This window comes from Teleopsis dalmanni, chromosome X, assembly GCF_002237135.1.
Source record: "Teleopsis dalmanni isolate 2A chromosome X, ASM223713v2, whole genome shotgun sequence".
Taxonomy (NCBI): Eukaryota; Metazoa; Arthropoda; class Insecta; order Diptera; family Diopsidae; genus Teleopsis; species Teleopsis dalmanni.
In genome coordinates, this window is record NC_051848.1 from 93,876,364 (window position 1) to 94,020,542 (window position 144,179).

General features: G+C 31.6%; 4 protein-coding genes across 11 annotated transcripts; 3 read left to right on the top strand and 1 right to left on the bottom strand.

Annotated features, from left to right (window-relative positions):
• Positions 1–1,715: 1,715 nt before the first annotated feature.
• Positions 1,716–108,859, bottom strand: LOC119662350 (mucin-4). Of its 7 annotated transcripts, none has more exons than XM_038071953.1 (13): positions 108,744–108,859; positions 101,872–102,136; positions 45,977–46,745; positions 20,911–21,522; positions 15,342–16,030; positions 12,790–14,441; positions 12,622–12,723; positions 12,387–12,530; positions 9,264–9,965; positions 8,605–8,733; positions 7,786–8,444; positions 6,912–7,734; positions 1,716–3,110 (listed from the first exon to the last, which is right to left on the bottom strand). In XM_038071953.1, exons 3-13 carry the CDS (start codon positions 46,238–46,240, stop codon positions 2,203–2,205), a joined length of 6,684 nt encoding a protein of 2,227 aa, XP_037927881.1. In that variant the 5' UTR covers positions 46,241–46,745; positions 101,872–102,136; positions 108,744–108,859; the 3' UTR covers positions 1,716–2,202. The 7 variants fall into 7 exon arrangements, with proteins under 7 accessions (XP_037927881.1, XP_037927880.1, XP_037927879.1 ...); XM_038071952.1 differs by having other exon boundaries at positions 12,622–12,735; XM_038071956.1 differs by adding an exon at positions 6,716–6,773 and having other exon boundaries at positions 2,992–3,110; positions 12,622–14,441.
• Positions 52,789–53,754, top strand: LOC119688713 (jerky protein homolog-like). The gene is made up of 2 exons (XM_038103380.1): positions 52,789–52,792; positions 52,892–53,754. Exons 1-2 carry the CDS (start codon positions 52,789–52,791, stop codon positions 53,731–53,733), a joined length of 846 nt encoding a protein of 281 aa, XP_037959308.1. The 3' UTR covers positions 53,734–53,754.
• On the top strand, positions 53,754–54,548 carry LOC119662351 (jerky protein homolog-like). The gene has a single exon (XM_038071958.1). It carries the CDS (start codon positions 53,877–53,879, stop codon positions 54,546–54,548), a length of 672 nt encoding a protein of 223 aa, XP_037927886.1. The 5' UTR covers positions 53,754–53,876.
• LOC119662352 (V-type proton ATPase subunit F) lies at positions 61,164–70,080 on the top strand. Of its 2 annotated transcripts, none has more exons than XM_038071959.1 (3): positions 61,164–61,404; positions 61,459–61,546; positions 69,685–70,080. In XM_038071959.1, the coding sequence occupies exons 1-3, from the start codon at positions 61,276–61,278 to the stop codon at positions 70,059–70,061; spliced, it is 594 nt and encodes a 197-aa protein (XP_037927887.1). In that variant the 5' UTR covers positions 61,164–61,275; the 3' UTR covers positions 70,062–70,080. The 2 variants fall into 2 exon arrangements, with proteins under 2 accessions (XP_037927887.1, XP_037927888.1); XM_038071960.1 differs by lacking the exon at positions 69,685–70,080 and adding an exon at positions 61,601–61,975.
• Positions 108,860–144,179: the final 35,320 nt, after the last annotated feature.

The window sequence follows — 144,179 nt, forward strand, 5'->3', positions numbered from 1 at the left end:
ATACAATATAAAAATAATATTAAAATGAGTTCATATATTGAAAATGTACTTGGGTTGAAACTTGTTAAATGTTGCTTTAAAAACATAATAAAAATTAAACTTAATTTATCATAAATGCATGTCTTCATTGTTTTTAAACAGATGTAGTTCAACAAACATTGATAGGACTTACGAACACAAGGAATAAGAACATTGAGGTGAACTAGTAATTGATCTGGTGAACATTTTAGTTCAAAATCGAAATTTAAAATCAATGAAAAATACAAGTTTTTCAATAAGTATAGTTATAAGTTATAAGAAAAAATATAAAACATTTAGCAAACAGAATCAAAGACTTGCTAATACGAGTATGATGCCTTGCCAATAACTTTTATTTACTCTTCTGGTTTGTATGATCATTTAATCTATGGAAGTCCAGATTATTGTTTGTTGAAAGATATCTGTTTTTATTGTTGTATATTCATTGCTGTGCTTATAAATACATACTTACATCGTCACTGCAATATGCGGTGACGCATATACTACACTTATTTTGTTAAAATATTTGGATAACCTAATAAAATTACTTTTACTTAATTTTACTTAATCACTTTTTACTTAATTATCATTTTGCTATAGCTTTTATATTGTTGACAATGATCGTTATAAATAAACAACCACACATAAGGCTGCGGTCACATTGCCTGCAAATATTTTATCTTGCGTTCTCGTACGTATGTTTTCTCATGCGAACACAACGCATGTTGTGGTTACATTGCTTGCGAATTGACAGTTCTGTTTTGTTTGTTTTGAAAACAAAATGGATAGCAAATTTGCAATACATTTTGCGGAAAGTCATTTAAGTAATATCAAGTTATTTATTAATTTCAAATAACAAAAGATGAATTTGGGTGCATTAATTTTATTCTTCAAGGTATAAAAATGGAGAGTTTGTCTATTCCTAAAACAAAGAAATTAGCAAATCGCAATCCATTTCCTAAAAGTAATGTGCATTTTATTCAAATTTATTTCCATATATAAATTTAAAATTACGTTAAAATAACTCACACCTCTCAATTTCATTATTTACACTTTTAATTTCAAATAAAATATTTTGTTTAATCAAATATTCGCATGAGAAAGACAAGACGTCGCGCGAATAATTCTTAGCAACTGTAACCACTTACATATGAGTGGTTCGTTCGCACGCAATGTAACCGCAACCTAAGCCATCCTCAATTCCTCACACATATGACACCATTATTGTGGAAGAGGACTCTAGTAAGTAAGTAAGTGAGTAATTTTGTTATATACATATATATAATTAAGCACACCAACAAATACTTATATGTCAGAAGAATTCATCACAATTTCAAATTTAATGTTCTGAATAGATCATTTTTAAACACCCATAAATGTATTAGGCCCTCAACTACAGTTTTATAGAGATATGTTAACATATGTTAATTCTGTGGATGTATAGTTAAGTAGTAGAAATAAGATACCAATAGATACATGCCAAAACATTTAGAGCTATATTGATTCTAGATATGTATATGTATATGGTAGAGTGTGTAAGATTGCTACATACTAGGTAATAAAGATCCAAAGTAAAATTACAACTACTGTACAGGTTTAGAGAGAGTGCATGCACTTAAAATGTAATTGGTAGTATAAAAAGTACAATTTGAAAAAAAATTCTTACACTGTAAAAAAGTAAAAATAATTCCAAATGTAACAAAATATGGCACACAAAATAATTATAAATTTTTGTTTGGTTTTTGTGGTTTGCGTTTTGGAGTTTAGCAGAATTGGTACTGTTTGTCTGTCGTTCGTTATTTACATAGTTTATTCTTGGTTTCTAGAATTATTAAAATTGAGGTTAGAGTTTTTAGCGTGCGTGCTGAATGGTGGTTTGTGTAGTGAGGTAGTTGCAGAATATATAATTGCGAGTAAATAGTACAAGTTTCTAAAAGTAAGAATATCTTAAGTGCAAAATATCTTTTGTTTTGTTGTTGGATTATTTCTGATGCTGTAGATAATGATTATAATTTGATTGGTTGTTTATTGAGATCCAAGTGCTTTTGTTTTGATGTTTTTTACACATTCAGAGGTCCAAATAACATAAGTGCTGCCGACGTTTTCTCTTTAGGGTTTGTTAATGAGATAAGGGACTTCTTTATCGGTTGTGAACACAATGCATATAATTTTGTGCTTCACTGACTATGAACATGTGCAAATGCCGAACGGATGATGTGTGGACACGCTGCTGCGTGTTGTGCGCACCCGAAACGCTTTACTGCTGCTTGCACCAACCGTGGCACGTGGACGCCTGCTGGCACTTCCGAACAGTCCAACGTGATCATTTACCAGGTTTTGTGTGTAAGGACGCGATTTGCCTACGATTGTTGCTGGCGTGGCATAAAGTAAATAATTGTCATAGATGTGACTAACATCAGAATTACGTTTTGCAGGTAAATATGGCAGGAAAGCAAAGGAGGAGGAGGTGGAATGGGTATGTTTGAGTGATGGTTTACGTGCTTGTATCAGTGCAATACGTGCACTGTTACGTTGCAGAGAGCTTTTACGCAAAGTGGATTGATTAGAATAGGTTGGAGGTATTATTTTGGTTGCAACTTTATATTCATATGTGGGTGATTCTCTAACTGGAATGGGTATAAGTGACCTTTGGCGTTTTTTTCGTGGTGGTGGTAGTATAGGCGGTTGTGTCTCATGTGTGTGCGTTCGAATAGCAGTTGAAGTGGCTGTTATCACTGTTTTAATTTGATCTGACTTTTCAGTTTCCGCTTTTGTGGACGTGAGCGTTAATGTGTTTGGTGATGATAATGTTACTAAAAGACTTTCCGTGCTTGTTGCAGGTACTGTTGTTTCATTTGTAACTATTATGCATTCTAATTCGGTTTTTTTTTTTAAATTCGATTCGCTTACGTACTTCGCATTACTATCATGAGTTCCGTTTGTGGTTATTGATCGATGTTTACTTGAAGATCTTTTTAGTTCACGCTCCACATCTCGCTCATGTTTGCGTTCAAGTTCACGTTTCGATGATGATGATGATGATGTCGGTGTTTGGGAATGACGTTCATTGCTCGCGGCTTTGCTCGAGTGACCTGCGATGAATGAAACTGTTAATTCTTGTTTTCAATTTCTAACAAAATATTTAATATATTATACACTGAAGAGGTTAGATGAAATATGTTAGCATAAAGTTTCGATTTTGTGTTTTGTGTTAACAGTGTAAGTGCAAATTTTGGTTCAAAAACTTCGGTTGGTTCTTGGAAAAGTTTTAAAAGCAGCTTTTTTAAAAGATTATTGGGATAATATACATATATAACATAATATTTATACATATAAGTATTATATAAGTATGTAAATATATGAATAGGAATATATTTGTGTTGCTATTATATTCACCTTTTCTATTTTTATCACTTTTATCACTTTTATACATATATATATATATATTTATCTTTTTTATTTTTTATCACTCATTCAGTAAATTATGATTGCCTTATAAAGTAATTAACAACAATAGTTGTTGTCTATGTTTTCGAAATTTTAAGTTTACTGTAGTGATATTCAACATTTCGAATAATAATCTCGGTAATCGAGTAATATAGTAATATAGTAGAGAGAATATACAGAGAATACCCAAAATGAGTTAAGATTAATAATCTAAACTTTTAATGACTTCTAGAGAATAAGAGAAGGGATAAATAATACGAGTAAGTAATAAATCATTATAAATTTATAAATATTCAACAACCGCTTTATCTTCTATATTCAGATTGAATGATTACTAACACGGAAAAATTGTTCCCTTTTGTTAGACTTTTGAAACATGAAGGGTGGTGAACGAAAATATTTTTGAATTAAAAAGAAATTGTTACATATTTCCCTTTGGATAATGTAGAATTAGGAAGATCCCACTTAAGTACTCAAACACAAAATTGGAAGTAATATGAGAATGTAATTAGAGAATGATTTTTTGTTGACTTTTGAATACTAAAACTAACAAAAGTTGCAATGAAGATCAACCTTTAAGATTATATCGAAAGTGTAGAAATATATGTTTATTTAAACTTTTTGTTAAAACAGTAAAAAACTCCCGGGTGCCAGTACTGAGAATCAATGAGCCATAACTAAGAATGTGTTTCTGGGTTTTGTAAAAAGTTCGTCTATCTATTTCGCTTATATCTCTATCGGTCATGTACTCGTAATTAAAAATTTTGAATAGACCAAATCCAAGGCGAAACAGCTATGCTAATGGATGAATAGCCGATGAGAAATAAATTTCAAATTAGTGAACTTTGGCACTTATCGAAAGTTTCACATATTTGCGGCATATGGTATTGCGATAAGAGATTATTGTCTTTTCCGTTATGTTTAAACATGAGTTACTAAATGTCAGCATTGTCATGTGAGCAAAAATGTCATGTCATCAAAAATAAATAAAAATCTTGAATCTATTAAAAATTTGTCATTCGTAAAAATAAAATCCTTAGAATCTCTTTCTATCGTATATCTAAGACAAATATTCATTCTATCTTGAAGAAGTATAAGTAACAGCCCAAATCTTTAAAACAAAGAAGGGATTTTGATAACATAATACTACTATGTTAATATTACTAACTAACATAATAATAGTATACATCTTTGGTGACAGGAAAAAATTAGCCGGTCTTCGAATTCATATCTACGAACTTTTTCGCTTAGCGAAATTCTCGGACGATTGGCATTTTTAAATACTTTTCAAAAGTCTTGAATCAAACCTTTAGAATACCAACGCTAAACTACCATGTCTGGAAAAGTTTTTAAGTTTGTTAGGTTAGGTTCAGCGTGTTATAAGGATTCTTATAGGTATCTATCGTACCATAATATCCCAATATTAAGGAGAATTGCAATATTGTAGTCACTTATACCTAAAACGGGTATAACTTTCTTATTATGTTCAATGACATTGAAGTGGTTCATCCGACGGCATTCCTCTTTGTACTTTGGGAAAAAATCTAACTATAATATCAGTACTTTAACAATATTTCATTAATATCCTATTTAAATGGTGCACTGTTGTGTTTATTAGGCAACACAAATCACCTTCCCTACGATCCATATATATGAAATAAAATGTACTAGAGTTTTCTAAAACTGCGAAGTATTTTTGTTTAATTTTAGATAGGAAACTCAGTTAAAATAATAATACAAAAAACAGATGCAAGATAAAACTTATGGCAATTTATATCTATAAGTAAACACTAGGCAAAAAATATGGCTTGAAACCTAAAATTGTCTATTACTTCTATAACTCGAGCACCAAATCGATGTTATTTTATGTCGTAGTTACTTGGTGGCCATCGCTTGCGATCAAAAGTGAAATTGTAAAGCTACATCATATTAAAAAAAGAGCTTATCTCTTAATTATAAAATGTTTAATGTTAATTCCTTCAAAAGCCGTAAAAACTTTTTACTCATCTGCTATTAATCGGTTAAGCAGCTTTTGACTACGGTGCTTACGCAACAATCAAAGTGAACTATATCACTTTGATTAATTGAAAAGATTTCTACAAAACCATCACTTCAGCATTCTAAAGAAAGCCAAAAATATCACAAGAGGTCAACTACCACATAAGTTAATTGAATGCTGAGAAGGTTATTTAAATACTCTATATGGAAATGAAATAAGTGGCAAAAGAATATTCCCGTCATTTACGGTCAATATACCTTTTATACAAATGGCTTTCAATTAAATATTAAGGATGGATTAAGGGGTTTACTCAATAACACAATTAAGGTAACACACAGAATACCAGACAATGTCAGTGTATTTTAAGAGAAAGTGGCGGCACTTAAAGCTGCTACTGATATAGATTGGCACTGATATTAGATGAGTTTATGTTGCTTGCTGATAGTCAAGCAGCTATGCAATCTTTAAGCTTTCCATATGATGAATTTTAAATCTTCATATCATGTGTCATATCTTTAAACGAGATTAGCTAAAAAAATAATATAGTAACTGACTATCTTGGCAATGGTATATGAACTATAGCGGTTAATACTATAGCAGTTGCTGTTAAGGCCTAAGCCTAAACAGCAGTTTTTCTGCCAATAACTCGAATATACTCTTTATTACTTAAAAAAGCAGAAATGAGATGGGTAAATAAGACAACTTGAACCAATATTAAACCAATTTGACTATATATAGCCAATCTATAAGGAACTAGCAAGCGTATTGATTTAATAGGAACCAGAAATGGCGATACTATATCTCTTGTTACTGGTCATTAACTAACGGTTAAACGCCCACACAGATTTCGAGTTCTAACAGACGTTCTTGTTTCTTCATTTATTCTGGAGACTACAAAAGCGCTATGGTAATGCAATGGATTTATAGGAATACTTTTTAATTCCAATTGCACAAATTTTCAACCAATGTTAAACCAATGTGTAAAGTTTATTCATCATGACAAATGCTTTCTCGATATTTATCACAACGTTTTAGCATTGGTGTATAGTTTGCGTTTCCTCAATACTTTATTTTTAAAAAAGAGTCTTCCTGACTAGCGCTTCAGAAGTTAAAGTCGAATAACAAACAGCAACGAAACAATTATTCGTACCAACCAAAGTCGCATTGTAGGTGCAGTGCAGTACGTGTGTGCAAGTATGTTGTTTTCTTGAAGTGCAAATGTATGCTGTTGGGTACTGTATGTTATCTAACCTAAGTAAATCTATGGGCTGTGTGGCACCCATAATTAAGAAAGCCAAAAGCAGTAATTCTGTAAGTAAAAATAAATTTACTTTAAATAGACACAAAACGTAGGTTACCCTGTAGTAAAGTCTTGAAGACACTTTCCGAGTTTTAGCTCTAGGCATTTTGAACGAATAGACGTGTAATTTAAGTTTTTACAACTTACCTCTAGATCGTGTTAGTTTTTCTTTTTCACCGCGTTCAGGTTTTGTTTGTTGTCCAATTGGTGTTGGACGTGTAACTCCTGAACCAATGCGTTCATGTTCATGCCTGTCATGTCTTGATTCACTACTGTGTTCATCTCTTCGTTTTCGTTCGTTATGACTGCTAGCATGTGCAGAGTGAAGCAATGTCTGCAGGTGATGATGCTGACATTTCATATCCTTACAATTACTACGTTCTCTGCGAGTAGAATGGGTAGAATTACCTGAGCGTTGCCTATCACCGTAAGAACGACTTAGTTGTTGATGATGATGGTCTTCTTTTTTATGTTCAGTACTTTCTGTACTATGCTTTTCTTTTGTGTGAGTTCCATGTGAGTGTCGTTTAGATTTGCTACTTACATGCCCTCTGCCATGAGATAGTTCTTCGGCTGACGAGTTTTGCACTGAACGTTGTGAATCGAGTGAATTCGAACGACTGTTAGATACAATTTTTGTTGTTTTCTTATGTATTGTGCTAGACGAGTGTTTGCCTTTCGTTCTGCTATCGTACTCCATGTCACTGGAAATTGAACCTGAGCGTGGACCACTTTCGGTGGATGATTGAGAAGAGGTACGTACACGTGTTGTTGGTGAAGGTGTAGAATGTCTTGAAGAGATACGTTTTGCTTCAGAAGATAATGTACTCCGTGAAACTTTAACTACAATGCATTTATCGTTTAACTTCTCCGTTATAGTCTTCTCATCAATGGTTTCAAGTGGCTTAGTATGACGCCGTTGTACACTTCGACGACGTTCATCTTTTATTGCTGCCTCGTCTGAAAGTGCCTAATATAATGTGTAAAAATTGCTGCATACTTTTATTTTTATTTTACTTACTTTCATTGTCTGGTCAGCATTTTTGGTCATCTCGTTTAAAATCATAGCATCACGTTTTAAATCGGTTTTTCTGTCATAAGAACTAGTTGGATTGAGTTGTTTAACTTTAAATACCGGTGTTAGCTCATTTGTTGTATTTTCGTAAAAATGTTCTATCTCCTGATCGATTAAAACAGGACTTGTTGACTTTGGAGTACTTATAGGTTTTGTTACCTTTTGTGTATTTTTCTGATTGCGAAAATTAGGATAGATTTCAGCCGTTCTGGTTATTAACTGTGGTTCAACAACAATGGGACTATGTCTTAGCAAGTCCGGCTTATCGTTTAATAAATGCCACTTAGTTGGATGTTTTTGTTCATTTAGTGCGGTTGGATAATCAAATTTATGATCATCTAATTTTTTATGCTGTAAAGTACGTTTCGAATTGTTTGCTACTGTCGGAGTAGTCGTCTGGACTTTCGTTATATGGATATTGTTGGCATTCACTTTTTCAGATTGTACGCCAAAATAAGATAATTCGTGTTCGCGTAATTTTCTGGCACCGCGCGTTTCTTTAATTATTTTTAATGGCTCTTTGATTGGTTCGGTTTTTTTTTGTGACGGAATCGGTATATGAACTTTTGTAGAATTAATCGGATAAGAATTTTTAATTTGTCGTTCTGAAAAAATTTGAAATATATAAATATTAATCAATTTATATTTAATGTCGGGCTATGGTTCAAATTATACTAGTAAATTATACTAGTGTAAGTGAACCAGTACATCAAGTCAAATCAAAGTAATCAAATATTACACTATCTTAAATATGTATATAATTACCCGATTGGGTTGTTCTAGGTTTTGCAATTGGAGTAGTTTTCTTCGTTTTTAACACATCTGCGGTTTTTGCTTCTAAACCGTCTTGGGGTGAGTGTAACTCAATATTCATTACATTGGATTTTGGAAGCTCTGAAAAAGTACATGTATATAACGTACTATAAATTAAAGTATAACTTAATATTATTTTGAAATTATTTCGATCATTATTGGGCCAATTTTAGCAAAACAAGAAAGTGCCGTAAAACATTAGTAAACAAGTCACCGCTTCTATAACATATTTTGCTAAAATTTGCGTGAATTGCGCAGAACAAAAATCCATGCGTTCACTTCTTCACGTGGATCACTCGCACTGTTCTGTGCAGTGCCGGACTTACAATAAAAATGTACAAATAAATGTTGAATAATTTCAATTGCAATAATATTATAAACATATTGAAAAATTAAATCAAAATTAAATAAGAACTTCAGAAATACATGTGTGAACTTAATAGAATTTTTGTATAGACTGCGTGAAATTTAAAAATTATTAACTCTTAAGTGTTTGTCTCTTATTTTAGATGATCTACTTTTTATTAACTCTTTACTCTTCTCGTACCTAATTATATAATCTCCAAATTTGTCCTTTGCAACTCTTACCAGTTCTATTATTTTGCATTTACCTTTTTTTTCCAAAATACTTTGCTGCTCTAAGTTGTCAGGCTCTATTTTCCACAGTGTACGCTTTGCTTTCACACGATTCCAACTATTGCTATATTCTATTATACGCTCATCGTCGAGTGAAGAGCTCTCCTGTGTACCACCACCACTATCACTATTTTCACTATTGCCACGAAAATAACTTTTTACTTCTTCATCTGTGCTATCATCTTCCTGTGTGGCGGCCATATCATATAAGTGTCGTAATTGTGACAATTGTTGACTAACAGGTATCTTTGTGTTTCCCAAAAGTTTCGGACGTGATGTGGGAAGATGCTGTAGGTCAGAACTACATGATTCCATCGAGTATCTGCGCTCAGATGTGGTAGACCACGAAGATGTTGAACCGAAGCTAGTCGATCTAGTTACTTCGGTGCTACTGTTTTCTAGTAGTGTGGTTGAATAACGTCTTGTTGGTTCCTGGTAACTTTTAGAGCGTACCATTGGGGTTGGCACGACAATAGGTGTCATAGCTGCTGTTTGCATTGAAGCTATTCTCAAACGACGCATTGCTTCATCAAACTCACTAGCCGAACGCATTGTCTTAATAATTAGCGAAGTGGATTTAAGACCTTCATCCAGCATACGTTGGTGCTCACGCAAATCGTGTAGCAAATATTCCTGTGCACTCGGCCGACTTTGAATTATACCAATTGTAGGCACACCTATTTATATGGTAAGAGTTTGTTGTTGTATGGTAAAATATCTCATTTTGCGTAATTTGGAGTGTTAATTTTTGTACTAAAATTGTGCGTACACCAATCAAATTAGTTGAATTAAGAAGGTGAGAGTATTATTAAGGCAGGAAGAGTCAAGTAAATGCAGGAAAAGTGATTTAATATAGTGGTAAAGAAAACTTTTTCTGAATATTTTGAAAAATTATTGATATGCAATAATGTGCTATAAAGACATGTTAGCTTATACCGGCGATCCCTGGTAGATCCACTTAGGGCTATTGGAAAAACTCAGGGTTTAAAAGCACCTAGAACTTTTGGCGAAGCCTAAAATGTTAACTATTCAGGTAGGTGATTGTAATAAATCACTTACGATGACAATGTTTATATATAGTTATATTTATTTACAACAGAGGTCGGCAAATTAATCTTTTAGCATAAACAGAAGAAAACTGTTCACGGCTTTTACATTATTTAATTGTTTAAAACATATCCAGAAATTATATGTTAAACATCAGGTAAATGAAATACCGTTAGAGACCATAAAATATGACCAATATTTTTAAAGACCTACATCAAGGTGATGTGACTATAGTAATATATTGCAAAACAAACTTAACAACGATAAATTATTTTTTAAATATGAACATTTAAATGAAATTATATTAATTATTAAATGTTATTTGTTGCTAACTTGTTGTACAAAAACATCTATATGTATTTTTCCCGAACTCTGATTCAGAGCAATGAGTTTCAAGATATGAGTTTTTTTAAACTGATTGCAGTAAATTTAATTTGAACTTATTTCCTTTACTTTTCTACTAAAATTTTTTTTATTTTTACTTAATGAACACTGAAATAATCTTAACTAAATACTTTGCATCAAACTACAGTTGATGGTTAAAACCAAGTTCTTTAAGGATAGATCCAAAATTATGGTTTATTGAGTTCACAGTTCCATTTTTTTGTTATTTTCATATATAATTACCATATTTGCAGCAGAAGTTCGATTTGCTTAAACGACTTTAAAGATTCTGGGGATACATATTTTTAAAGTTCACAATTTAGTGCAGTTTTGGTCACGTGTTCAGTGAACGCGGCAAATAAAACCCGCAATCAATCTGTTAAAGCGAGTTCCTTTAAGTAGTCCGAAGTACTACTTATAATCTAAGAGTATTGCTATAATTATAACTTTCTAAAAGCCATTCGCTTAGGATGAAGTAAGAAACGATAAAACACTAAGATGATTTGCGTTATATTGAGATAGCTGAATAATTGAAGACTATTGGGAGAGTAGTATTGATCGTTTATGAAATGATTTTGATAAGTAAAAGAGAAGAAAATGATTTTTACTAAAATTATCAATTCCAAATCAATTATATTATGAAACAAAACCATACTCTGACTTTACTGTGTAATTTTAAGAATACTTCTATTGAAAAGAAATCCTCTAAAATCAATGGTGAAACCAAGGTGTTATAAGAGGTACGATAATAAAATTTAAAACTCTGTCGGAAAGAACTTTGTAAGTAATAGATGAGTTAAATTATAAAGAAAATAAATCAATTAATTAATTGGAATTTGTGTGTAGAAATTTCAAGCGTTTTATAAGATTTAGTGTCTGGTAAATATTACAAAATCAATTACTTATAACTAATATTGTGTATAAAAAGTTTCAGAATAATTCTCAGATATATTAATGCGATATAATTCAGGAAGCCAATAATTGAAGATCTCGTCATGTAGAGTGTGAATATTAATTACAGATTTCCTTGTTATTTGTAATTTTAGTTTAAAATAAATTAAAGAAGAATACAAATTTTTTAGTAAAATTATTAAATATATTTTTAACATAATAATAATATTAGTGTTTTTGCATATATGTAAATATATGTAAATTATTTTATTATTAATAAACAAAACATGCAAAGGTTTTTAAAAATCAAACTGAAAGCTAAAGGTTAATATATTCAAATAATAATAAGTACTTAAATAGGAGTTGAGTAAGGAGTATACTGTATTTTTTAAAAAATACTAAACGTCAAGTAGATCATCCCATAGGAAGAAGTTTTAGAAGTCATTAAACTACGCTTAAAAAAGTAATAAGTGTTTAAAAATAGTAATATAAAAAGGTATTATCTAAATTTTAGACATGTAACTACTAAGAACTGGCAATATGCATTGTTCGGGTTTGAACCTTATAAAACGGTATAACTGTTTTATTTCTATACATTTATTTTTATACATCGGCTTTAATTAAATTTTATTAAGTATATACTGTTTAAGACCTGCAATTCCACATATCAATGTAAATAGTTATTATAAGAAACACCCGAACAGTTAGTAAATAAGTCTATTTAACCAGTTCAGAACTTGTTATTGTTACATGTGTACATATAACGTAATATTCACCTGTTTCATTCCAATCATCTGGTGAATCGCCGAGGCTCAAGTTTATTTTTGTGGAATAATTATTATATGCTGGAACAGCTGGTAAGATTGGATCCTGTCGTTTTTCAGCAAGACGGACGCGTTCAGCAACAGTCGTGCTTGCCACTGAAGTTTTCAAGGGATTTTCGGTATTTATGTAAGTAGAAGAACATTTATTTACTTCGATTATGTGATATATTTAATTATCCATACTTACCGTTTGATAAGCTATTCCTTACTGTTGCTGTTGGCATTATTGTGTTACTTATTGGTTTAAGATGCACTCCGAACGGACCGCCACCCTCCCCATCGGTGCTATCTATAATATCATCTAGGTTAGAAAATATGTAGGGTTTTGGCTTAACCGGTTTATTTTTTAATATACCGCGTATGTTAGAGATTTCATCGTTTTCACCATCAGTGGTATCAATCCCACTAGTTGAAGCATAACTATTGCGAGAGCTTTCAGTTAAATTAAATATTTCGAAATGGTTTGGGTTTGAGATTGTAACATTAGTTGGTTCTAGAACATCAGGTATTGGATCTACTAGCGTACCTCTATACGACACTGTGTTTGTGATGTTGGACTTACGACGTTGGTCATCACCAAAGTGTGTCATTGGTAATCCCAAAGTATTACTATTAATATTACCGTTATTATTGCTAACATTAGCAATTGCATTAACAGCTCCCACATTAGTTGCTAACGCACTACTGGTGGTGCGACGACGGCGTCTAAAATTATTTGTTGGTGGTGGCTTGCCATCAGTTTCCACAATATTTATACGTCCAGATTCAGCAGCAAAGTGCACTTCAGTTTTACAAAATTCTACACGTTTTTGTTGCGACCGCTGCAGTAATGATGCAGAAGATGAGGATAATGACGTATGCACTGCTTCAAATGTGTCAGAACGTACAGTTTGTAAGGATTTAGCTCCCGTATCATTGACTATATCATACGTAAAACCATTTAAATTTACTTGTGAAGTCTTACGCAAGTTATCACGCATATATTCACTTTCATCGACAGCTATCGAATGTCTTTTTAGCTCTTCATCCTGTACGTCTTTTGGCGGACGTATTTGTCTATACCGTTTCTGTACATTATTGTTATTATCAGCACTACCTAGTTCGCTAAAATGACCGACTGTTGAGCGCACCAATGGCATTGTTTCTGTTGGTGACCAATGGCCTAATTCACCAGAACGTCCTAAACCACTGTCCGTAGATGTATCCATGCGGAATATAGATTTATCCGCAGGTGGTGACATTTTCTCAAAACCATATGATTTTCTGCGCATATGCCACTCTGCTGTAGATGTATCTTTGAGTTTCTGTCTCGATTCTAAACTATTAGTATGTTTTGTGTCTTTAGAATTTAAAGCTGACCGTTGTGTATCAATTGCTATTGGTTGCTCTTTTGTCACAAAATGAAAAGTAGTATTTGGTAATACATGCTCAGGTGATTGATCAGGTGTAAATTGTCTAAAACGTCTTTCGGATATATCTTTTACTTCTTGAACTTTAATCTGTTCGTTAATTTCAGCAGGATGTTTATGTACAATAAAATCGTCTTTGTATAATGATTCATCGGATAACTTTTTCAGTTTACCTCTTATTTCTTTTAATGATTCCGCAGTAAGAAATGTTGTGCGTTTAGCTGGTATTGGCTTCAGTTCTGAGGACTTATTAAGTATAGTATTTAAGGCAGCTAAGTCCACGTGATTATTACGCATTGCTGTATTAAGTCGACGACCATTCTCTATCTCTGCACGTATTTTAGAAACATTAACAGAAAAAGGCGGCAAATCAAGTGGATGACGAGGACCTGAAGTGCCTGATTTCGAAGTTGATTGAAATGATCGTCGTAATTTACTTACACGTCGCCATTCACCTGAAGCTTCTGTTGTATCATCATTTGCATCCCATTCAGTACTGAGATCATCTGTTGAGATCGATCTAGAACGATGCAACGTTGTGGTGATACTCTGCCTTACGGGATTCAATTGATGTCGCTGATTTCGTGTTGTTAATGTACTAAAATAAGAAATGTATTTTATATATTAACCGAAAATTATCCTCTATATGGAATATATCCTACATTTATTTGTTACATCAATATTAAAGCGCAATTAAAATTTAATATTGTAATTGTAAAAAAAATACTTATAAAGTGCAATTTTATTTTGGACTGAATCCTTTCAAGAAACTTAATATATTGCACGCAATATACATACATATATAGTTTCTTGTGTTCATATATACATCCTAGTACAATATACTTGTTTCTAAATGTACACCTGAATACTGCGATAATAATGTTTATTAATGTCAGTAATCAGTAATAATGAAGTTTATTTGTGAAATTGTTTAAGATAAATCCATTATCTCCACTAGTAGTTTAATTAACTAGTGTTTACTATATTATTGTGCGTAGTGTAATATATAGGACAATGTAGTTTGCACTGGTATCTGATTAGCGTAGATATGTATGTGTATTGTGCTATCACAGGTGACTAGTTTCAAGCTTTTATCTAATTTTCAACTCCACTTTATAGTTTAGGTATTGAACAAAGTCCCATAGAAGTATATATTGTTAACAGAACATGCATACACAAATAACATAATGTAAGCTGAGCTGTCATTTGATTTTTAATAAACAAATGACATTTCACTCAATATCACTTTTAACAAAATGCATTTAAAATGTGATTAAAATGAATAGCGTATAATAATTAATATTTTGATTCCGATTTATTTACACTATAATTCAATATCTTGTGAACAAACAAACCTTACCAATTAACTTTAAAATCGAAAATAAGTGAACATTTCAATCAAAGTAACGAAATACCGAAATTAAAGTAAATTGAAAAAATCTCCGAAAATTAATTAAATGATATCATTTAATGAAATTCAAAGACGTTGCGTACTTACCGTAAATCTTCGTCTTCGTCTTCGTCATCGTCATCGTCATATTCAATATCGTCGTCGTGAACATTGTCATTATTAGCAATTTTACCATACCGGAAACTTTCCAAATCTTGGCGTTGCTGTTGTTGCCGATTCGGTTGCGTTGGTGTCAATCTAACGTTTGCTCGACTCTTGATGCTGCCGCCAATTTGACGGTGTGGAGTATTAACAAATGAATTGGTACCGAAAGTGTTGGTTCTGGGAATAACCTCACCGTGATCTGTAACACGAGTAGCAACAACAATGTATTCATCGTCTTCGTTGCCACCTACGCGCGGCGATGGTGATTGTGATTTTGTCGAACTGTCGTTGCTGCTATTACTGCTATTGCCATAAAAGGCAGGTTGCTCAAGCAGTCGATTTACGGTACGTTTCTCTGGCTGAAGTTGCTGCCAAGGTGTTGTTCTTGCAGGCGGTATACCCGTTGTTGACGAAGCTGGAATTATTGGTGCCACTGATAATGCTGTTGGCAGCTTTCTTATATTACTTGCTTTAATGTCAGTGCTTGTACCACTGTTATTGCCAACAATTGCATGTAGGCTTATTTTGCTCGCGCTCTTGTAGGAGTTTGTTGTTGTTGACGCTGATCTTATTGTTTTCACTGGTGTTATATTACTGCTGCTATTATTACTAGAAATACTCGAACTACTTTTCTGTTTTGTTAAAAAAAGAAACAAAAATTTCAATAAGTTTAGTAAAAATATTTAGCATTATTTTTAAAGAGTAAATAAATAATTGTTAAATATTGAAAAATTTACATTTATGATTTATTATCCGACTTTTTATTTATACTCGTACTAATGAATGTTATTGAACAAAAAATAAACTTAAATTGCATTAAGTTCAGCTTCCCTACATACAAAAATATACCCTACACTCGGTATAATTGACTCAATATGTATCAATAACACCGATTTCGTTTATTATATGTGAAGGTGGAAGTGAAAGTGAAAGTGGATGTGGTGTAGAGAATATACAGTCGTTTTTACCTAACGGATGTGCTTTTTAACTAAACACTTTTCTTCTTCTGTTATAGAACTTAGACCTAAATGTGAATTGAGTAATATAATATCTTCTTAGATTAATTCATAATGAAATTTTTTTTCTGAAGTATGCTCTTCAAAGTGTACATATACATACACTTTTTTTGTAATAAACTTTGAACGATAATTTATATTGTAGGTCTTGTACAATCGAAACTTGATTTATATCAGTTGTTCCGTTTTGTAGTGATTTATTCAATTTACAAAAACAAACAAAATAAAGAAAAAATAAACAAAAGTTAAGAAAACTTAAAATTGTGCATGTAGGCGAGTTGTGATTCTAATCAATCAAGTCATCTATACACTTTCCTTGATCGATTGCGGCTGTTTGGAATCTAAAGCTTTGATATTATAATTCCTAATATATTTGATATATGTACATATATATGTTTGAAAACAGATGCTCGTTTATGTAAATCGTTCGAGTTGAACTGTATGTATGTCAAAGAAGATCTTCTTTGATATATGTAACATAAAAAATTCACCAAGCGAGTACGTTATTGTGTGATGAGAGGAACTGATGAAAATGGAACGTTGTTAAAAGTTTGCATATTGTTTGAAGTAAAATATTCATAATTATTTGAAAATCATGAATAAATAAATATCGTTTCTTTATCAGAATCAAAAATAGAATATCTTGCTGTTTTAACTGCAGTGGTACATGATCGCAGAAATATGCATCGCATTCATCGAAGGCAATCACGTGATTCAACTGACCCATTTTAATCAAAAAATTCCTGGAAGCTAATTTCAGGTAAAATAATGATTCAAAATGGTGACTGGGTGGTTCTGGATATCCTCTTCAACCATGGTTAATCACTACTTGTAGAAATACTGAAAATGCAAGCCAGCGAAAGTTCAATGCAAAGGATATTAACGCTCGCAAAAGCATTGAACAATTGTATTGAGTTCTTAAAAAGGTTTTTGCATGCTTGTTATTTAAGCGTGTTCTGGTTGTTAGCCCAGAACACGCCGGAGTTACAAGAACACCAACAAATAGAAACCGATTCTGCAGATTTGAACAGCAGTACTTCTGTTTTATATGAAGGCCGAACGTACTCTTCGATTTCTTCTATTACAAGGAATTATTTTCATAAATTTTTTCATTAATTAATTAATTTCATATTCAAATGAAAAACTGTACTTAAATTTGTTTTAAGATTGTTTTTATTATAATTATTGTATTTAATATAATTAAAGTACTAAAGAAACAGTACAATATATATTTGTAAGTAATTACATATACATTGTGACCGAAAAGTTTCCGGAAAATTTTAAATAAAACGCAAAATTCTTAATCTTCATCAATATTTATTTTATCTCCTTCAAAATATGCTCCATTAGAAGCGATACACAAATGCCAACGTTTCTTCCAATCATCAAAACATTTTTTATAGGCGCTTTCCGGTATGGCTTTGAGTTCCCTCTGCGAATTCTGTTTTACGTCTTCTATGGATTCAAAACGCGTTCCTCTGAGTGGTAATTTGAGGTTGGGAAACAGGAAAAAGTCACACGGTGCAAGATCAGGTGAATACGGTGGCTGTTCGATGGTATTTATTGAATGTTTGGCCTTAAAATCGTTGATAATGTTGAACAAATTGAGGTGAATCGGAACAAGCCGGGCGTTGACACGTCGCATACACAAATTGTCCACCAAAATCAAACGAGCCATCTCACGACCGATGCCTAGCTCTCGTGCTATCTCTCTAACACTCACATGAGGATTTTTGAACACGATTTCCTTTGCCTTTTCAATGTTTTCGTCGGTGGTAGAGGTCGAAGGTCGTCCAGAACGCGGCATGTCTTCGACGGTCGTACGACAGTCCTGAAAGGCTTTGTACCACTCATAAACTTGAGTTTTCGATAAAACTGATTCCCCATAAGCCTTTTGTAGCATTCGCAACGATTCTGCACACGAAATTTCGTTCGAAAAACAAAATTTGATGCAAACTCTTTGTTCAATATTTTTTTCCATTGTTTTTTTCGCAACGCACTACTGAGGTGAACTGGTTTCAACAGCTGCCGTAAACGAACTGTCCGACAGATCGCGCTCATTTTTGGCATAGTAATTAAGGACAGTGCTGCCAAACTACATAAACTTAAAATATCGAAAAATATACAGCGCGCGAATTTTAAATGAGAATTTCCGAAAGCTTTTCGGTCACAATGTATGTAATTACATATGTATATAGATGCTTTGGAGAAGTAAACTTGCTATCTAAAATTTCTTCACTCTCAAGACATTCAATCGTTAAGAAATCTGATTGCTGATACTGTAGAAGAAAACAGAAAGTGTTCTTATTAATAAGAAAAACACAAAAAACATGTCTTTTATTTACCGGAATGCCTGCTTCAGGAATATTTTGATACTCATCCACTCTAAAATGCTCTAAAATTATTGGATTCTCCAGAAGCATTTAGATCTTCAGCACAGTTTCGCCAAAAGTTTTCAGTATTTTTATGACTATCCGGACCAGAAAATTGACCGCGAGCAATACAAATATTTTGCCTTAGCAGCTCTAATGATTTGTATTTTTGTGTCTTTGACACACGACCAGACAAAATTTTTTTCTTAAAAATCACAAATGAAATTTACATATCAATTTATTAACAACAATTTTCAATATATTTAATATAATATATACATATGCATCTATATCATATGTATTTTATATCACTCATTACTACGAATATATCACTTTTAATAAACATTTTATTTAAATTAAACAAATCTGTTCAATATCACTTTGTATAACTTTAAATTCAAATTTCAAAACATCTCCTGAGCAAATTGACAGGTGACAAAAACTCGAACGAAAAAAAGTAAGAAGAAAATTCACCACAGTTAGGTAAACACTTTGAGTGACTAATTGTCAAAAGTGAGATAATCATTCGCGAAACGAGGTGAGAATCTACGGCTCGATTTTGTGACTGCAAAATTGACGTTTATTATTTTTCCTTTGAAGCTTTGATGTCTATATATGTATGTATGTACATGTACTCGAAGGAATTAGATTGGTGACTGAAAAAGATGAGAATAAATTTGTTTCTGTTATACGTTGGATGACTGTACTAAATTGAGTTGTCAATATTTCATATCTACTACAGACAGAAATGAAACTATTTTACACGATTAATTTATTTTCTTCACATTACTCGAACTAATTGTTTTAATTATGTTATTTTTCGATGCTACTGTTGCTGCTATACTAACGAATACCGAATTTTAACGGGAATGATAATCGGTACTTAGTTGTCGTAGACAACCAAGCTCCAGGAACTATGATAATCTAATATTGTTAAAAGCTATGCCTGCGTTAATCATGTTTTATTTCCATATTTATATTATATATGTATATGAATAGACAAAAAGAAGTTGGGTTTATTGTGTTCGCTAAACTTTAGAGTGGATCACATTTTTATAATGATTAGTAGTATCCGGATATTTATACTTTTTCATTTAAGAAATGCCAGGTAAGTTTATCACTAATGAGTATTTTATTAAGATTTATGCTTCAACTTGAAAGCAATCAACATAACTGTAATTTCGGAAAAATTTGCCTATATTACAAATTTACTAAGGATAAAGCCGTTTTGGGAAAGGAATGCTGGCATGACATAAGACGTCCGCCTGTTGGGATAATAAAATGCCATATTTACGAAAAAAATCAGATTTTACTACTTCTAATGAAATTTTGTGTACATAGTTAAACTCTATATTAAAAAGACACATTTTAGTATGTTTTTATAAATTCTTCTTATGAATTCCAAAAGTAGTGAAACTCTGTGAAACTCAGCACGAATGGAAGAGTGTAGATTTTGTATATGCCCCAATCGGCCTGCTTGATTCACCACTAGATTAAAACTAAACCCTAATGTGATTCAACGCTATCAGCGAAAAACTTTCCATTTTTTTCGACAAGTGCAATATATAATTGAACTTTATGTAATAGGTTATATTACATAGAAACATTATGTCTATGTGATATGCTTAAAAAGCTATTGGATACTAATTTTTGATAAAATGCATTGATATGCCCTCCTATAGGTGAAGAATTACTGTGAAATCAGTATTACAATTAATTAATAAACCATCCTCCATACGGACAGACAATGTTTTCATATAATTTTACACATTATATCAGTGATGCACAGTTTATATGTTGCAATACTAGCTTGCACACCTATGGTCACTCATACGGTTTGACGAGCATGGGATTCTTTTCCTAGTGTGTATAAACCGCAGTGTATATTTATAGCAGTTTACAACATTACAAAGAAATTACAAATTGCTATATTCTGTTTTTAGGTATATAAGTAAAAGGGTTAAATAGCGAAGAAAAGGAAACAAGTACCCTTCGGACGAAAATGATTAAAATTCAATATATTAACTATATATATGTACTAATAAATTTTAAACAGTGAATGCCTAAATGAACTACATATGTTAGCAAAGCTTTCTTACAACCCAAGGAGAATCCAATACTTACCATAAGATTACTCAATTTTATACTTGGAGCCGTATCTAACAATAATGAATGATTGCTGTTGGTGCCATTGTGGGTATTGTTGTAGATGTTTAGTGAGTGATGTTTAAATAAATGACTTGAATGACTTTTACTGCCACTACTGTCACTATCCTTATTTTGAAGATAATAGTGTTGATCGATTGCAGAATCATCAATATCACTTTCATCTGCGTGCTCTACAACGGCATGAGCGTCAGTACTTACGGTAACATCATCATCATCAATGTGATCCACCTCGCATATATTCAAAGTTGGTGGCCAAGGGTCGGCTAACTGAAATGGTTTATGAAAATGACTGTGATGTACTGAGTTAGTGCTATGATGGCTACTGCTTATGCTGGGTAACGCATTATGTGCTTTAGTGAGGATTGGTGATGATGTTGCTGATGCTGATGCAGATGCGCACGCGGATGCTGACTTTGATGATGACCAACGGGATGAAGTTTTTTGTACAGTCTGTGTGCGTATAACTTGCATTGCTCCACGTGAAGTGCGCGCTTGCAATACTTCGAGTTGTTTGCGTTGTGTGTGTTGTGTGCCGTCTGGTTGTGAAATATTTTGGGAATCGGATATCTGGAAAAAGGAGAAGGATGTTAGGTTCAATTCGATGTGAATTCATGAAGTGTAAATTTTACGAACTAAGGATAGTTATTGTTATGACATAAATTAACTAAATAGGTCGTTATTAAAGTTAAGCATTAGAAAATAGTGAAAATAGTCAATTCAATAGAAAAAAATTAAATGAAGGAATAACTTTATATGGTATATGATTATATGATGATGATCTGTCTTACTAACACTATAAACACAGAATAATTAAATTAAATTAATTGAATATAGTTTAGTACCTAGCAGGAGATAAATATCTCATGAACCAGATGTTAGAATAAACAAAAATAAATAGCATTATCTGATTGAAACTTTTTTGTGCCATCACAACAATGCACTAACTCATTCACCTGTGATTGACATCATAAATTGGTCTTATATGACAACTAATGCTCCCGCACTTCTCATACTCACTACTCACACTTAAGTTTTATTTTAAAATTTTTAAAAGCGACTCGGTGAAAAAAAGTTTTGATTTTGCTAATAATACAATTCGATGATCATGCGTATATTATTTTTTGAAGATCATATAAAGTTAAAGCGACAACCGCTATCAATTGGATTTGCATTATCAATGTTTATCAACGAGTCCTAATAAATTACTGTAGCTGAAGCCTATGTGGTTCTCCCAGTTCCTATACTAATAATTTTACTTAAAAGTATTAGGAATTACAGACTTGAAGTAAGGACACAATGTGCAGCCCCAACATAGCTGCCTGATGGAATAAACAAATTTTGCTCTATTCTGCTTTTACTAAATGAATGGATTTCTCATTTCATTTCTTTTAAATTGATATTTGAATCAAATAAGAAATAAAAACTTAATATGGAAACGGCTATTTATAATCGCAACCTTTCTAAAAATTATTTCCGGCTTGGAACTGTAAAAAAGGCGTTCCGATTTCTTACAAGCAGTTACAGCTCAACTATACATTTTTATGGCTGATACTTAATTTCAGTTTTAACCTCTTATCCACGTGTCACATTTTCCTCCAATTTATTAAGTTGATTACCACACCTAAGGTTTTCGTTGCACCAATCACTGCCTCATTCATTAAATTACGAAGTATCTTGCTGTCGCTACATATAAAATTGCACAGATACTTTTAAAGCGCGAATGGCACCATTATTGAGGTACTGTGCGGTTGTTGCTTTGCAAATCAAAAACTGAAGCTCTAAAATTAGAAAAAAATAGAAGCATAAAAATAAATATTATTCAATGCACCTAAGACACACATAAGACTCTTTTTAAAATTAAAATAAAAAATTATTATGCCAGCTTGACACTCGTCTCGTGATAGCCAAATAGATTGGCTTAAAGATTTATGACGGTCAATATGTTGTATGAAACGTGGCATGTGGCTTGTGGCCCGTCCCGGCTAAGCCAACCAGCCAGAATAAATTGAGAACAATTTGTGGTCAAAGTGCATATTTGAAAGATATAAATACTAAGCAAAACTCGAACTGACAGACATACATGCCAAGCCGTGACAATGTTGAGTCATATAAAGTCTATATTCCATTATACAAAACAACCTTATATATCTATGAAATATAATAGTGCTGCTATATAAAACAAGCAAATGTGAGAGCATACAAGACAAATTAAATTTACCTTTTTGTTCTATGCAAATGTATCTGCAAATGAATTTGAACAACAATCGACAATATTTTATACTTTCTTATTTAAGTTGCCAATAAGTAGCAGTACAAATTGATATAATACCGATACTTGTGAAAAGCCATTGGCAACGCACGTTTTTACAGTTTTTTAGTATGAATTTGTAATTTGAAGGTTAGAAATGTGTATAAAAAACTTCCCACGATTCACTTTTTTAATCAGTTTGATTATTTCCTGGCGAATCGTTTTCTGATTTCTTTTTCAGGTTGTGCCATTTCAATTCGTCCATTTCAATTTTGAATTCTACACGGCAAACCAAGCTAAGTAGCAAGCCAAGTTCAACAATTGTAACTAAAGACAATTTAAAGCCAAGACTCAAATTATTTTTGACCTCTTTTTACTCTATGAATCGACTAAGTTGAACCTCAATCGCCTTTGCCCCTCTTTCGGATCTGCTCATGCAGTAGACACACATCAAATAAGGAAAAGATTTCACCCAATTTTTTGTTTGATGTGCTGGGAAAATGCTGGAAAAAATTGCGGCTGAAATGTGACAATAGTGACTGGTTTTGCAGCTAAATTTTTTCCAAAGACACAAAAGCAATAGGAATGACTAGGCAGTTCGTTCAAAGAAAATTGATATAAAACAGCACAAAGAAGATATTTTATAAAAACAAAAACAATGAAAACCATATAAGACTCGAGAAAAAAGAGTTCAACAACTTTTGTTGCTAAATTATTAGAACACCAAAAATACCCAGAAATTCAGTTTCAATGAACACCGCTGACGCAATGCCTGGTTAATTTTAGAGCATAAAATGTCACTAAAAAAAGTATATACATATATATTTAAAATAGTGAAAATGATAAAAAATTATATAACTATAGACAAATACACATATAAGCCATATATTATCAGTTGGCAGAATGTTCGCATCACGATTACAAATTCTTTTTAGAGTAGTCGGAGCTAAACTCAGAATTCTCCCAATGCCAGCAGGTTTTTCTCCAAGTTTAAAACGTTTTAAAATGTCTAACTTTTGTTCCAAGAACATTTGTTCTTGATTTTTATTTTTATACTATATAAAGCAGAAATTTGACTTTCCACTTCACCACACAAATGTAAACAGACACCTTTTTACTTAAAACTTAATACATATATGTCGCTTCTCTCTTTGCTGGGTTCCTGGACATAGCAATATTGAAGGGAATAAACTAGCAGATGAGATAGCCACAAGAGGATCTGAACTGCATACAGGAAGGGCGACCTCTCAATACATACACGGATATGCGAACTGTATAAAATAATAGAGGACTAATAATTTATGGGCTAACTGTGAAGACTGTGAGATAGTTAACTAAAATGGTTTATATAAATGGACATAGCATAAGAAGACATAAGAAAAATGAAAAAATTCTTGTCATCTTGCTTAAAAATAATTATCCCAAACGGACCATATATTCTCTTCTACAGCAAGAGAATACAGTGCGTAAAAAAAATTCTGACCCCCAACCAAAAATTTATCTTCCTATGACGTATATCCCTGGCTTTCATAATGCTATAATGAAGACACGCACACATTGGCTTTCAAAGCTAGAAACACGCTTAAAAATTATTTTTTTAACAAAACAAAAACTTTAATGGACAAATTAGATGAGCATGATGTCGTATACAAAATTCCATGCGGAGGTGACGGGTCTAACATATGCCAGCAGGTATATGTTGGTACAACAAGAAAACAAACTTGGGACAAGAATCGGTGGTCACAAACGCAACAAAAAGAGCAGATCAACTCCCAATGACCAAAAGACAGCATTAGCAACCCATTGCTCTATGATGAACCGTAATCCAAATTTTGAAGAAGTACAGATCATCAACAAAAAGCCAAATTATAGACATAGACTAATGCTGGAAATGTTACACACTATTGGTGTTCCGGACAACCAGAGACTAAACTACAAAGAAGACACAAAGGATCTTGCACAAATGCACAGGTCTCGGATTAACCATAGATAAATTTAATATATAATTAATAAATTTAAAATTATAATTTATCTTCCATTGTTTGCTCATTTGAAATTTCTTCTTTTTTTTGATTTTAATTTCAAATTTTATTGTTTTTTGAATTTATGTTTTTGCTTTTGACTAAAAACATTCAAATGTTAAAAATGACAAACATTGTTGTCTCCTTCAATGTTTGGCATTTTTAACAATGTTTTTCAATGTTTGGTTTTTTTTTTGGATATATGTTTATATGATTATTTACATCTATTTAAATATGTAATTTCTTTCTTTGTATATTATTATTATACAGTCACAATCGGCACAAATTGCTTATGTGCTTAGTGGAAAATAGTTCACTATTGTTGCATCATTTCGTTAAATTATTATCGTTCTCAATGGTTGTCGAGTTTGAAATAACTGTTAAGACTTCAAAAATATCGCATTCGCTTCTATCTGAAGACTCAACATCACTCCTGGGTTCATATGTAGATTCTTTATCAAGCACATCTTCATACCATCCTTCAGTATGTTCTATACAAATGCTATTGTTCCGATCTATTTCTGCTAAAAGAACAGAAATAACATAGATAAATCCATACAAAAAAAATTAGAATCAAAAAAATCAGAAATTTGAAATTTTTATATCTAATTTTGGAGCGTTTAATGCTTTACAAACTTCAATTCTAATTTCTGGAAGATTCGAATTTCAGAGAGTTCTAATTTGTGAACTTCAACTGTATATGTTACTGAAGATGATCCGAAATATTTGTGATATAAATAATTTTGTATAAAAATTAAAATATAACTAAATATTTAACAAAGTTTAAAAACTGTAATTTTTTATTTTATTTAAAAAAACATTTCTATAAATTTATATGTTAAATAAACAACCTAAGCCCAGTAACAAATACAAAAACTAATTGAATATTGGTCGTAATAACAATTTATTTTAAATTTATTTTTTAATATTGCCTACTCCTGTTATTCAAATATCTTAGAGTTGTACTGAATTCTAAAGAAGACATAATACTTACATATAAAATTTTTCGTGTCTATATAAAATATAGTAAATGTGTATAGTAAATGCTTAATTAGACCAGTGCTGGCGAACGGCTGCGAAATATGGATATTGAAAGAAAACGAAACATGCCAACTACTATTCCATGAACGGAAAGAACTGAGAAAGATTTTTGGCCCAAAACGCCTAGATGATGACTACAACCACAAACTAGAGAACTCAATCGGCAAATAGAATACAATGTTATAAATAAAATCACAACGACTAACATGGATAGGACATGTTTGGCGTATGAACCGAAAACGATCAGCGAAAGAAGCACTTGTAAAAACCTGATTGTAGCCCGAAGAAAAGGCACATCAAGAAAGACGTGACAAGATGATATTGAAGAAGATTTTCATAACATTACGGGTGAACGATGGGAAAAACTTGGCATCGGATCAGGTCAGATGGCAAAAATTGGTTAAGGAAACGCTGGTTCAACCAATACTGTTATGCTAACAGAGAACAAAAAAAATTAGATAATATTCCGAGCTATCACTTATATCTTTGGCTTACATTAAAGTATAAAATATATTGTACATGCCAAATTCTTATTATTTACCAAGATATTATTTATTATTAGTAAAATAATGACATTACAACCACTAATTCAATACTGGACCAATACGGCTTTGAGTAAGTAATTGAAATAGATTATAACATGGATGAATCAGAGCAGTAACTTATTGTCCTCTACTAATATAAAAATTAGCTTAAAATTGGAGACAATTGTTTTTATAATTTATTTTAATTAAAATTATCTTTATACTTCAAACACTTTTATTTTCGCTTAAAAAATCAGAAATCATACCCTTAGTAACACCGCCATCAGAGCTTAAAATAAAAGCTGTTACATGATGCTGCACTATTTTTGGCTTAAGCCCTGCTTAACCTTGAGTGTGGTATTAAAACGAAAAAATTGTGTTTGAAAATGTTACTGGAAACATTTTGTCAATAGGGCGTTGCTCAAATGAACAACTTAATAAACAAATTTCAAATAAAATACAAAATATGTTTATGTTTGTCATGCACAATTCGAATTATGCCGATGAGTATCTGGGAGAGCACAGTTCAAAAGCTATTCAAAAGCTATTCAAAAGCTATTCAAACGCTGCTCAAATGTGTGTAGCTAGACACTGAGCCGGTCACACAGCTGTTATCAGTCGCTGCATTTTAATATCAGAACGCAGGATAATCGTATATTTTGTTAATAATACTCATATGTGGTAATGATGCAATGGCTAATGCATACTCTCGTATACTGACTGCACTTGTCTCATTTAATTGCAAGCAAATGCACATGAACGTGGGAGTCGTTGGGCGTAAGGTAGCTAGTAAGGGCTGGTATGTTGTCAGCCACAACATAAACAGTTCAAATTATGTAAGCTTTTTCTTTAGCTGTGCTTAAGTTTTTTTAAAAAAAATTATAAAATGCATGTAATTGGCGAGATATAGTGCAGCCCGCTTTCTGTGTAACCAATTCAGTAGCAATCGAAACTGTATGAGCTTAATATAACCCTAACATAAATTAACCACAGCTCGACCATCAACTGTTGACATTATCTAATTACCTAAAAATTGTATGCACACTGAACTAACGCCTTACGAAATCACAACATCTCACACCACAGGCGATTTTTGAAATTATTTTTGAATTATTGTCTCATCCAAAAAAAGTACTTCAAATTGTTTTTCTCAACTCCTAAGCCAGAGTGCAAAAGGTCAACAAGCAATCGGTTAGAAAAAATTTTTGCTTTATAATTTTCTTAGTAAAGCTTAAAACACTATAAAAATTATAAATCAGAAGATTGTCATATATGGTAGTGTTACATTAAGTTACGGTTACATTGAGAGACAGCGTGTTAATACATATCAATTTTTCCATTCGAATACACTTTTTGTCTAATTTGAGGCTCCTAAAGTGGGGGGTCAGTGGAGCTGTTATCAGTGGGCGACAAGTTACACATTCAGCTATCTTTGTTAAACTATTTGGTTTATCAAATGAATAAGCACACCTTTAACATATTTACTAACTCAGTGCAGAAACTCTTTCTTACAAATAATACTAGGGTCACTATTTATATTTTGAGCCTTGGCAACCTTGATTGTTGTCAGGTGTTATTTGATGTTTCCATAATAGAGTTTGACATTTGTAAACATAACCTACCTTAGACTGTTTGTGAAAAGAGTTTTATTTGTGTTATTTACAGTGATTTGTTAATTGAGTACTCGCTATAAAATGGAATTGATGCGAGTATTTATTAAGACATTTTTATTAAGACAATACTGTAATTAGCTGAAGATCTTTTTTGATTTAACAATTTCTTGGATAATAGTTTGAAGTAATTAAATATCTCATAAGTCTATTTTAAAGTCCACTTACTTTTGCAGTGTGTACATGATCTGAGAAAGCCACACTGATTGGAAAGTCAGGGACATTCACACTGACTGGTTGTTTAGAGGGATTTCGAATGTCTCTTTGCTAGAGTTGGTCCGTTTGGACCCCGAATACAGTCGACAGCTTTTGCGTCTCAGATGAAGTGGTATCACAACGGGTTATTCTTTGAGCTTCAGTGTGTTTTGGGCAGAAAATTCCTTTTTTGAGTATGAATTCTAAAGACTACAGTAGTGATAAATTAGACTATTTAGTTAATTAAGTACGGATGCTCGCATTTTGAGTAGTACATAGTTAAGATGCAAAAACAGTATGTTCTTGAAAATTGTACTTAACTCAGTTAAAATTTAGTGAACACACATCGATGATTTATTGAATACATATTTTATTATTATGTGTAAAAATGTATTTAAACTAATTTAAATCATATTGCTTTGCTGTATAATATTTCATTTAGATTTTAAATACTTTAGCGCGATGCTTCAGCTCATAGCTCACAGCCCATGAGCAGGATTCCGTACAGATAATGCATAAAGATACTCGTATGTATCTTAACGTACCTGAAGCGTGGTAAGTTTCGTTAAAAATCCTTGCCAAACTATCTTAATCGGTGTTGTGATCTGGAACGTGGCTTCTGCACGAACCGTTGATAACAACGAAGCAGATATTGTCAGCAATAGAGTGAAATAAGGTCTACAAAAAAAGATGGCTAAGAAAATTTGAACAAAAATGTTATAACCAAAAGCTGTTATAGAATAAAATGGAAAATTATGCACACTGCAGTAGTGCAGAAAATGCAAATGTATCTCTCGAAGTTCATCAAAGTCAAGTTTAAGGTTCAATAGTTATGCACATTTCTATAAACTTGAGATGCCTTCCAGTTGCAGTTTATAAAAACGGACAGTGGTAAATAAGTCGTGACGAAGACTTCTTAAATTTTATTAAGCAAAATGTATAAAACAGAATTGTTAGCAATAATGTGGCTAAAACGAAAACACGTTCGAGAAGCTTGACTAAAATGGTAGAAATGCCTATCAACATGTTCTTCTGTCTATCAGTCTGACAATGTGTCTATCTTTATCAGCAGTGAGAAGAGTTACATATGTCCAAATGCTTCTCTGTTCCACTCTTCACTTGTGCAACTTGTATGATTTTGGCTACACTTGGCAGTTACCAGCTCTGCTTTTGTTAAGTTGTGCTTTAAATTGCAAAATGCAGGTACTTGTGAGACGCAAGTTTAGATTGTTACGGCTGCAGCGAATGTATGCAGGCAATACTAAATGTAAATTGCATTGTCATGCAATGCATCATTATGCATTATTAATGCATCAGGTATGACAGATGCAAGGGTACGTGTATTTCACTTTGAATGTTACAATGATGGTCCTTAGCAAATCTTAAAAGAGCAAAGCACATAAATATAATCCTTCGCTATGCTATGTTATTTTATTTAAATTTTTATATTTTAATAAGTATAGGTTTAAGGGTAATGTACATTATTTCTATCACGATCTCGTTTCGATTATGTCTTTATATCGATAGTGCTGTTAAGCATTTGCTCATAATATACCATTGATGTGTATTTTATTTAAAAGGATAATTAGTTATATTAAAGCAAAAGGTCCACATACCGAACTTATAGCATCGCCAAGTTCTGCATTTTCTGAAAAGGGTATTGCATACATGCAAATAGCGAAGATCTTAAAGTTTCAATTGCGATTCGATTCTGAGTATTTGTTTATATTAAGAATGTGACGAAATAAAAATAAAGTTTATGACAATAGCATGAAGATAGTAATAGTAATAGTCACGGTCTCCTCTAATAAGCAAAGTAACCGAGTCGCATAGTAACAGTGCAGAACGGTGACAGCATATTCCGACTGATTACCCGTGATCGTATGTACCACTTATCTTACGTTATTCTGATAAATGAATTCCCATACCAATTAAGCACTTTATTAAGATATATGAAGTGAAAAGATTTTCCGATGATTTTTAATATATCGAATTAGCACTAGTTTATTTAGCATGAGGAAGTGACATTTTAGTCACCCCTTCAATTAACTTTAGTATTCTTAGTTATACATATGACGATATAAAATGTTCCTTTTTAATGTGTTTCGAACATTTAAAGATAAATTTTAAATGTAATTAATATTTAAGAAATTATAGTATGAAGTGAAAATTTTAGCATTATTTTCACATATTGAAAAATAAAATTGTTGACGTAGACCAAGGTGCACTCGTTTGATGACTATTTGCTGGGATGAGCAATTGTTGGTTTCATGTTGCCTGGACTATTAAGCCAGTCTATCCGAGATCCGAGTTTAAGAATATTTAATTTGTTCTCCGAAATACTTGATTGTTAATAACAATCTGAACGTTTCTGAATATCCTTAGTTTTAAGATTAATGTATCATACTTTAAATGCGACTATAAGAACATTTTCTAAGAGTTTTATGTACTCTCTGAAATTTAAAACATCGTTAAACTAGCTAACATTCCCCTAAAGAGATGTAGCATCCCCTTCGGGATCATGGTTGAGCAACAAAGTTCTCAACAGGCCTTCGCCTGATATCTCCAGAAAAAAACGATTTCTTCCTTGTGTAGCAATAATTGTGTTACCTCCATTGAAATTGGGGTATATCCATGTGCTAAACAAATACTTGTTACGCATAAATACTTCAGTTCCCAACTGCAGCTCTACTTCCCATGATGTCCATCTGCTATCTTGTCCCGATGCATACACCAATTTAAGTACAATGTGGCAAGATAACTCCATCTTGATCCAGGCTAGTTTTAACTAAGTCTCCCCACCCCTCATACAATACTTACCCCAAACAACCCCTCTTATTCTTACTTTCCTTCTACTTAATCCATATCCGAATCCACGTAATTTTATGTTGTGATTCCTTTCATATTTCTTTCAATATAGATCTTATCAGACTCCAACCACAACTTTTAAGGAAATAAAAATAAATTTCAAATTCATTGCTACTCGAACGTGAGCATGACTCATATTACATAGCTCAGTAACTCGTACGACTTACACACAGATGGCGCTGCCATTGTCAAATCCATATGACGTTTATGAAGTACCGACCTTCCAAGGGCTATGTGTAAAACTTCATGACATTTTGATTAGTCAGAAAAAAAGTGACAGCCATTTAAGCGAAGCTACTTTTGTTATTTTCAAAACATTGGATTCAAAACAATTTCGTGTGTTAATTTATCATTGCTTCTTGATGAAAAAAATACTGTACAAGCTCAGCAATGGCTTCAAAAGTGTTATCCGGACTCTAATCTATCGAAAGAATCCATTTCTTGTTGGTTTCCTGAATTTAAATGTGGTCGTACAGACACCGATGATGATGAACGTTCAGGTAGTTACTCCAGAAAACATCAAAAAAGTCCAGGAAATGGTTATATCTGATCCTAAATTGAAATAGCGTGAGATACCTGAAACCGTAAAGGTATCAAAAGGCAGTGTGTTTACAATTAGGCATGAACATTTGACCATAAGAAAGCTCTTTTCAATGTGGGTGCCTCGTTTACTCACAGTCGATCAAAAACAACAACGTGTTGATGATTCAGAACAGTGTATGGCCATGTTTACACGTAATAAATCAGATTTTTTGCGTCAATATCTGACAATGGATGAAACATGGATCCATCACTACACTCCGGAATCATAACAGTCATCAACTGAGTGGACTGCAGCCGGTAAACCACGTCCGAAGCGTCCAAATACACAACAGTCACAGTTAGCTGAGAAGGTTATGGCTTCAGTATTTTGGGATGCACATGGTATAATCTTCATTGACTATCTCGAAAAGGAAAAAACCATCAATAGTAACTACTACATGGCATTACTGGATCGTTTGAAAGTAGAAATTGTGAAAAAGCGATCGCATATGGCAAAGAAAAAAAATTTTTTTATATCAAGACAATGCACCATGTCACAAGTGAATTAAAAGCGATGGCAAAATTGCACGAATTACACTTCGAATTGGTTCCTCATCCACCGTATAGACCAGATCTGGCCCCCAGCGACTACTGGCTATTCGCTGATCTCAAAAAAATGAAAACTGGTAAGAAATTCATCTCAAAGTAAGAAGTAATATAATTGCTGAAACTGAAGCCATTTTTGAAGTAAAATACAAATCCTTTTACAAGCACGGTATCGAGAAATTACGGAAGCATTGGAATGATTGTATTGCCCTTGAAGGAGATTATATTGCTTACTCATCAATCGATTTTTGTCAGAAAATTTTGTTTTTCTTAGTTAGTCAGACGACATATTGATTAATAAGGCTATTGTTTAATTAGGCTAAGTAAGATATCAAAATACTAGTAGTAGCTAGTCGAAAGACAAGTGAGTATCTCTCTATTGAGGAAGCTTTATTTCACCTCTAACTATAATAGAAAGTAGTGATGTAATGATGTTTATTTGTCGAATCATAAAACTGAGTTAGAGATCTATTTCATTGTGATGCAAATACCTTATTATACTTCATCTATCTCTTCAATAATCGTCTTGGTACAATACGAGTAAAATGTGTTTAACTGAAAATGTTTACTATAGAACTTAACTTACATGTCAAGCGTTTGAAAATTGAATGAGCGGCAAAGTCAAAGTTATTTTATTTTAAGTTATTTTTATTTTATTCTGGTACTTATAGTATTTTTACATTGTTGAAATAAATTGAAAAAGCCTCAAGTCCACTTGAAAAAAACTCTAAACAGTTCTAATGATATCTATTTAATTAAGTACTGACAGATCCTTCCTAATGTAACATAGCAAAATGTTTTTTTATTCAATTCAATATGTAGAAAATTAGTTTTATAAAAAAAAATAAGTTCAGTAGAATTAGTTCACATGATTACTATACGTTTCTTAAGCTGTACATTTGTTTTGTTAAATATAAGAATTCAGTTATATTATATTATAAAAAAGGAACTATTTTGTATCTATATTTTTAATGGTGTGGTGCATTTATCGCAGCAAGAATTTGTAGTACAATGTTTCCCTTCAAAAATTGCACTATTATTAATTCTGCTCAAATAGTGAGACCTATTCAAGTTATAATAACTACTAAAATTTATGGCTGTGATCGTTTCATTAACATATAAAATAACAGACTATAGCAAATTAATGTGATTGCTCATGCAATACAAAACGCGTATAGCAACGAAAAAAGTTTTTAAAAAAAATGTATCTCAAAGTAGAGTAGTCACGCAGTAGAGTTGCCGATGTGGCCTTAAGGCAAGTGAAATCTCAAAAACAATTTAAAAGTTGTTAACGTAATAAAGTGTTAAAATACAATTAAAAAGTAAATAAATACAGAATTTGTTGTAAATAAAAAAACACTTAAAAAAATAAATAGAGTGGCACAATACAAAATATTTACAAATATGTTTTTTTAGACTTTACTTCAAAAGTTTTATTATTTTAACAACTACATAATATGGGGATATAATATCTATAAGACATTATAAATAATTAATAATAAATTGTTATTACGACCAATATTCAATTAGTTTCTATATTTGTTACTGGGCTTAGGTTGTTTATTTAACATATAAATTTATAGAAATGTTTTTTTAAATAAAATAAAAAATTACAGTTTTTAAACTTTGTTAAATATTTAGTTATATTTTAATTTTTATACAAAATTATTTATATCACAAATATTTCGGATCATCTTCAGTAACATATACAGTTGAAGTTCACAAAATAGAACTCTCTGAAATTCGAATCCTCCAGAAATTAGAATTGAAGTTTGTAAAGCATTAAACGCTCCAAAATTAGATATAAAAATTTCAAATTTCTGATTTTTTTGATTCTAATTTTTTTTGTATGGATTTATCTATGTTATTTCTGTTCTTTTAGCAGAAATAGATCCGAACAATAGCATTTGTATAGAACATACTGAAGGATGGTATGAAGATGTGCTTGATAAAGAATCTACATATGAACCCAGGAGTGATGTTGAGTCTTCAGATAGAAGTGAATGCGATATTTTTGAAGTCTTAACAGTTATTTCAAACTCGACAACCATTGAGAACGATAATAATTTAACGAAATGATGCAACAATAGTGAACTATTTTCCACTAAGCACATAAGCAATTTGTGCCGATTGTGACTGTATAATAATAATATACAAAGAAAGAAATTACATATTTAAATAGATGTAAATAATCATATAAACATATATCCAAAAAAAAAACCAAACATTGAAAAACATTGTTAAAAATGCCAAACATTGAAGGAGACAACAATGTTTGTCATTTTTAACATTTGAATGTTTTTAGTCAAAAGCAAAAACATAAATTCAAAAAACAATAAAATTTGAAATTAAAATCAAAAAAAAGAAGAAATTTCAAATGAGCAAACAATGGAAGATAAATTATAATTTTAAATTTATTAATTATATATTAAATTTATCTATGGTTAATCCGAGACCTGTGCATTTGTGCAAGATCCTTTGTGTCTTCTTTGTAGTTTAGTCTCTGGTTGTCCGGAACACCAATAGTGTGTAACATTTCCAGCATTAGTCTATGTCTATAATTTGGCTTTTTGTTGATGATCTGTACTTCTTCAAAATTTGGATTACGGTTCATCATAGAGCAATGGGTTGCTAATGCTGTCTTTTGGTCATTGGGAGTTGATCTGCTCTTTTTGTTGCGTTTGTGACCACCGATTCTCGTCCCAAGATTGTTTTTTGTTCTTACAAGATATACCTGCCGGTATGTGTTAAATACATATTTATGTAAGGCATGTATGTATTTATGTATGTATTTATGTAAGTTTAAGATCTAGATGATATTTGTATTAATGTATAAATTGGTTTCTTTGTCTAATAATTTAAATTTGAAAAACAAATTTATAAAATATTATTATTTTCCACAAATAAACAATACAAATATATTTATTGTGAGATGGGTGGGACCCTGTAGTACCCCCAGCTATCAAAGAGTAAAAGTGCCCAGTTGCGCTGACTCGAAAAAAAGGATCAACATACATAACGAATGTTGTGAGATAGAAAAACTCCAAAGAACTCATGACGATTTCAAAGAAGCAAGTAGCGTGTACCGCAAATATCATGCTTCATACATGATGGACAAGCAGAACAGAATAATAAGCTCAGCGCCTAAACCTTCACTTATGTGGAAGTAGTATATTGAACAGCTGTTTTGCGATAACACAGGAGAACCAATACATAATACAAGAAATTTAACAAGTATGTCTGGACGAAAGATAAGCAAATCAGAAATCTTAAAGACAATAAAATTTTTAAAAAATATTAAGGCTGCTGGACCCGATAATCTCCCTGCGGAAATAATAAAATTGTTTGGAGACGAAAGTATTGAATATTTTGAAAAGATACTCAATAATATATACAACACTTGTATATACCCAGATGACTGGCTACAATCGACGTTTATAGCGATACCCAAAAGAAAAAATGCCAGAAAATGGGATGAGTTCCGCTTAATAAGCCTAATGAACCATAGTCTTATTTCTTAAAATACTACACGCAAGAATATACAAAAAATGTAAACCAGTAATGGGTCGCACACAATTTGGATTTAGAGAGCCTATGGGCACTTGAAAAGCTATATTCTGCCTATAAATCCTGGATCAAAACTGCAAAGATGTGCAAGAAGATTTTTACATGTGTTTCATAGATCACGAAAGGATTTGATGAAGTAAAACATCAAAAACTAATTGAAATACTCAGAAGTATTCACATTGATGCGAAAGATATTTAGTGTATTTCAAATTTGTATTTGAATCAGACGGCAAGCGTTCGATTTAGTGACGTAAGAACAGACCAAATAGCAATAAAAAGAGGTGAGAGACAGGGATGTATACTATCACCGCTTCTAAAGAATATTTGACGAGGGTTTTCAAAACTATAACGACAAAGGTATCAAAATAAACGGCCATTATATTAATAATATAGGATACGCTGACGATACCACAATAATAGCGGACAATATTCATTACTTACAGGAGCTCATAACGGCTTTAAATGAAATAAGCAAAATTTATGGCTTAAATATAAACATAAAAAGAACGACGTTTATGGTAGTCAGTAGACAGCAAAGCTCTGACCCCACTGTAAGAACTGTAGTTGACGATCAGTGTACTATTATATTATTGAAGTACACTGATTGAGTATTTTTTAGTTACTGATTTTATTTAAAACAATGTTGTGTTTTTGTGCAAAATTATCTTAAGACTAATTTTTACATCAAGGTTAAAATAATATGATTTTAATGGACTGTATTACATTTTGTTATTGTTTGTAAAAAAAGGTTCATATATATGAATATATATGAATATATTTTATTGTGATAATTTAGATACGGATGCTCAAAAATGTTACTATTTCTAAGAATTTAGGTGATAATGGATTTATAATAATAAACTATAATAATTAAATATATAAATTCATGTTCATGATTGAAAAATCAGAATATTAAGCGTGTTTTGAAATTTAAGTATCTGATATGTTCTTTGAATGAGCTTTGGCCAGAAATTGTTTCATGCGGTACAAAAAAAATATTAAGTAATCCAGAATTTAATCTACTGCTTAGAATGAGTTATATAAAATGTTACATATGGTCAGTCTTACTCTATGGAGTAGAAACGTGGACTCTTAAAACAACCGCAATGAATAAATTAGTCTTTCGAAATGTGGTGTTATCGCCGTCCGTTGAAAATACCTTGGACTGATAGAGTTACCAATGAAGAAGTGCTCAGAAGAATACAGCATGAAAGAGAACTGCTTAAAACCATGAAAAAGAGAAATGTAGCATACTTGGGACATATAATACGTGCACCCAAATATGAAGCACTGTAATTTATACTTGAAGGCAGTATAGAAGGTCGCAGAGGCGTTGGGCGGAAACAACTCTCATGGTTAAGGAATACCCGCACCTGGACAGGACTTCGAACTATTGGCGAACTGATACACTCTGCGCGGTCGAGAGAACTTTACACAGCGATAGTAAACAATATATCATGAAACGCTTTTTGAATCCTTTATAGATTGTAGGTTAGTTTAATTTAAAAAGATGTGGTTAAATGCTAAAAGTTAAATGTTACCTGTTATGATTAATTATAAGTATTATTAAAGAAAAATTTGTAGTGATAAAAATTTAAATTGAGATTATGAACAAAAAAAAATAAAAACTTATTGTCAATAAATGCGACCGCTGACACTCAAAGTGAGTAGGCAATCTAAGAAGAAGAAAAAATAAAAATAAATTGAACCAAGCCACAATCAGCTGTTTGCTTTTAGAAGAGTAAGGGCCATGACATCACATATAGACAGTCATATGACTAATAGTCATGGTAATTTTATGGTTTTTGTGGTCATGACATGTAATACCGAGAGTCATGTCACAATTGTTAATCTTCTACATTTACTACAATTTTGGTTTTTTGTGATTAATTTAAAAAAAAAACATTTTGTTTTGATATCCAGGCGATTTACTACTGAGCAAGACTTGATTTAACCAACATGACAAAGTCTCGTCACCGTGAAAATTTCCCTCTTTTTCTCATTTTCAATTTTTTAATTTACATTGAAATCAATAACAGTTTCAAATTTGACGTGACCAGGACTCGCAGGTCAGAGATTGGTTCAGATATTGACTTTCGATCGTTCAATTCTAATTGTTTTGATATCAATAAAAAGTTTTTTTTTAATTAATTTTAAAAACAAGAAATTATCCCTGAAAGCGAAGCCTTACTCTAAATTTGCCACTTAAGTTCTGAATGTGTTGAAATAATTGTTGAGTTGAATTAACTTTTACCAAAATAATTATTTTAAGCTTAGGTAGAAATTGTAGAAACAAAGTCTAGATAACATATAAATCGATTAAATCAATTTTTATTAAAATGAATATATTAAGTTTCTTTTTATGCTTCCCTGCGTCTACACTGGCGAGATTTCAGCAGGATTTATACAGGTCCAGGTTCATAGACACAATTCGAAAAACTTGCGCATTTGCATTCGAACAGGAAATTCTTGCTAAAACCAAGCCAGTGTAGACGCCAAGTTAGAATAACTTAACTTAATATATGATATCATGACGTATTCAAAGTACTCTGAGTACTTCGCCAAAATATAATACGATTACCTTGAAGATAAGTAATAAAAAAACGTCAGGTATTGTAAATTTATAAAAAAATATTCAAAAACTAATTGGTTCAATGAGAGTTAGTTAGCATTCACATAAGCGAATGAAAGCACACCTGTAAAAATATTGCAAAAATCTATAATCTATAATCTATAATCTATAATTATAAAATTTGTATAATTTTTCGTATTTTTTTGCCATTCCACGATCAACGTTCAGGCCCAGTTGCGCAGTTCCATATGCGTGTAAGCAATTGCTAAGAAAATTGTGAATTTGTGGAAAAATGATTGTAAAAAATGATTGATTGTGAAAATGATTGAATAAAATTGTTGAGTCAACAGCGAAATATTACATGCTAATGACATCCTCAATTACTTGAAATTTAATTTACAGCAAACGATAGCTTTATTGACTATCATTCTGCAATTCTAGCCGAAGATAGCTGGCATACACACTAGACGTCAGTTGAAGGTGCTACGATTAATTACTCTAAAATGTGCACGAAATGCATTTTTATTTCAAGAAATCACATCATTTTCCAAATTAGTTCGCAATTAATAATGCTCATGTCGAAAGATGCCCATATACACATCTTGACCAAATTGACCATCATCTCACTGAAATAACCCAGTCAACTACAAACTGTAAGCACATTAGACTGACGCTCCAAAAACTACGAACAAACCAAGCTTAGAGCGTTTCACAAAGCTGAGTTAACATTCTTAATATTAAAACAGAAGTAAAAATAATACACCAAGAATATTAAAAAATATACTCGTATTTACAACGTTTCTATGTATGGTAATTTTGTTTGTACTTTTGTATTTAATAATATTTAAGCTTTTAAAAACATACGACAATATTTTTACTTTCTCTAACTCAACCCATTACAGCAACCCATTACTTGAATTTCAAATTGAGGTATACATGTATACACATTACTCAGATATTATCATTTACACAGTTAGCACAGAAAGGAGATCTTTATAATTCTAGTTATGGTAACATAAAGTGTAACCAAACATAGTGAATCCCTTGCCATAAGTTAACTTTAAATATTTTTTACATTTTTTAACGCCTAATCGTACGATATTAAGGGCTCAATTATTTCTTCATTAGATTCTTCTTTTGAATCACTTATATCCATAATATCGATTTGTTCTTTAAATTAAATTTCTACATTGTTGTCGTCTGTGAAGACATTTCTGCCTATTTGGAGAAAACCGCCGACATCATTAGTTAAATCGAATCCTTCCAGAAAGTTAGCACAGATTACCAGCGGAATGTCATTTTCGGAATCATAATCGGGAAGACTTCCATCAATTTTTGTAAATCCTGGTTTACGAATTTTGGATTGGTGTTGCGTCTTGTTTTTCCCAAGATGCTTTGACAAAATAAACAGCTTCAAGTACATTAGTAGATTTTTGACAGCTATGAGACTGATTTTGTAGTGCCAATTTCACGTAGCAGGAGTCTTAAAAGTAAGCTCGTAGAAAAATTTTAAAATTTTGGATTACTCCTTAGTTAACGGATTGGCTTGCTTCAAAATCAAAATTTATATTAATTAAATTAAAAATAATTTTTCGATCTGAACTCTTATTTCCTTATTGAACTGCTGCAGCCGTTCATTCACCATTTCTCGAGTCACCCATGCTTTTTTATCAGATTTCCATTTTATTGGCAGTTCCGTCATAGAACTGTTGAAATGATTGAGGACAGGTCGCTTTACCTATAACGAAAAGCAGTTCTTTATATCTAACTATTTACCGTAGATGTATTTTTCGGATTTAAGAGCGAGAGTTTTGTCATATATATGTATATATATATATATATATATATATATATCTTATATATAAAAATGAATCGAAAAATGTGTTGGTAAGCGCATAACTCAACAACGCCTGGACCAATGTGGTCAATTCTTTTTTTTAAATGTTCGTTGAAGTTCAAGGATGGTTTTTACGGCGAGAAAAAATCGAATTATTGCTATTCAATAAAGTTCAAATTACATTACAAACACTCACTGTTGTCTAAGCAACATCATCAGTATTTCAAATATTTCAAATTTCATATATAATAATTAAATACTGTCATTAATATATGAGCTGTAAATAATTTAAATACATACTAATATTTTACTGAGTTTTCTTTTTATGGCATATCGTGTTTTTTGCATGTGGCACAATTTATATTCGATATGCCTCCTGTAAGATGATGTTATTAAGGTAGAGGAACCCGAAAGGCTACAAACCAAACTAATTCCCGATCTAACTATACTGCACAAGAACGTGACGACCGAAATTAACTTGAAAGAATTCGGATATCACAAACGCGTGAAGCGCGAGCGCGACATTCAACTTATAATCGCGCAAGTTTGAATAGAGCTGATTTCAGTAATGATGTGTCAATTGAATATAGTAACTATCAATGTGTTGCTATTGGATCAATGAACACGGTTTGCTCACATTGTAAGGCATTGAAATACAAAAACGAAGCCAATGGATTGTGTTGCACACATGGCAAAGTGCGATCGAAAAAATCGAATTATTGCTAATTCCAAATTGGTCCAGGCGTTGTTGAGTTATGCGCTTACCAACACATTTTGCGATTTATTTTTACACATAAGAAGACAAGAACGTAACCAGAATAGATGAGTTTGTGTGTTGTAATAAGTTGTTGATTATTGTAGGTATCTTTATTAAGTCCCCATGACTTCCTTTGCAGATCATTATCTCAAATATCCAAGCGAGCCACCCACTTTTTATATATTTGTCACCTTTAGGTTTCCACTGTCTCTTTACACTATTTTCCAATCAGGTTTGATCCCTAAGTTCTTAGTTTGAAATCCTCTGGCAGACATCCCAGTCGGGGTATTTAGTGGATCCCAAGATACTTTGGTCACCTGAGCTGAACCCCACACACCAGAGTGACTGTTCGGTTCAGGAGATTTTTTTATTCCGACTATAAAATAGGTAGGAACAAAAAAATGCCACATTCCAAATCTGTTTGACAGAACGAAGTCTGACGGGTCCGCTAGTATATATATATATATATACAGTACAGTTATATAATATATATAGTTCCCCAAAAATAATTCATGTAATATAGTTTATACATAATATAATGCATATATACATAACATAATAATTATATTATAATAACATATAATAATATTTTAATAATAATATTATATACACAGACATTTTAAAAGTATAATACGTGTATAAACATTTTAGTAAGAATTCGTTGATATTCATAAAAGATTATTATTTTGCTAAAGATTTGCTACAGTTAAGATTAAGATAAATCCATTATGTTTTAAAGTGTAATGCCTAAACAATATAAATTATGATCACGTTTGAGTTAATTTAAAAAATATTAAATTCAATGTTATTTCTATAAAAACACGTATCGTAATTTTTATATGCAGTAATATCCAATTCTAAAATGATTTAAATGATATTCAACAGAAATGTAATAAACTCTTTATATTCATAATCTACTAATCCTAATTTATAATTTAGATTTCAGATATATTTAATTTTTCTATAAAAATATGTAATCGTGTTGTCATTCAGTTCTGATTATTAACTTTATGTAAAATTTATGGAATGAAATTATCCGGATTTTCTTAGTCCAAGAATTATTTACAAAAAGTTTGTTTTGAATTTCTATGAGTCTATTTTAAAAACTTTAAACTAGTTAGACAGACTGCCGAACACCACTTAATTAACATATCTCTCTTTTGGAACTCTGATGCCTTCTATACATTATCATCTTAAGAAACTTAATATTGTTTTTTCACACTGTATTTAAAATATGCAAAAGCAAAGGACAGCCGCAACATCATATTTAGTGACGAAGGTGTGACATAAGCCATTAATTCGGATCACTTTAATCGCACAACTAGATGATAACCAGTTTTTTTGCGGGAAATAGAAGATATGGATGTGACAGACACATAGTTTTGGCAAGACGATACCACGAGCAGTGTTCTGGCAAGACGATCATGTTGAAGTGTTCTGTTTGCTACAGAAGTAATTTGATGTTTTGGTCATGAGATGTGTTACCACTGCATCTTTTGCAGCATCTCTTTTATGTAAACGATCTTCAAAGTCTCGATGGCTTGAGGGAAAACACCACTTAAATTACAGACAAGAAGTTGTCAACTAAGTGCTGACAAGTCGCCAAAAATTAACTCGAAATGTTTTACTACTGTAAGATGCATCGTATAAAATGAATAACCCTGTATTATAATGTTTTTATTTTAGTTTATTTTTTAAAGGATGAAAATGTACGTGTAACTATATAAAAGATCTAATAAACTTGCAGTTGTTCTATAAATAGTTCAAATAGCCTATAACTTTTCCTTAATCTATTTCAGTTTAACTAAACGTATCCAATAACAGCAGTTTTAAAATGTTTTTTAGATTACCTATTATTTTATTTTTTAGTTCACAAATAAATCTATTAACTGTATATATTGTATATGGGACATTCATTTACAAATCGGACGAATTTTGGCAAAAAATGACCTCATAATCTCCGATTTGGCTGAAAACTTTTTTATGAGCGCCTTTCATAAAATAAGAAGACCCATAACTCGGGAAAAATTGTGAAATTTTTTCCGTAGGAGATATGAACCCATAGGGTTTTGAGAATATATCACGCTATTTAAATGATAAAAACTTAAAATTTGTTGCATTTTTAAGATAATTGATTGAACTTTCAAGAAATTGTTTAAACTATTAAGATTATTTGTACTTAAGTACTAATATTAACCGTTAAATTTAAAAAAAAAATTTTTTTCAGAACACGTTACCGGAATTATCATTTTTTATTTTTTATTTAGATTCAGTTTTAAATTTCAAAAGATTCAAATTTAAAAAGCCAATGATCGCTAGAAAAACATGTAACTTGAGCGGTTTTCAACTTTTACAAATGTGTTGAAAACAATCAATTGGGAATAAAGATTGCTTATCCGTAAAAATTGATGGAAAAGATACTCAAATGCAAAACCGACCGTAAATTGAAAGCGCTGCATAATATTTTTAAACTAAACCATCCAGACCTCAAATGTGGTTCTTCTAAATTTGCATGTCTACGACGACAGTATTGCGCTTTTGCAAGAACAAGTGGCACATATACACGAAAACGCAAAATAAATTATGAATGGAGTATGTATATATAAAATCACTAAATGCATGTACTATAGATCCGTTACATGACTAAAAAGATTATCTACACATACATGGTTCGCATACTTACTGTTACATACAGAATGTTTTTCAAGAACTTGCGGCAAAAGTCCTGGAACTGTAAACATCAACCAACAACTTCCGGAGATCTTTGATGATAACAATATTGAAACTGTTATATATAAATAAAGGGTCCGTCAAGCTGGAACCACACTTAAAGTTTTGACATCTCCAGTTAAAGAATGTACAGAATCCTTAAAGGGGAGTTTAGACAAGTTGCTGTTGCCTTCTCTATTGTTAAAAAACATGCAGATATTCTGAAGAACACGAAAAACAACTTAGCAGAAAGTGAATGCAATGTTTGATGTGATTTTTGTAAATATTATGCTTTTCAGATTCAATACTCTGTACTAGGCATTTAGTAGTAGAATGACCAGGCAACAATTTATCCGTTTGCAATATACTACCATGATGAAAATAAACAACTACATGTAAAAACTTGTGTCTGCATATTTAACCTTTTACATTATAACTCAATTACCGTTCATTTATTCTAAAAACACGCTGTCAAAATCATTAAAAGAATTAGTAAGGATAGAAAAAAATTACTTATTTGTCCGCCGGATCGGGATCACAATATAAAAATAAAAAAAATTGTATTAGCCTCTTCGCAAAGGGGATTTTGGTTTTAAGACAAAATGATGTTTTCTCCCAAGTTCCTACGGCAAAGCACCTTCCAACGGCTTAGCTGGAACATTAAAGAGGAATGCTAGCCTTCAAGAGGTAGACTTCAACGCATACATAATCCAATCCAAACATCGAAGGAATTATTTAACTGGGCTAACGAATGTTTGCCAAATATTGTGTGCCATTTCTCAATATTAAGATTATTAATAAAATCAATGTTGAAACCATTAAAAAATATTTTATTTACAATTCTTTACAGCTTATTTCCCATAACATTTCTGGCCTCTGCAGAGTTTTTTCCAACTATAGTAGAATACCACTTCACTTCACTATCGTCTGGAAATATTATATTTTTAGTGTATTCTTTGAAAATTTGTTCAATGGAAATATAGTACGTATGTGTTTGATGTGTTTTGCGAGAGAAAAAAAAATTTAAAAAATTTCAGAAAATAATATCATCCTAAAAATTTTTATTTTGCAGTAAAATTTAAAACTGAATCCAAATAAAATGTAAAAAATGAAAATTCCGGGGAACAGGTTTTGAAAAAAAAATTTTTTTGCTACACTGTAAAGAACCCACAATAGCATATCTCGAATCTTTTTCTTTTTACCGTTAGCTATTGAGATTTGTGTGTAATGTATTACCTAAATTCAGACTTATAGTGTACATCATTTCAATTAACTTGAACGTTGGAACAATTGTTACTGCTTAAAGCATAATGGAGGGAAGTGAATTGCTTACAATGACTGCTGGTAATACTTATGCGAGGGACTTGTAGTTTTTAATATAAATATTTCTTAAAGATAAAGACGTTAACGTGTTGGTAAGTGTTAAAAATGATAAATAAAAGTACATTATTTTACTATAAATTAATATAAAATTGTGTATGTAATGTTTATATAGCATTATAGCATTTATATAGCATGATAATCAGGTCAAGAAAAAACGCAGTAATCAGGTCAAAAGTTATACTCGTCTCTTATTTGACATTTCTTTTACTTATTACTTAGTTGAATATTTGGATCAATGAACATAATTTACTTCGTAAACCATATAAGGATTTAATAATTTAATAGTTACAGACTCTATTCTAAAAATTTCTCAACACTTAATAAAAATCTTAAACTATTATCGCCCCTTTTCGTTTAGCTTCTTCATTTTATTTTACGAGCAAACAATTAAATTAAATCACCTCTGCCCTGAAAATTACTTTATAGTGACTGCATTGAGGCATACATACTCGTACGCTTCCACAAGCGTGGACGTGTCTTATGCTAAAATTGCTAACTCACCTTTCCGTAGCTATTTTGTGGACCATTAATCCAACGATCTGCTTCTAAACGTCCTGTAAGCAATGCGCCTGTATTGGGATCAATGCGTTGCCATTCACGCACTTCACGTTGAAATGGGGAACGTGCACCATCAGCAACATTGCCACCGCCGCCAGCGTCGGCGCTGTTGCCATTACTTCTTACGCTCAATGTACTTTCTGGTATGTTGACTTGATTGCCATGTTGTTGATGGGTTTTATTTTGATTCTTTACAACTACTTCCATTTTGTTAATAAACTATAGGCTTCTTCTTCTTTCCTATGCATGCAAGTTCAGCGATAATTCGTTTGCTTGCCTGCCTGGGCTCCACTACGAAGCTTGCTTACAACTGCGCTACCGAAAACTCTTGAAAATCTCACGGGGCTGTATAGTTGATACAAGTGTTTTAGTGTTAGAATCTTACATTTACTGTTAAGTCATACTAGTTTTGTTATTCCATGAAATTATTATTTATTATTACAATCGTTTTCGTTTTTTGCGATCTCTTATTTTTTTCACTAAATTAATAGCAAGTTTAATTTATTATCATTAGTCCTCGTGTTCGCCGTAGTAATAAACTATTTCTGTACTACATCTGTTGCTGTTGGTGATGCCTTTCTGAGCTTATAATTTAGCCACCACTATTGCTACCGTATTCACTTGGTTGTGCACTTTTTGTTGTTAGTTGCGCCACTGAATTATTTCTGCTGTGATATGCCGACGGTCGTAAGTTGTGGGTGCAGATATTATACTAAAAATAATAAAATAAAACTACATTAATGACTTTGTAAATTTTTGTTAATAATTAAGAATGTTTACTTTTTCTGTTTTTATCATTTATCGAAATTATCAGAACGTTTTTATCTATTGGAGTTTTCGAATAATAAATCTGGATTCAATCTGGATTTACTCTGGATCAATCAAATTTTGTTGCCCAAGCGAACATATTTAGAGTAATCTAAAGTTTTTGTAGTTGCATTAGTAAATAAACCACTTGAATTTTCACCGAGCAGTTTTTTATGAAACAATTGTTGCTAGTCACTAGTACACGCAGTAGTCCAAAGGAACTAGTGAAATGAGTGGTCTGGGGAGATGAATTATATCACCACTTAGAATATATAAATTTCTCAATACTTTTTTTGTACAAAAATACTTTTTTTTTGTGCAATATATTATTTTTGAACAAGAGAAAATCAAAACAAATGGTGAACACAGAAATTCAACCACATATAAGAGTTATTTATTTTGGAACTACTGCATATTCTGACCCCTGGTAATGCAACGATCCACCAGTTGAAACGAAAATCCATAGCTTATGCCTGTTGAGTATAAACAAATTGAGAGCAATATGCTTCGTCCTCTTGTTTTTAATCTTATGCTCCTACATTTGGCGAATTAGTAAAAACATACAATTAAACCTATCTATAGCGAAGTCGTTGGTGCCTACAAAAAACTTCGTTATAGAGAAGTCTTCGTTATAGAGAGGTCTTCGTTATAGAGAGGTTGAACAAAATTTTTTTTGTTTGAATTTTTTTTATTTTTTGCATTTGACTGAGGAATATGTACGTTTTTATTTTAAAAATATATTTAATTCATGTTTATTCATATGTATATATACATAACAATAAAAACATAAATTGTATATTGATAAGCCTATAATTTTAGTTTGTTTAGACATTTTGACTTTTTCCTTATTAAGGAACTCTTCCAAATCTTCTAACAAGTTAATAGCTTGCATACAAAGAAGTTTCTCATAAGTTACAATATATTAGTTGAATGTTTAACTTGTATTTGAATAAATTCGTTATAGAGAGGTTTTTTTGTATGCAAAAATTTGTTTGCGTACCTGAAAAAACTTCGTTATAGAGAGGAATTCGCTATAGAGAGGTTCGATATAAAGAGATTCGTTATAGAGAGGTTCAAATATATGAAAATCGTTGTGTCTTCGACAAAACTTCGTTATAGAGAGGAATTCGTTATAGGGAGGTTCGCTATAGAGAGGTTTGACTGTACAATAATATGCTTAGTGGACTGTGAACCTATGAATAAAGAAAATCAAATAATCTTAACATATATCGATTTTAAATATGTTGGTCTTACTTTCGATAAATATCGCTTTAATGCTACTTTATTGCAAATAATTTTAAAACAGTACGGTATACATAAGTCATTACAACACTCTGCGATGAATACGAATGTATGTGTCCAAACTCGATGTAAGTGCCAAATTCAGTTAAAATAATATATAAAAATATATCAAATTTGCAACAATGTTGCAACATCATCTGTAGATCATCAGTGAAATTCCTAGACGATCTGATTTAACTACAGCACAATCAGCTAGAAAGTAATTTATTAATATAAAAAAATTTAATAAATATATATATACACATATTAAAATAAATATATATATAATAATATATAAAATGCATGTTTTATTTATTATTTATTATTTTCTAAATCAGGAACTAGTAAAAATACTAGTGTATTGTACGGGGACAATTGACATCGGCAATGACAACTCAATGTAAAATTTAGCAGTTGAGCCCACGTAAAGTGGATTATGTAGCAACTAGTACTATACACCTGAGGACTAGTAAATTCACTAGTTCAGAACTAGTCGCAGGCGGGGCTGGGAATATTCACACTAACTTATTTTTCTGTGTAGTTGTTCACAATATTCACAATAAAATCTTCAACTATACCTTTTTCGTTTTTGCAAATGGTAACAAGTTGAAAAGTATATCTTCGTCTGAAGTTTCGTCGTCAGATGACAATGCATTTGCGCCGAAATGTGCTTTTATTTTGATTTTGTTTGTTTTTTCAAAACGATACCTAAATATATAAACAAACAAATTGGGCACATGTGGAAACTAATCACTGTCAAATCATGTAAAACAGCTGTTAATTTCAGGGTCATCCTGCAACTCTGCAAAAATATCCAGAGTGTTAAAAAATTATTTGGAGTGTTATAAGTTAACAACGCAAACATTGAAGCGCTCTTATTTTACTAACACACCTTATACTAAATACGCTTTATACATTATAAGCAAATAATAAATTATTTTTTAATAAATATTATTGTAAATATTCTTATTTATTTATTTTAATACATTATTAATTATAGAATATTAATCATAAAATTAACTTAAAATCGATTTCCAGATACTACGTCCATATAAGATCATATTTTCTTTTTGCATTCTTATGCTGTACTGAAATACCAATAAATTTGAAATCAGTTTTCGAAAGCTTTACATAGAGAGCGAAAGCTTTTATCCTTTAAAATAGAATGAAATTTTGCATATTAGCCGAAAAAATTTCGATTGTATATGAGAAATCACGAGCAATATTGTCAAAAAATCAAAATATTTTGATTTCTATCCAACTTCTTGTCGTCAGACCTGCAAATATTGCAGGTCATAAGCAGATTCCGCATCTTCTGTTCATTCCAATTGAGTTTTGGCATTCTTTTTATTCGTTTTTATAAGTTTCTGCATCATATTTTGAGTTTCGGCTGTACCAGGTATGAAACGTCGATAGAAATTAACCGTAGTTTTAACTCCTGAACCGTGTTTGGCTTTGAGAGAAGTTTAGTAGTGTTTCTACTCTCTCCTTTGGTGGACGTAAGCCCAACTGTCAAACAAACTGTAATAATACTGAACTTGTTTTTGTATATAGGTACTTTTTATTTCTGAAAATTAAAAAACAAATAAAATAATATCGATTTTTTTCGGTCTTCTGTTTAGTAGCGGTTCAAATGATATTCTATAGTAATACATTAAATGTAGACCTGCATATTTAGACGCAACTGTTACCAAAACAGTGTTACCAAAATATCATCCTAATTTCAAAAAAAAAAAAATTTAACTTTTGCAATAGTTTTTATATTTTATTTTCAGCAAAAATTGCGTAATATTTATTAATAAAAAGAATATTGAAATAATTCTGGAACGCAGATTCATTGGCAAAGTAACAACATCGACATCATCGACATCATCACTGTTTAAGCCTTGCCTTTTTTGTGTTGTTCTGTGTAAGTAGCTTAATTATATTAAATTACCCGAAATTAAAATTATATTAAAACCAAGAAAATAAAAAAACAAATTAATTTTTAGGTATTTTAATAATACGAAAACCTGTTGCCCGACTCACATGGACTCACATGCGTGCCAAATTCAGTGCAAATAGACGCGTTGAAAAAGCAGATAACGCAATTGTAGAGCATTTGGAAAATGAGTGCACAAGTTCAGTATTACCTCAGCAAATTACGCTAAATCAAGAAGTACATATCCATACACACACACACACACACATATATATATATATACGCATGTTGGTACGAGTACATATGGTATGTATAGTAGGTAAAAAGTTGAAGCATTAAAGTTGTTAAGACCAGGCGAGTAGCAGTAGTGCGTAATGTCGAGTGACTTGTACGTGTAGCAGCACACATGACTGCTTTGTACTAGTTCAGCTCCAACTTCAGCTTTGGCTTTGGCTTTGGCTTTGAGTTGGTGGTCCCGGCTTGATTTATTCATTTGCGCTGCTGTCTGCTTGGTTGGTTGGTTTCGACGTTTTCGTTTTACTCGTAGTTATGAGGAAGTATTAAATTAGCATTTTAATAGTTACTAAAACATAATTACAAAAAAAAACTGCTCACAAGAATAAATAGCAATTGTACAGTTATATATGTGGATCATACGGGAAATACTCGTTCATGTCTTGTGCGATTGTAAGCACGTTAGGTGATAAAAATGTGGTAAAGTTACTTTCGTTCACAATAAAATTAAATGAAAAAAGAAAAACTGTAAATATAAGAATAAAATAAATAAAATACTTAAATGAAAAAAGAGAAGACAAACTGCGTTCGTTTATTTTTCATAAACTCTTCACAGTTTTTAGTATTCCGAAAATCAGTAATTAGTTCACAAATCAGTAAGATATACATATATATATCATACTAATACCTTATGATCAAAAAAAACGAGAATTTAAAAAAAAAAACCCAAAATTTTAATTTTTAATAATTTTCTTTATTATCGCCTTTAAAGTACTCTCCTCTTGCGGCAATACATGCATGCCAACGCTTGATCCAATTTTCCATACAAGTTTTATAGGCCGCCGAAGGTATGACCTTTAGTTCACGCAGCGAATTCTCTTTTATGGCCTCTATGGTCTCAAAACGCGTTCCTTGCAATGGCAATTTGAGTCGGGGGAAGAGGAAAAAGTCACACGGGGCCATATCTGGAGAGTACGATGCTCGGTGCTTGGTTGATGATATTGGTGGAGTTTTTGGCCAAAAACAGCGACACAACCAACGCTGTGTGTGCCGGTGCGTTATCGTGGTGTGAAATTCATGAGTTTTCCTTCCTCACGCAAACGACGCATAACAGCCAAATAATACTCCTTATTGACCTTTTGACTATTTGATCGTCCGGAAGGAATTCATAGTGCAGCAAACCACGAATATCGAAGAAAACAGTCAGCATAACCTTGATTTTGGACCGACTTTGGCGATCTCTTTTCGGTTTCGGCTCAACTTCGAAGCACCATTCGGTCGATTGTTGTTTGGTGGGCATGTCAAATTCATAGACCCGTGTCTCATCACCAGTTATGATGTTTTCGATGAATGTGGGATGTGGGGTGACTATCTGCGTTGGAAATCATTTCGTTGACCATATCACAACGACGTTTTTTTTTGAATGAAATTCAGCTAAAAATGGCCACACTAACATTTTTCGACTTCTTTGTATAGACGCCAAACAAAAACTAATCGTACGATATGCGTTAAACTTTGACAAAATGTGTATAATAGTGTTGCCAGCGTGAAAATAAAAAAAATTACCAATTGAATAACCGCGGGAATTCAAGAAATTCAAAATTCTCGATCTTTTTTGATCACAAGATATATCACAATTCTCTAAAACTATTATGTAGCACTATCTTCCTAACAAAGTTATACACACTCTCGATTTAACTAATAACCGATGTAAAGTTCCTTCCAAATTACGAATCAAATAATATTGTCTTGATTATTGTAAATAAGGAATACACCCAAAATGGTTCTTCTAAGTGACGAGTATATGCCATATAAAATTCAGTTCCTTACTAAAGTAAAACATATATTTTATTATGTGAACTTAATTAACTAATCCAGTTAACTTAAATACAAAAAATAGGGAAATTTCTTAATCCAAATAAATCTTGAATCTTGAAAGACAACAAAGACCTGATAATACGAATTAAGCACAAATCAAGCACAAGGAAATAATAACAAGTGTTAATATCCACATCGAATGAACAATTTAAATGATAAATATATATGAATGGAAAATAATACTACTAAACAAGTTACAAGAAATGGCCGTAGACTAAAGTCGAAGTGCAATTAGGGGGGAAGGGGTCCCTGTGCAGAAGGTGCCCTGACACAAAGGTAAAATTAGAGAGAGTGGTGGCACCAATTTACTTATATATGTTATATACATACTTATTTTAGTGCCACCTCTCTCTCCCTCTAATTTCACCTTTGTGTCAGGGCACCTTCTGCACAGGGACCCCCTAATTGCACTTCGACTTTAGTCTACGGCCACTTCTTGTATATATACAGTAGAATCGCGGAAAAGTTAACTCTCGAAAAAGTTAATCTCGCGGAAAAGTTAACAGCATTTCGGCGTCCACGTAGCGCTCTAAAAAGTTAACTTCGAAGTTAACTTTTCCGAGCGTATGAATTTTTTTTTTGAAATCAACCGTTTTTTTGCCGACACAAGCCAGTGCGAGCTCTAGTTTTGATTATGGGTATTCCCCGAATATTCTATTTTCTTTCTGTTTTGTTTTGTGCTCCAAACATATGTTTTCATTCTTGTCGCAAATTACCTTGATTGAATTGTTCGGTAGCGTTTGAGTTGATTAGTTGTGAATTTTTTAAATTAAATTTGCAACAAAAAGTAGATATATTAAGAAAACTTGATGACGGTATTGCGGGAAATCGAATAGCGCTGCATTATGGTGTGTCTAAAGTAGCCATCAGTAAAATAAACAAAAAACGCCAAGAAATTTTAAAAACAGTGGCGGCCACTTATGGAAGTGCAGAGAAGAAAACACTCCATAAGTCGGAATATCCTGATCTGGAGGTAAACTTGTACAATTGGTTCCTGAATCAACGGCAGCGTAATTGTGCAGTGACTGGTGCCATCTTAAAATCAAGAGCTAAACTCGAATTTGAAATTCTGTATCCGGGAAAAAAATTTAGTGCAAGTGATGGATGGCTGGCAAATTTTAAAAAACGGCACGGTATTCGCCTTCTCAAAATTTGTGGGGAAATTCTTTCGAGCGATACACCGAAAATAACTCCGTTTGTACATAGTCTACGAGCAAAAATCAATGAAATGGGCATCTCCGACTCCCAACTATATAACGCAGATGAATCTGGACTATTTTATCGTTTATTACCGGACAAAACATTTGTCGCAGCAAACGAACATGCCGCACCGGGAAGAAAAACTGTTAAGGAAAGAATTACATTTTTGTTGTGTGCAAACGCAGATGGTTCGCACAAGTTGAAGCCGTTGGTGGTCGGTAAATCTGCAAAACCACGTTGCTTTAAGGAATTTAACAATCCATTGGAATACGCTCATACAAGCAAGTCGTGGATGAATGCACAGTTATTCTTCAACTGGTTCCACAATTCATTTATAAAACAGGTAAACTTATTTTTTGGTTTCATTTTTCATTTCTAATGAACATGACATAAAAATTTTTGAAGGTTCGCAAATTTTCTGTTGAAAATAATTTACCACCAAAGGCATTGTTGCTAATAGACAACTGCACGGCACATAAGCCAATTGACAGGCTGAAGTCTGACGATGGAAACATTGTAGCCATGCATCTACCACCGAACGTAACAGCGGCTTTGCAGCCAATGGATCAAAATCCCATAAGATTGGTTAAATTAGGATATCGCTCCAAATTGTTATGCAACATTGCCGCGCAAGAAAACGTTCTGGTGGAAAATATTTTGAAGGCACATTCAATTTGTGACGCCATATCGCTACTTAATTCAGCATGGGAAGAATTGCCGCAATCAATTCTTATAAAAGCGTGGAATAAGATAAAAAAGTGGGATGATGATCAATACGATAGTGAAGATGATCTTCCGTTGTCCAAATTTATTAAAGCAAACGATGTTTACGACGATACAGTTCGAGAAGTTCAATCGTTAATGTTGAAAGTGGGAAATAATCTTAACATCAGCATTGACGATATAGAAAATTGGAACAAGGATGAAATTACGGAAGATATGGAACATTTCGAAGTGTGTGATAGTGACAATGATGATTCAATTACCGAGGAAGATATTCAACAACCGAAAGTGAGTTTCTCGAAAGCAGTTGAAAGCATCAATACCTTGATAAAATGGTCCAAAGACAACAACGATGCAAATCAGGTGGCAGACCTTATCAGTATGCGCACAAAAATGGTCAAGAATTATTACACCAAAGAAAAAAAACAAACAACTCTCGACTGCTTTTTTAAACCACCTGGTACAAATTAACAATTTTCCTTTTGTAATGGCTAAAACATAAACAAAAAAAAAAAGGAGCTATTTCTAAGCAAATCTATGCTTATTATTGTAGTTTTTTCTTTTTTTTATGAATTTTGAAAACCGCTTGGAAAAGTTAACAATCTCGAAAAAGTTAACAACCCCAAAACGGAGCGGTTAACTTTTCCGCGATTCTACTGTATATTCATTTAACGTATTATATATATTACGTATATATCTTACACATGCTATTATTAGTTAAATCGAAAAATTCAAGTCAAATAAATAGTTTTTAGTAGTCAAGTAATTATTTTTTGATAATTATTTGTTTAAGAAACTGAAATTTGTTTGTAAAATATTTTTTTTGTAAAAGTTTTGTTCTTGTTTTGTTAATTCAATATTTACATGGAATGTTCATTGTTAGCTTTACCCCATTGCGTTTAATAATTTATTAAACAAAAATTTTTTGATGTAACACACATTTTATTATTAAAAAATATAAATTTCTGTTTATACTGTTTATACTTGAAATAATCAAAATCATATAAGGCAATGTTGAGCCTTTACCGAGTTAGTACATCTGGGCACTTTTACTCTTTGATAGCTAGGAAGTTTGTGAAGAGTCCCACCCATCTCACTGACAAATTTGAGTATTCCTCATATTCTTCGTGATTATTCAATGACTGATCTAAGATCTGCGTACCGCCCCGTACGGTTAATGATTACTCTGAGATTAGATAGTGCTAAGTCTGTTGGTTTTCGCTTATAGCTTCAGAGCTCTGTCCTCGCATAAGGTGATGAAATTTAAAATTCCCTAAAAAAGTTTTAGTAATACTTTTATACGTAAGGCATTGGCACTTTTAATTTAAAGACAATCAATTTCTTAGCAGATTTAAAAAAATTAAATTAAATCATTTAAATTTAAAATTATTGCGTCACCTAATGTTTCAAAATTGGGACTCTTATCTTTGGAATGATGTACTAAATGTACAAAATTATTTGAATGCAAAGTTTCTGTAAGTAAGAATAATTAAATAACTTAATTGCATAAAATATTCAAACACCCTCACACAACGTAAATAGTATTGCACTGACGAAAGCATGATACTCAGTAGTTCGGCCTCGTGAAAAAGTATAGACACTAAGCTACACCCCCAACGGTTTTTTCTTGGCGTGCTTGAAACTAAAAACGTAAAATGTATCTGTAAACTTATATGAACTCTCCTTCCGTATTAAAATATTGAAAAATATTGAAAATATTTAAAAATCTAGCGATATTTATGGTCAGACCGATAGACAGACAGGCATAAAGTGTATATGTTGCTCTTAAGTGCTTACAATATGGAAAAGAAACAAAACGCGCTTTGTGGTTGATGATTTAATTTATTAAAAAAATATATATCTATTAAATGCACGCAAAATGTAATTATTTCTTATTTGGTTTTTTTAAAGGAAATCCACACACAAGCTTCCGTGTTAAGATTTTGTTTTAAAAACAAAATCAAGAAAAAAATGAGACGTAAAACGAATAAAAAATAACTAAGAAAATGATTTGTAAAAAATTATAAAATAATTATCTACGTTTTATACACTCTATATTAAGATGATATTATGCGATGTGGACCAATACTATAAGAAAATCAAAGATTAGTGTAATTCAAACGGCAGTATTATCATATGAAATTATGACAATATGAATAAAGGTAACATATTAAGGTAATATCATCCCAAATATATATGACACTGTTATGTGTGCACCAGGCACTGGCAGACTAAATCATTCTCCTTATCACACCCAAAATTATGATATTGATTATTTGGAAAAGTATTTCTTATCATCATATTTGATAGCCTATAGTATAATGACCAATTAGTATGCACAGAAGACAAGTCATTCTATGAGTAATCTAGATAAATACAAGCTCTTTTATACTTCTTATATTATATTCTAGTAGTAGTAGGTTTGATTGAATTTATGTCTCAAATTACATTTTTGTTTTGTTCGGGGTCTTACTATCCAAGCTAATAGCACTTAGGTTCACAATACTAAGTGTTCATGGCATAGTATGCAAGAGAACCGTGCGAGAAATTAATACGACCAGTAAGCCTGCTGATTGCTAATTTTTTTCCAAAATTTTAAACCTGTGTGAAGTAGATTTTATTATACAAATAATATCCCAATCAAATTATAAATACCATGTTAGGTGGTTATCAATTTTTTTAGTTTCATTACCAAGTATCGACCACAATTGTATTCACAGTTCACAAGGCAACCAAACTTCACTTGGAATAGGGAAACTACGTGGGTAACAACTTTACTACTAGGTCTTATATATCTTCCTTAGATTCTTGCAAATTAATCAGATTGCAGATTTTATAACACTATAATAGTTTGTACAGTGAAAACTCTGTTCTACAGATGCTCTTATGGTGGTAACCACATGCATATGTCTTTGATATCTGTCAAAGTCAACAGTTGTTGTTGTGTATAAAAACTAGAAGGATAGGATATTCAAAAAAGTTGTAGTAAAGATGCCGAAGAAGGCAGTCGTCTAATAATTTAATATTATAATAAAATAATCCGTTGTCTAATAATTTAATATTATAATAACATAACATTTATTGTCTTGCTTAACCGTACAATTTTATTAGTCTCCAGTCTTTAACGTTCATTTGAAGTGCTTTCTTTTAAGCAGATAGTGCTTTTAACCAGGCAGAAATACCAGGCCTACGGATGTTTGCTTAAGACAGTTTTCACTGTAAAATAATGGAAATAATTCGATTTGAAATTTGGTGCCGGGGCTTTATTAACAATTAAACCTGAACTAGCGGCAGTTTTGGCTGTTGAAAATTTTGCAGATCACTTAAAGTATCATTTAAAATATATTTTTTTTATTCAACTTTACTTAATGGTGGCTGTCAATTTCTATATGCTGTGTATGCATATTTATACTTATATGTATTGATTTCTATTTATATAAAACTACAAAAAATGATCATTTTTTAAAATGTATAGCGTGCTTTTAAAGTAAATGTATTAATTTCAATGAAGCTTGATTGGCTGTTAACTTAAATTTTATGGATAAGTGAATAATTTTTAAATAAATTTTACATAAAACAGAAAATTCTAACAAATTAGAAGACATCTTTCAATATTTGCAAGTTCCTAGAAAATTGAATGGATTTAATCTGATATCGACGTCTTTCTCTGCTCTGATCTAAGAGTTACATTTAGAAGTATGGAGAAGTAAGTTGTTAATTAAATTGTAAATAATTTATTAATTTATATAGTTTTAAGGATCGAAATGAAACAAAAATTGTTCATAAATCCGTACAAGTTGGCTTCATATGTTGGTATAGCTTATCTTGCTATTCACTCGTTGGAAATGTAAGTAGAATAACTGATACACCTATACTCTATAAATATACATATATATGAAGAATAATGTAGTAGATTAGATTGTTAAAACTATTAAAACTAATTCGAGTTTACTAGTCAGCAACAAAATATTCGGTGAATAATTGCAGATATCATGACTGAACATATCTTACAAAAGAAGTGAATAAATTCCTAGGCAAAAAAAAAAACAAAATTGAAAGACATTTGAAATTCTCATTGTCGTTGCTAAAGTCTTTATTTTATTTCATTGGCTTACGCGATTTTGATATGCGAGTTTGTATATTAATTAAATTTCCATACACGTAACGTTACGTTCGTGTCCATGTAATGAGGCAAATTCTAGAGTAAGAAATTATACTGGAGGACGCGACAAATATGTACACGAATAAATTAGAATGTTTCTTCATCAATCCACATCGTGGCTTAGTGTCTTTACTTGCATCTGAAATTGAGGACACATTTGCTAGTGGAAATTGTAAAAAACACATTTAAATCACTTTGAACAATCCATAAAAATGTCATAAAGTGTCTCACAGCATTTTCGAAAATATCGGTCATTTCTGACACGTCGATCGCTTTATTTTGAAACGATTTTTTTTTTGTTTTTTTTGTTGCAGATTTAGGTATATGTGTGATTTATATGTGATTATTTATTTATTGGTTAACTGTAACATAATTGTCATAGTTGTGAATGAAACTATTAACCACTGAAGTAAAATGATACTTTATACATGTATACTTTTCACCCACATTACATATTGAAAAACATATTGAATAATTTGAAAGCAATGGTAGTACAAGATGAGGATTCAGAAGTAAAATTTTTAGTTTTTCGTACTGCGATCGATGTGACTTTATTTGCCTTATCGAAATGAAGTCTTATCGAAACCTAAAAGAACTCATAATTAAACTTCGTTTAAAAATCTAAGAAATTTGATTGCTGCGAAGAGTTTCCTGATTGACTGAGAAATCCCAAGAGGTAAAAAGTCAACAAAAGTAACACCTTCCTTGGAGAAAAGAGAAATAAGAGTGTTAAAGCCAGATTGAGCTTTGGTTTGAGCAGTTTTTATATGCACTTTGCGGTGTTGACTGCATTTATTATAATTTTTATATAAAATTGTATTATTTTGAGAAAGAGAGAGTGAGACAAACTGCCTCTCCCCCTACGTAATTTAAACTCAACCACTACTATTAATAATTGCCACGACTTTTCTATCAATTATTTCTTTTTTGTAGTGTTGTCGTGCCGATTTACCTGCTACGCTTTCGCAATTCTGTGGCAAATTTGCTATTTAAACATTTTTATGGTTAAAAATAGATTGAAAACTGAAGACTGTATAGTACTCGTAAAAAAAACAAAATTTTTTATCAAAACGCTTCGATGAGTTTTGATTGATATACACAATCCGAAGCAAACACAGTTAAGGCATTTGTGGCAGCTAAAGCAATGCGAACACAAAAGGGTTAAACTCGTTCAGCAATCATTGTTGCTTTTGTCACGGTTACTCTTGGATGCTTGTCAACTGTTCACGTTGTGACGAAACACATAATAAATTTATTAAAAAAATATTAAAAAATTAAAATAAGCAATAAATATCTTAATAATTGTAATGACCTTCGTTGTTGTTAGTACATTCATTTACGAATGCATTCGTTATGGTTCAAAGGAATTCAAGTTTACTGAATTGTGTTAATTTGTTTTATGGATTGTTCACTTAATTCGGTAAAATCTCCATGAAATTCTTTAATCTGCTATTTATATATAGTTGAAGGTATGAAGTCTTTCATCTTTCATTTAGAAGTGAATTATTAATAGGTCTAGGTTCAGTTACATCAATTTGAAACTGAGTGAAATTTACACAAAATCCTTGACAGTGGGCTGTCTATGTTTCATATTTGCTTGATAGCTTCGTGCTTTAATATAGTAATGTAACAGCTTTCAATAACCAAATTTATTTGATGAAAAAATATAACTATGTGTACATTTCATTTGAGATCTTTAAAATAGTGTTTCGTAAGGATTGATATGGTGTACTGTTTATTTTAACAAAGAAAGTCAGCATGAACTAAACCGAAATGTTCTGTAGGAAAAGGAACAATACAATGGAAAACATGTATTCAAAAAAAAAAAAACAAACTGAACTAATGAAAATGAACTGCAAATTAGATATTAAGAATCAAATACAATCAAAGAAAACAATTCTTCCAAAAAAGAATACATACTGATTACTACCTAACATAAAAAGGTGTTACTTTTCGATGTGTAAAAACTAAAATATGTTTCAACAATCATCAACAAAATCATCAATGCTCCGATATAGGAAAATGTGGTAATAATAGCTCATAAGATGTTTTCGACTCCTGTCTTACGTTCGTAAGCGTAAAGAGAGAGAAAGAAAGTGAGAAAATGACGAATCAGATTTAGATACTATTCACTGTCTACATACAATACGGATTTTTTCGTAGGTTTTCTCCCACATACATGGTAACACAATGAGCCATTAGGCCTAAGTGGATCTACTAGTGATCGCCGGTATAACCTAACGTAACCTTTATTGCGGACTATGTAGATTGGCTTAAATGTTAAGGAAATGAATTGCAGTCATACGAACCTGAAATTCCTAAACAAACTACTATGAAGTGTTTATGTATGAATACTCGATAAATCTATGTGAAGGGCATGCAAGATTTCTACAATGTCAGAATTATTATTTTCTTATTTCAATAACTAAATTTTTAAATTATTTGAAATTGAACTATTTTAATAAGTTTTATTTTAGACAAACTTAAAAATAAATTAATTTTCATAAAGACATATTTCAACCAATTTTTTATACATTACTCTAAATACGTTAAATATTTACTACGTATGGCATCTTTAAAACATCTGTGTTTATATGTGCATAGAAGTCTAAATATCGATTTAAATATCTTTTCAATGTGATTGAGGTTCGCTCAGCAATCATAATCCGATATAAGGAAGCTAATAGTCAACTTTACAGAAATAAATGGTCAAGTAGTAAAAATATTTTTTTTAACGCTTTTAATTGAAGATATTTAATGAAATTCAATTTTGGACTACTTTTAGGTAATTTTTAAGAAATACATTAAAATTGCAAAAACTACTTTACTGCTTTTAATAGTATTTTACCAAAGTAAACTTATAATTATAAATAATTTTTTAATTTAATATATTTTTATGCATTTTTATGTCAAAATGCTTTTTTCAATGAATGAAAAATAATTTTGTTCTATTCAACATGTTTTAAAACTCAATTTCTTTTCAAAATACATATTACCATTTATTTTTTTCGGACTGTACAGCAAAATTTGCAGTAAATGACGGATCGTACACGCGTAATGCGCGCAACACGCGCATCTCGACGCAGATCACGTTATGGATCAACGAGATTAGGGGATGAAGAAGTAGACGAATCTCGATTTCTTATTGGACTTGTTGCTGAAGAGGTACAGAACACATTTAAAAATCTATTAAGTATTTCTACAAGCATAATCTTTCAGGAAATTACACTGGGATTTTTGTTAGCCGGCATTGGAGAGTGTCCTTACCGCATTGTATCCCCAAAAAATTACCTGGGTGTGAAAAAAGGTAAATATTTTATATGAAATTTTTTTTTGTTGAGACTTAAGACATAACAAACAGATACACCAGCAGCAGAGATAGAGCATTTTTTCATTGACTTGTACAACCGAAAACATATAGGCATTATCTTAATCAGTCGCGAAATAATGGATAGATTGGCATTACCTGAACTAAAAAAACCATTGCCTGTTATACTAGAGTTTCCATCACGAAAGGCATTACTTGATATGATACTTGCCAGAGAGACCGATGCGATAAAAGAACACAGGTTTTTAAAAGCTCATGAGCTCAATAGATGAATATGAGTATAAAAATCTCTACTACAATATTAATTGTAAACTTAATATGTTGTAACTTCATAGTAAGAACCCAGGTTTATATTTATGTAAAACCATATAAAGAACTCAATAAACAGCATGACATTAACAAATCTAACTGCAAGTAGTATTTAGTTCATTCGTCAACCCCATGACTGTCACACTATATTGTATTATTGTCTGATGGAATATATAATTATCCGACATTGCTACAACTATTTTGACTGAACACTTTGGTCAAACTACATGACGGTACACATTTCTTCAACTGTCTCCTTGATGGGATTGAGATGAACTAATAGCTTCCTTATATAAGTGCATATACTAAGACCAAACATCTAATTCACTTAATTTACTACATTAAAAAAAGGGAAATTCTTAAATTTCAATCTAAGGTACTAGTTTATATACACTCTAAGTATTAATATGTTGTTAAAAAAATATCAGTTCAACAAAACATCTATAAAAAAATTAATATAAATAAAGGACTTTGGCAAAATGGACAATAAATATTAATATTTAATTATAATAAGTTAATTAAGCGTATCGGATCTTTAAATGCGGTCAAGAAAAAAGAATTGGAAAATGTCTTCGTACTATACGAAAATAAGGAGAAATGTCAAAGTGAATAAACAATCAATATCGATTGAATACAAAATGATTATATATCTGAAAAAAAGTTTGTTGTTTAATATCATCAAAACATAAAACGATACTAAATTTGTTATTGATGGTGATTAGCACAAATACATTTAAGGTAATATCAAATTACTATCCATAGAAATATCATATAGTAGTCATGTGAAATCTTAACAAATCTGAGTTTCCGCTCTACAAATAAGATTTTTAAAAATTAGGAATTCTGCGTAATTAAAACTTGACGAGAAATATAGCAAAAGTTTTCGGAATGACAAATTTACGGGTCCAAGGTGGAACTTGGCAAGTACCGAACTACAAGTGTCTGAGAGTCAGTAAATGCAATGCATCTCTTGTCTTGCATGGTATGGTAACTTCAAAAACTATGCCTTTGGTATGTTGTTTATCACACCTTCCCGTCTTGACCAATTCTGTAGGCCACCTAATTCAGCATTGGCAACGAACACTTAAGTAAATTTAAAACACTTTTTAAAAAGTTTTTCAAATTAATTTTAACGTATACGCCTGAGATTGTTCAAGTTAATAACTTTGCGCGTGGGCGCTTTTCGCCTAATAAAAAATGAATACAAAAATAAATGACAGACCGAAAAACGCCTTCAGCTTGTGATGGAAAAAAGTTAGTAATTCAAAATTTTGTCTCATGAAAAATATTTAAAATAAAATTACGCTTCAGCCATTAAGCGACATGAATATGTTAATTAAATGGACAGTTACGTTTAAAGAAGAAAAAAGTGTCCATACATTATATACTTGTAAGATACATTGTGTACTAAAGACAACGCCAAAAGTTATAAATACGAGTAATTTATTTAAAATTATAACCAACACAGCGCAGAGCCACAGACAAAATAAACATTTAAATGGTCGAAATTTCGTCATTCGGTGTAAAAACTGAGGTGATGCTGAGTCACTGAGTCTCTTAAGATACATTAACTTGCAATTATTGTTTACGGGCTGGGAAAATAATGAAATTCAAATTTAAATTCATTCAGATAGTTTTCATGTTTCTGTCTAATATATGAGTACTTTAAAAATTTGTACATGGAATGCAAACGGCTTAAGCCAACAAAAACTTGAACTCACAAACTTCATGTCCCGAGAAAGTATGGATGTAATGCTTTGTTCAGAAACACATCCAACAAACAAAAATTTCTTTTCTATTCCTGGTTATTTATTTTAAAAAGCCAATCAACCTGACGGGTGAACACACGGTGGTACTGGTATTTTGGTACGAGGGCATCTAAAACACAATTTTCAAGGTATATATGCTAATAATTATATGCAAGCCACATCAATATGCCCTAAACACAAAGGAAAAACTTTGTCCTTGTCGGGAGTTTACTGCCCATTCGTTTCAACATTATTGAGACACAATTTACGGATTACTTTTTAACACTAGGTAACAGATTTCTTGCAGCAGGAGACTACAATGCGAAGCACACGCTTTGGGGTTCACGGCTCTGTAATCCAAAAGGTAAACAGTTTTACGATTCTATTCTAAATAGAAAAAATACAGTAAACGTAATCTCTCCCGGGCAACCAACATATTGGGCTGCCGATAATAATAACATACCAGACCTACTAGATTTCGCCGTGACCAAAGACATTCCTATAGCCTAATAAGTCGTAAAACAAACTGGCTCAAATATAAAAAGTACATTAGCACACAGATACACACGAAGTGATGAAGAAAATTCTAACGTTTTTCTTGATTACCTAAAAGAAGTGTTCCAACCAAACCCTGCAACAGGACATTATGATTTTCCCACTCAGCATCTACATGGACCATCTATTGACATGATTATCACGGCCAATGATCTTGTTCAAATAATCAAAAACAAGTTAGATTTGCGAAAAGTACCGGGATATGATAACAACTCACCCATCATGATAAAAAATTACCCGTTTTGGCCACAAATTTTATTACAAGACTTTTTAATGCCATTATTTAATTTGGCTTTTACCCAACAGAGTGTAAAAGATTCATAATTATTATGATTCATAAATCAGGTAAAGATCCCACGCTTGCCAATGAGCTTACTTCATGCCTTTCTAAACTCTTTGAAAGAGCACTGCCTTTAAAGCTAAAACTGTTCCTTGACGTTCAAAACCTAATACCCTTTCACCAGTTTGGTTTTAGGGAAAAACATGGAGCTATTGAGCAAGTGAATCGTATAACGTATGAAATAAGACACGCATTTGAGCTCAGAGAATATTGTTCCGCGGTATTCCTCGATGTTAAACAAGCATTTGGTAAAGTATGGCATAATGGACTCATATATAAGATACGCTGTTCATTACCTGCAAATGTCCACTCAGTTCTAGAATCGTATCTGCATAATAGAAGCTTTAAAGTGAAATGTAAATCATATACTTCTAATAATTTCCCAATAGAAGCTGACGTTCCACAAGGAAGTGTTCTTCGCCCTATCTTGTATGTACTTTACACATCTGATATCCCGATAAGTAGTTAAGTTGTCATAACAACGTTTGCCGATGACACGGCAATTTTATGCCGAAACAAAAACGCTGTGTTAGCTTCAAACCAACTTCAATCTCACTTATTTGGGGTGGAGAAATGGCTGTTAAAATGGCGAATTAAAATTAATGAACTAAAATATAGACACGTCACTTTTACCTTAAACCGGAGTACATCGCCAACAATTTCATTAAATAACATTCCCATATCACAAGTATACCACAAGATAACATAACGTACTTAGGTATTCACCTAGATAGACGACTAACTTGGCGTAAACATATTGAAGCTAAAAAAATTCAGATGAAGCTCCAAGCCTCTAAGTTTGTGGCTCATTAATAACAGATCTAGAGTGCCTAGAGTATAAAGTACTCTTGTATAACAGCATCATGAAATCAATATGGACTTATGGTATCCAGCTATTTGGCAATGCGAGTGCTTTAAATATTGAAATTATCCAAAGATAATTTTCCCCATGGTATATTAGAAATAGAAGTATCCACCGAGTTATACAAATTCCCTTAGTTAAAACTGAATTTGACAACATAAGAAAAAAATACAATAAAAGGCTGACAAAGCATGTTAATTCCTTAACAAGAAATCTCGCACTTTTATCCATAACTTCCCACCTAAAAAGAGCTGATCGTCCAGCCATTAATTAATTTTCAACAACTTTAAGTCATAACCGCACCTTTCTTTTTAGTAATCTGATAAAGTTGAGCCAATTTCTTAAGTAACCACCTTATATTCACTCAAACTTAACCCATTAGTCTAAGTGAGGTTCGTGATATAAGGTTTACTTATTTTATTTTATTTTATTTTATTTTATTTTATTTTATTTTATTTTATTTTATTTTATTTTACTTTATTTTACACAATGTACAGTTAAAATAAAAATTTGTATATTATGTAATTAGTTATAAGATTTTACAACTTATTGTTGGTCTCATTCTAAGAGAAGATGCAATAAATAAATGTATGTTTAAATAGAAAAAAAAATAATTCAAAAATAGTTCGATTCGAATAATTTATTATTATTATTTATTGATTCAAAAATTCATATAGCACTTACAGAAATTATAGAACTTTACTTAAAATCTGAATTGACAATAACATATTTGTTATGTGTCAGAATGGCATACAAAAAGTGGTGCATATTATTAACATTATTATTCATATAAATTGATCAGTAATTAATCTTCTGTAAATTAAAACACTTTTCATAAATTTATACGGTTTATAAATATTGCTACCGTTTAATAAGACTTTCACTTCTTCTTCAGACAGAAGTGCTTTACCAAAAAAAAATACGTCTATGGTATGTTCTCTGAAAATTGGACACACACCAATAATATATATATATATTTTCTATTTCATGAAGATTACACAAAGATCAATCACGTTCAGATATATTAATTTCTCTACCATTTAGTTTAAAATGACCGCCTCTAAATATGTACTGAGTGTTTTCGTAATAAAAATTATGCGTAATGTCAAGAGATCCTGACCTAGCATTCGCAACAAAGGAATCGTGTTCACTCCGTTTGTATAAAGTTATAATATTGTTGTGCAATAATTTAAGATCCATACTCTGAAAACTGGTTTTTGAAAGGCCCAGTTCTAAACACATATTTTCCCAATCTTTGGCCCAATATATGCCTTTGTCAATTGTAGGTTCAACTAGTATTCTAGGAAGCCCTGTGTAGGGGCGATTAAGAATTTTTCTTACATTTGAGTTGATATTTGAGTTGATAGATACTCCACCTGATGAAAAGTCATACAGATCATTTAAGTATAGGGTAATCAAAATCGGACTAAGAATGCATCCTTGTTTTACACCTTGAGTGACTTTAAATGAAAAAGACATAAGATTACCGTCCCTTATGCAAGCATAATACCGTATGTTCGAGCATAATTTCATTAGAGTGGTCAAAAACTTGTGGTCAAACCTAAAGTGGCTAATTTGAAAAATAAGGTATTTCTAGATATAGTGTCAAATGCACAAGAAAAATATTCAAAAAAGGCACATGTTTTTTATTGTGTCTTAAGTTTAGGTGTATAAAAGAAGTCACATTGAAAATGTTATCAACAGTTAAGTAAGATCTGCGGAATCTAGCTTGGTATTCATTTTAGATATTATTGAGCTCAACCCAGCTATTCATACGCGAAAGTAGTATACCAGTAAATATTTAATAGACAGAGTGAACCAATGATAATTCACGATAATTTGAAACTGTATTGGGATCTCATTTTCTAAACATGGGTTGAATTATCGATTTTGAAAACGAAGATGGAGTGACACCGTGAAGAAATCTAAAATTACATAGCGTAACTCGTTGAGGAAACCAGGAGGAGTGTTTTTTTGGAACTGATAAGGAATGCGGTCGTTCCTTGGCCCTTTATTAGATTAGGTGTATGCAAGCATAAGCTGGTGTTCACGAAGTTCAAAAGGAGAGCCAAGGCAGAAATTGACAAAAGGCGGAAGACACCAAGAGATAGCTGGGAGGTCAGAACTGCATGTAAGCAGGGATTCATAGTGAATACGAAAGTATTTATATTGTAGAGAAGTAGCTACAAACATTTTTTTGAAAGTACCTGACATTCGAATAATTAGAAATGGTTATTTTAAAACTCCAATAAATATTTAAGAATAATTAAATAAATTAGGACAATCTTAATTATTTAATTGCATTTGGAGAAATCTTTGATATATGTTATTAATCATTTGATCTTAATAGAAAAGGACTGAACGCAAATATACTAGTTCCTTAAATACTTAGTCATTACAGTATTCCATTAAATTATTTCACAAAAAATTTTGCACACTAGACTGAACCTTAAAAGTAAAACTATTTAACACGATTGTGCAAATCAAAAGTGTAAACTTTGATTGACGAAAATAACATTTATTGAAAATTTGAAAATTCGTCTTTACACTTTCTTTATCTTTTCATTGTACAGAACAACTACAACACTGCGGAAATAATAAAATTAACATAATTAACATCATTAGCGTCAAAGTTTGTGCTTCCACTTGGTAAAAGTAAAAAAAGTTTGAAGCAGTCGAGAGAGAAGCGACATCTCACTTAGCTGAGTCAAAGACATGAAACAATTCTTAACAATACATTACAATTTCTGAGGTTCTTAATTCTTAATTCTGCAGAGCCAGCCGTTTATCTAATTGCTTCTACAGTGCTTATGCCGGTATACGTACAAACAGTATCGGTTTAGAGATATTGTATTGTGCAAAGTTATTATGCCCGTACATACAGCACAAAAAGATCATCAGTCACCCATACACCAACGCTTTATGTAAAAGTAACAAAACCACAGAGAAATGTGAGTATTCCACTAGAAAATCATTTCAAAGAAATTAAAAGTGTAAAATAGTAGAAAGTTAGTGGCGTAGTTGTAGTTTTATGAAACGCGAGAGGGTGAAGAAATTTTCCTATATAGTAGAGGAATTAAAATTAGAAGCCTTTTCCGGATACAATTCAAGAACTAAATAATACTCTATTTCAAACACAAAAATAGATGTATCCCATCAAAAAATCATTTTAAAGAAATTAAAAGTGTAAAAAAAAGTAGAAAGTCAAGAAATCTCATTGCATAGTACAAGATTTAAAATTAGAGGTATTGAAAATATAAGGTTTATTTTAATTACATTGGCAACCCCTTCTTAAATCTTTTTAAATTACTATAACTCTTTCCTATAATTCATCTTTAGACTTACTTAATAAACATATTTTATTACAACAAGAAGCCTTTTTCGCGGATTTAACTTTCTTTACCTAAACGAAAAACGTGTTGTATTTTAAATCAATGAACAAAAAAAAACTCTAAAGTACCGACCATAGTATACTGTTTGTCATCTTTGATAAAAAAACACTAAACAAACAGTCTGTTTAGACTGTTCGAAACAATTCAAAAAGTTTGTGTTCGCGGACACATGTACTCTTTGTGTTCTTTTTTCAAAGGTAGTGATCTTTTTAGTGTTCTTTTCCCAAAGGTAGTGGTCTTTTTAGTGTTCTTTTCCCGAAGGTAGTGGTCTTTTTAGTGTCCAAAACGATTTGGAGACATTTTTAATGTGAAAAGAAAAGATTTTGTTTGCATTTGTATTGCATGTATTTTGTTTGTGTTCTTTAATAAAAATATTATGCATATTTAATATTCAGGGATGAAATACAGAGATATATAATTTCATTGCGGTTGGATGATTATATTTATAATGCCAATAAAAAGCAAAAAAAAATTTTTTTAAATTAGATTATTGCGTAAGAATATATAGATTTTATTGTAACAATACATATCAATTAATATGTAAGTTTCTTCTAAGTATATATAAAAGTCAGGTAAAAACTAAATAAATGTTTTAAACTAGTTTCAATGAAAAATGCTGCCTCTTATCATTTTATTACCTATAATTGTCTTTGACAACTTAATAATTGATAAAAAAGAACAAGATTTTTAAATAGGAAAAGTAAAAAAATATGTTGAAGGGACGCGAATGACTACGCAAGTGAAAAATAAATAAAAAAAATTATCCTTTGAAGAGTTTTTTAAGACCTAAAATAACATATAAATAGATTTGTGTTTTTGTTGTAATAGTTCAGTTTATGTTCGAAGTTTCAAGCATTCTTATCAATATGCCACGTCCAGAAAATAAAAAACTGTGTTTTTTTTTACAATAGATGAGAATAATGGATATATTTGCAACAAAGGACGTTGTAAAGACAAAATTTTGGAAGCTCACATAGGCAATTTGGAAAGGCATTTGAAGAACCTTCATTCAGATCTCTATGCGGAATATATTCGTGAAAAAGATACCTCCAGTATACGTTCCACTCTCCCAGAAATAACAATTGAAGAAGCTATTGTGCAGCATTTTACTGGAAATATGAGGCCTTTCTACATGCTCGAGGATACAACATTTAAAGTAATGACTAAACTAGTATGGAGTGGTATAATAATAAAAATTAATGAACACAACATTGATGAGCGTATTTTAAAATATTCCACAAAAATTAAGGACCAAATTATTGAAGACTTAAAAGGAAAGCTCAATTAAATAAAAATTGGTATAGCATGAGACACAATTTCAGTGTAAAAAATTTAAAATAAAGAAATTTTAATTAAAACGTTTATGTTAAAGAAATAAAGGCCTCATATACAAGCGAAATTGACTTTATCAATTATAATAGATGTTTTTCAAGATTTTGATATAAATTTACATCAAATCTTGACAATTACAATAGATAATGCTCCTAATGTGAATAGAAGTGTAACAGACTTAAACAAAGAATTAAATGATTAGCTAGCAGCAGAAAGTAACGAAGAACAAATACTGGAATTAATACTGTCAGATCTCGTATCATCTGGAGTTCAATTTATAAGATGTGAAGTTCATACCATACAACTTTGTGTAAACGACGTTATAAAATCCGAAAGTATTAAACAAAACATTAACACATGTCGCTCTATGTCAAAACAAATTAAAGACTACGTATTATCGGAGTATGCTGAAGAATGGAGAGCATGAAGCAGAATTTATTGATTGAACTATATTTAAGCGAAAACAGCTGGAAATTTATGAGGGAACTTGTTTCTGCTTTATACAGCAACTACAAAATTAGTCGTAGTTGTAGTTATACAGCAACTACAAAGAGTTTTAACAACATCATCAAATTCATTAGTACTAGATGCGAGCTTAACTAGCGTAGGTTTGGTTAGGTTAGATTCGAAAGGCACGCGACTCAATATTCCTTCTACAATTTAGTTTGGAATCAAGGACGACGCCAAGATATTTGGCTTCCGAGGAAAGATTCAATGTAATTCCATCCAGTCTGGGTAAGGTGATAGTAGGTATTTTTGTTTTCCGTGTGAAAAGGACAAGCTCTGTCTTAGTAGGATTAACCCCTTAGCCGTTACTTTAAGCCCCCCTGGCGATTTCACCAAGTCCCGATTCCAATAGCTCACTAATCGATGACAAGTATTTGCACGAAATTAAGATGGTAACGTCATCGGTGTAGGCAACAATCTTCATTCTCCTAGCCCTGAAGATTTGCAAGATTTCGCGACTACCAAGAGCCAGAGAAGGGGTGATAGTACTCCTCCCTGTGAGGTGCCCCTTGTAGTCCTCCTGGTCACGACGCCCGTTCCTATATTAGCGTTGATGATTCTGCTTTCAAGCATTTTGTCAATCCATGCTACTATGAAATCCAAGACTCCATTCTTTCTAACGAACGGATCGCGTTCGTGTTTACGTTATTGAAAGCTCCGTCGATGTCAAGAAATTCGGCCAGGGTGTACTCCTTTAGTTCGAGTGAGCTTTCAATAGTGCCAACCACTTCGTGGAGAGCACTTTCTACCGACGGACCCTTATGGTGTGCGTGATGTGCCATGTTCATTGTGCGGATACTGGTCTTTCCTCTAATATACAAGTCCATAAGTCTCTCCAGTGTTTTCAAATTAAACGAGGAAAGACTAATTGGTCTGTAATCCTTTGCAGTAGAGTAATTCAGCTTTCCTGCTTTTTGATTAACTAGCGTAACATCCACTAGCAATACTAGACCAGTATCATTATCGAAATATTTCGCAAACTAAGACTATACACCGGATGATAAACCAACTCCAATTTCAGAAGAGGATATAAATTTGTACGAATGGCAATGACGACTTCCTTTGGAACACAATTGGGATTGTAAATTTTATGTATTTAAAAAGATTGTGTAGTAATTTTTCTTGCTATCATCGAAATGTTTAGTTATGACCCTGAAATTGTTTTCGGTGTCAATTTGAAATTAATTATAGGAACAATATGAAACGTATTATTTCCAATTAGACGAGCAAGGAGTGTAACTAGGTTATTTGAGCTGCGTTCACGCAGGTAGATTGGAGGGGTTTAAACTTTTTGGTAATAGGCCGATTAGCTTTCTCTGTAGTTTCAGCTAGTTCAGTAAATCTATTGCCAGAAAGTATGCTAGCAGGTGCACTATCTTATTTTATTTAGTTTATTTTAGCACCTATTGAGTTGCCTTGAGGACTAAGTTTCCGTTTAATACTGTCATAGCGTTCCAAGCCTGTTTGGATTTTAATTTTTTTTGTGGAACGCTAAGTCCTGAAGATACAATGTTTTGTTTTCAGGGGAAACGTGTTTGATCATTCTATCACCAGATAAGCATTACGTTTGTTTGAGATGTTTATCGTATGTCTTCTCTCTGGGGGAGGATTTGAATCACTCATTTGCATACGTGGTTATATATGAAAATAGAAGGTGTGCTATAAGATTTACTTAACATAACTACTATTAAAATAAATTGAATTTAAGTTAATTTAAATATAGGTATTTATATAAGTAAAAATAAATTGATTTAATATGAAAAAAAAGTAAATATATAAAATAAAATTTAAAATTTACACTATCATGAACGTAACATGAACATGAACTTGAAAACCGGTTTCCGATAGATGAGAGAGAGAAGAGAGTGTGATGTCAGTTCATGAATTTCAAGCAACGAAATTTGCTGCTTTTTTTCAGCTTGACACGCATACAAATACAATGTTATGTTTTAATTTTTGTGAGTGCTCTGAATTTCTATGCTATGCACTACTACACACAAGCGTTTTATACGTTTACACAAAACAAAACAAACTTCACTCTTCATGACAGTTCATGATAGTGTAAACTGAACTGTTGTTCAGTTGTTGTCAAGCTCATCTCACGTTCATGATAGTGTTTGAACGCTTGTGTGTCAGTATTTTGAGTATTTTGATAAAGTTGTGCAAAAAGGAAGTCGACAAAAATTAATATTTTTCAAATTAATATTTTATGCACTTTTAACAATTACTAAAATTGTTTTTTTGTCCAAAAAATATTCTTTTTTGTGTTTTTGTATTAATATCAAATGTAGTTCTTGTAAAAAAATTTGCTATTTACTTGTTTTTGTACTGTAATTTAAATTTCACGTCCGCTCACTAGAAATGTTTACAATATGTTAAGTGATAAGTTTACAATATGTTTAAAACAGGGCTTGAATTGCTGTTGCTAATTGCATTGCATAAGAAAATGAAAAAGAATATTCATTAGCAACAGCAAAAAAGGGCAAACTGTTTTCATTTAGAATGTTTGCTAATAGTCGATTTTACATATTTGACTATTATGCGTTTGAAATATATGCAACGTTGTCGCTTATGCGCTAGTTGCTTGTGTTTTGCTATGAAGGAATGTGTTGTTCTTGTTTTAAAGGAATGTGTACGCATTACTTCTTTCTTAGTTTTGTGTGTACGTACAATTTGTATGTAAATAATATAATTTTATCTGTTATTAGATTATGCCTACATTTATGTTTTAAAAATTTTTTATTGGTTTCGTGCCTTTTGCCAAAATAGGTATAGTATAGGTTATGTAGCACTTTCCTTTAACGGTAGCTTAACCGCACGCATGGTAAAAAGAGAACTTTTAATACTTCCATAATTGATGGCCATTTACTACCAATATATGTATATATTTTTACGTAAATTTAAAGAAGACATCTCGGTAACACTTTATAACGTAATTACGTTGAATTATTTTACTGTTTTATTATTTTTAAATATATCACCTGAGACAAAGACAAAGATGGTTTCGAATTTGAATATAGAAAATGACAATATGGAAGTCTAGAGAGTGTCAATAAACCGTGCAAAAATAACATAAATTGTCGAAAAGTGAATTTAACAATTTGTATGCAAACATATTAAATCATTTTTATTCTTTTCAAGTTGTGGTGTTTAAGAGTGTAACTAATGCTGAACTATAATTCAACTTTAACAAAGAAGGTGAATTAAAAACAATACATATTAAAAATTGTTAACGATTGCCAAATTGTAATAAAGATAATTTGTTTTAGTAACTTAAAATAAAATAATAAAAATTATATCGAAGAAAATTCTAGAATTAGTTTCTGTTTCTCAGAAAAATTATTAAATTAAGGCAATTTTTGTAAAGCTGAAGCTAACCGTCACATTTATAGCACCTGCAAACCTAACAATCGGGTGATTTCAGCTTATTTTTCTTTTATTCAATCATTTTTAGAAATACAGAAGAACTTAGTATAAGTGAATTGTTTATTTTTAATAGATCTATAACTTTTGCAAGACATATTTTATGCAAAATTAAATATGCCGGAGATATAAGCAATCAAATATGAAATTGACGGAAAAATGGTTATTTTCCAATCTTTGGGGCTCTTGGGGCGCCATTTCCACTTATCCAATTGAACTAAAATTTTACTCAGATGATTTTTATAGTAAAATGATCCGGTCTGGCGGTGCCGCGGAAAATTTTCCAACTTTCGAAAATTAATGGCACCCTAATAACATATTCAAGCTGCTTCAACACTGTAAGCCGAAAAAATAGAAATATTTCTAGAAATATTAATGGGTATACGAGTAATACCAATTTTAATATTAAAATTTTTAATTTTTATTTTTTCAACTAAAATAATTAATAGAATGAAAATAGTTCCATGATTTCATTGAATAAAATAAGGATACAGTGTATAAATTACATTGATGTTATCGAATGCTATTATTAGTGTAAGTACAATTACCAACCAAGCAGCAGAATACTAAAGCACTTGTCAAAAAAAGACCATTTAACAGCACCTCATAAGAAGGTTAATAAGATTTGCAGGTCTTTCGATAAAGTACTTTAAAAAGGCCTTTACTGAGAAAGCGTGAGTGAAGAAGTTGACGTGTATTGCGTACTCTCAAGCAGTGTTTAAAGCATGCTTGGGTCTCTTGTACGTATATACTTTTTTGTTTTGTATCTTTACTTTATTTCGTTGTTCTCTAGACAAATGTTTCTTCTTTGTTAAGTTAAACTATAGCTGGTTAAATAATTCTAACAAATTTAGCGTAAGCTTGAATTAGAAAATAGTTGGTTAATTGATAAAAAAATCGATGATTAATAATTAATTTACACAAATTAAATTAATTGATTAAAAATAAAACTAAAAATTGAGTATGGCAAGAAAGTTTTATGAAAAATATTTGGCATCACCTTTCGCTGATTTCCATTCGCAAACAACACCAAATGAATATAATTATAATACATATAAATTATAATATAATATAAAAACTTCAATAAAAATCTTTTAAATTGAAACATTAATTAATTCTGAGTAAAATGTATGCATTAATGTCATTAATTAAGCTTTATAAATAAATTTCTTAAATAAATTATTTACTTGATTTAATTCAAATTTAGCAATTTATTAGGTTTTGCAATATTTAATTGATTATCATTGTTTCTCAAACAATAGTTAAAAATAAATTTTTTTTAATAATTGATGAAATTTCTTGGTTAATATTTGTGGCAACTTTTTTAAACTATTGATATTTGTAGTAGTTGTTAATGGGAATAACTTAAGGAAACATTCTAGAAAACTTTTACTGCCCCCACGCAAAACCACAAGATTCAATCGCATTACAAATCGATTTCGGTTTGTATTGTTATGCATCACAAGATTCTTTTTTGTTACTTGACACAAATGTAGACGATTTCAAAACAAAAAAAAATTGTTATTATTGTTTTAAATTTGTTTTATTTTTAGAAAATTTGTGTTAAAATCTAGAAATCCAATACTTTTACTTTTTAGACGAACACTTTAGACGCGCCAATTCTACAATAAATAAAAGTAACCAAAAACTGGTGGGGCAGAGACTAGCACACAAAAATGCTTAATGAATTTATTTTTCAATATATATACTCAAGCAATTATAATAAAAACTTATTATCATCCCCGAAGTACATACACAATATTATATACATTTTGTGTTTATACAAATAAACAGTTAATATATATAGAACAGTTCAATAAAAAAATCGCAGAATTTTAAGTAATTATCTAAAATATTTATATATTATGAAATTTCATAGTTAAACTAAGTCTCACTTATTTAATAAGAAACATTGTAGAAGAAATGAATAATACCAGAAATATCATACAGAATATTCCTTTAACTATAATTAACTATATTATTATAAAATTATATTATTAGAATTAAGAAATTAAAAAGCTTTAGTCTGTGCTGAAAGCATAGACGTAGACTAAAAAACAATTTTTTATTTATTTCGATTTGCTACTGAAATAAAATGCATTTATTAGAAAGCTACTTAGGCCGTGTGCGAGTACAAGTAAATTGAAGGTAATTGAGGGAAATAGTAAATTATGTCGGTATCGCAGCGAATGTTGGTATTTACCAGAATTTACCAGTGCAGTGCAAAAAATATCTAGGAAATTTCAATTTACTTTTTCTCAATTTACTCGAACTCACACAAGGTCTTAAAATGGAATTATTTACCGATACTAATTGTATTTATAATTAATAGCAAGCATTATATGCTTTTACTAAATTTTAAAAAAAAATGTTTGGTTAAATTTCAACCGCTGTTCTCCATTTGAACTAGATCTGTGCGATACATTGGATTACAACAATCAATAGTAATATGCTCTAAGTAAGAGCATATATAAAAGTAAAATTAGTATGAAGGAACGCTGACCACAGTCACATGTGCTACAAATAAAACACTACTACGAGTATAAAGTAGTTTTTTTTGAAGGAATAAAAATATTTTATGGTGCAGGGATGGTGACGACAACCGCCTCCTCCTCTATTTGCATAGTCTGAGGATTGTAGGCTTTGCTTCGAATATGTACAATATTAGTTGTGGCAAAAGAGCATCCATACAATAAGTGTAAAAAATAAGTATAAGTAAATCTTAATTACTAAAGTGGAAAAAACTATTTAAAATTATTTATTAAAATTTATTTTTGTTCTATGACAAGATCTATTTTGAATAGAAAAAAAGAGCACACACATCAGTAAGAAAATTTACAAATCCTAAAAAAAAATTTTGAATATTTAATAAAATAAGTTTTGGGCTACTCATACTATTGTTTCGAATACTTGTTAATAACTATCAGCAATCATTGAAAACATTAATTGGTTTAATATTTTTTTAGACTGCAAGCTATACAAATATTCGTATACATGTAATTTTTTTTTTTTTTTAATTCTTCCCTTTATTTATAAACAGGGGGGTTGGGATTGAACATACAAGGTAACGCGTCTGATTGCATTTAACATGGTAAATGTCAACGCATTCCTTGTCATTTCTCTCTCCAAGTTAACACACAGCCTCCACGTGGCTCCTCTGGATAACTACAATCATCCGTGCGTAGTGAACTAATGTATGCAGCAAAATCCACATCAGGGATATATGAGGTTATGCGTCGGGCTTGGAACCCGCCATATAAAAACCACATTCAATGCAAACGAAGAGGGAGCCTCGGGCAAGGAAACGATCTACTGATGACGACAAACGTAAACATATTAGGGAACATGATTTTTTTTTAAATCATATTTTCATTTAAAAATATGCACCTGGAATGTCCGAACTCTTTACAGAGAAGGTTCATCTATATAGCTGGTTAATGTCCTCAAGAAATATAAGGCTGACATTACCGCCCTCCATGAAATGCGATACCCAACGATTGGAATTTAAGTGTGCTTTGCCCAATCCACAAAAAAGGTGATCCTGCAAACTGCGCCAACTACCGCGGGATCAGTCTTTTAAATATCGCATATAAGGTTCTGTCAAACGTACTATGTGAAAGATTGAAGCCAATCGTCTACCAACTGATTGAACCTTATCAGTGTGGCTTCAGACCTAGCAAATTCACCCTAGACCAGATATTTACAGTGCCTCAAATCCTGGAGAAAACTCAAGAAAAACAAATCGATACACACCACCTATTTATCGACTTCAAAGCTGCTTTTGACATTACGACTAGAAGCACACTCTATGCGGCTATGTCTGAATTTGGTATTCCAGCAAAACTGATACGGCTAGTATGAAATTATTAGAGTGTTATGGATTATTATATGGATAGTTCTAATGGATATAAGCGCTTCAATCATCTATTATATATGACTTCGTCATTTGGTAGCTGCCTCATTGCTGGGTTAGGATGGGAAAGTAACCTATCTGTGTGATTTTTACTATTTTTTCGGATAACGTCTGCGACAAAAGGGTATCTTTAAGTCACGATGAATGTCATAGTTTGAGATGTACCAGTCAGCGTTGATGATAGTTCTAAGTATTTTTGATTGTAGTCTTTGTAGTATTTGTATGTTGGATTTGCATGCTGTGCCCCATATTTCGGCTCCATATTTCCATATTGGAGCGATTACTGTTTTATATACTAGAAGTTTATTTTCTACTGTTAGCTTTTGTTTTGAACAGAGTAGCCAGTACAATTGTCCCAAGCAACTCTTAATTTCATTACTTTTAGTTTTGATATGGTCTTTCCAATTCAATCTGTTATCTATAGTAATACCAAGATAATTTGCCTTTGTGTGTATGAAGACTTCATCATTGTTAACTTTTATACATTTTAGGTCACACTTTTTATTCATGTAGATGTTCTGTTTGACATTTAACATAATATGATTAGAAATTATGTAAATAAAAGAGGGAAGTAAAAACGTCATATCCGAATTATTGAGATAATGTTTTCTTCGTTTGTTCAAATTATAGAGATAATAAAAATTGTGTTCGAAATATCCCGATTACAGCGAATTCGGATTAACGTGATATTTAGATTATACAGAGAGTATACTGTATTAAGTATTATTGGTATGGTATTTATGGTTAGCATTTCGAAGCTGATTATATTTTTTAGTCTACAATAACTTCTAGTTGCCGTGTATTTTCTGTTTTTTATTGCTACTTTGATAATCTCTAAAGTTTTGATACCCACATGTGTATTGTGTTTTGTATTTGTTTTGTAGGCAAATTTTGAAATATAGCGAGATCATCTCCCAAGCAATATGTTGAGTAAGCGAACATAGATGCTTGAATACTCAGCTTACCTAATTTATCGTCACATAATTTATCGTCACATATGTTAATATGCATAAATTAGAGAAAATATTAATCATTAAGTAAATTTAAAAAAAAACAGTATATGTCAAAAAAAATATTCTACGCTACATGAAATATTTGTATTTAGGAAGTTGTTAATACTTAAATTAAATATTTACAATAGTGTTATAAATTAATTTATTTCATATCAATGTTAAGTTTGTGTATATACAATTAATTAAGTAGATAAAGTAACTACCAAACCCTGATTCATGCCAAATTTTGTGGGCAGCAGCATTACTTGAGATCTAATGTAGTCTATTCTTAACTCCAGAGCACTCGTATACCTCTGAGTGGAATCTTCTCAATAATATTATGATCGAACATAGTTTACCGTATCATATTTCATTATTTGACGCAATAAAAAGCTGCATCCATTTCACAATATATTAATAAATTATAATTATTGTGGTATTAGTAATTAAACTTACAATAAAATCATACTACATGATTTTATAATGTATGATAAAATGTCATGAAAACTAGACGAATAAGCAGTCAATGGTATTATCATGAACTACATCATGATACATTTCATTTTATCATATAATGAAATGGATGATACATTAATTTCAATTCCCAACATTATTACTAATTGAATTTAATCACTGTTACTGTCACATAAACATAATAATATGATAAATTGAATTGAATTGAACATAATATAATATGAAATGGAAATGAAAGAAGTGAAGAAGTTGCAGCTGCAAATTTTTGACCATATAAAGTAGTTAGAGGCTTATGAAACCCTTTTTTCTACACCCACTAAAAACTGGTTATAAACGTAGCTGCTACTAATTACGGTTCCAAGGCTTTACATTGAGCAAAACTCTTTATTATTGAAGCGTTCGCGGTACGTACACGTGTTAGTGTGCAAATGGGATGATATATCTATTTCCAAGTCAACATTGAAATGCAAATCTAGACATAAAACTTGACTTGTTCAAGCTTTAAAAATGCCTTGTAAATAACAGGAAAGATGCTTACCCCAAAATGAGGCAATGACATTGTAGTCTACGCAAAAAAAAACATAATAATAATAATAAAAAAATTAATTTATAAGTTATTTTCGACGGTAACAGTAATTTTATGCGCTAATTTTCTGCGAAAGCTTCTTAGATTTAGAACGAAGAACCGCCAAGAACTTCAGGCGAACTTAGCGAACTTAGCGAACTGAAGAATTAATGAAATAAAATCAACAATTTAAATAAACGACCCAAAAAAATAAATTATACCGCCAATTTACAAAATTAATAAAACAGGCAAAAAATACGAAATTTGAAGAAATAAATTTTAGAAACATGCTACAGGTTACTTTTAATTAATTTAAATACATACTTTTTGGAAAAAAGTTTATAACCACAAACGCAATACATAAAAATACACAGTGAGAAATAATGGTATTAAATATTTCTACATTAATCGAGTTTTTTGTTGGAATAAATGTGAAAAGGAATAGTTAGTTATTAAAAAGGAATTAACATATTAGTATAATATTATTATGCACATAACTGGCACAGAAATTAATTTTATCATTTATTATCTTTATTTATTATTTTTATTTTTAGGAGCATATTAAGGTTAAGATGAAATATTGATTGATATTATAATTACGATACGAATCATATTCGAACAATGTAATAAATTTTAATGGTAAATGTTAGCGGCCTTTATTAATTAAAAAAAATATTCGACAGTTCAAATGGTATCTTTCTGCGAAAACTACGTAAATTCTCAGCCTAGAGTTTAGTACGGGAATGAGTACGGTTAGAAGAACATAAGGTTGAAACTTCTGTGAACCGATAACATATCTCGAAAGCATCATAACGAATAAAAGTGAAGCAGAGAAAGATTTTTCCGTAGGAATTACTAAGGATAAAATCACTTTTCTTCACTTAAAGCAGGTATGGATCTGCAGTAAAATTTACACCACTATAAAGCTTCTCATTACCTAAAGGTCAATACATAAAGGAAGTTGTGTGACTGCAAACCAGATAAAAATTTAGACTTTTATAAACTAACGCTTACGTAAAATAAAACTAGAGAAGACATCCACAAGTCTAAATGGGCTAGATAGGGCACCAAATAGTAAATAGTAGTACTGGCATTGAGACGTCACCCGCAAGATTCTCGGCGCACTGGTGCGTTGGCCACGATTAGGAGGGAACAGTGAAACGCGAATTAAAAGCAAATCATTCATGGAATGAAATAATTGTCTATTAATGCTGTAGAGTGCCCTCCATCTAAAAGGACATACTCACACATAGATATATACATATATCATTATTTTTTTTTTAATTACGAAAAATAAGGCTACCAGGCTGATGAATTATTCTATCGTCTTTAATCTATAAATATTCAAATCTAACTAGATTCATAACATTTAGAACCGTATAATATTTATTATTTCAGTCTATTAGATGTTATCTAAGTATGCACTGTTTAAGTTTACAATCCAATTTGAGATTCAGTCATTCATATTAAAACTGTGATTTCACAATATTCTTAAGGCTTGCTTGTATGTTGCTAACTATTATGGAATTATTTATGGTGCAATCTAACACCCTGCATTAGTATAATGGCTCTTTGCTTTCATACATAATTTTCGTAAAGCTTAAGATGCTTACGAGGCGCTTTAGAAAATAGAAGCTCATTATCAGAAGTTTTATTCTTCAAAGTCAGTGGTTAGTAGAAGTCGTTAGGAAAGATTGAATAAGTTCAGTTCTTAGTCGGAATAAAATTAAAATTTTGTATCATTCCAAAATGTTCTAAGCTCCAATCCTATAGGATGGAGATAAAGAAACTTCTAGAATATTCTTATGAATTTTGGAAATTATAATTTGATTAATTAGACATCAGAAGTTTTCTTCTTTCAAGTCAGTCGTTGGTAGAAGTCGTTAGGAAAGATTGAATAAGTTTAGTTCTTGGTCTGAATAAAATTAAAATTTTGTATCATCCTAAAATGTTCTAAGTTCTATATAACTAAAGTATAATTAAAATTATATACAAATCAAATAAAATTTATTAATTATTAAAATAAACTAAAAAGAACCCGTTAATTAATTGGCGTCCAACGTGGGACTCGCGTAAATACAAATCTCAAATAAAATAAAAAGAGATTTCGCGAGACCTTATGAAACTTGTGATTGATTTTGTTGTACAGCTCGCAAAAATAAAAATCTTAATAAAAAATATTTCGCGAGGCGCAAATAATAATTTGTGCAAAAACTATTATTTAACTGTAAAAAGATAATTAATAATACTAAAAACATATTCAAAGTTTATTAATAATATAACAACAAATAGTGAAGATAACATATAAAAAAAAATTATATGTTACAACAATAAAAGTTGGATAAAATTATCTGCAAAGTTAATATTGGAGTTTTAAAATGCAAATTATAGTTCAAATTGTATGAATATATATTATATACATAATATATAATATATATTATATATATATATATGTATAAAATTTGTGAGAAAAAGTTGAAACAAATTATGTAAAATATTTAAACTCATTACACATTACACATGACACATTACACATTACACATTCTATTTCAAAATATACATACATATGTGCAACACTTGAAAATATATAATTTTAGCGTATCTTAAATAAATTAATTTGCAAGTAGGGTTATTAAATATACACAAAACAAAACAGTTTATTATAATAAATTAAATAATATAAAAAATTAATAAAAAAACTTTGCAAATTAAAAAAAGACAAACATAGTGAAACTTTTCTTGAAGATAAAAAAGTGAACATACGCAGGTCAGAACTTAAAACTTGAATTGCTGATTAAAAGTAAACATTTTTTCTGAAAAATTTTTTTTTTAAAAACTTTTTTTCGGTGAAGTTATAAGAATCCTATTGTAATTTTAACTGAGTGTCGGCAACGTATGCTGAAAAATTATTATTCGACAAAAAAATATTAACAATAAAAATTTAAAAAATTAAATAAATAAGAAACAAAAATAATTTTTTGTGATTAAACTGCATTTTTAATAATTATATAATAAAAATATTAACACAATCGTTAAACAAAAAATAAATTAAATCAAAAGAACAGAGTAGAACTAAATTCAACAACAACAACAACAGCATCACTTACAGGAACAACATCTTTTGCCACATCCTTAACAAATACGTAGAGGTATTTTAAAAAAAAAAAATTTTTTTTGAAATTTATATATTTTAACTTTTTGATTTCAAATAGTTTAATCACATTTAACAAATTTTTTTAAATTATTTTAATTTGAATGGAACTTTTTAATTTATTTTAAAGATAATAAGTTAAGTAATATTCCGAGAAAAAATAATCCTGGAAAACCAGTCGTAGACATATGCGACAAACTTGAAAAATTATATAAAAATAATAATAAACAATATTCGCAAGATGTCTTAAACGAGGAAAATACTATACGGGGATTCGGGCATTACAAATATAAGAATAGGGAACGTGTTAGTTCACCATTAATAAACAATATTAAACAAAGTTCGGAAAAAATTTATAATTCCGAATCATACACCATTGTTCACCATTAATAAACAATCTTGAACAATGTTCGGAAAACGTTCATATTTCTGAATTATATTCCCAAGATGTCTTAATGGAAAGAACTACACTGGGATCTGTACGTGTACAGATATTTAGTAATATTACATATAACCAAAATGAGAGATATTTTGGGGATTTACGTAAAAAGGTTAGACTTGAGGCGACCTTAAAAAAAAAAATAAATAAACTTCATTCAAACAAAAATATAGTATTACCATTTAGAACCATGTAAAGGAGTTAGAGGATAATGTAGGGTTAAATATTTTCTAGCGCAACGAGGGGCTTTTAACGTTCACAGCGAGGTGAATATAATTATGTTGCAACTAGGCAACTTAAATAAACTAATCAATGAGATTCCATGTTCAGGTGAAATCTAAATTTATTAAAATTTTACAGTATTTATACTGTATATTTATATTTATTTATTTTAAGCTAAACACGCGGTAATGTATTTTTACATCATGCACGACCCATATATGCAAATAATAAGCTGTATATTTCGGGTCATTATCGTGTTAAAAGGTGAATGTGGTAACCAGCCACTCAAATTTTCCGCACTTTCAAGTCTCTCTTGAGTATGGCTATGTTATAATTATTGCCCATAATGCCGTCAATGGCTTTCAATTCGCCCATACAAATACTATGTTTCACAGACATAATAACATTTTCTTTTTGCTTTATTAAATCGAAAGTTGATGGGCTAACTTAAGTACTCCTTTGCATAGGTTAAACGTATCTCTAGTTTAATCTTCAAAATACACGGTTTTTGTTTAGCTATACAACAACTGTAATTAGTCTCATGCAATATCCTTTACCCGTTACGCGATCAATATCCTTGCCAAACTCTCACTTAATCTGAACTGTGGCCTGGGCTGAGGATATCTTTAGATTGACCTTCACCTTTATTATTTTGCTGCATTTTCGGTCGCTAAAAGGTCCAACTCGTGGTTTTTTCAGTTTGTAATGATGTAGCTTCCTTGAAATACTGTACTTTAAATTGTATTGTGGGGTTACTATCCATCATTTCTCCAATATCAGCATAAAATATGCCTTGATTGTGCAAATATAGAATTATTTTCTGCGACAAAATGTAAATAAGTAGTATGTATTCTTGAATAGTTCTACTAATAGATGTAGTTCAGTTCTACGAACCATATCCGCCTGTCTATCTTAAAGTGAAGCGATATTGAACATAAGCAGAAATAGGTTCACTATATTCTTGCAAAGACCTATTTGCATGTAGCGATTCTAAATATAGGTAAACCTTATATAGATTTTGTAGCAGGCATTAAAGCAAATTTAGGGAGGGATTGAAAATCTAATTCTAAGACAGAACTATTAAACATTTTTTTAAAGAATATTTTTAAAAGCGTGTTTGTAATCCAAACCTTAGTGGGATTAGAACCTAGGCCATGCATGTTGTAGCTCTAGAACACGTGCTCCGAATACACAGACTGCAATCAAAGTAGTCTGTGTGTGTTACATATAAATAATAATGAATTTCACATTGATAATTCTATAGTATTGTTTCAAATTTATATATGCTTGCATATAAAGTCAAAACTATATGAATCTCACATTGATAATTCAATGGAATTATTTCAGATTTATATATGTTTGCTACATATAAAGTTCAAAAGTATATAGAATAAAAAACTGTTTATATTCTTTAATAGTCAATATATTTAAATTAATATATTATTATCGCTACTAAATATACAATAGATTACGCAAAAGCAAATCCAGTTTTTGCTCAAAAAAGTTGAGCATCACATTTATCTCGACTTGCATTGTCTCTTTAGTCTCCATGTGGGCTCTAATATCGCAACCGCAAAATCTATTAGTTATAAAACTTACCAATGGAAATGATTTGCTGTTCAATAGAAATTGACTTTATGTAAAGACAATGCGAACAGTGCGCAGTGAAACGTTACTCAGCTTGCTTTTTCCCAACTGATTATCGCTGACACCTCGACCATAAATAACCTCATAGAGATGCACCCTAACTTGCACTCGTAGCTCAACAACTTTTGCAGCCCACAACACATAAAAGTACTTAACAATGCAAGACATTTAACAAAGCATTTAAATGGCCAGAAACGTAAAATCGTAAAGATTTGCGTTTATAACCCAGAAGAGTGACTACATAAAAATGTGCAGCACACAAGCTAACGAGCTTCTGGTTTACATCTCTTCGCAATGCCAGGCTTAAGGACGCAAAACATACGAGTGTGTAGGTGCTTCTAAGGCCAGAATTGGTAACTAACCAACCTGTTTGCAATCCCATCCGATTGAGGCGACTTGCAGCATGTTTAGTTCCATTTTAGCCAATGCCCCTTTTTGGTATGTTACCACTTTAGCTACTTTGTTGTTAGTTTTTATCACATAAAATAAGTATAAATAAAAATATCAAAAAAGACAATACCGGACTAAGCGAGCAGTTATTGAACCAGCTTGCACTTGTACTTGTAAATGGACGGGTTGTAATGTTGGATGGAAGAAATATGTGATTTTAACAATTTTTATAGGCGCTTTTTATATGAAACGGTAAGTGCAATTTCTTGTTGGTGCGAACATATTTCCAAATATTTGCGTGTATCTCAACAAAATTCAACAAAATAACTTTAAAAAAAATAATAAATAATATATGCAATATTTTTGGTTTGAATTTGACGGCATATAATTTTAAACTATTGCTTGTTTAGCAATTCCAATTTAGAAATAAAAATTTTGTGTCAGCCAGTGAGACATGGAAACTAATAAATAAAAACTTAATATTCAAATCAATTTAGTCAGATGCTTAGAAGCTATTGAAATCATTTAATTGCTAATTAGTTTGATTGATTAGTGGATCAACTAGTTTAAATTAATTGACAACTTTCGATCAACAAGTTAAAATAAATAAGATTTATTTAAAGATTAAAGCTTTATTTTAATAGATTATATTTAAGTTTTGTACTAAATAATTGCAAAAGAATCCTTACTGGGCCATAACCACCATAGAGCTGCTAGTATAGGATGTACGAATTAGTCATCCCTCAATCAGACGAATGGTTAGAACTAGATCCAATTCTATCTTGTGCTCGGCACTAGCAGTAACGAAAAACTTGATTCGAGCAACTGTACCGTTTTTTTTAACAAAATAAAAATCCAAGAAACTTTACATGAAGCACAACACTCTCTTCTGTAGTCATTTTACACAAAAGTCTTTTGAAATATATACCATAAAAAACATAGCGAATTCACGTGTGAAATTTGCCTCAAATTTTAAGCATGTACTTCTAATTCATCATTGATTTAAAGAAGAAAGGTTGCAAGTAGATAAAGTCGGATAATAGGATACGATCCCAATGCGATAAAGTTTCTCCATACGTTTGTGACAGCACCAATAAATGGCGTGAGGTGCAGAAAACAATGGCAAGAACGATATTTAAACTTTGCACCAAGAGGAGCAGAAAAAAACTAAGCAAGGAACTTAACTGACCAAAAGTATCAACTATCCACATAACATCACATAACATTTTTTAAAAAAATATGTATGTATGTAAAAATTTAATTGATTGATTAGTTCAAACATCAATATATTGTGTAGATAGATGAGCGCGGCTATATCAGATTTATACTCTGTTTTGTTCAAGAATTTACACGTTATGTGAATTTACACGTTATGTTATCTTAACTAAAGTAATACACAGTATTCACGCACTTAAGGTAGTGTTTTTACTAGTATATAATTAAATCGATCTGAGTAATATGACAATTCAAATTTTTTTTTGGTTTATTTAAAAACTCAACGTTCAGATCATTATTTTATAACAGTATAGAGTAATTCACTTGCGCTGTAGGTTTGGATTACACTTTTCTTTAACCAATTTAAATTGCAAGCTGACCTTCTCAGCTTTAATTAACCTACAAATGTGAATAATTAAGCGGCGTGTACTTTCTCAACAAGATTTTTGGTAAGAAAATGCGTGAAGTGCTTGGCTCACTTGCAACTCCGAAAATTTGTGGATTGACCATACTCGCGCTGACCCTGCAAGCGAAATAGCAACATCAACAGCACTGACTATAACAACAGCAACACTAACAACAAAACCAGCAGCAACATCATCAGCAACATCAGCAGCATCAGCGAATTAAGAAACATAAAAAATCTTTTAAAAGCCACTCAAACCGTTTTGTAAGTTGGCATTTGACGATTGGCGATGTATGGAAGCATCAGAAGCAGATCAAACACAAGCAGCATAATCATCAGCAACAGTTAATCGCTGCCGGCATTTATATATACTTGAGTAACTATGGCGTAGGTCCGGCATCGGGGAATTTGAGAGTTCATTGCGTTTAAATGTGTTTCATTCAAAAAATGTCTTGAAATTACATAAATTTTTTTAAATTTGATGTTTCAAGTGGATTTGCTGTTCAGTCACTGTTTCACGACACATTTTAATTTTGTTTATATAGTTTTTTGAACTTAAATGAAAAGCAACATAAGTGAAAGTATTTAATATTTAAGCTAAACTTGAGGAATAATCACTATGCTACTTCTACAGCTGTTTGTAGTTAGTTCCATGCCTCATCTTAATTAAAAATAATTGAAGAAAAAGCTGTTGGTACATTATCCTGCTATGTACATTTTACATTGGTTTTCATATAATTTTGTGAGTTAAAAGAAAAAAAAGAGCGAGAGAGAGAGAGAGAGAGCAAAAGAGCAACAACAAAAAAGAGGATTGAGATATAGGAAGAGATTTAGAAATTGTGATAAGGTTAAATTCAATGAATTTTTGTACTAAACGGCAATTTTGGATGTTTTCATGATTGATTAACTGGGAAAAAAGGATAGTATGACAATATGTCAGTATCCAGTGAATTTGATATATTATTATTATCACTGGATAGAAAAACAAAAATAATTCTATTCACAACACTTTATTTATTGTTTAATCAATTTATTATTCCAACAGAATTCACTTATTTATATGAAGATCTATCAAAAAGTTATGAAATTGTGCAGAGATTGGATAAGGATTAGTGTTACCATTGGATACTACTTTCATCTCATTGGGAACAGTGCATTTTCTTTCATTCTATCACTATTCATCATTCTTTCATTCTATCACTATTCATTAGGTATTCAATATATAAATGTGTACTTATAATTTAAGTAAAGAAATTTTAATGACTAAATGCTAACAAAAGGCCTCAAAAGGCAAAAAACTCTTTATACTTTCCAAAAAGTTTTTGATGAACTGTAATTTAGTAGAAACAATAATAGTCTTAATAATCAGTTGGTACCACTCCGACTTTAAGATGATATATGTATATCTATAATGATCAAGTGGCTATATACATTAACATAATATCCAATATCCTGAAAAAGTATTAATGATACATGATATTTTTTTTGTTTCAATTTTCAAATAATTTTTAGTTTTTTCTTTTGATTTAATTAGCCATTATTATTTAAATATTTTTTTAAATTACATTCATTATTATTTTAGAAAAACATAATTTTTTATTTTATTTATTTATTTCAACATAGAGGTAATATTTTGTTACATACAATTAATTAATAAGTTTCCTGACTATTAATACTGCTTGGGAGATTTTATTTGAACACTTTTACAATATCTGTTCACAGCAATATTGCTGAAGATCGGTGTACTGGTAAAATAACATTATTTTATTTTTAGTAGTAGTAGTAGCAGTATTCTTCTTTATTATATATAGGTTATATTTACATTTACAAAATTAACTTTATACATTTTCAATAACTTATAATATACAAAACATAAATATTATATATATAAAAGTTAGCTAAAGTAAAACCTATCTAAAGTGACATAAATAGTTTCTAATTTTTCCTTATACGATTATAGCTTTCGCCCTCAATCGGAGATTTGGATTTGTGTTTGTTAAAATGTATTACATCTTCCTTTTCTCCAGTATTGCATAGTGTGCATCTCGGGTCTGACGAGTTCATATAGGGAGCGCAGTTGAGCTTTAACAGTTCTCCTCGAGTTTTGAAAATACATCTAATTGCCTCACCACTGAAACTTTCGGCGAAGTAATTAAGTAATTAACTAAGTCAAAATTAAGTTGTCTGTATAAAACATGAGTTAAGCTTTGTCGACTTTCTGCTTTCGAACTTTTCTCAAAACCCAATACTGATTGTGACTAATACATTTTGCTGCCACTGCTTCCACGAATGAATGTTGTCGATTATCAGCGTTTCACCGCGAACCGTTGCTAGATCAGCCCACGTTTTAAAAAAGTGGTTTTTTTCTTGCAGTAGAGATATAGCTAAGATTTTAGGTAACCGCGAGCTTTCTATGTTAAAAACTTTAAACATGTGCTTGAAGTGGTTTACTAAAGTGTACAAGTACAAAGGTGACAAGCCAGTCTCCAAATAAATCACTCTATTTTATTTTTATGATATAACAAATAAATGAATTTAAATTAATAAATTAATAAAACTAAATTTAGCATTATAATTGTATTTTTATTTTTGTTGAAAACAACTATGAACGTATATATTTATTTCTGGACAGCCCTGATATATACATTAAGACCGAAAAGTTTTCGGAAATTCTCATTTAAAATTCGCGCGCTGTATATTTTTCGATATTTTAAGTTTATGTAGTTTGGCAGCACTGTCCTTAATTACTATGCCAAAAATGAGCGCGATCTGTCAGACAGTTCGTTTACGGCAGCTGTTGAAACCAGTTCACCTCAGTAGGGCGTTGCGAAAAAAACAATGGAAAAAAATATTGAACAAAGAGTTTGCATCAAATTTTGTGTTTCGAACGAAATTTCGTGTGCAGAATCGTTGCGAATGCTACAAAAGGCTTATGGGGAATCAGTTTTATCGAAAACTCAAGTTTATGAGTGGTACAAAGCCTTCCAGGACGGTCGTACGACCGTCGAAGACATTTCGCAACGCACTACTGAGGTGAACTGGTTTCAACAGCTGCCGTAAACGAACTGTCTGACAGATCGAGCTCATTTTTGGCATAGTAATTAAGGACAGTGCTGCCAAACTACATAAACTTAAAATATCGAAAAATATACAGCGCGCGAATTTTAAATGAGAATTTCCGAAAACTTTTCAGTCTTAATGTATATATATCAAGAATAATATATTTGTATATTGGGAAATGAGAGTATAACGAGGGAGTAAAGTTAAGTTCAATATATATATACAATATATATATACATATATATATACAATATATACAAAAATATTGTTAATGAAATAATTTTTAAAATATAATGAATATATTGGTATTGCATTGAAACTGGAGTAAGTGTACTTAAGTTTTATTAATTTTGATTTTAAAATTATTTTATTTCAGTTTTTTCCTATTATTGTAAGTAAAATACAGAACATTTAAAGAAATTAGTGAACATAAAATTTACAAATATAATAAATTTTAAAGCATTTTTAACAGTAATTTAAATAAATATATAAATATATATAAATAAAACTATAATAAATAAAAAAAATATTTATATATATATACATATATATATGAGATATATTATTCTCATGGGTGAATATAATAAATATAATATATATATGAATGATGTTGATCTTATTTTATAATAAAATTTCTATCCAAATACAAAAAATATTATTCAGAATGTAACATATGCAAAAAAGCACATATGAAGTGACGTCATCGGTGTCACTAGCAAATTATAAAAATGTTGTCTGAAATTAGTAGAAATATGAGCCAGCTTAGTTAATAACAACTCGATTGTCAATATCTTCATTCATAATAGGTTGAAGCAGCAGCGAAAACTTCTTACAATCTTGTTGCCGAGTACAGCGATTTACAACGACGAGTCTAATATTTTGGAGGAAATAACCATAATTGCAACAATCACATTTATAAAAACAAACAAACTACGAATTTCTTGTAGTCACCTAAAACTTTAATCAAATCGAAAGAGAATTAATCAAAAAACTTTTATTTCAAGCTTACACTTAAAGAACCAATTTACAATTTACGATTTACAATTGAATATTTGTAATGCACACATTATCGGCAAATATGCACTTCAGATGTATTTCAGATGTTTATATATAATATATGAAGTGCTAAATAATATGACACTGTAACAGTGTAATAGTTCAAGAGTCTACTTAAATGTATATACAAAATGTAATACAAAATAACTTCGCTTATTTACCAAACGTAGACCTGTTTTTAACACTTCAAAAATAACTTGCACTAACCAGTACTCAAAAATATTGTACGATGTATAGGTATACCCTTCTAAGATTCTACAGTTCAAATCCCAATCATGTTTTTCTGCTGCTTTTATAATATAATATCCTTAAATTCTTCTTGAAAATATCTAACCTAACCTATTATTGGTTTCAGTTTACGACCGAGTCCACGATAATACTAGGTCTAGTTTTAAAAAGTAGTTCATCCTAATAATCAGTCCTCCAAATACACCACCCAACTCAATAATTATTACTTGTGATGCATTTATAGTACTGTTGTACTTTATTGTATAAATAATTATTTCCTCTCTTCAAAAATCAAATCAGTTCTTTTCAAAAGCTCTGATTTCAACTTCTCTCAGAAAGGTTTATCATGAATATATAAATAACATTCTAACAATAGGAATTCAAATAAAGCCAGTCTGTTTGATTTCTCACATTACCTCCTACCTAGCGGGGAAACTGTCGTGACTCATCGCATAGAGGATAATGGGAAATGTTGATGGAATGATCAAAAATACAGCCAGTTCTGGACTTCAAACTTCATAGTTTCTCGATGTGCACTTTGAAACCAAATTGTGTTGCCGAAGTTGCTGTGGTTGATATAAATTAACCTATTAGATTAGGTTAGGTTAGGTTAGGTTATGCTGGTGAACCAAAAACGCCACGCGTAGTCTATTAAGGTCCATTGCGATACCAGATCAAAGTCTTAATTTTTAGCTATAGTGTGCATCATAGTGTCAATACAATAATTAATGTTCTATAGTTCCTTCGGCTAAATTGACCCATTAAGTACCAGGAAAGTTCAAACTTGAAATTTTATGGTGAAATTACAGAAAGATTTAATACTATTTTATTTTCGAAGAAGTTTTCCAGAAAAGTGACGTGTGCATAGCATATTTTTCTACTTTTGATAGTACAAACACTCTTCTGTCTATCTTGGTATCTAGCTACTTTTATGGTGGAGTGTAATTGTAAAATGTATAAAGTACACTTAAATATAAAAATCCATGTTTTATGATTTTCAAATATTTATTGTTAACAAAATATATTTAAATAATCACATATTTATTGTACTATGTAAAAAGGAATAAGCTTACTTGTGTCGTTGTCTACGATCAATGTAATATTGTTTATTTTCATGGAAAATTTTAAAGCAATCTTCTACATGTTAAAACTATGATTTTGGTGTACAAACAATACAGCGGTGATGATTTTGAGATTTTATGGAAACATGCTTATCGATCACACGTGGTAAATTGCTCGAACGGTAAACATCCATATCTTTTTCTCTGCTGAAGCCTTCTACATTTACCATGGGTTCAATTGAGTCATAATTAGTTGCGATAGTGACCGGAATGGTCCATCAAATGAACTACTGAAATAGTGTTCGTCTTATCGTACAAATAATCAGATCCGGTGTTGAAAAATTGTCGAGGTGAAGGGGGTGTTGCAATGCATACTCTCAATGGCTCAATAATTTTATTGAATGAATAAATAAACATTTTAGCAGAATGTCGATAGAAGTTTGGTGTTATGGTTTTATCGATTGATAAATACTCCGCTCAGACACTAAATTGCATGTAACGTTCGTTTAGCATTTTGAGCAATGGCCGCAGTTTTGCAAATTTGTCAGCCATTGACAACGTGTCATTATTTGCGATATGGAAATTTGATTCCAACTACAGGAAGGTATTAAACGGCATTTTTTATTGTATGATACGTATGCCAAACACTAGATCCATAGTCCATTTATGTCAAGTGTGAAAAATAATTTCACATTTGACACTATTCTATCTGGAAACTAAGCGTATTCCGGGTTATCTACGCTTCATATGTCAATAATATGCAATAGTTCCTGTTTTGTTAGATATCTTCGGCACGACAATATAATTTTATTTATAGTAAAATAATAATGGCAGAACTTAAAGCAAGAATAAATGTAAGTACTGCATAAAACAATCAAATTCAGACTCAACCAGCAACAAAATTTCAAAATAGACTCATATTATCTATAATAAAATAACACAAGTTTGAGTTAATTAAAAGAGTATGATATTATTAGAGTGATTACTCTCAACTTATTTCATTACCTAACCACTACTATGGGACCCAACGTGTGGATCTTTTTTCGCCGTCTCACCGGCACCAGCACCGACAAACATTACGAAAATTATATTTGGCCTTTTGTGAACACATCTTTTAAAAAATAAACTATTTTTTAATTCTATTTATTTTAGTTTTTATTTGATTAAAAAGAAGCCTTTTATTCACATTTTATTTCTGATAAGGTCCAATCTTGTACAAATCAGAATCTGATCTATACACTGGCTTCATTGTGACCGCTCCGTACACTGTGGCAGATTTAAAGATATTAAAATAAAATTTTGTGTAAATATAGTTTTTGCGATGTGCTGACCACAAAGCGTGATAACTTAATTGTTTTTCAATAGATTTGCAAACATACCTACCGTCTAACTGAACCTTAATATGGAACTATTAAGACGTAGTTCCATTTGATATAAAATATATGCACAAATGTGTGCAATAAAAACATACAGATTTATATGCTCTAGACTTTATGTCTCCCATATCACATTTGTACATACATAATACTTTTTGTAGAGCATCATTTGATGCAATAAAAAATAATATATTATATTACTCTTTACTCCTATGATATGGGGGTTTCCAGTACAAGAAGATAAAGCAACAAATTATATGGAAAACTTGTTTCAGGGATTTCTTTACCATTCACTTCGCTACTAATCTGTGTATATTAATAAAATAGACAAACAAAAACAAGAAAGGCAAAAAACAGGCGTATAAAACCAATTGTGGGTTGCAATGAGTTTGAACTGAACATGATACCAATTGTGATTCGATCGAACATCGTTGCATGAGGTTGGGTGGATTTATTTATAAGAATCTAGAACACTTCTTTGTACTCTAGATTCTTTGGTGCTACCATATTTAACATATTGCTATATAGTATATACTTTGTTGTGTTTATTCCTTCAAAGTGGATTCCAGTTGATCTTAAGTACCATATTCTAGTTTGCGATGCTTTCCACCTACTCCGGGAAAAAACAGTGCGCAAAAGAAATTGAATTATATTTCGATATTAATATATAAATATAAGATTCGTCTAAAAGAATACAAGAATCTCTTAATTTTACATTTTATATATTTTTAATCTAAAACTTATAGTGTAAATGATAGCTGTTGTGCAGGCCAAGCTATGCAGTAAAGGTCATAAAGTACATAAAATCCAGGAGTATTAAGCTTAATGCTATTTCATGAGACGATTAAACAGAAAAGTCTACACGAAATTTTGTATATCAAATTAAGCTTGAACAGTAACTGCAAAAAAAGCAGAAAGAAGTTCATAAAAACAGTTGAAAAACAACAACAAACTGTATTAGTTTTTTTTTTATTTTTTTAAGTGTTTGTATGAATTTAATAATTGTCAAAGGCGCGCGTGGCATAAACCACTTACAATCTACATTAAAATCTGCAAAGAAATAGACAAAAAGATTATGTCTGACTTGACAGTCGAGCGAGAATCACACACCTTTTTTCGAGGTATGATTAATTTTTTTAATACATTTAACTATTTTCTGTCATACAAAGTCCGGGTGTGGATTTGCAGTATAAGGTGACGATGAGGGTAGCCGTAACCAACAGCTAGATATGATCACCTCAGTCAGACGAAAAGTTCCCTTTGCTCACAAGCGATTTTTGCAGTTGCTGGCTCTAGCTGTCTGTTGCTGATGTGGGCATTGTGTTGCAACAGTTGCTACAAAGAAAACTGCAGTAATTAGCAGAAAACATTAATGAGACGCTTAATACTAAGTGTCACTGCACCAAAGTGAAAGTGCTTATACTTGCTCATACACTGGTACACTTAAGCCACATTGGGCAGTCAAGTGTTAAAAAGGTGCGTAGCGAATCAGTTTTCTTTACGATGTTACCATGAAATCGTATGAAAATTATAAGTTGCGAAAGACAGTGTTTAAATAGAGTTATGAATCCATTATTCTTTCTTTTATGTACAATAGGATTTTATGGTACTATGGTGCGCATGAGTAACGTGAAGGACAAGTGATTAATTCATTTTTTTAATTAATTCTAAAAGGAATATCACAGTGGAAATATTTATTTTTGAAGTAGAATATATATATTAATTTTTATTAATTATTATTATATATTAATTTGAATCAAAAGTAAAAAAAAGAAATTTGTGTGACATATTCCTTTTTTTTGATATGAAGGATAAATAAATTTTTAAAAATACTTCTAATTACAATATCGTCCTGAAATTTTTGGGTTTTATGTAGAATTTTATTACTAATCGAAATCAAAAATATTATATAAGAATATATGTAGTATATTCTTTGAAAAATCATTCAATGGAAATGTAGTCCGCATGTGCTTGATGTGTTTTGCAGGAGAAAAAAAAATATTAAAAAATTTCAAAAAGAGTTGGTATCTCGAAAATTTTAATTTCGTAGTAAAATTTAAAACTGAATCTAAATAAAATATAAAAAATGGAATCTCTGGGGAAACATTTTAAGAAAAATTTTTTTTTAGAAATTTAATAGTTAATATTAGTACTTAAATATAAACAATTTTAATTGTTTAAACAATTTCATAAAAGTTCAATCAATTATCTTTGAAACGCTATAAATTTCAAATTTTTACCTTTTATAGAACTTGAGATATAACCATTTGAAAATGTGTCTACTATGCCAATTCTCAAAACCCCATGGGTCCATATCTCCTAGGAAAAAAATCACAAAATTTTTTCCCGAGATACGGGTCTTCTTATTTTATGAAGGGAGCTCATAAAAAAAATTTCAGCTAAATAGGAGATCATGAGGTCAAAAAGGTGTCCGAGTTGTAAAAGAATGTCCCATATATATGATATAAATGGGCGTAACTCAACACAACTTACAAAAGCCAATATGTAACAGACTTTTTATAAAAACCAAATTCAACTTAAAAAATTATAATTTAAATCTTAAGAAATAGAGATCTTTAGAAGCTAAAAAATTTAACTTCTATTGGAAAAATCAATTGTTTGCGTAAATACATTTATTTTTGTTTTTGTACTCTATGGACCACAAAAGAAAGTCTAAATGGTTTCCGATGACAAACAAATGAAGTTGCCTTACCCGGCAAACGGTCATTGAACGGTTAAGGCAATGGTCATCTAATATATATAAACTGATTATACTTTGCATGAAGAAATACATACTTTGATTAAAAATTGATAGACATCTCAAAAGTTGTTGGCATGTCTACAGGTATATTATAATTCTATGGTAATAGCACAAAGGCTTAATCGGGCAGACAATTAATTAAAACAGAAACAATTGTTTTTAATAGTTTATTAAAATTCCGATATTTTAATTATCTTGGATAAAGTAATAAACAGTCGTACTTGTATAATGAAGACAAAAAATATATTAAGGATATATGTAAAAAAACAAAACCAATAATGTATATATATATATTATACAAACATACGGTTTATTATAAAAATATTACATAATTATATATATATATATATATATATGTATATATATATATATTATTATAGTTATTATTATATCTCTTACTACATTATTATAATATCTCTTACTACAATGTCTTTCTAGATGTCTCGTTTTAAGATAAATTTCACTACATAGATTTCTCCACATATATTTCAGTATATATACTGTACCCATCCCCTGCATAATTTAATTTAATTTAAATAAAATAATTAAGTCTGAATATATTGCAAAATAAAATATGTGCTGTGTAAAGAAAACATTACTAAAAAATATTACTCAAAATCGTAATTGTCTAAAATCCAATAAAATGCGATTCGGAAAGAGTCAAAGTTTTGCATTTCCAAAATGATTTCCTTTTGTATATTTTATATAAATAAGTTTTATAATGAAATTCAAAGAAAAATGGTCAGGACAGTAACAAATCTCAGAAAGTACAGGATAAAAACCTAATTTAATTCAAATTATGGATATAACAATTAATATCCAACTTTAATAGCACTGATAATAGATGCCCTATAGTACAAAAAACACAACTATTATATCATTCAACTATTATATATTATATACTTAAAAGTTTCAACAGCCTAAAGCGTAAATGTAAAACTACAATTTCAGATTGCAGTCCTTCACTTCTCTGGATTCGGATTATGTTTACTAAATAAATTTTTTTTGTAGTTAGTAATGGTTTTCTGAGAAAAAGCTTAAACACTTTATGCTCGTTAATACAAACTCTTGAAAACCAGACCATACCAAATGCAAAACTGAAAACTGGATTTGTGGAGTCGAATTCCACAAATTTAGGTGGAAAATTAATATTCCAATTATCCAAATATTCAGATAGAAATGCTTAAGGAGAACTATTCTGAATTTGAAACATTTTTCAATAAATTGGAACAAATTAAAATAAAAACAGAATGTCGCATAATGGAAAATAAACACATCTATAATGTCATAGTTACTTCGTTTTTTATGGAATCTTTTCTCAGTGGAAGACTGTACTCGTCTGTGCAATCACAGATTTAGGCTTAAGGATTAAGGAATTTAAACATAAAAAGTATTGCGCTTTCCTTCTAAGCTAAAATTCACAATACAAAATAAAGAACAAAAAATTATAAGTTGGATTGTACAATGACATCATTGTAACGGCTTTGACTAAATATTGGATCGTCGAAACGAACATTGATTGTTCTTGAATAAAACCCTCTTGAGTGATTGTCTTTTCGGTGCGAAATAAATCCAAAAGTAACTAAACAAATCATTCATTACATGAAAACGGTAAAAACTTGTCGAAATATATAATTCATGTTCCTCGGAGGTCTAAGGCCGCAACAATCGATTTTTGTGGAATACTATTATTATCGATTTTAATAGAAAGCACGGAACATAGTATAAGAACACATAGTATAAGAAAATGCATAAGTAATCGATGATCATTTCAAACAAAGATGTGTGTGTTTAAATGTCGTTTTACAATTCCAAATGTGAAGAAATCAGAGATTTATTAAACTATTTTTTAGACATTTAACTTCCGTTGAAGTTGTCTATTACTAGAAATGAACCTGTAATAAAACTACTTAAAATACTGTCATGGCCATTCATAGATCATATCAAATATAATATATTCCAGTTTTGAAATTTTTTTTTAATAATCAAAAATGTTCTCTGAAATATTAAATGGACATTTTGTTCACCCTAAATTTATAAGACTGAAGTCTAATACGAGTATATTTCGTTGAAGATTCGGATTTCTTGATGGAATTGTGTTTGTTGAAAAAATCACTGGCTTTTCTTAGATTTTTGACCGGATTTTAGAATTTTAGAGACAGCAAACAAAATACACTTTAAATTATTTTAATAAAAGTTGAATATTTTGACCACAGTTTGCTAGAAATTTAAGATCAAATAACGTCAAAAATATTTTCAATGTAATTTCATATTAAATTTTTTGATTGTTCATATGTTTACCAAAATTATGGACATTCGATTTGACTTCCGGATTCTGTAATATTTTTAAAAAATTCAAAAATTCATATTCTTTGTTTGGTTTGCGAAGGTTCTTTGAGACTTCTTATCGCTTAAGTAATGGCGGCTGGTAGACTATTTAGTATGGCCAATTGTATGAATAAACGATTAGCTGAAGTAGATAGTATTGGTGCAACAGGACTCCAAGGCGGCAATAAAAATATTTTAATCAATTATTCCACAGATGTTAACCGTAGTGATTATAGACCTCTCCAAGGAACAGAGAACCGAATTAACAATGGGCGACCAATGCCGGTATGTCATGCTCGAACATTCATTTGTACTTTCATAAATAACGTAATTCAGTCTACCAATTGTTACTTAAATTACAATGTCTTTAACAAATACCAAACAACATATACCCAGCCACTGTTCAAAGGTGCAAGAGCAACGGCCACAACATTAAATAATGTACAAAATCCAGGAAGACAACGTTGCAGGACCATGGCAACGAAATCACGAACTCGTCACAATAAGAAGCATGACTTTTCAAAAGTTATAGATTGTGTTTTTAGAGCAGTGGAAACTGAAAAATTTGTATTGCTTAGTAGAGCAGTAATAATGACGTCATATGAGTACTCGACATATGTCCAGCTAAAGAATATTTTACGTGATGGTTCGCTACAAATTGCTGAAGGACTAAGGCTACATCTAACAGCTGGGTTGGCTGCATCGATTATGGCATGTGCAGCATATATGCCTATTGAAACGTTTAAGTTAAGAGTTCTTCCGGGCTCTAAGAAGCTGCAAGGCATATTGAAAGGTAAACATATGATAAAAGTGTTCATCCAAATCGGCCGTAAAGAGGGAATATGTAGCTATTTTCGTGGTTTCATTATTTACTGCTGCCGTACAACACCACAAACTGTCGCAGTAATATTAACTATTGAGCAAATGTGGATTTTGTACAGTAAACTCAAGAACGCGTTTGACAAACCAGCCATCCAGCAATGAAAACAGAAATAATTAGACAATACTATAAATGAGAAATGCCGACAATCTTTTTCAAAATTTTATTATAAAAATCTAAAAATCAAAATACTGAAAAATTTAAAATCTAAGAATTGTAAAACTCCCAATTGAGGTTTGCTGTAAAACCCGTGAATTTGTAAATTACAAAAAACTTGTATTCTCATAAGGTTTGCGATTAAAGTTGATTAGTTTTAAGATACTGCAGTCTACAGCCTGCCACCTGCAGACTGCGGCCTGCAGATCACAGAAACTAAATTACTTTAATTGTGAATCTTCAGCAAAATGATATATAATAAAAAAGTGGTCCTTGTTAAATCCTGACATTTCTTCTGCTACCTCAAGTTGCTTGTTGAAAAGAGGTTTATCTTCAAATTTAACTTATATACTTATTTTACACTCTATCTAATCGTATGTTCACATTTTGAATGCTTTGGTCGAAGGTGATATGTTTTGTGTATTGAAAAAAAGAATGTAAATGATATTTTCTAATAACGTTAAATTAATTAAATTTTTGATCAATTTTTATTTTAATGAAGTAACATTTTAACTAGTTGATATCAGATAGGTTGCTAGCACTTTTGAGTTTTTGGACAGTTTTTAGATTAACTTGCAAATTTATTCGTATCTAAATCCATTAGAAGTTTTTTTTTGACTAGAAGCTTTCTAGTATTTCGATATTCGATTGGAGTGTGCTGCTTCTTATTTGCATATTGGGTATATGATTTGTTTGTTAATGATATTAGGTAATGAATTGCGTTAAATGAGTCAATTAAACTTTTTATGTACCAGATGAAATACTTTTTTTGAAGTGAACATATGATTCATTGGATTGAAACGTTCGCTGAAGTAATTACGACAATATTTATAGTAACAATCCTTACTACAACAAGTCAAAGTAACAAGTCATAGACTTGTAGTAACGATTGTTATCATAATTGTTGTCGTGATTATTTTAATAAACGTCTCAATTCTGAAAATAACTGGTGCCCGGGTCACTACAGATTCTTTTGGTACATTCAAAACAGATATTAATATGGCATGTAGACTTAATGCGAATCATTTGGTGCTATTGTACGAGGGCTAAAAGGGGCACTCTATTTTTTACCCCTCAACTTCTTATGACTTGACTTATTCAAATCTTTCGATATAATCCTAAGAAAGTTTTCAGTATGTTAGCATTTAATGACACTTTGATTGTTTGATTAAAGAAGTGAAATAAACATTTTTTGGAAGCATTTTCTTTTTTAGGTAAATCTATACAGAAATGGTGTAGTTAAAAACCACACTTTTCTAATTATTTACAAAGAAAAGCTTAAGAAGAGAAGTTTAGTTTTATTGAAATAGAATTCGTTATAACTCCCAAACTCTAGCAGTGTGTTGTTTTTATACATATCTTTTTTAAATATGGATCAAAGTAATAATTATGTGTTATCTAATTAATAAAAATTAAATAGTTTTAAAGAAATATAAATTAAGTTTAAAAAAAGTTGTATATGTAGTAACATATAAAAATTAATTATCATTAAATATGTAAAATAGCAACTGCCTACCTGTTCCACTGACGTTATTTTATATGTACAGTAGCTGGTGTTTTTTTTCTTGCTCGATTTAAATTTTAGGTTGAAGCTCGCTGAATGCGTTTATGACTTTAAAAAGAGTCCAATATAACCGCAACCGACTGACTTTCTGATTAACGTATGAAACCGTATTCAATGTCACTGATCCAAACAATTTGTTGTTGTACTTGAAGTGGTTGTGGTTGTTGTTGTTGTAAATGTTGTAAATGTAGTAAATGTTGTTATATGCAGTTAAAATCTACATGAAATTCAAAACATGTGGTTTTTTTTAAATATAATATTTTCAAAGACATTTAACCGAAAGCACTACAAAAAACAATAACCAACAAAAAAGTTACATATAAAGTTGGAAATAAAATGGCGTAATCTTAATGCATTACATAAAAAGATCTGTTTCAATTTAGAACTGTAGGTACTTAGATAGAACTCTCATAACAAACTAGAGAAGAGAGGACCAATAACTTTTGGTCCTTAACTTTTGGCTTAAATTGAAATCTAAATATTAATCATCTATGGAATTCAAAATAATAAATCTTTAATCTTTAATTAGACTAAAAGCAGTTACGTATAAATCGAACCTATTATAATTTCTATTTTCCTGGTGCTTTTGTTGCGTAGACATTTGTAAATATAATAGGTACTTTCCGTGCACATCGTCTGTAATGCTCAGTGAAAGTGATGATTTGAAATGTCTTTAAAATACTAAACTTAATCGAAAGCAAACAGCTTACTTCTCATAAAATAGAACAGTAAGAAGAAGCACTACATGTATATAGAGTGACACACTCTTATTGCTTCTGCGAAGCGCATTAATAGCGTTATTAAAAGGTTTGTTTGACCTATGTAAAAAATTACCCATATCAGATCTCAAGCAACTCAACGCTAATATAAATCTGTTAGTGATTGAACCATTATACATTATTTACAATTCTTTAAGGTGGATGATAAACATTGGAAACGATACTACTCTGACATATTATCTATTGTAATATATTGTTCTGTTCTGCAATGTTGATATATAATGTAACAGTTGTGTATTGCATTCTAAAGAAATAATATTATGAATGTTTAGCTTCAAGTGCCTCAGTAATCACCCCAATACAACAATATTATCTCTAAATATAGTAATTAAACTGTAAATAAATTACACTGTCACTAGTTGATCGAACACTAGTTGAATTCATTTACCTATGTCCGTCTGTCTATTTTAATTTGTAGCTATTCGAATAACACTGCACACATACTTTTCAGGGGTGGACTATAACTATAACAACCATATAAACTGTCGATTCAAATACATGCTTTTGTTATAAAAACTTTTTTTCTGATTTGGAAATTAAGCATACTTTATATAATGTCGTCTGTCTTTTGAAAATAGGGTTAATTGGTGTAGAATTAGGTATAGGAAGCATATCCACTGACGATTTAGGATGTTTCTTAAAATGCTTGCCACCATATGATGTGCGAACATTACGTTGTGTGCAAGCATACTCTAGCTTTAAATTGTTTGAAGGTTCAAAGAGCTCGAATATCTATCTGCATTATGATAATCGATAACTTATGAAAACATCAGTACTGGTAATACTATTAAAGGACGGACAACTCTATCTGCACTATGATAATCAATAACTTATGAAAACACAGTACTGGTAACATTATTAAAGGACGGACAGACATTTGAACTATCAGTACAATTTTCAAACTCCTCTTTAGTAATCTCATGCTAGAGCGATTTAGCTACTATACATAAAATTTGAATTTCAGCACAGCACAATGGATACTTCTAGAACCATGAATTAAGATGTACTACGAATTATATTGTATTGTCAATTTCTTGTTTCTGCAACATAGCTCCAAATAAAGCGAATAATACAAAATTTACTACTCCAGAAACGCTGTTCTTTCACATCTACTAATCACTATTTTGAAAAATTTATATATAAATTTGCGGTCTATTCCTTTTTTTTGTAGTTCTACAAATGTGAATAGTTAACTATAATATATACAAAACAACCAGTTACGAAAATTTAGTATTAAGGTACTTAATATTTAGACTTTATAATCTTATGATATTATTGACTGACAAAAAATACATTTCTATAATGCTATTACATTCCATAAAAATTGTTTTAAAAAGTTTACACTTTTTTGAGAAAAATCAAGTATAAATTAGTTCATATATATTTAATGAAAGTAATGGTTTTATATACTTGCTGTACTGAGATATGCCCTCAAAAGTATGTTCTATAAATTTTGAGAACCTGAAATCAACGTAAATAATATGATATATTTTAAGAGAGATTCTCTCTTATCCTCATTTCCCAGTGAAGCATAGGACACTATTTTACGTAAGTTCGATTAAAATATTTTTTTGGGGTGCTACAGGATCCAATGTGGTCAGCAAATAATACATATTATAAAGTAGTGCACAGTAATAAATGCAAGTGAAAAATTTTTTATTTATCAAAAAAAAAAAACTATTTGATCTATTTCTGTGGTCCTAGTTCCAATTATTATAACTTTAAAATGATTAAATTAATCTCATAGGCTTTTATTTTATTGGACAGATATTGGATAGATATAATAATTTTTGGTGATAATTGTTTTAATTGATAGTTCGAAGTAAAGCACGTTGCATAACACCAAATCAGTAGTGTTATGAACATGTGAACTACTATTGATATCTCAGTCCTAAGAGTTCATCGGCGCGTCCGAACAATCGGCGCCTAATTAGGACAGGAAAACAATACCATGTCATAAGGCGGACAATATCTTAAGCTCTTAAATTAGTGATATCGGACAAACTCGCAAAAAAATGGGAAAAATCCAAATCCGTACGATCACTGCTGTATGCTTAGAGTCGTTGTCATGATATAATAAAAAGGTTGCCTCAAGCTCTAAGAATGTGTTATTTTCTTTTAAATTTGTATTTAGCATATTTAGATACCCATATTTATCCATTGTATCTAGTGTAATTTCAAGTTCGCCAGCACCATTACTTGCTATACACACCTAAACATCAACCACCATGTTTCAGCGTTGAAATTAAGTTTTGTTTATCATAGGCTGTACATGATTTTCTATACAGAAGTTTTCTGCCTTTGATTTCAAATATTCAAAATTTACTCTCATCGGAGAATATAACTCATTTTCAGAACTCCATACGTTTATTTACATGCTTTCTTGCAAAGCTTACTCATTTTATTCTATTATATCTGGATATGTATGGCTTTTTTTTTGCAACCAGGCTATATTACATGCTTTTCTTCAAAATTATACGGACTGTATCAGGACATATTTTGTTTTCAAGTATTTCGGCAATATGTTCAGCCAGTTTGGAAGCTGCTACTCTGGTTGTTTATGCTACACCTTTCTCTATCTGAGAGAATTCAGGGGCGGCCAGTACGAGGTTTAGAAACGTAAGTACTCGTCTCCTTGAAATTATTTACAAAGTTTTGCACAGATGTATATTGACGACCGATATCTTTAGCAATTTTTCGTTGGCTTATATCGTCTTTTCAAAATTTAACAGTTATATGTTGCTCACTAATACTGATTTCACGTCTTGTATTTACTGTTTATATATAAATATACTTTTAAGTAATTAATTCTTAGACTATTTAAGAAGTTAACTGGTAATTACATATCATTTAATGACACATATATATATGCTAGCAAGCGAATTTAAATTAATGGTAAATATAAATAATAGGAAGTGAACGCAGACTTTTTCTGTTTTAAAAACTGTTACTTTTGCATATAATTGTGTATAATTTTTTTTTAAAGAGTAACTTTTAAGTTTTTATCTTTGAACTTTATTGTTGTTTCTTTGGGTTAATTAAATCAGAAACCAAAAATCAATTTGAGTAAAAATTAAAAAAGTTATGCGAAATTTACGAAATATTTTGTGTGACCGCAGACTTTTTCTGCTGCGTGTATATAAATGTTGATTTTGCTGACACATCTGATCAAATGTGTTTAGCAGATATGTTTATTTGGACCACGTTGTGCTTACTGACTTTTAAGTTTTGTGAATATTTCGGAAGATTTATTTAAATTGTAAAATGTAAAACTTAAAAGTTATGAAGCAAATATCAAAGTTTTTTTGTATAGAATTTATTCATTTATATATTAATATGAATAAAAAATATAAATTACAATCCATAGCTCGAACTTCTATAATTCGAAATTTTATAACTCGAATAAAAATACTCGCGAACAAGAATAAGGGAATGTGCATTCTATAAGACGAATTTTTGTCTTAAGTATGAATCCATTTTGGTGTTAGGGGAAGTCCTTTTTTCCAAACCAAATATTTAGTTTTTTCTTTCTTATGTTGCTTTTACAGAGGCATAGAATTGGCATTTCTTCCACCGAATATGAATTAGCTCATTAGTGTAACTTTCGCAACAGAATCATAAAAGAAGTTCTTAAGCTTAAGGATTGCATAAATCATACAACAAAATCTTAATATATTAATGTAAATCGTCAAACAATAGCGCAATGCTTTAAAAAGGCTAGATTTGGCCAATTTTCTACATGGGACGAACATGATGACATATTTCTTTAGTTTCGTTGAATAACATTGATAAAGACCGTGAATTGATGTAAAAGTAAAGTAAATAATATAACTTCCCATGTTACTCTTAACAATTATATTGAGCTTGACAATGAAATTTGTACCATATATCAAGCTTTTCTACAGATGACGATATTATTAAATTCTTCTCTCTCTCTCTATATATATATATAAGCTCAACGGAAAGTGATGATGAGGATTCTCGTTGGATGAAATTTTTTGTCAGTCTTCCAAGAATAAAGTAGAAGACTCATTCAAATTTCTAAATTTTTATTTGCAAACGAAAGATACTATAACTAATGATCACTTTAAGGCTTTGAGAAAAGAAAGAAATAAAATAAGAAAAGAAAATTAAAATTTCAAACTCCATTTTCTAAATATTTTACTTGACGACATTTTAATTATCTTAAAATGTGATTTTAGTTTCTTTTAAAAATAAAAAAAAAAATAAAAAAATTCTCTAACTCGAAGTCTCCATAAGTCGAAGTCTTCTTTGCAAAGTGGTACTTCGAGTAATGAAAGTTAAGTAGTTTGATTTATTCTGTAACTTCAAATACCTAATAGAACTAAGAACGGACACAAAAGGCAATAAAATACAAATTATATGAGCCTAAGTATATATGTATTATACTACAGTATCGGTATAAACAATAGAGATTTTTTGATTTGTTTCTATTGCACAAAAAGCTTTAGTTATAGTTTCTATTAACCAAATCAAAGGCTTTAATATCCATAATGCAATTGTTATTGTTAAAAATTGTTACAGTTAGAAATGAGTTTGTGCGGGCCTATGTCCCACAGAGTACCAAAGAAAGGAACAAATTTATTCTACACAATTTTGTTATCTATATACATACTCTCGTTCTATGTAATATCTTCCTATCGGTATGCCAAATTATTAAATAAATTAAAAAACTTTTTTATTTACAATCTTCATAAATTTATCTGTCGTAATGGCCGCTTGTCCAACTTTTGAATTTCTCGAGCCCTTCTAAACCGGTTCAATGCTGTCTGTAAGCGTATTGAAATAATAAAAGTACTGGATTTCATGAGATTTAATTTGCAATACATTCAATACATTCGTTATTTTCTTTTCGAAAATATAGATATAATTATATATATATTGCCATCAATTTAATATGTATTTAAAGAAGTTTATTTTTACTTTTTTGTTTAACTAAGTTTTTTTTAATTTATTTGATGTGACATATTTGATTTGGCATATTTTTAAAGACAATTCGTTGTCTTCAAATTGCTATAAAAATTCTCAAAATGCAACAACAACTTTAGAAACTACTAAGGCAACAGTTTAATTGATAGAGTTAAGCTATTTACCATATACTAAATGCTTGAAAATGCACTGAAAAGACATACAAAAAGATAAAACTGAAATGAGTAAACAGCTGTTCTCTGGCCAACAAACGACGCTCTAAACTTGTTTTGTTTTTGGCCAAATTTTTTCTGTTTCTGCTATAGTTAAAGCCAGACTTTGTTGTTTTAAAGCCGGAAATACGGTTTCTAACTAAATTGTGTGATAGTAAGGTATCTTTTTGGGTGCACAATTTGCGATTTAATGTCTCGAAAATCTGTATTACGTTTTATCCAAAATTTTTCAACTCGTTTTCTTGCAGTTCGCCGCTTGCTAATCACTTTTTGGCCTTTTTTGAAATTTTTGCGGTATTCACTTTTAAAGCCTTTCACTTTTAGTCACTTCTTCTTAACTCTAAATTGCTCAAATGGCTTAGTTTGCATTCAATTTCAATCTCGCACTAATTTTAACTTTTTTTTACATTGCATTTGGGAAAGGACACCTCACTTAAACGGTCGTCAATCTTTTTTAATTTTAAATCTCATTTCATTTATTCGCAATATTTCATATTCTTATTATTATCATTATTTTTGGAACATTTGGTTTTCTTTCGGTTTTTTTTTTAATTAATAAATTTTGCACACCGACGCGCTGCAGTTCAAGCCAAGATCGTCTTTAAGGCTGACATCAGAGCACCTTTTTTTGACTTGTTCTGCTTGAGCTTGTGTTACTTGATTACGACTCTTTATCTTTATTTGTGTTTTATTTCCATTTTTAAAATTAATTTTAATTTTTTATCTATGAACTTTATTTAATTTCATTAGATTCTGTTTTAGTTTTCAAATTCTCCACTTAAATTTAACGAAAACTCAAAATACCAAAGAAGCACAAAAAAAAACTGTTTTGTATCTTAAATTTGCCGCAAGTGTACGACGGAGTTTTATTATTTGATTTTACCTAAATTAATGCTGAATTTTATCTTTTGCTGGAATCTCGAAATTATTTTTTATTTAACTTTTAGTTCTCGTTTCTTTGTGTATCGAACCGCTGCTGTTGCCCGCCAACGCTGTACTAAAAGAGTGTCGATGCTGTTGGCCAAGTTAAATAAGTTGGTGATGATGATGTCAGTTCTGCTGTCTTAAGAGCAAAAGAGAGTGAGTAAGCTCTCTTCGCAACAAGCAAAACTAACTTCAAATGCTCTTAAATTAAAAGAGGCTTGCAGGTACATTAACTACACTACACAATTGCGGCGATATACATGAGTAATTTTTAATACCAGCACAGCCTTACAATCCGTAAATACCATAGAAAAGTTCGATATTTCTAATAAATGATAGTTTTAAAAAAAATATTTTTTTATTTTTATTATCACCATTATTAAACTATGTACATAAAAACATTTACTAACAACACAGCCAATGAAAAAGAAACTAATGAGTGGTCTAACTTAAATACTTATAAGAAGAGCTTATTAAAAGTCCTTCTTCAAGTTAATAGAAAATGACATCTTGTGGTTTTTCTCGAATAAGTCATTAGAGTAGGTATGTGCTATCCTTCTTTTAAGAGCCGCTGGAGGAATTTAAATTACTTTAGAAAATCGTTCGTTTAAGGATTGAACACATCTGATCCCTCCATATGTTCTAGGCCTTTTAAAAATTTTAGTTATTTTATTTTAGAAAAAATGTTATTGAATACTAACGTGTTATTTAGATAGAATATCTTAGTATATAGTTAATTTTATTAGACTATCACTGTAAAAGGTAATGAGGTCACAAGTAAGAGTAAAAAACCTCTTTAACTATTCACCATTAATTATACATAAGCAAGAGAATGTAGTAGGCAAAATGTGAAGCTAATTCGACTCGCTGACATCACTGTTACCTGACTTCTCGGTCATGAGATTATTAAAAGGAATTAAAAGCAGTCAGTTCAGCCCGCATTGATGGTATTTATGGATGTGTTATTCGGGTGCCAGTTTATATAGCTTGAAGATCGTTGAGAGGGGCACTTATCTCTATTTTCAAGCTAGATTTATTTAGAACATGTGAAAAATTCAAATCGACACCAGGTCGTAAGAACAGATCACATATACTTATTAGCCATGCAAGTACTACTGGGCCCATTACAGCTCTTCCAGACTATTAGTGTGTAAGATCTCACTCAGAGCAACAGCACATTCTTTTTAACACTTATAACAGACATTGTGAGAAGTTACATTTATTCATTTTCTCTGTGATTGTCCTGCTTTGTCTAATAGAAAAAACTTGATTTTTGGATTACATTTTTTTGAGAGTTTGTTGGACTGATTACAAAGAAAAACAGTTGTTAGATTTTACAAACTCAATAACATGGTCTGAATCTTATCTGACAGCCTTTTTTGCTAAAATATGTTATTAAAAAATATATGTTTTTTAATCACTAATTAAAAGAAGATCATCTACTAATCAAATACTATGACGTACCAGGATAACTTCGTTAAGGAACTGAAGACTAACATAATATCATTTGAAGTTACCTTTATAAACCTGATTACAAATACATGCTCCGTGCTAGGATATCACATGTACAGTGTAAAAACTTTGTAATGGTGGTAAGCAACATTTTCAAGTACTCTGAGGTGACATCTCTTATAAAGTTCAAACTATAATAAAAGGACATCAGTATAGTGTTTATATTATGGAATTATTGTACCTACTAGATTTACTGCTATAGTCAAAGTGTAGCACAAAGTGTATTTAAAATGTGCTTTGTCAGGATCGTGATTAAAGTTTGAGATCACTCTTAAGAATATATCAAAACTGTGTGGAAGTTGAATCAAAAGGTAGACGCCGAATAAAGTGAAGGCATTGTGTACATTGTTAATACACATATAATCGTTTAATATCGTTCTTCTCTATTTCTGAAAATTTTTTGCCTATATTCTTATTTTGGCAACCATTTTTCTTGTTTTTCTATCAAGTTCATCCAACTTGGTTCTCAAATGTTCAATATTCATTGTGTTCTTTCTATTCGGTTTTTTTCTATCAATGAACTTTTCATATATTCTTGAGAGTAATTCTTTAGTTCAGCTTTAATACGTAGGCTGTGTTTTAAGACAATACTAAGTATAACCAGCTGAATTTTGACATTTCGAAAGTTTGACATTTTCTTGTATAAATATCATTACAAAGTTTAAGTTTACGCGGGCTTATTGTGTTGTCGAAATTTCGCGTCGAAATTTGCTAAAATAATCGAATTAAATAATAAACATTTTTATGCGACTACTTTTTACGATTTTCGACACGGATAATACAGAAAAAAATGTATTGATTAACATAGTTTTATATTTGGTCATTAAATACCACATCCAGCGATTGTAAAACGCTAGTTTAATGAGTTCGGGCGTGATTGTCGTTTTCTTCACGACGAATTTCGTGAAACTCGTTCAATAACAGCTGTTATACGAGAAAATATTGATGCAGTGTGAGAAATGATTAAAATGGATTATGACCGAAATGTTACATAGCAGGAGATAGATGCATTCTTGGATGGTGTGGGCCACCGTAATGGCCGATGATCGCTCTCCGCTCGTGCTTATTAACAGTGGGGTGAAAATAAACATCTATAAATATCTATCGGGAAATTATTTTGGAGGGAGCACTAAGGCCCTGGACAGATAAGCAGGCGCTGTCGTTGAACATTCCAACAGGACTCAGCTTCATCGCACAATGCGTGCCTCAACGAACGTTCCGTGCTTTATTTCATCAACACAGTAGTCCAGTTTAAAATAAATTTTAGTATGTATGTTGATCCTTTTTTCGAGTCAGCGCAACTTTTTGATAGCTGGGGGTACTACAGGGTCCCACCCATCTCATTGACTAATTAATGTATTCCTTATATATATATATATAAATGTTTGCCATTTTTATTAGTTTTAATAACTATTGTTCTTTATTAATTTAAAAATGTTCTTAGACTTTATACCTCTATTATTGCTAACAGTTCTAATGATTTGTCATAAACATTAACAATGCATTCTAAAAATATGCAATGTGAATACGAGTTGATTAAGCAAACCAATTGTTAGAATATTTATCACTCATAAAGATCAGCAACTGAAATGTGTTCTGTATTAAAATATTTAAAACATATCTTTGTAAACGCAAAGATAATCCAAATAATTAAATAAATTGGTAATATGTATATTATTCTTACCTTTTGAAAAATGTTTCTATTTTATAAAAGAGACTTGTAGAACCAGATCAACTGAATCTTTTCGTTGATGTTTTAGAACAAGGGTAACAAGGTTAACAAAAGTTTTGTTATCCTCAGACATTTTGCCAGTATAATAAACCTTTGTTTAGTTAATATTTCATTCCTTATTTTATAAGTTATTGTTATTTACTGTTCTTATGACTAAATTTTATCTACATATGTCTAAACAGTCTAGACGTATTTGGACTATTGTCGAAATATCGGTGCAAATAGAATATTTTTTTCAAAAAACTAGTTAAAAAAATTGTTTATGGTTTAACAGTGCTCAATTACCTCGTTCAAAAATGTGTAAATTATTATTACTATTAGTAATTATTATAAAATTTAGGTAAATTAGTTACATCAACAAATTTCATAATAACCAGTATTTGTAGAAACTGTTTCGACAAAAGTGAGATAGGAGAGAGTTGAATTATGCAGCTATTAATAATATAGAACTATTGGTTTCTATAGCAATAATGTTGTTAATAATATTGCTAAAACCACCTCTTAGGAATGAAAGGAGAAGATTTCCACAGCACTGTGGAAATTTCATTTCAGTAATCATGGGAGAGAGGAATGAGAAAATAGACTTCATACCTAGTAAACTAGGTTAATCTAAATCAGAAAGGAAGGGCATGAACTAGGTAGGATAGGTGATATAGAAGGGGGATGGGTTACGGCTTACTAGCAGGGGTGGCATCAACAATATACCTTGTGACTGGGGTCAAGATAGCAGTGGTTATATAAGGGGATAGTGGAGGGGTTATGGTCCACTTCATGGAAGTAGTGGGTCAGGTATTGGGGGGTGTTTATAGCGCAATGCTAGAACAAGGTCTTCTAGGAGGTCTTGGAGCTGGGTGAGATACCTACGGGCGAGTGACAGAAGATACTCGTTAACACGAGTGATCTTGGCATTGTTATAAAAAGTTGGTATGGAGAAGTACTTGCCATTAGGCTTGCGCTTATAGTTGGTGCAATCACGGAAAAGTTTCCCCTTAAACAAGCGGATTCTTTCTATCTCAGCAGAAGTAATGGCAGACCAAATAGGGAAAGCATAGGTGAGGAGAGGACGAAGAACCTGCTTTTAGCAGAGCAGCTTAACTTTGAAGTTGAGGTTTGGTGGAGGTTTGGCTCCTAGAGCCGAAATGAAAAGGGGGATTAATAATGAGAAGAGAAATAGGACGATAGCTGAAGGGGTCAGCTTTGGGTTTGGCACTTTTGGCAATGGGACAAACTACGGCCTTCCTTCATGGCTGGCGGAAAGAACCAGTGTTGTACGCATGATTGAAGAGCATGGCGCTCTTTTTAAAAAAGAGCGGTGAGAAACGCCTCATGGCGCAGAAAGACACGCAGTCAGTGCCAGATGACTTTTTGGGTGTTTTGAGCCGAAGCATGTTGATGAGTTTGGAAGGGGTGAGAAACCCTTGGCTGTCTTCAACATTAATGCAGTGAGCGGGGAATTGCGGGGAAAGCATCAAAAAGCCCATGAACTACAGAATTCTTGGAGGACGTAAAGTGGCGCTCGCCTAGGCCAGCCGTAAGACGTGATTAGTCACAAAGACTTCACCAAAGACGTTGGCTTTATCAAGGTCGTCATACGCTATGGTGTTGCTATAGCGGAAGTCTAAGATGGACCTATTCGATCCACAGATTTGCCTGACCGTACTGAAGACGTCAGACCGGCACTGGGTAGCACGAAGTTTGGTACTAATAGAATTAAACCTGGATTGGTTGACTCTTTGGGCAATTATGGTGTCCAGGTTCTTGAGGATGGCTTGGAATGCATGAGCTTTCGTTGAAGCTATCTATCTAAAGCGATAAGTTTAGCGGCGAAACGATTTCCTCAGTTTAATTAGGTGAAGGGTAGAAGCATTAAGCGTGACTTGATAAAATTTGCGAACACGCACCTTCGGAACATGCTCATTAATTATGGAGGCGAAGATGGTTTCAAGAGTACGGGCAGCAAAATCGATCTCCACAAGAGTCATGTTCCTGTGTTCGGGGATGTTCAAATTAAGAAAGAGGTAGTCGAGAGCGAGATTAAACTCCGACCAGTTGGTGCTAGGAAAGTTAAAAAATGTGCAAGGGCAGGCACGAGCAGCTCTGCTGTCGTGAAGCGCAAGCCTTACTACTTGGTGGTCAGATATGCCGTCAATGACTTGTGGGTCACCAAGACAAGGAAGGAGGCGATTATTCGCTAAAAAAAAGTCAATGATACTATTGACTTGAGTCGGAACCGAAGAAGCTAACACACTTAAAATAGGGCTGATTGGGTTGATAGTCAGCCAATTAAATAGCCTAGTGGCACTAGGGCAAGGGGCAGAAGAGTGGAAATTCCAGCGATCTGTCACATTAAAAAATGATTACTTACAAATTGTAGAAGAACACTCTTAACCGTATAATGCCAGGTTTTTTATTTGTAAAAATATTTATTTTGCTCTAAATGCATTTTTAGCTCACACAGTATTAAATATGAATAGGAGCAGAGTATTACAATAATTTGAATGTTACAAAGAAATATGATCCTTCATCTAGCTCCTGACATCAAAAAAATATTTAAAACATAATCTAATGATAGCCGTTTAAATAAAGCCCGCCTTGAGACGGGACTGGGCATTAGAGAGTTAAGCTTAGGGTTCGATTATTGTAAAATTTTTGGTTTACTTTAACTAAAACTTTCTGTGTGTTAAGAAATATAATTTTTATAATAATCATTTCTTAATAAATATTTTAATTTTTAAAAAATAATTAAATAATTAAATAGTAAAACTAACAAACAAAATACAGATAACGGACATACATATTGCTATATGTAGCACCTCAGTGCAACATATATCATAAGTGCAACTCCAGAATAATGTGTTCTGATGGAATAAACTGCAAATTAGCAGTTTTCGTGAGAATGCTTTGTTCATGCATTCAATTATGCTGAATGAAGATATTCTTGTCACCATTTTTGACTTAATTTAGGAATTCAAAGAATAATAAAATCAGTTTAAAGACGAACTCAAACAAAGATTGTTTAATTTATCTATATACATTGTTAATATCTTAATACTTTTGTTTATAAAAGAATGATCGAATTATTTTATTTTAAGAAATTTATTAAATAATTACAGGCTTTTATATCAAAGCTACTAGGTAAAAATTAGTAAAGTATTGTCAAAGCTTCAGGTGCGTTTGTCAGAAAGCAAAACGACTGAATCACCAGTTAGATGAACTCATTGACTGCTCGTTTTAGTGCTAAGAGCACAAACTGATAGTGGCGGCTTAATTTTACGGTTTGAATTTTTAGTAGAAATGAAGTGACCTGATACCAAAAGTCACATAAAAAATACTCGCGTCTTAAATACTCGGCTTAAAGCCTAAAGTTCTTAAAAATTCAATTAAGTTTTTGAGATTTAGTTGAACGTTATGTTTTGGGATCGTGACTCCCACATGAAATCAAAACCAAAACCAAAACTGTTTAATAGAAACGCAAGTTAATTACATGCTGCCATCTAAATGTTACTTGTTAATTGTTTTATTATTACGAGTATTTATTATATGTTTTAAACAGCTAATAAATTTTTTCTATCTCAATTCAAATCCATATCAAAATCAAATGATTTTGTCAAGCGCTACTATATATTTCTGCTAAAAATCTATGCAGATAAATCAGTGGTTATTCAATGGGTCACATAACACAATCACTACTCCCAATAACTTTTTGATCTTATAAAAATATTTAAAATATTATGATTACATTGAATTATAATATCTGTAAATATTTAATTATTAATTATTTTGATAATATCGACATCTACCTACACGCTTGCCACAAGTACAATTGACTTATATGATTTCTTTATTAACAAGTCTAAATTACTGTTTAATTAATTTTAATTTTACTACGCTTGGAACAAGTATGTGGGTATTCATTGCATACATAAAATTTTGAAACCTAACACACTATTTCAAAGACTTTATCCGATGTGTAAAAGCTGCAAATTGTGGCTCCAAAATCTGTCGCTCTGCTCCCTTAATTTGCAGCCCGGTCTCTTAAGCTGCATGGTTGCAACTCTTCACATTTACTAAGATTTTACTAAGGCGTTAAGTTTGTACGTCTCGACCCTAAACGATTAAATTGGCATTGTACAAGCAATTTTATGAAATTCAGACATAAAAAATTAACAGTTTTTCTTAAAAATAAAATTTAACACAATCGTATGCAAAGGCAACAACTTCAAAAGCAGAAAAAGTCTGCGTTCACCCACAAAATATTTCTTAAATTTCGCACAACTTTTTTAATTTTTACTCAAATTGATTTTTGGTTTCTAATTTAATTACCCCAAAGAAACAACAATAAAGTTTAAAGATAAAAACTTAAAAGTTACTCTTTAAAAAAAAATTATACACAATTATATGCAAAAGCAACAGTTTTTAAAGCAGAAAAAGTCTGCGTTCACTTCCTATTATTTATATTTACCGTTAATTTAAATTCACTTGCCATTAAATAATATGTAATTATCAGTTAACTTCTAAAATAGTCTAAGAATTAATTACTTAAAAGTATATTTTTATATAAAATACAAGACGTGAAATCAGTATTAGTGAGCGACATACAACTGTTAAATTTTGAAAAGACGATATAAGCCAACGAAAAATTGCTAAAGATATCGGTCGTCAATATTCATCTGTGCAAAAAGTTACAAATAACTTTAAGGAGACGAGTACTTACGTTTCTAAACCTCGCACTGGCCGCCCCTGAATTCTCTCAGATAGAGAAAGGTGTAGCATAAACAACCAGGTGAAAGTAAATTCAAGAGTAGCAGCTTCCAAACTGGCTGAACATATTGCCGAAATACTTGAAAACAAAATATGTCCTGATACAGTGCGTATAATTTTGAAGAAAAGCATGTAATATAACCTGGTTGCAAAAAAGAAGCCATACATATCCAGATATAATAGAATAAAATGAGTAAGCTTTGCAAGAAAGCATGTAAATAAACGTATGGAGTTCTGAAAATGAGTTATATTCTCATTTCAAAGGTAGAAAACTTGTGTGTAGAAAATCATGTACAGCCTATGATATGAAACATGGTGGTGGATGCAAAGGCTAGACCCAACGTCACATGCGAAATGGAATGAAAGGTCACCATTTGATACAATACCGACATGGAATGAAATGTCTGAATTTCTTGAAAAGAGATGCCAGGTTTTAGAGCACGTTACTTACTCTACTAGAGCTGCTGCTAATAATAACCACAGGAGAGCCCTGTGTTTCCCAATTAATCGAAAGACTTTTGTCTATGAAAAATGGCTACGAAAATGACCACGAAAAACAATACAACATCAACTGCTGAATCATATATAAAAGCTTCATTGGTATCAACTCATCACAATAGCGCCCAAACTTTGCCACATAAGAATGTGTGCTCCTGGCTACTGCAGTTATTTTAGTAAAGAATCGTGCGGGCTCTTTCGTGCCATGCCGTGCCATTTTGGACTCTGCTTCCCAGTTACACTTTATTACAAAATCGTTTGTAAATCAACTCAAGCTGAAGTCAACTAAATCCGTCACTGTGGTATCTGGAATGGGTGATGGGGATTTCGTCTCTAATAGTTCCACAGAGCTAACTATAAAGCCTTGTTTTGGCAAATACTCAACTAATATTACTGCAGTTATCACCACTAAAATCACTGATCAGCAACGCAGTAGTAACGTCAATACTTATTATTGAAGTCTTTCAAAAAATCTACAGCTTGCAGATCCAACATTTAACAATTCTCAACGAATTGATGTTCTTATAGGTGCAGCTTTTTTCTTCGTATTATTGTGCTTTGGTCAAATTCGCTTAGCTCCCCAATTGCCAATACTACAAAAAACTTTACTCTGAAACTCATTTTCAGACGTATTATTTATCACATCATTGTGTTCTAAAGGTCTCTAGTTCTTCCACAAAGCTTCGTGTTGTGTTTGACGGTTGAGCACCAACTTTTACAGGATATCTCCGAATGATATACTAATGTCAGGACCTACAATTCAGTTCAATTTGATTGATATACTTCTTCAATTTCGATCCTTTCCTATCGCGTTGACAGCAGATATTTACAAAATGTATCGTTGTGTTTGCGTCACTACACCTGATAATTTTTTACAATGTATACTATGGAGCAACAATCATCAGGAGCTGTTAAAGATATATAAATTAGATACTGTTACTTATGGCACTAAGCCAGCAGCGTTCTTAGCAGTTCGAGCTATGCAACAATTGACGGCTGATAAAGCAGAAAACTTTGCATTAGGATCGAAAATCACTCTTCGTGACTTCTACATTAATGATTTGATTACTGGAGGCAGCTCGGAACACAAAGTTGTTAACATTATGCGAGAAACATCTTCATTACTCAGCAAGGGCAACTTCAAATTAAGGAAATGGAGCTCGAGTCAGTCATCTGTGCTGAAAGTTATTCCTGAAGTCGACAGGGAACCAGTGCTGAAATTCGATGATGGCAGTGAATTCACAAAGATCCTTGGTCTCTTGTGGAATCCGACTAATGATAACTTCTTCTTTTCTTTTACATCACAACAAAATATAAAAAATATTACATAACGATTCATTCTCTCGCTTATTGCTAGGTTTTATGATCCTCTTGGTCTGATTAAACCTGTAATATTGATATTGTGGAAGCACAAGCTGAACTGAAATGAGAGCTTGACAATCAAATTGCACACCGCATGGAACTCACTCTATAATAATCTTTATTTAGTTTGAAAACTAACGTTTCCTCGTTTCGTTTCGTTACCTAATGCATTTCTTGAATTGAATGCCTTTTGTGATGCCAATTGGGATGCCTACGGAGCTTGTGTTTATGTCGTCTCCAGATTTGAAGATTCAGTCAGTGTCAACTTACTTTGTTCAAAATCTAGAGTATCATCTTTTAAAACGTTGACTGTTCCTAAGTTGGAATTGTGTGCCGCAGTTTTACTGGCGCAATTGATTAATCAAATTTCGAAGTTAAATATATTCATGGACGAAATACATTGCTGGTCTGATTCATCTATTGTATTGACATGGATTCAATCTGAAGCTTCTACATTTAACACATTCGTTTTAAATCGTATAAGTAGATCGTATAACCGTATAATCGTTCTTCCGTTTTGATCCCTCCGATTGGCCTGCTACCTTTACATTTCAACACAATTTACCAGAAAGACGGACAATCTTAATTTCAATTTCGAATATAATGTCGAATATAATGTTGATATGTCCATCAAATATAAATTTATCAACTCATTCGAGAAAATGCTGTGCATTTTTGGCTATGTGTATAAATTTGTCAATAAAGATCATTCGGGTACTTTAACAGTTCATGACATAAACCTGGGAATCCTTATGCTAATTCGCTTAGTACTAAGGGCAAATTTGTGGACGGATGATCTAGAACGTAAAAGACTTATTAACAGTTCAAGCAAGTTATTCTCGCTGTCATTCTCAGTCGTCTTAAAAACTTCAATTTGGATTTTAATGCTCAACATCCAATCATTTTACCTAGAAATCATTAACTCACAGATGCGATCATAAATCATTATCACCGTAAATGGTTGCATGCAGGTGCACAATGAGTTCTCACTTCTATACGACTACAATATTGGGCTATAAGAGGGAGAAAGCTTGTCTCAAAGGTCATTAATAAATGCCTAACATGTTTTCGTGCTAAACCAACAGTTGCAAGGCATATTATGGGTCAGCTTCCATATGAACGAGTTCATCCTAATCGAGCGTTTGTGATTACTAGTGTGGATTATTGTGGACCTTTTTATTATAAATCAGAAGTTCGTAACAAGCATCTAATCAAGTGCTACGAGAATCGAGAGATATAAAAGCCGCTTTCAACCGGTCAACGCTAATGTTGCTCTTTCGGCCATCTACGTCGATCTTCAAAAATTGTTCGCTTCTGTTAAGCACTGCATACGGATCTTCGTATGGCGGTTGAAATGGTTTCCGAACCATTGAATTCTTAACGAACACGAACGGTGATGTGAACAGACTTTTTCGAAGAATGTCCTCTTGGACGCATTGGTTGGTTGTAGATCCCTCATTCGAAACAAAAATTCGGTAACATCATTGCTTTGCAGTGTTTTATCGTTATGTTTTGTAACGAGGAACTCAATTGGTAGTCGTAAACTACAGTTGAAGATTAACTGAGCTGGAGATGCGGCAATGGTTTGGTAGCACTTTATGGCTCTTTTAAGTTAGCGATGAAATCGTTCTATGATGCCCTTAGACGCTGAATGGTACGCTGTAGTTCACAAGTGTCGAATGCTTAAGATTTTTGTTCATTAAATTCGTTAAACAATGATAACTTAAATTGACGACCTTGGGCTGTAGTGACTCGTAACGGTGTACCAAATTTTGCTATCCAATTGCTGTTAAATGCATGAGCAACTGCTTGTGCGGTTATGTCTTCAAGAGGATAAACTTCCGTCTATCGCGTGTATCGATCTATCATCGTCAAATGAAAACCTTTGCACACAAATAGAGGGCCGATTAAATCGATGATGATATGCTCGAATCTTGCAGAGGGGTTCACAAACTTTGCGATCGTTGCTTGATTATGTCTATGCCAGTGACGACGCGTGCCCTATTTGGAAGGGTGTGCGGCTCTTCTTTAATGTTTTTTTTACATGTACCACTTAAATTAAAATATATGAGATGTTTTATTAATAATAACCATATTATATTAGGCAACAATATATTCGCAATATTATATTAACAATTCATTAACAAAATAACATATTAAACAAATTAAATTAATAATTTATATATAAATTTAATATTATATCAATATGGAAGAAACAAAACATTTCACATAATTCTCGTAACATCAAACCAACTTTTTTCAAACAAAAGAGTTTGTACTTAGAAACATACATGTTTGTGCAGTGATCAAACAAAATCGAAACCACTTGCAATGTGCGCACAAGTACCCCGCACCATAAGAACAGAAATTCGTGGGTGCTGCTGTTAAAAGGGGAGAGACGAAATGTGATAGAAATGTATGGTGAGATGAGCTGCAAACTTCAGCCGCTCATGCAACCACTTTGGCAAATCATAATGTTGGATTCGTATGCATGCAGTTGATATTCGAATAGAACAGAAAATTACTCTCATACAATTCTCACTATATAAATCTCTATCTCTGATATTACGAACGGGAGCACACGCACATTATTTTGTTTATATGCAACGTATGAATGTGCTGCCAACTTCTTTGCACACAAAGGGGAGAGACGAAATAAAATAGAAATGTTCTGTGATTTGAGCTGCAAATATATGAGCACACCTAACAAGTATAGCAGCAAAGAGTATATATACTCTATGATAGCAGCTAACAGAAGCAAATTGATTGAGTTTTCATAGACAATTATATTTAATTGTTTTTGCTAAAACTTTAAAAAATATATATGTATATGGAAATGTAATAATTAATAATAATTCTTGATGTGAAGATACCTAATAAATTTATATACCTATGTTATTTGACATTTTGCAAATTATGTTAGGGTGTTCACCGCACACCTCCGCACCTTAGAGCAATCGTCACTGGTCTATGCGTTATCAATCTTTGGCACGGAATGTAGGTATGACAGCCTTTCTTTCTTTCTGACATCAGCTTCCTAGTAGCTTTAATTCCGGAATAATTGATGTTATGTAGCGATTCGAAGAAAATTTTACGTAAACTTTTAGTCACAAATGGTCGTATCGCTACTTTGCAAATATCGCAATATACAAAAGCGTTCGTTCCAGGAACATTGAATGACTTTAGCTGTAGCACGGAATGTGATCTAAGAAACGATTTCAGCTCCTCGTGTTCATTCTGCTGTCGAACTAGTTCTGCATAATCATTTGTGTTGTTCGCCTGAATAGCATCAATTCGTGACATAGCATATGCAACAAGGTTTAGATTTCCAGGCAAATATCTTATATCCGACGTAAACTGCCCGATTTAGTTCAGCTGACGAGCTTGCCTGGGTGACACCCGCTCTAAATTCTGTTTAAACGCATATAATATGGGTTTGTGGTTAGTAAGAATCGAGGTTGATGTCCTTCTAACATATGCTTGAAGTGTTTAACGGCTCTGTAAGCACTTAGCAACTCCCTGTCATAGGTGCTGTACTTTGTTTGGGTGTCATTTGAACGTTTGGAATAGAATCCAAGTGGTTGCCAATTCTTGTTTATAAGCTGCTGTATCTGTCAAAAATCCATGGGCAAGCCCGTTACATATTGTGAAGAAGAAGAATGGCAAGTGGCGTCCATGTGGTGATAATCGTAAGCTTAATATCACAGATTCAGACCGATATCCTATACTACACATACATGACTTGACTCACACCCTCAGCGGACGCGAGATATTGATTTATGTTGATTTATGCAAATGTAAACAAATTCCAGTTGAAAAGTCTGATATTCCAAAGACTGCCATAACAACTCCATTTGGCATATTCGAATTTGTATTCATGACTTTTGGTATTAGAAATGTGAGTCAAACCTTTCAGCGCTTTATGAATCAGATTTTGAGGGAGTTTGATTTTGCTTGGGCATATCTGGATGACATATTGATATCTTCTTGAAACCCCGACTAACATACAAATATGCATCTTTATCTGGATACTTCTGTTGACTATTGCTTGGTGGCAAAGCACTGACGTCGGCACCTGAGTCTACTAACAACTTTATTTTGGTTCGATTGTCTTTTATAATAAGGCGACAGTTCTTTTTACGAAATGTCAGATGCCGCTTTCTTGTCTTTCTTACCAAATTTGTGATGAAGCCAGCAAATGTCGTTATTTTCGTTGTTACGAGGTCGATTCCACGAGGTGCTGGGAAAACGTGTTCTGTTAGCACTACGTGACCTTTGTACCTCCACTCGCAATGCAGCAACTTTCTTGCTAAGCGCGCTAATCTGTTGCTCGAGGTCAAGTTCAGTTGTGTCGCGTTTACCTGGCCTATTTACAATAATTTCCTCAGTCTTTTGTGCTCCAATTCGACATATTCTTCATTAAGTCGGGCTTTAAAAGCTGTGTAGCAATCTACGGCTGGTAGGTTCAGAATAATGTCGGATTCACAAATTGTGATTCAATTTGCGCAAATCATAATTCCGAACGATTCTGCCAAAAGGGTGACCCCATAACTGAAACTCTCGTCAGTTCTTGAGGTGCTGCTTAAGAACGCAATTTTTAAAGATTTTTTTCAAGTTTCTAACTAATCACTTATTGTTTTCTCTATGTTAGTTTGTTATCTTAGCGTCCATTTGACTCTGGGCTAACTAACTGATGTTGCGTTATACTATAGTTTGTAAAATTTTATTTAATTGTTAGTAACATATATAATTCTATAAAAATCATTCTTTGCAGATATATAAGTCTTAAAAACTGTTATCTATAATAGATAATATACATAGGTATATATAGATATGTTATACAGATATTTGTTACATATAGATATGTTTAAAAAAGAAATCCAACATTTATTCTCATTTATTCTAAAAACTATTCCATAAATTTCATTTCCGATTTTCTCACGCTTCACATTTACTGATAAAAGTACATAAGTATATGCATCAAATTGTAGGATTTGCAAAAAAAATTATAAATATTCAATAGTAAAATAAAATAATATGAATAAGCATACTTGTACTTTTAGATCTTTGCGATACAGTAACACTTTATCAAATATAACGATCTGATAAATATTCTAGATGTAATTTAAAAATTCATATTGTGTAAGATATGTCATAAAAATACCAAATTATTAAATACTGCAAAAACCTCATATTGCTTATAATATGTCACCAAAACTCAGTAGTAACTTAATATTACCGAATTCTATTATACCAGAGGACATCGCTCACAGTACAAATATTCTTGCCTTTTTTCAAAACTTCATACTGTTAACGAAATGTGAGTAAACCTGAATAGCAAGATATTGTGACTTAATTTCAAAATATCGCAGAATACCGGTGACAGTTTTACGAATAATTTTGACCGTAAAGGGGTCTAAGAGCACCAAAAAAGATAAGTTTATTGAGTTTTTAAATGTAATTATAAAAGTCTTTAGAAATAAACGTTGAATCATGATCAAAATAAATAGTCAGAAGTGATATTCGTAGCTGCGAACTTGGCTGGAGACCTTTAAAGGATCTTCAAATGACTCAATTTGTAAAATCATTACAATTTCGGATAAGATGGAGGTCCGTAAAAGTATTTGCGGTCTATAGTTTTTATGCATGTGGTGAAAAAATAATCTTCTTTATTTTTCATCAAAATGCTGAAGTTCAAAACAGCTTAAAGCGTTTCAGGGTCTTAATACGTATGTGGTAAGAGCCTTGTTTTCTTTTTTGCTTTTTGTTTTGTATTACATTAATTGTATTACATTTACGTCATAAATATGTAATTATTTATGTTTCATTTAAGGTACACGATAAACTGCAACCAGATTCTATTTATGTTAAAATTGTTAAAATTTTATGTTTATATCACACCCCAAATAATAATTTGGATTTTATCTAAAGTAATATTAAGAGTAATATAGTTCATTCCAAATATTTAATGATTAATGCGTATTATGGTTGAAAATATACTTGTAGATATATTTGTGATATTGAAAGTTTTCTAAATTTTTATTTTTTGTTTAAAAAGCAACACCAACTTTTACTGTGCATGGCTTATATCACCGATTTGGTATTAGCTTATGCCTTATTATATTAAAGTGACTAAATCATTATCTCGAGTGGATCTTAATTGAACAAAAAACGATTAGAAATTATCAATCAAAGACAATAAAAATAGTGTCTCTAATTTGTAGTTTTCTCCGTTGATAATCTATTCACCACACTTTAAACACAAAGAATTCACTCACAAATCTCATGCCTTCGTTTGTTCCCCATTACAAATGTTTTACATTTTCACACCAAAAATGGCAAACAAAAGTTAATTTTGTTATTAAAAAAAAAAGAAAAAATTAAAATAATAATACCCACAAACGTCAAAAACTCAAACAGACAAAAGATATTAGCACAAAAACGCCTAAATATTAAATTTGGCTAATTAATCAATATTAAACAGTGCCAACAAATCGGTATTCGCCATGCAGCCTAAGAGTTTCAGTTTGCTGTAAAGATAGATTACGGAAGCCCGCCAAAAAATTTTGTTTGAGTAAATTTAGTGCATTTAAAGCGAAGATAAATTAAAAACAATCAATCAAGCTTTCAAAATATGCAAATAAAGCAGTAATAGTAAATGAAGTAATAGTAATTAAAAAAATTGTCACAGAAATAATACCTGTACTAATGCCTAGTCATAATAACTTCGACTATTCGTAATTCCGGAAAGTACTGCCTGCTTGTGAAAGTGAAATACGAGTTTTTTATTACTACGTTAAGTGTTTTTGATGATACCAATAAAATAGTATAACATTTCATAATATATTTCCCAAAAAAACATAGATAATACGAGGGCTGCTGTATATATTTCTGGACTAATAATGAAAATGCGAATATTTATCATCAAAAATTGTTTTATTGTTTTTCAAAGTATTCTCCAGCCTGATTAATACACTTTTGCATGCGCTCAAACCACAATTGTCGAAACACTTTTTCCATTCCGATTGAGACACCTCCAAAACATGATTTTTGAACGTTTTAACAGCAATGAAAATCGTTGACTTTTCTGGCAACGAAAATCGTTGACCACGTTGACCACAAAGACTTCAGGCGAACAAATAGTGACCGTCCTTTGTTGCTCCAGCGAAACAGTCGCCACATGACCAGTTTTGCCGAAGAAACAGGCGACCATTTGCTTCAAAGTGCTTCTTCTACGGAAAAACTTTCCTTGGATTTGGCTCGTCTTCGAAGACCCTCACGGTCGATTGTTGTTTTGTTTTGAGCTCATACGCATAGATCTATGATTCGTCACCTGTGAATGTATGCTGGTGGAAGAAATGCCCAAGGATGCCTCTATCTCACAGTATGCCACAGGACGATCTTGCATTATCAGTTCACGCACGGCATCAATGTTCTCTGGCACAACGGCCGCTTTTGGACGACCTTCACGGAATTCGTCGTTGAGCGAGCGTCGGCCATGATTGAATTCATTAAACTAGTTTTTCCCTGTGCTATAGTATGGTTCTTCATCGCCATACAAAGATTTAAGTTTATCAATGCACTCTTGTCGTGATAATCCACGTCGAAAGTTGTGAAATTTCGTTAATTGCATTTTTTGGCCGAGGTGAATTTTTCAAGTCTCTGTAAATAAAACAATTCACAATTAAATGACAACACGCTCTGAGTAATGTTATGCTTAAAAATGTCAACCTTTCCAATGGAAATGTCAGATTGCACCTAGCAACACTTAGTGCTTCCTAGGCCAGAAATATATATAGCAGCCATCGTACCTTCTGCTCAAAAAGTATCCGGATTTTGTTGTTTGTTAGCTACTCCTTAAGTAATAGACCTTTTTCAAAAATTTTTTTTTTGTAAAGTTATTACACCCTTTCTTGAGAAACTAATCTGTCAATTAGTTTGTTTACAGCAGCTGTTAATGTGAGACTACCTCAAGTGCATTCAGCGATTTTTACTATGGAAAATTCTTGTTGTACTCGATTTTTTGACCAAACACGGCACCACTGTCATCACTCAGGCACGACATTCGCTAGATCTGGATCCGTGCGACTTTTTCCTGTTTCCGAAACTCAAATTGCCCCCTTTGTGGTAAGCGTTTTGAGTTGATTAAATCGGTAAAAGAGAATTCGCTGAAGGAACTAAAAGTTCTATGGAAGATTGCGTTAAGCGTTGGCATATGTGTATCGCTTCAGAAGAAGTATGTTTTGAAGGAGATAAAATAAATGTGGAATAAAATTCAAATTTGTGTGTTCTATTTACAAAATCCGAATACTTTTTGAGCAGAAGGTATATTAGTTGTAGGTACATATGACACAGTTATCCTTATTTACTTTCATTCTGTTTCATCGTCGTCAAAGTACTCCCCTCTAAATACAATACACTTTCATTTTTCCAATTCTGGAAACAATTGTTAAAGTCGAGTTTTGGAATGGCCTTTAAAGCACGCAGCTCTTTGATTATTATCTCTTCAATCGTATCGGAACGGTGCACCCAGTTGGGTCTCTTGAGCTTAAGGAGTAGACAAAAGGCATGCAGTGCTAAATCAGGCGAATGTGGTGGTTGTGGAACGATATAAGCTTAATTTTTGGCTCAACTTTTCCGAAGTATCAATGCAGTGTGAGATTACACATTACTACAAAGTTAGTTTGCGAATAACTTCACGTAAGCTTCTTAATAAGCTTCAAATAATGCACCTCATTACGATAATCAAAGAAAACTGTAAACTTAACCTTGATTCTAGAACGACTTCGGCGTCATCTCTTCGATCTTGGCGCATTTTTGACATTGTATTCGTTTTATTTGTCGGTTGTCAACTATTTTCTAATCGAATGCATAGATCTAAGTCTCATCTGCAGTTATTGCATTTTTTTTTTGTTTTTATAATCAGATTACTACATTGTTTCCCTGACTTTAAGGCGAAGCCATTTTTGCAAAAAAATTGTGTATATTAGTATTGGGCGGCAAAGAAGTCACAAAACATCTTTCAAAACGGTGTAAACTATTTCAAATGAAATGTTAACAGTGCCGGCGAGATCTTTAATTGTCAATCGAAATTTTTGAGCATAAGTTGTACTTTTCATTGCTCTCCATTATCTGACGTAGTGAGGCGGTGGCGCACACCTTCACACCTAGTTTTAGTCAATTGAAAATATGAGTTAGCAACTGAGTTTACAATTGCCCAATTTTTCCATTCTATTGTGCTTATTAAGGAATATACCTACTTAAGTTCATTCTTAGAAATTATTTCATAGAGTTATTTTTTTTATTTTTGGATAATTATCGACTGACAATTTTATTATATTCTGTGTTTCAATCTTATAAAAAATCGAATGCTTCGGATACTAATGTTACTTGCTCACATATTTACTTTATTAAAAGTAAATACTAGACAAATATTGTTTTTATTATCGCAGTTTTAGATATAACTTAAAATCTGGTTTCTTATTTATATACTCGTATGCAGCATTTTGCAGAAATCCCAAGATACTCCAAAATTGTGCATTTCAATTATTTTGTTTATTATATCATGAAGTTTAAAAATAATAAATCTTTTCTTAATTTTATTATTATTGTTTTCGTGTATGTTGCGTTATCAAAACGTGACTCTCAATTTCAAAGTTAAAGTGTCAAGTTGAAGGCCCTTTCCGGCTAGTTGAGCAAACAGTACACAAGCGAGCAAACATATAAACTTACAGTTGTGAACAGAAAGACACTCTTATACAGAGAGATGCAGAGAGATATAGACTTGCTGGAATGGCCATTGCAGTAGCCATAACAATAAAAACGGCAACCATAATCACGTCAAGCGACTGATGCCGTCATCAATGAAAGCATCATTTTCTGATTATGTTTCGCCTGTAGACTGGAGCTTTCTTTTAAAACGATAACAAAGGCGGTAACAATCATCATGACAACTTTGAAAACAATAGCAGTGCTTCATGTCGACTTATCGGGTGTGGTTAAATGGACTTACGGTAGCGCTATTGTCATAGTGAATCGTAATCGCCACGTGTGAAGTGCTATTGAAAGTAATTTAAATTTGCGTAGGCGGTAACTGATCTGCTTCCAAGTGTGTGAAATAGTTTTTATGCCCTTATGAGTGTAATCAAGTTTTCGCAATTACGAGTATTTTCAAATTATTTCAGAAATATTTAAAGCTTCCACGTGAAGATTCTTAAAAGAGAGCAGCCAATTGTTGTCTTAACATACCAAACAATTTTGCTTATGACTACTTAGTATATCTATTCATGTAAGACAATTCCCTGTCTCTGCCATTGCAATTACTCCACATAATAGCACAACTAGGAAAACATTAAGCAAATTTCTATTTTATTGCGTTCATAATTTAAATTTATGTTCACGGACACGTGTTCTAACTACAACATTTAAAAAAATAAATATTCAAATATTTCAAAGATAAATATTTAAAACGATTAAAGTTTGTGAGAATTTCACGCTTACTTCCTGATTATGTAGACATATTTATTCACCTTTTCAATCCGTATCTTAAAACAATTTGATTCATCTTCTTACAACTTTTAACAATTTTAGTTTTAAGATATCTTATTGTATATGCGCGGATAATTAAATTTGCTTAATCATGCAAAAAGTGAGACTTTTTTGCTAATAGCATTGTTCCTAACGTTGGTTCTCAGGTATTATACCAAATTTAATTGCGAAATATGTATCCATAAGAAACATGTTAAATAATAACAAAAATGAATACTTTCAGTTTTATCAAAGTTTTACAAACAACACTTCATTGCGTTTTTGATTCCTTTTAATTCAGAATATTAAGAAGTCATAAAGCTTCATGTAGTATTAATATGAGAATGGACATACAAATGGCATTAAATATGTTGAGCTGAAGAAATTACATATACCAATGGTTCTACCTGCTTCTCCATACTCAAACATGGATTTCATGCTTTTAGATAACTTTTTACGTTTAAGATGTGTAAATGTTATACTTTTGAAATGAGATTGATCTAGGGTGTTATAAACCTTTAAATATATTGTATTATGTATTCATTTCAATGGAATAGAAGTGAATGTGATAATGGCATAGATCATGTGTACAAAAGGTTGCCTTTTTCAAGATAATGTATCTATAAAACGTCTTTTGCATCCCAAAAACCTGATGCCATAACATTTTTTGCCAATCTTTCTGACTTTACAACTGACCACTGCAAACATTTTTTTTTCAGTTCAGAACCATGATAATAGATCCAGGTCTCTTTCATAGTCATAAAGCGTCTATGAAAGAAATAGTCAACGAATGCGGTATTAACTTTCTGAATACCTTCTTCATACATAATTCTTCTTTTAAAACATATACTACTAGTTCGTCCGAAATACCTATGGTATCATCAATTTCGCGCTTAGTCAAACTTTGGTCTCTACGAACTTTACCGTAGAACTTCTTAATGATTTCTGGTGGTGTTGCGCTTTTTGGGCGTCCACGATATACATTGTACGAAGCCCATCGATGTACAGTTGGAAATGAAGGATCAGATTATAAATTTGTATAAATTTCTTTTGCTGATAAACCTTCTACAACAAAGAACTTTATCAAAATGATCGAAATAAATGAGTGTGTTTAGATGAAAGATGAAATGTTAAAATGGCGTAGAAATTTTGGTTTTACTGCTCTTGAATAGAGTCGTTTTCGAAACTTTTCAACGAAACTGTACATTAGATAATGAACTATTGTGCAAGAGCAGAGTGTACAAACATTTTTTGCCGGAGATCACGTCGCGCTATAAGATATCATAAAAAGCAATGTGTGGTCTGCACCCGACCTTATACCATACGTACATAATTGCAAGAATAAACATTTCTGTAAAAGAGTATTGCTTCTAAACGAGATAATATTAAGAAACAATTAAAACAGATAAACTTAAATAAACTTCTGTCCGAATAGATTGGCACATGTATCTGAAAAAGAAAAAATACACAATTTTAAATTAAACAATTTGCTGCAGTTATATGTTATCGTCAGTCCAAGAATTCATTTGATTAAAAATAAGAGAAAAAATAAACAGAAGCTACTTATGTCCGTAGGCATCAAAAAGTTAACAGTTTTTCTGTTTATAAACCTAACTATAAAAAGTACACTAAAAACGAAAGCGACCTGTCCGAAACAGTAAATTATTTTTAGTGTGTTCCTTAGTGTAATTTTCTCAAAGGTAACCATGATGTGTTTTGAACTTTATTTTATGGACAGTTTGTGTAGCGTTTTTTCACAAAAATACAAAATAGCATATAAGGTTTAAAATTAAATTAAAATTACATTTTAGGATATCACTATTTTTCCCTATTCAATTTTAAAACAGTATTCTTCTCATGGAATATTCAACTTTAAACTAAAGAATATATTTCAAATTTTTTATCTTCACTATTTCGATTGGATTTGGGTTTGATATGATTCATTCTCCGATAACTCCGAAGATTCATTCAAAATACGAAGTGTCATTTTTGAAGCGTTTATGAGCACCAAAATCAGAGAATTTATTAACTGGAAATTAATTGTACAAGTGGCGAACATAATACATTATAATAAAATATCGCGGTAATCTGTGAACCCTATTTATAATTCACTCCATGTAAAAAATAAAGTCGGTAATATGATAATTTTGGACATGTTTTATTCTTTTTTCCTTCATTTAGAGATAAAATGTACCGACACCATGTTATATGAATTACTTACTACGAAATTTGGACTTCCACTGCATACGAAATTTGTGTTAAATTTATTTGTTAGTATTCTTGGCAAAAGATATAATTTACACAGCTTTGAACATCTTTATCTTCAATTCAAATACGAGTAAGTTTAGATGGGTACGAGGTGCATGTGTTTTGTTTAGGCTATAATAGCCGTAACTCTGGCTCCATAAAACTCCGCATAAAAACACTCATTTGAAAAATTATTATACAAAACTTTGAAGGTTTATCAAACTCTTCATTGCAATTGTGGGTTGCTCCATAAGTTTTCTCTGTTTTTGTTTTTATTTTATTTTGCAGGAAATTTCATCTATTTTGGCTTCAATGTGTAGGATTCTTCATGCTAATTGCAAACTGGTAACGCACCATTTTGGGGAAATGCTATTCAGATTTTGTAATCAATCAAAATTTTGGGTTCTTTTGAAAACGAGAACAAGCACGGCAACAAGTCAACTCATTTTTGTTCACTTGAAACGCATAAAATCGATTAATCGCATAAAATCGAAAATGTAAATAAACGCAAATTGGTGATTTGTTTTTTTTTTTTCATTTAATTTAAAGATTTCTTCTGTTCCACTTAGGAAGTAAGTCACTGTCTGAATGAAAGACTTCAGTCAAAACTTCAATATTTTCGGTAATATACGCGTCGGCCACACCTCTGTGCACCTATAGTGTTCAATTAAAAATAAATTATTTGAATTTTTTCAACTCATTATTATGTGGTATATGAAAAAATAGCGTAAAATTTAATTTCATAAATTATTTAATTTTGCCTACATAAAAAACAATGCATACACATGAGCTCACAAATCTTATATATAATAATAATATGTTGAAGTATAAATGATTGTGTGGAAATTGGCACCTTTTAGGCCTTTGCCACATCTCAATTGAGTGCGGTGTGAAGTAGAGGTGTAATGCAACACGAGATCTCTGTGATCAAATCGAAATTACAAACGACTGAAGTTCAGTGGCTAAAAGGCTTAAATTTTTAAAACAAAAAAGATAATACTGAAAAAAGAAGTTAACTTACCTGAATAACTAGGAAATAATAAAAATTTGTGAACAGTGAAATATACACACATTTGAAATCTTACTCCGCCAAGCTATGCAATAACACAGATTTATGGCTTAATTACAATAAAGAGCTCATTCTGCACCTAATGAATATGCTCTTGTATCTTCTATATCGATTATGAAGAAGGCATCCATTTTTTTGTTTTTTTGTTTATTATTCCATTGATATTACAACTATCTTAGATATCTAGTAATACTTTTAACAAATGAAAATTTGGAAATTTCATTTATCTTAAATCATCCTTTAAGACAACATGTTAATGATAATGATATATTTCATACAAATTTCAATATATTACATAAATATTTAGATAAATAAATACATAAGTAAATAAATCAGTAAATAAAATAAATAAATAAATAAATAAATAAATATATAAGCAAATAAATAAGTAAATAAAATAAATAAATAATAAAAGTAAAAAGTAAATAAATAATAAATAAAATAAATAAATAAATAATAAATAAATAATAAATAAATAATAAATAAATAAATAAAAAAGATAAATAGATAAATAGTAAATAATAATAATAAATTAATAAACATAAATTAAAGTAAAGGATTCAAATTAATTTAATACTTAATACTTAAGTATGTTGAAAGTGTACGTTTAAGACGTTTTTTGTACCCTAGTTCCAGGGCAGAGAGTCTTCTCATTTCTAGGTTTGAATGCTGAAGCAATTTAGATAAGTGGTTAGCACTGCTTTTTTGAATTGTTTCGTGTACAGATGTCTCTTTTGTTTTACGTGATTTCCTGCCTAATTGACTCAACATCACGTTGCTCTCAACACTCGTATTAATTTAAGCGTCAATCAACGCCCCATTGGCATAGCCTTCCTTATTCCGCCGGTACCAATGAAGAAATTCATGCAAGTTATAACTTCCACCTTGGTAAGATGCGAGGCCTACCTACTGACCTCTGCTACAATTTGGGTTTGGGTATTAACCACAACCACTTTGAGTCCAACACCAATGGTCAGCACAGCCGAAGCTGTCGGGCCACTGACCCCCGAAGTACCAGATAATATCATCTCTGGTCAGATGTCGCAAGTTGCCGCCCACAACTTACTACCATTCACACTTCTTGCATAAGTGCCAGACTGGCACTGGGGGATATTAGTCGCCTCTTATGACAAGCCATCCTAACCGCGGGAGTATTCTTTTCCACTCTCCGCAGGGAATGTTTCGTGTACAGTAGGGATATTCAGGTCTTTGTGAATATCATCGTTTCTGATGTTCCATCTACTATCGTACGCAGGATTTTTGATTGGAGCCTTTGAATAGTATTTATATAAGTCTTGCAAGTGGTTCCCCCTATTTCAATTCCGTATTTCCAAATCGAAACAATAATAGTTTTGTAAATTAATAGTTTGTTATCTATTGACAGACTGGAATTTTTACCAAGAAGCCAATACAGATCTGCAAATCTTCGATGAGCTTCCTTTTTCTTCTGAATTATGTGCTCCTTCCAAGTTAGCTTTTGGTCTAATAGCATACCTAAGTATTTGGCTTTCTTGCAGATTGGTATATCAATGTTAACAATTTTCAGTTTCTGTTTTTCAAATTTCCTGTTGGTGAAAATAACTTGGACAGTTTTTTCGGCGTTTATCTTTATTACCCAGGTGTCAGACCAATGCATCACTTCGTTTAGATGATTTTGAAGGTTTACAGTTGCTTTAGTAATATCGTGGTTCGTTGATAAAAGTCCAGTGTCGTCAGCAAACGTTACAGCTAGTATTTCTCCACTTTTTGGCTTAGGAATGTCTGCAGTGTATAATAGATATAGGATCGGGCCTAATACACTCCCATGAGGGACACCGGCTTCTATTTTTATCATGTGGGATGTGTCGTTTTGATATTGTACAAAGAAGTATCTATTTTTAAGGTAGCTCTTCAGTAGTAAATAAAAATCAGCCGACAATATTCTTGATAGTTTGTAAAGCAATCCTTCGTGCCAGACGCTGTCGAATGCTATAGCTACGTCTAAAAACTCACCCACAGTGATCTTCTTAGAGTCTATATTCATTGCAATTTTACTAGCCACCCAAAGAATTTGCTGAATAGTAGAATGCTTTTTACGAAATCTAAATTGGTGATTTGACAATAGGTTGTTTTCTTGTATTATTGGTTCAAGTCGAAGAAAAGAAGATTTTCAAATAGTTTGGATAAGATAGGTAATAAGCTGATCGGTCTGTAAGAGTTGACAATTGAAGCATTTTTGTTTGGTTTAGGTATTGCTACAACCTTTGCTACTTTCCAAACAGAAGGGAAAATTTTATTGCTGACCATGCAGTTAAAGATGTTTCTAATCTAAATGATAGCTATTACAGGAAATTCTAGAAGAAATTTACCAGATATCTCATCGTAGCCTGGTGATTTTTTTGGGTTGATGTTAACGGCGATGATGTTTTTTATTTCAGCAATTGTTGTCTTTTTAATTTTAACATTCTTCTGGCTCAGGTTCTAGGGTAATGCATGGGAAAAGCATCCATTGATATCTACTTAGAACTCACACCTCTTCACATTTCAACTCTATCTAAGAAAGCTATGCTACAAGTGATCAACGATAAAATCGGTTTGGGCAATCATTTTGATATTTGTGGAAAACAATTTTCTGAAATTTTAATGCCACAACACACCATGAATCTAATCTTTAGTTCCATTGGACGTTTTAAAACTGTACTCAGTAATAAAATTAGTTGGGATCGTTTATGTCAAACTAATAAGATAAACCAAAACATACTAACTTGGTATACAAATGGTTTCCTGATTGAAGTTAAAGTTGGAGCAGGTGTTTATGAGCTGGGAGTCAGATATTCGAAAACGCTAAGTAAAAAGAAAACTTTCTTTTAAGAAGAAATTTATGCGACAGACAGGTGCGTATGCTTTACTCTTCAACATTACTAACAAAACTGATAGCCAGGTAGCAATAAATTCAATTCTAATCAGGTGACGTCAAGACTGATGATGGAATGTCTAGAAAAACTAAATATTCTTGTCCATAACGGCCAGATATGAATTCTATGGGTTTTAACACACTCTGAATTTGTTGGTAACGAAGTTGTATATAAACTTTCCAGGATAGGGGTAGTCTCAGTGCTCATACCTCCTTTCAAAACCATTTTGTGGCTTGGGAGGAAGTGATGTCTTTTTATTTGGAAAGAAAGGAATAAATAAAAAGAAAATATTTACCAGAATAATCTACCAGGGTTATCGCAAGCGAAATTGCTTACAGGAACTTTCAACTTAAAACTATTTAGAGTTTGTATCCTTATTGCGGTAAAATAATTCAAAAATCATTGCAAAATCTCTGATAGAGCACTAATGGCTAAGCCAAAACTTTAAACATCTGGGAACCTACTTTAATGAAAATTAAAGTGCTAGGAGTTTATTATGTACTGATGCATAAGCAAAAGAAGTACCTAACTGAACATCTGATACCAATTGAAAAAATAAAACTGTTCAATATTGGTTCAATATTGGTTTAATCAGAAACACGTATTTTATAGATTATTATTATAATCGCTTAAATTCTCCAAATAATGAACTAAGAAAAAACACGGGTGAAAAATACCCTAAACTAAAATAGCAAATATTGAAAACATTTTTAAATATTTTATGATACACAAGACAATGTATCTAATTATGATAATAGAAATATATTTGTAAAGACGATAGAAAGAATAATCCTGAGTGCCGGGATGTCCTTAATGATGAAAACATTTTATCCTTTTTTGAACCTATGTTGCAACAACAATAAAATGTAATTAAAAAAAATACAATTCACTAAAAGAAACGATAACAGACAACAGATTATTTCAACTCTTATAGTAAAATTAGTTAGTTTTAAGATAATTTTGTATAAAAAGAGACCAATTTTCGAAATAACATAAGATCAGTCATTTCAAAATCCTCACTCGATGTACTTTAATAATTTATTAGTACATTTTGGCCCTTCTAGGTCACGGATATTGGATGAAAATAAAATAAAAAATTCTTCAAGTGATCTCCGACAAGCGGCAACACTTGTCAGAAAATACAAATATTTTCTCAAAAAAAGAAAAAATATATTAAACTAGCTGACCAGGCGAACATTGTTTCCCCTTGTAATTAATTTTCCTGCTGCGCTGAGTAATCATATTTGTTGCTATTTCCATATCTGTGTAGATAAAGAGATTGTCAGATTTATCAATGAAAGAAGCAATCCATGTTTAGAGTTCAATCGCATAGTTGTAAGGATAAAGCCTAAACAATGCTTAAAGCGTTTGTTTGGTTTATGTTAAAATTATAACTAATATCATATGTTTTAATAGCCTATGGTTCGCCTAAAAACTATATAAATATGATCTGAGAGTATCACGAAGATTAGCAAAGTCATTAAAACGTTATTGAGTACCGAACAGACGAACAAACGATTTTATATATATAACACTTCGTTCAATAATGTGTGTGACTGACACATAGATGGCGGTACTAATACTAAATAAATATTTTTTTTTTCGAAAGTGGCAACCTTTTTAGGCTTACTGTCAAAATCATATGTTAATCCGACCATTTGTTTACAAGTTACAGTGCTTTATGTTAGAATAGTCAAAGTGATCCTCGACCAGTGGTAAGACACTTGACTCAATAAGCAAAATTTAGAGCCTTACAAACTATAAATTAAAAAAAAAAAGTTCAGTAAGAACTAATAATAAAACAAATTAAATTTAGAGCCATGCAGACTCTAACTTACAAAAAAAAATTCGATAAGGTATGATAAAAAATAATAATATAAATGCTTCAAAAAATAAATCTATAGTTTTGCTCCATCAGTGGTAAGAGACTATAGAAAATGACACAAAAAAAAACTAACGAAAGTATTGTCAAGGCTAAACATTGACATAGTGAAAAATTAATAAAAGCATCGCAGCAGCAATCTAGAGCAGAAAAGTTGAGCAGCAAGATGTATGCTTGATCAAAATAGAGCTTTGTTGTGAAAGCTGCAATAGAAGCAATTGAGAGAAGCATCTCGAAATGGGAGCTGAAAAGCGTGGCATTAAAAGAGCAGGAAAAGATATTAGAGCATCTATGGAAAAAGTTTCAAGACAACCGTAAGACAATATTAAAGAATCATGGATCCAAAGATGACGTTTATTTCCAATCAAATTTATACCAAATGATAAAAAAGTTGTTTGACAAGCTAAATGTAACAATACGCCCCAGGAAGCAGAAAAGGACAAGATAATGTTTAAATTTATAACAACAATTTGTAAGCTAAAAGCAAATTTTATAAATAGACTGATGCAAGATGAAAAACAGGAGCTAGAAATAAAAAGATTAGCTTGGAAAAAATAAATGGATAGAATTAACGAGTTTTATATGATGTTGCGGTCTCAACACAAAATACGTTCTGATGAGCAACTAGAAGAGAAAAATGGTATTGAAGAACGGCATCGAGAAGCTGAAATAGAATTACTTAAAAATGTAAAAAGGCAAAGTGAAGCTAAGCTAAGAAGTCAGTTAAATTAGCGGATATCAAAATTGCCTTGTTTAACAGCACTATTAAGGAATGGCCATCATTTGGGGATTTATATGAAAAAATGGTACACGAAAGCAGCGAAATATATAAGGTGGAAAAAATTTATCATCTATAATCACTTCTTAGAAAGGATGCTATTGCAATAATAAAGGATTTGCCGGTATCCGAGAACAACTAAGACGCAGCGTGGGAAATTTTAAATCAGCGATTCAGTAACGAACGATTGTTATTTTGGATCAACGGATTGTTATTTTGGATCAAATAGTAGTAACGCATTCAGCGTAAGAGCGTTATTGGAAACAACGAATGAATGCATGCAAGCTTTTTCGGCTATGAATATTGGGATTGAATACGCGGATTCTGTCATAATACGTAAATTAATGCGTAAAATGAACAAAGAAGGGCTGCCCTGAAGTGAACAAAGAACAAGAAGAACGAAAGTAACGAAAATTGGCGCTCATCGTCGACTTTGGGAGCATGAGCACTTCCATGTTGTCTCTCACCAAAATTGCGAGGACGATTATTCAAGTGCTGGAGGATTTTTTACTGTTCCTAGAATAGCTTGTAATGAACCAATTTACGGCCGTTGATAGCTAGATAGCTTGCGGTTCGCCAGGGTTGTTACAAGAACATTTCTTTGTAACCCTGAATTTTTTCGTATTATAATAAATTTAAACCATGGGTTAATTTTTAGTCTAATTTTTATTTATTAAATATTTTTTTTGTATTTCAAATAAAATAATTCCTGAAATAGGAACACCCAATAAGTGTTAAGAAAGGTATCCAACGTTATCCAACGTAGCCTGGCAATCAACGTTACCGACGGTGCTACGTTGGTTCATAGGAGCAGCTAGACGTTTAGATAAAAACTTAGCAAAGGTTATTCAAGAGAATATATCGATAGCACCAATACTGGAAGATTAACAAATAAAATGACACTTTATTCTGCCGGCAAGTCCCCACTTCGGAGGAATTTGGTAAGAAGTAGTAAAATCATTGATTCTTGATTCTTCTTCTTCTTGAGTTAGTGCTATTACGCACTTTTACTCTATAATGGCTGGGGGGCTTATCTCTACCCCACACTAGGCTTTAACTAGGCTACAAAAAAAAAATCATATCATTTATTTGTCTTTTAGTTGATGACGGACCTTAAATCAGCATATCTTCCTGAGAGTCCAGAAGTGGACTTGAGGATTGTTAGGGCGGGGTTAATTAGCGTATCAACTTGAAACATCATCTAAAGAGAGTAATTGGTAAAAATAAACTGACATTTAAAATACTTAGCAGCTTTTGTATCTAAATAAAGCAATAATGAGTTCAAGGCCAATGCATTCATTCGATAACAATGCGGAGTTGTTTGGATAGATGGAAGCTGATGCAGAAGTTAAGAATTTATTTCTGGGATCGTTAGAAAAATAATAATTTGCCATCCTTGCAACAGAGACACAAATGGAAACTTCCACATGACAATTTGAAAAAAGGTCAAGTGGTTATAATAAAAAATGAAGAAACGCATCCAACACAGTAGCTACTAGCAAAGGTAATAGAAGTTCACTGGGGAATGATGGTCTTGTAAGAACGGTTACAGTCAAAATAGCGCAAAACACAAAAACTATAGACGTTAATTATGTGTGGAAGCGAAGCAAACGACCTTCAGCAACGTGGAGAGTTTCTTATTTTCTCAGCTTAATCTTATTGTTGGGTGTAGGATTAAATGCAAATACGACAAATAATAATGGCACTACAATAACCGAAATAAGTAACTCCATAGACATATATTTAGACCACATCGGATCAGTACACGTAGTTGTATCATCATGGTATATGGTAGTATACTTTTACTGAAACCCGTTTTTCGACACAATTAAACAAGCAGATACCTGTGAAAATTTAAAAACTTTTGAAGGGCAGTGCAATCGTCTTCTGGACACAATGAAACGGCAAGTTGAAAATATGAAGAATACGAATCAATATCTATTTCCACAAAATATTCAAAGATCCCAAAGAGCACGATTTGAATGGCAGATGGAAGAGAATAAGGTAAACATACTAGACAACCAGCACAATTCAAAATATCTGATTCAGAAATAAACATCAGTTATAAAATCTACTGTAAATGTGCTTCGGCGAACAACAAACGAGGCCAACAGCAACGTTCGGAGTTTAACGCAGAGAGTATATAATATCACTGAAACAATAAAAGATTCGTATTTTTTACACAAAGAATCTATCAAATTCTTTATGATAATAAATGAACTTCACATAATTATCAATGAAAATGAGAAAGTTCAAGCGGAAATAATTGAGTAATAATAATAGACGTAAATCATGGAAAACTAAATACTACACTTGTTATCCCATCAAAATCACAGAATGAAGTAAATAAAATTCGTGAACATGTTGCAGAAAACTAAACAATTGGTAATATCAATATCTATACCTCTCCTATACGAGCACAGTCGCGTAGAATTATTCTAATTCCATTTGATCACGGTAACAAAAGATTGGTGGCAATGCCGAGGAACCACTTTATGATCTACAACTTTAGCATGGATGCCTACCATTTAATGTAACAATCCGACCTAAATAACTGTCAGACATTGACAGAAAGAGAATTTGTATATGATGGCGGATGGCCTTGTATAGATACAAACGATGATTTATGTGAAGTGTCATCTCTAAAACCGTTCAACAAACACATTGGTAAACTTGACGATTTTACATTAAATTATATAAATGCTGAGTCGTAACAATAATAATATTGCACATAATTTGGCAATATTTGTGTTTTTATTACTCGTCTCGTTTTAAAGCAATTGTATTTTTTTAAACATTGGTAACTATCAATATCAAAAAAAGTGCTTGTCTAAGTATACATACCATGCTCATAATTTGAAGGTTCATCAGAGATATACTCCTTCTAATCGTTTTACAAAATAATGTAAAATTTGTTTTGTGGAATGAATTACAAACCTATTGTTTTAAATATCTCATCAAATTTAATAATGAATTAATTAATTAATTATACTTAGTCATATTAAAAAGTAGCGTTCCAAGGTACCCACCGCAACTTCTGGCTGTAATAACACGGTACCTTCCACTAAATCGATAATCTCTATGTATTTTGGCACCTCCGTGAGGTCGGGTTCTGCTTTGAGAAGAGTTTATAAAGAACGGCGAGCGGCGACTAGACTGCTCGAGAGATATAACAATATTTAGGTCACATCCGAATTATTAAAGGCTAGGCTAGCCCGGGCAAAACAGGTTCTTAATACTCCTAGGGAAGAGAAAAATGAACCTCTATCGAAGCGTCAGCGCTCACTAGATGAGTCGAAGCTTGATGCCAAAAGGGCAAAATTTCGTGACAACACCACCACAACTAGCATGTCACTAAAGGCTCCATCATAATGGCGGTCATTGATAAGAACAATCCTTATGGCACTATTACCCCAAAAAATTGGAATAAAAACGAGCGAAAGCTCTAAAATTTGTACGTTGCAGTCCTGAAGGAATTTCCAGGCACAAGTCTCAAATATCCCAATAGTAGATGGTTTCAGGACTATGTGAAGCTGGTCACCTGCGCAAATCAGCATTCTGTTGATCTATTTCGCATTGCTATCTCCAGAATGGGTGAGATTTGGTTAAGCGCAAAACTCTAAGTCGTTGCTAAGGAGCAATTTCCTAACCGATCTAGAGTGCGTTCTTGAATTCCGATCCTCAGCGGATTCTGGAGCTTGTTCAGTTGGGATGTAAATACGGCTACGTTGAAGGTCTTTAAACTGGAAGAAGCCAAGGGCAAATATATGTCGCCCAGTTTTGTGATCGACAAAATGTTCCTGGCCATTTTGGCACGATCTGGTGGTGTATTCAATTAATGTTTCTTCGCCATAAATATGACAGTTTATAAAAAGATGAGGAGAAATCCTTATCTAATGTAAGGGACTAAGTGGCAACTTCTCTAAATACTGCACGGAAGTGGGCAACATTAAGCCTGCCCTCATAACCGAAATAAGTCCGATGGTCGTTATACCATCGAAAGTCTCACCTATGTGTAAGGACATTTTGGTGTCTGCTCCCTCTCCGGCTCCTTCAATCACATAAGATAAGAATATGGGTATGCGTTATCTTTTCGATGAAGAGAAACTCTTGCAATCGGGCAATAATTCAGAAAAGAATATCGATCTAGATGTAACAGTGGTACAGAGAAGTGAACCCACACTAAATAAAGAAGTGGGTAGAACAGATTAACCTGCATTATAGAAAGTCTATATCCACCAGCCTACTGCAACGCCTCAGCAACAACGAGGTCGATATGATCCTGATCCAAGAACCATGAATTTATAAGGATCTTGTATGCGAAATCAAGACAAAATACTATAACTTATTATATGCGGTAAATAAGGGTTAGCCTAGGTCCTGCATTTTGGAGTGGAGCTTATAATCGGCTGCGATGCCAATGTTTACCATGAGGTTTGGGACAGCTCAAATACAAATGAAAGAGATGAGTTACTATTTTATTTTCAGTAGCAATCTTTTTTCTTGTAATGATGGCAATAGGCCAACTTTTGTTACTAAAAACAGGCAGGAAGTGTTAGATGTTACTCTCGCTACTGCCAAGCTTAATGAATCGGTCAAGAACTGGAAAGTGTCCACACTTCTCCTCAGACCATATAATTTTAGAATTTACTCTAACCCTAGACGAATCGAGCACCTACAACCAAAAAATCTTTTAGAAATGTTAGAAATACTAACTGGACGAAATACAAAACAGCATTAAGTGAACTGATGTCAAGCATTTTCTCCGAAACTGTTGATCTGGACAATCAAATCCAAGATCTCACTTCAGTACTCAATGAAGCTTTTAATTATGCCTGTCTCCCTATTCGACCTAGTAGGAAATTCAATCCACGAAAGGAGTGTGGGAGACTATTCAATAAGCAAAATTAAACAATTGTGAGATAAAACCAGCTCTTAGAAATGAATGGAGAAGATTTCTACAGCAATATAGAAACTTCATTCCAGTAATCAGAGGAGAGAAAAGTAGATAGACTTAACACCTAGGGAACTAGGTTCATCTAAGTCAGAAAGAGAGGGCATGAATTAAGAAGAAAGGGTAATAACGATGGGGGTGGGGTTACGGCTAATAAGCAGGGGTGAGATTAAAGATAAACTTTGTGGACAGGGTCACGAAAGCCGCAGTTAAAAAGGGGAATAGCGAGAGGATTGTAGTCCAACTCGTCAAAATAGTAGAAAAGGTACTGTGGAGGTTTAAAGCGCAAAGCTAGAATAAGGTCTACTGGGAGGGTATCTGGACTAAAGATATCAGGAGGGACACTTTCTGTCGCTGATGATGCTGAGGTATACTCAGCCGTCGTCCAGGGGTCGTTGCAATAGAATTTTTATTTTGGAAGTCAAAGACAATGTGATGTAGTAATTCAATTATTTATTTAGGAGAATTTAAAATAAAATAAGATTTTACAATCTAATATATTTATAATATTGTTACGTTTATTCAAACGCTTCGTTCGATAACACTGGATTCTGATAAGTCAATAATATTAAACTTGTATTAATTATAACCGTAATTTATCTTCTGAAACACACACAACTTTATTGCTTAAAATAACCAACTTCTCTATTCTCTTAATATTAACCAACCATATAAAAACTTATTTACTATCTAACTGACATAATTCAAAATTATCTCAGTTAACTTAAATCGATTTGTATCTTCGCAACACTGCCCTCCACCTAAACTTGTTCGTCCCGAACAAGTGTCACTATATCTTCATGACAACGCGCCAACCGTTCCAAATGAACTACTTTCATCTTATTCTCATTATTTCTTATGTCCGAAACGAACAAGACATCTCTGACATCAGCATTAAATTCACTACCCGTAGCCAATACGTCATCTGTGGTATTCTCATGAAACAAGACATTTACATCAATTGTCACGTTCTTATCATCTGTGAGGTTAGCATCAACGTTTAACGGTATATCTTTATAAGACAACTTCGCGATCAACAAGCCCTTTGCGATCTCCGCATCATATTTGATTTCCTGATTAATCCTGAACGGATGCACCAAAGTTCGTGCAAATACGATATTATCGACTCCGACATTTTCCATGGCTTCTACAATCCAGCATCTGTTCGTCCTTTTATTC

What these genes read in the sequence shown, in the direction of transcription:
- LOC119662350 (XM_038071951.1), bottom strand. Translation starts at nt 46,240, where the DNA reads ATGGAAGTAGTTGTAAAGAATCAAAATAAAACCCATCAACAACATGGC. An exon ending in CACAAAATAGCTACGGAAAG is followed by an intron (nt 21,523 to 45,976) that starts GTGAGTTAGCAA and finishes TCCTTTTTCCAG; the next exon opens with ATATCCGATTCCCAAAATAT. An exon ending in GACGAAGACGAAGATTTACG is followed by an intron (nt 14,442 to 15,341) that starts GTAAGTACGCAA and finishes TTCTTATTTTAG; the next exon opens with TACATTAACAACACGAAATC.
- LOC119662351 (XM_038071958.1), top strand. Translation starts at nt 53,877, where the DNA reads ATGCATCTACCACCGAACGTAACAGCGGCTTTGCAGCCAATGGATCAA.
- LOC119662352 (XM_038071959.1), top strand. Translation starts at nt 61,276, where the DNA reads ATGACGGATCGTACACGCGTAATGCGCGCAACACGCGCATCTCGACGC. An exon ending in TTGGACTTGTTGCTGAAGAG is followed by an intron (nt 61,405 to 61,458) that starts GTACAGAACACA and finishes ATAATCTTTCAG; the next exon opens with GAAATTACACTGGGATTTTT. An exon ending in TTACCTGGGTGTGAAAAAAG is followed by an intron (nt 61,547 to 69,684) that starts GTAAATATTTTA and finishes TTTTTACAATAG; the next exon opens with ATGAGAATAATGGATATATT.